Source organism: Polypterus senegalus, chromosome 2 (assembly GCF_016835505.1).
Source record: "Polypterus senegalus isolate Bchr_013 chromosome 2, ASM1683550v1, whole genome shotgun sequence".
Classification (NCBI taxonomy): domain Eukaryota; kingdom Metazoa; phylum Chordata; class Cladistia; order Polypteriformes; family Polypteridae; genus Polypterus; species Polypterus senegalus.
In genome coordinates this window covers 190,339,591-190,483,769 of record NC_053155.1, presented here as the reverse complement: position 1 = coordinate 190,483,769, position 144,179 = coordinate 190,339,591, and the positions used below count along the sequence as shown (strand labels likewise).

Here is a 144,179-nt window from a genome sequence, read left to right as displayed (position 1 = left end):
ATCCAATCGCTCATATTGTTGTTAATTTTGTCTATGATGGAATATCCTTTGTTTAAAACAAGTCTATTTTTTTGTATTCATACTTTTATTGCAACTGCTTGAATATTTAAAAAAAGTGTAGAATGTAAAAAAAAGATTTGTTTTGATTAAAGACATCTGAAACTGCAGTGAACAGCATCTTAAAATACAAGCCATGTTACTGTAAAGGCTTTGATGATTTAAACATATATGCATTTATGAAACAATTATGTAGAAATGGTTTGCGGGAAGAAAGCATTTCATTTTTCAAGAGCAAAGTGTCATAGTTTGTATGAATTAGTAATCTCCCTTCAGTTTTAATTTTATAGATGCCGACTTAAGTGTTTTATTTATTTAAATCATGCCAAAAATGCTACTTGAACTTTATCTGGCTGTATAAGTATAGACAAGATTAATTTTGTTTACCCTGAATTGTTTGCACAATTATTATTTCATTGTATGGCAATGCAATTCGGATATTGTGTATTGTGTAAAGTGCAAATTCTGAACATTAATAGATGTTTTTTTCATCTAAGATGCATCATTTAACTTTAGATACATATGATTGTATAATGTACCTGTAGGTAAAGTAAGATCTATTATATAATATGATTTTTCAGCCGTCTTTTGCATGTGGCAACACATTTTTGTACAGAATATATTTCTGAAAAAAGAAACAGTAAAATGTGCCGTGTAGTAAAAAATTGCTCAGTGAAAGCAAAGAGCCAGAGGGAAAGGTTTATAATAGTACCTCAGTAACTTATAATTAACTTAGAGTATGTTTTTGTAATCAGCAGGGCTATGTTTTAAATAATTAAAATGCATGGTCTGCCCATGAGAGATTTATTTGAGACCTACTAAATAGTGATTATCCTCCAGAGCTGCTAAACACACAATTAGCTCTTTAAAACATACGGGCATCACAGAAGAAAATCTGCTTTTTATTACTCTATTTAAAATAGACAATTTCTTAATTGTTATTCTTGTCAACTCACAGAAGCTAATTACTTAAGGAAAATACTTAGTCTTTTAAACCAGTTTAATACAATATTCTTCTGTAGTATTCTAATGCATTTGCAAATATAAGAACATTTTTGCTTATTCAGATTAATTTGTAGTATTTTGAATTATAAAACCATAATATTAAATGATAATTCTGGTTTATGTGGAACAAAATGCAAAGTGGACTTTAGTTTTTGCTATTTTTCTAAAGCAGCATAGTGTTTTTCTCTTTGCCAGATGACTGTCATACTTACCAAAGCATTATGATATGTGGCCTAGAATTTGTGTTTTTCATTGTGACACTGCACTTCAGCCTGTGTTTGCAGAATGAAATGACATAGTTCTTCAGTTGTGTGCAGTATGACTCTGGTCAGTACAAAGCTTTATTTGTGTAAACTTTATTTTCTACTGGTTATTTCATGAAAATAACTAAGGCTTTTATAGGTTTTCAATACATTGAATATGCCTTGCTCTCCAGAAGTGCTTTTTAAAATATTTAATATTAATGAATTTCTTTACTTTACTTACATGGTATGTGCGATATGCTCACAAAGAACACTGAAACACTGATATTTCTTTTAAATAAAACATTTTTCCTGGGCAAGTTTAAATACATATAACATTTTTAACAATACTTATGATTTTTCAACATGCATTAGTTGTGTAATAAGCCAGTGGTTTAATAAAGTGTTTTGGTTTTCATTGATTTTGATTTTAAACTAAACTACAAATTGTCAAAATTTAGACTGAAACTCTTTACTCACTCTTTTGTGTTAAAGTTATGTTCAGTGCATTGACAATTTGTTTGTGAACATTACGGCTTCATAAATAAACCTTGCATAAACTTGGTGCCCTTCTGTTTTCATTTCAAAGCCATATCTTTAAATAACAGTGACCTTTTCTTACTCTTCCCATCTGCTAAGTGCTGAAATCCATAATAGATTCAATAAAAACTAAAATGAATGATTAATTCAAATTAAATAGAACTAATAAAAAATAAGTTACTGCTTGTAAAAAATAAATAAATAAATAAAATCACAGGCTATTTGCAAGATAAACACTTTTTAATGAGTCTGGACCCACTGTGCAAGCAATTTCATTTGTCACTGAAACAATTTTATTTTTGAAGTGCTGCCTTAGTGCTGACATACAGATTGCATTTAATAAGGCCACAAGAGCGGTGGACACAGACTTCAAGTTACTTTGAGTCTAACAGTAGATGTACGAAAAATGAATTAAATAATGTGATACACTTCATTTGTTAAAGTAATGTTTGTTTAATCACTTACCACAACCTAGAGTGAAGAAGAAAAAAATCTTAACATCTTCAAATACTAGTAAGGAGCTAAAATGTTGACCCTTGTCAAATGCTACCTTAGTCAGAATATAAAAAGTGAGGAAATCATCTCCAGCGTCAAAAGGGGTAAACGTATACATTATCAACTTATACATTGTTACGTAATTTTAAACAGTGGAGCAGAGAGGGAAATCAAGAAAAAATGTGTCTTTGTTTTAAAAAGTATGGAGGACACTGTACATATACAAGTTTAAGAAATTTTGTAAATGATATTTTTCACATTCTGTATTAATTAAAAGGTATCCCACAAAAAAGTATGAGTAAGTTAGCTGACCAGTGAATTTTTTTTTTGTGTAGTTACAAACTCATGAACTGTCACAAATAGCTAGTAAACAATAGTTCAGATTACACATATTATGAGTTCCTTGTCTTCCCCCAAAAAATAAAAAACTAAAGTTTAAGTTTCAAGTTTATTGAATTCTGTTTTTTTTTTTGCTAATTATTTTGCTCATTCTGCTACTATTTTGGAATTTCTTTCCAAAATACTGGTACTGTGTTGATATTTTTTTAGACAAAGAAGACAGATATTTTGAGGTAATGTTGCTTTAACTAATCATGGTTCTGAGGAGTGGTGACGTGTTGCATATTGATTAGCACATGAAGGCGACCCTGTAAACCTATAATATACATTAATAATAAAATCATCGACCAAAAGGTAGAAAAGCACTTAAAAATGTGAAACAGGTCAAGATGTTAATTTCAACCTCTGCCTTCATTTCTTGCCATACATTTCCACAATTTACAAAACCACATGAGATTCTCTCTGTTAGGGAAATGGCTGCTGTGATTCCAGTTGTGCTGTGATGTCAACCACATTATGCTCTTATGCCAGACGTGACTGTGAAGGTGACCAGAATTGGAGTCGTGAATGCGCCATTTTCACCGGAGTCTCAACCCTGTTGAGTTTATCTGGGAAATGGGTGAACAGTAAGAGACGAGAGAGAAATATGCACTGGGGGGTCAATGTTGAAGGCAATTCTGTCTTTGGTTTTATCATTGGTTTTAGTGGAATATGTATTGTTATTCAGATTTTTTTCAGCTTCCTCACAGGTACTGAGATTTTATGGAATTATTTAATTGGATGATTTATTTAACTGCACTGCAGTTAATGTCTGTTGGACATTATTCTTATTGTGTGAAAATAAAATACACTGAGTACATTTGCACCCACCTTGTTGCTTGTTTAATTGTCCTGTTTGCACTAGCCATCCCTGGTATCAATATCTGACAGAGTACCTTCCATTAATCAGATGGATTCATTTACATATATTGACTACAAAACTTTTTCAATTATGCCAATCAGCATACATATAAATGGTGCATTCTAATAGCATTCTTTATGACAATGCATTATGTAAAGCCCCAAATTAGTTACACATCTTACATGCCCTAAGTAAATATCTGGTTAAAACAAATAAGACTTCTTATATGTGTCTGTTATCAGAGAACAACATATAATGTTAATTGATATATATGATCTAATTTAAATGTGCTTGTACAAATGAAGTCAGGATGTCCTAGTTTAAATGTGTGTACACACATTTCAAGCCTCTCTTTGTATGTATACAACTTACCATGCAAACGTTGGGATTTATAAAACACAACTTGAGAGGGGAACATGTGTATATTTACTGTATAACAACTCTGACCCATGCCTGTGCAATGTCTTGGAGAACCTGGGAAATGATGACACTCCTTGATCAAGCAGGGAACTGCAGCCAAAGCAGCAAAATGAAGACTCTAATGCATAATTATTCGAATCACTGAGCCGTTATTATAATGTGCATTTACTGACAAAACATATTACACCTCGGAAATTATAGTTATGTTCTACAGATTGTGTTTAAGTTCCCTTTTAAGGCAGCCAATGCTACATATTTGTAGTGAAGAACCTTTGTGGATTTTCATCGCTTTATACTGGCTACCTGTTGTCACTTCTCAGGGAACTGGCCAACAGGTCAGAAATATCTCAGCCATAGTTCCTGCTGTTCTGGAAGCCTTTAACCAACCACCAAGGAGCAACTACCTCCAGAACATGTCTTTGCCAACATAAAAAGGCAATCTGCAGCAGTGTCCTGTTCTCCTAACGTATTTGGAGCACTTTACTGGACTCAAATTTCAATAAGGGCACCTAGCAAGAAGGAAGCTGGTTTTGCTAACCATAAGCAGTTACATTTCATTAATGCACAAGTCATCCAAGATGTGACTGGCAAACATTGTGTCTCTGTGACTTGGGTCAACTTTTGATTCATTTATTTTGAGGCAATTTAGCTTTGACAAGCATGATGGTGCTGTACGTGGTGAATGGCTTGTTGGTAAGGTAACTGGCTGAGCTCTTAATGTTTCTTATGGCCTGCACTTTCATTGAAACAGCTATGATGTCATTACATGTGCCAGGTGACAAGTGTCTGCCCAGACAATGGTGCCTTACACTTTTCCAAGACCCTTAGAGAGAGGTGCTATAATGCCACTGTTGATCTTGTGTTCTCAATTGTGGAGCACAGCCAGATACTCTTGAATTCAGATGGCGTGATCTTGACACCAGTGAAGTTCTGCAGCATCATGAATGCAAATGCATGAGGTTCAATGGCATGTTCCATATATGGATGTTTCAGGACAGCATTCAAGGATTGTTCATAGGGTTGCCGGACTTCCCTTATATAATGGACATGTCCCATATTTTGATAATTTTGTCATCTATCCTGTACTGACCTTTCAGGGACACCAAAATGTCCCGTATTTAGTTAATTTTCAAATTTTGTAATAAAAATATATTTTTACTACCTTCTTAAGGTACTTAGTTGTAACTTTATAAGTAATTATACTTTCTTTTCTCAGATTCTCTTCATGAAAATAACCCAAATGTAATGAGGAAACTAGTGTTTGCTGCATGTTTGCAACTTGTTCATTTATGGTTGGCTGAGGACAGCAGCATTGTTACTGTTTTGCTCTCCAGCCGTGCTACTGTGCAGTGCTGTATCAGCATTGCAACATACAGTGACTGTCAACAAAGTGTGTTCTTACTACTTGCCATGGCCCACTTTTTTAATAACTGCCTGTATTAAATAATAATAATATTTCTCTGTTGTCTGTATTAAATAAATATTTTCAAATGATTTCACTTTTACAGAATTGTTTTTAGCTTGTATTAAATCATTTCCAAATGGTTTTACTTTTGTTTTCCTCATAACCCATTAAAATCCTTGCTTCATGTTTTGAACTTATGCCTCTACTTTTATAAAATATTGGTCTGGGTGTGTAGGGGGCATGTATAAATGTATATATATACAGGTCCTTCTCAAAAAATTTGCATATTGTGATAAAGTTCATTATTTTCTGTAATGTACTGATAAACATTAGACTTTCATATATTTTAGATTCATTACACACAACTGAAGTAGTTCAAGCCTTTTATTGTTTTAATATTGATGATTTTGGCATACAGCTCATGAAAACCCAAAATTCCTATCTCAAAAAATTTGCATATCATGAAAAGGTTCTCTAAACGAGCTATTAACCTAATCATCTGAATCAACTAATTAACTCTAAACACCTGCAAAAGATTCCTGAGGCTTTTAAAAACTCCCAGCCTGGTTCATTACTCAAAACCGCAATCATGGGTAAGACTGCCGACCTGACTGCTGTCCAGAAGGCCATCATTGACACCCTCAAGCAAGAGGGTAAGACACAGAAAGAAATTTCTGAATGAATAGGCTGTTCCCGGAGTGTTGTATCAAGGCACCTCAGTGGGAAGTCTGTGGGAAGGAAAATGGCAGAAAACGCTGCACAACGAGAAGAGGTGACCGGACCCTGAGGAAGATTGTGGAGAAGGACCGATTCCAGACTTTGGGGGACCTACGGAAGCAGTGGACTGAGTCTGGAGTAGAAACATCCAGAGCCACCGTGTACAGGCGTGTGCAGGAAATGGGCTACAGGTGCCGCATTCCCCAGGTCAAGCCACTTTTGAACCAGAAACAGCGGCAGAAGCGCCTGACCTGGGCTAAAGAGAAGCAGCACTGGACTGTTGCTCAGTGGTCCAAAGTACTTTTTTTGGATGAAAGCACATTTTGCATGCCATTCAGAAACCAAGGTGCCAGAGTCTGGAGGAAGACTGGGGAGATGGAAATGCCAAAATGGTCCACTGTGTTTTATCAAGGGCAGGGTCAATGCAGCTAGCTATCAGGAGATTTTGGAGCACTTCATGCTTCCATCTGCTGAAAAGCTTTATGGAGATGAAGATTTAATTTTTCAGCACGACCTGGCACCTGCTCACAGTGCCAAAACCACTGGTAAATGGTTTACTGACCATGGTATTACTGTGCTCAATTGGCCTGCCAACTCTCCTGACCTGAACCCCATAGAGAATCTGTGGGATATTGTGAAGAGAAAGTTGAGAGACACAGGACCCAACACTCTGGATGAGCTTAAGGCCGCTATTGAAGCATCCTGGGCTTCCATAACACCTCAGCAGTGCCACAGGCTGATTGCCTCCATGCCACGCCACATTGAAGCAGTCATTTCTGCAAAAGGATTCCCGACCAAGTATTGAGTGCATAACTGAACATAATTATTTGAAGGTTGACTTTTTGTATTAAAAACACTTTTCTTTTATTGGTCGGATGAAATATGCTAATTTTTTGAGATAGGAATTTTGGGTTTTCATGAGCTATTAAAACAATAAAAGGCTTGAACTACTTCAGTTGTGTGTAATGAATCTAAAATATATGAAAGTCTAATGTTTATCAGTACATTACAGAAAATAATGAACTTTATCACAATATGCTAATTTTTTGAGAAGGACCTGTATAGTAAGACAGAGAGAGATTTTAAGAGTGTCCCGTATTTCTAATTTTCTAATCTGGCAACCCTACTTGTTCACATAGGCATATTCACAAGGTGATTGTGATTTATAAATGATAAATGGCATAGAAACGTGCATACACCCAGTTTTATAAATTTGATTTTTTTTTGGTGTTCTTTCACATTCAAATCCATGTAAAGACCCCTGGTGATTTGTTACATTTCATTCTACCTAATCTAAGCAGTACATCTCCCATTTGCAATTTCCAAATAATTTTGTACTTTCCTGATATTCCCTATTGCTTTTGGGAAGAAATGGACATCTTCACACATGTGGACTTCATAGCAATTGAACTTTAGCGCACTCACTATTTCACTGCATTTTTTAATTTGCCAGTAGTATTTCTGAATTCACCACCGTACTTACTGTTCTGTTATTACTAAAATACTCAGAGAATCTCTTTGGGTTACCTTTCACCTTTTTGCAGTATTTGTACATTTTTAATTTAGTCTTGATGGGTACAGACAGGCCATCTACTGTAACTTTAGTAAGTAAACATATTAATTTAGTTACAGTAATTGGCCACTAACCTTATGAATTACATACAGTAGTAATTACACTAAGGTTCTCATGCTGCATGGCTAATGTACAAAGCTGATTACATACTTCTAGTCTATATATTCATAATTGTTAACCTCAGAAATAAACTGAACCATAAGAATACTCTAGATTTTGTTTTGGTGATAGGGAGGCAGTGCTTTGCTGGACTATTATTATTGAATATTTAGCAGACAACTTTATCTAAGATGATTTACAAAATCAAGATACTAAATATTATTTAAATTTTGATTTGGTTTGATATACTTTATTAATCCCTGAGGAGAAATTGTCTTTTCAGATGACCTTTGTAGGTTAGAGTGCAAGGTCAGCCATTGCACAGCACTCCTGGAGCAAGTTATATAACAACTGAAATACAGGGAGGTTAAATAATTTACTAAGGAAGAGGACTGAAAATGGTTAAAAGTTCAGAACTTTTGCTGCTTGACTGTTTTGAGTTTCCACTATTGCTGGTTAGGCACAAAATCCTCCTTTCAACATACTATATGTATTTTGAGCCACAGTTTTACCACAGATAGTTTCTTGGAAGGCAGTGGCACAGTGGTCAGTGATGTTGCTTCACAGTTCAAATTTCACTCCTGGTTGATTTAAATGTTGCAAAACAAATCCATTGGAGAATATATATACTGTATTTGGGGAGTCTCCATGACAATCCTACTTTAATGAATGGTACAATCAAAAGAATTGAAGAAAGAAAACCATGCAAGCATGGACCATTAGGATCCATAAATTAATTCAAGCAGTTCTGTTGAGGAGTAAAGTCTCTCACAGATGCGGGATCTGAATACTGACTTCCAGGTTGTGTCGTCTTTGCATATCAGTGGAAGTGGAAGAGACGAGGTTTCCAGGCTTGAACAGGAAGTGGCGTCAGTGTCCTTCCAGTGGTTCTTCATCAAGTCTAGAGGCAAAAAGGGAGAAGAAATCAACAAAGGTGCCCTCTCTCAGTTGGAAGTACACACAACATTCGGACACTATGTACTTTGCCTGTTCCCTCTATGTTTTTATATGTGTGACATGTGGATTGGTTCCACAAAAAGAACAAAAACGGTAGAAGTCTAATAAAAACAGTTGGGCACTTCATATAACACTGACCCAACAGAGCAAATGCAAAACAAAAACATATAAGAATCACAAAAGAAAAAATGGAATCTAAATCACAAGCGCAATGCTGAAGATGTTGAGCCTTCTTCAGCTTCGGCTTAACCTCCTTAACATGACATTTTTGTCTCAAAAAACATTGGCTTTAAAATCAACATTTTTATTAAATCTCACTTTCCTACTGCAAAATACTAAAAGTACAAAGTCAGAAGTGTAGAAAGTATAATAATGATACAAATAATAAAAAAAAATAATAATAATAATCATATGACCAGCACACTGCACTTGTGCGAGTGACATGACCATCACTTTTGGATTCACCAGAATCACTTTTGGTTTTGCTAATTGTTTCAGTTTCACTGCCTGAAGACACATTCACCTCGTCATCACTGCTGATAAGAAGCGTTTCTTATAAGACAACATTATGAGGCTAGGAGAAGACATGTCTACAATGAGAAACATAATGACATGACATGCCTGTACTGTTGCCCGAGTAATGCTTGGCAATAACACTGCTGGCTCTTTTATAGTCTGAGTAATCCTGAGGTCTTACGTGAGATGCGTCTATAACGTTGCCCAAGTTACATTTGGGACGAACGCTTTCAGCACTGTTTATACAGCCCAAGCGATGCTTGGGTCTAATGCTAAAGAGATTAAATACTGCTGGGGATGGTCAGTACACCAGCTGCTTAATTAGCTGGCCCCGCCTGTTTAAGCACCACATACATTAGACAGGGCATACATCAAAGAACACTAAGACATAGAACCTTAATGTAATACACAATGGGAAAATAATTAAGAAACAACACCATGTTAAATAAATGAAATATATATTGTACAGAAAAAAAAAATAAAAAGAGAGTTAATAAAATAATATGAACAATAATATTCAAACAACAAAAATATCAAATAAACATAAACCTGAGCCAAGACAGCAATCCTGACTATGTCATAATTCAGCTCTAAATTGGCCCCATTGTGTTTGAGTGTGGGTGTCTTTGTGTGCCCCCATGTTTCCAGCACTACAACTCTCTCTACAACTGTGGAATTAATAAAGCAGTTTTAGAATTTAGGTATGTACAGTATTTATGTATGTTTTCTTGGTAGACACTATAACAACTCTAAATGTTACACTTCTATGTGAATGGAAGATTTCCATTATTATGGAAAGGAAGGAAGTTCCAGAAAGGTCTGGAAGAGAGATGGATGTAATTTATTTCTGTATTGGGTGTTACATGTCCTTTGTTGTTATATGATATGTTATTTATAATTTGTTGTTTAAATAATATTTACTAATATAGATATATTTTATTGTGGAGTATGATATATCATCTGTATCTAGTGGATATATGTTGTTTTTTTCTTGTATGCAATATATACATTTTGTATGTATGTTTGAAACAGGTATTTATACAGTATGTTATAAATAATTAATCGAAAGTAGTATATTAAATGTCTGCTTACTTCATGTGTTTGGAATATTTACTGTTGGTAAGCAACTGCATTTTATTATGTTTTACTTTATTTTGGTATTTATAATTATAGAGACAGGTAAAACTACCTCAAAACTGACAGCGAGAAAAAGTCATTGAATATTTTTTTTCCTGGGAGAAAAGATTTACATTTCTACTGTTCTGTCTCTGCCTTTGTGTTTCTTTTTTCCAAATATTTGTAATAAGCTGGGTTAGTTTTTATTTGTATCTAATGATGTTAGGATAAAACATTTCCCTCATGACCATGACTGGGATTAAGCAGGTTGACAATTTTTTGCATGTTTATTAGCGTATCATATTGTAAATTGAGATAATCCAGTGTCACGCTTTGGCCAAGGGTTCATTTCTGGTTCTTTCTTTTTATATACTAGGGGGCTTTGCCCCTTGTTCACTTTGCTCGTTCAATTTTCTGTTCTTTTCATTGAGAGACACAAATGCCCCCTTTGACTACACACCAAGCTCGATTCACTCCTGAAAGAGACTTATGTTTGTTTGAAGTGTCTGAATAATGTTTTTGTCTCTAAAATCTCCTGTGTATCTGTGCAACTCTGTGACCCAAGCGTGACAGCATATGTGGATTTAAATTTCACCAAGCAACAAATCTTTTAATTCTCGTGGATATTCCTCTTTATTGGAAAGAAACACTACTTTTCCCTGATGGCAACACGAATCAGACAATCTACAAGTCTCCAACTTAAAGTTTATATCCAAACAATATATTCAATCTCTTTTCACTGTTCCGTTATTTCACCAAGTAATAATTTCCATTTCTTTGCACTAATGTGATCTTTGCTATCATTTTTTGGCGATTTTCAAATTTTCATACTTCCATTGTATCTAACCTGCTCAGCATGTGTATTGCACCAACATTTTTGAATTCTTTATGACGTTCTACTTTGTCATCTGCTCTTTGTCTCGCGAGATGTGAAAGTGTCTCTCTGAGAAAGTCAACATCTCGTCTCTCTAAAAAAAGTCTTGTCTCGTCCCAATATTTTTTATATAATAGAGAGATTTATTTTGGTGATATTTTGGCTATTGTCCTGATTAAAAAATGTGGTTTTTGTTTATAGACATGACTTTGTTCCTTTTCAGGCTACCCTTTGCTTCCTTGTTGCTTTTGTTTTGTTTGAATATTTATGCATTAATAAACTACGTACTTATAAAGGAACCCTATTTTTTAGTTTAGGAAAGTGTTTTTTTTATGGTTCCCATCTACATTTGGAATTTACAGTCTTGGTTTTGTTATGAATGCAGTTTCCACCAAAACAAAATATATGAGACTTTCAAAACAAGCTAGGGAGCAGGCCAGAATCATACCTGGTTTACCCAGCAGAGGTTCACCAAACATCAGCCAGTCACTAAAGTCACCTGCTGACTTCAGCTAGAGCAGGCTTCAAAAATGGGGACCTGGCTAAAAACTATTAAAACCTCAAAATATACACCAAAATCCCCACAAGAGGAAGGATGACCATTAGCCTTTGTCTTGTAAATACAGAGCCAACAAAGTATCTTTAAAGATAAATTATTTATTTAACAAAAATAGGAAAATAGGCAGAAGCTCCACTGAGCAAAAACAGGTGTAAAAGAAAATCCAAAGCAAAAGAAAAAAATCCCAATACACACTTCTGTAAAAAGAATCATTGAAAACAGGCAAGAAATTCTCAAAAAGACAATAAATCCAAGGCAGAAAAAGTAATACTCACAAACTCCAATAAATGACGAATGGTTCCTACTACTGAGCTTACTCAACTAGTTTAAATGGCCTGTTGGTGGGCTCAGAAGTGAGGCTGTCAATGTGGTCCTGCCTCTTGGGACTCCACCCACAAGGACCACAAACATAAGTAAGTTTAACCTCTTTGTCGTTAACCTTGAGTTTCTCTTGGGTTCGGAATTCTATGTAAACACAGTTAACTCTGAATATCTCTCAGGTTAAGCTGTACAGTAGTAATCTTGAATAATGCTGGTGACAATATTCTAACTGCCATCTAGTGGATTAAATAACATCATGAATGAAAAAAAAAAAGTCATGCATATTTGTACGTGTTTTGCCACTCTATGGTAACTGCTTAATATTAATGAGTGAGGTGGTGCCTTCAACCAAAACACATAATATTCTGTAAACGAAAATCTGTAAAGCCAGTTTTAGAACAAACCGAAACTGAACCAAAAATTGAACCAAGCAATGGTTATGAAAATGTGAATTGGTCATCAGACGTTGACACAACGAGGAAAACTGATGCTTATAGCACTGATATGCCTGGTGTGGAAGAAAATTTAATACATACAGACACCCCCCCACTGGAATGCCCCGATTTAAGCAATAAACACAGGTAGGAGAAAGTGTCAATTGTTATTCTTTATCTAAATCTTCGAAGAGGTAACAAGTGTATTACATGTTAGCCACATGTTAGTCACATTGCTACAAAAGAAGAACTTTCCTCAGGCTATATTTATACAATTCATTGATTAGGTCACTTTTTTTTTAAAATGAATTTATTACAAATTCAGAAAACTTTTAACATGATTGGTTACACCCAGTTGCTGACAGGACATGGCAGATGTTGATATTTTGAAGACCACAATTTGATTAATAGTCCTGTTTGTTTAGGATGTGCGTGACTTTTTAAAAATGTATATTTTACATTTTTATTCGTAGAAGCTATGCAAACCTCAAGAAGGAGTAAAAAGAACAATGGCCTATCATAATATATACTGCTCAAAAGAATTAAAGGGACACTTTTTAATCAGAGTATAGCATAAAGTCAATGAAACTTATGGGATATTAATCTGGTCAGTTAAGTAGCAGAGGGGGTTGTTAATCAGTTTCAGCTGCTGTGGTCTTAATGAAATTAACAACAGATGCACTAGAGGGGCAACAATGAGATGACCCCCAAAACAGGAATGGTTTAACAGGTGGAGGCCACTGACATTTTTCCCTCCTCATCTTTTCTGTTTCTTCACTAGTTTTGCATTTGGCTACAGTCAGTGTCACTACTGCTAGCATGAGGTGATACCTGGACCCTACAGAGGTTGCACAGGTAGTCCAATTTCTCCAGGATGGCACATCAATACGTATCATTGCCTGAAGGTTTGCTGTGTCTCCCTGCACAGTCTCAAGGGCATGGAGGAGATTCTAGGAGACAAGCAGTTACTCTAGGAGAGCTGGAGAGGGCCATAGAAGGTCCATAACCCATCAGCAGGACCAGTATCTGCTCCTTTGGGCAAGGAGGAACAGGATGAGCACTGCCAGAGCCCTACAAAATGACCTCCAGCAGGCCACTGGTGTGAATGTCTCTGACCAAACAACCAGAAAGACTTCATGAGGGTGACCCAAGGGCCCCATGTCCTCTAATGGTCCCTGAGCTCACTGCCCAGCAGCATGCAGCTCGATTGGCATTCGCCATAGAATACCAGAATTGGCAGATGCGCCACTGGTGCTCTGTGCTTTTTACAGATGAGAGCAGGTTCACCCTGAGCACGTGACAGAAGTGAAAGGGTCTGGAGAAGCCATGGAGAACATTATGCTGCCTGTAACATCATTCAGCATGAGCAGTTTGGTGGTGGGTTAATGATTGTCTGGGGAGGCATATCCATGGAGGGTCACACAGACCGCTACAGGCTTGACAAAGGCACCTTGGCTGCCATTAGGTATCAGGATGAAATCCTTGGACCCATTGTCAGACCCTATGCTGGTACAGTGGCTCCTGGTGCACGACAATTCCTGGCCTCATGTGGTGAGAGTATGCAGGCAGTTCCTGGAGGATGAAGGAATTGATACCATTGACTGGCCACCACACTTTCCTGACCTAAATCCAATAGAACACCTCTGAGACATTATGTTTTGGTCCATCCAATGCCACCAGGTTCCACCTTAGACTGTCCAGGAGCTCAGTGATGCCCTGGTCCAGATCTGGGAGGAGATCCCCCACAACACCATCTGTCATCTCATTAGAAGCATGCACCGATGTTGTCAGGCATGTATACAAGAACACAGGGGCCATACAAAGTGCTGCGTACAATTTTGAGTTGCTGCAATAAAATTTTGGCAAAATGGACTAGCCTGCCACATAATTTTTTCACTCTGATTTTTGGGGTGTCTTTGAATTCAGGGCTCTGTAGGTTGATCATTTTCATTTCCATCAAACGATGTGGCATCCTTTCGTTCCTAACACATTACCCAGTCTATATCAGTATAGATATCCAGGAGGATTTCTTTTTCCCATTGAGATCTGATGTGTTTTCAAAGTGTTCCTTTAATTTTTTTCAGCAGTTTATATACAGTATATAATGTATATATTATGATACAGCTTGGTTCAAAACAGGAAACACATTTTATCATAGTGAATAAAGAAAAATAACAGCAACAGCTTTGTTCACATAAGCTCAGAAGGATACGAGACTCAGACTCATGCCAGGTGCACACATAGAGCAGGGTTCAAATTTAACTTTTACACTGGTGGCTTCAGTTGTGTAAAGCTGAAACACTGTGCAGTTTCTACAAAGCAAAAGGGCAAAATGATTGTGATCAAGTGCAAGGACAAGAAAGACTCCCCCTAAGCACTGTTCACAATGCAGTGACTGTCAATGTGTTGATGTGGAATTCACTAAGCTTTGGACTACAATAACAGAATAGGAGTATCAGTCATTCTATATTCTCATGTGCAAGAAATAGAAAAAAATATTATAAGAAAAACATGTAAAGAAACGCATTTCTACTGTCCCGATTGTGATGTTGAACTTAACGCGTTGGTGAACACACATAACCAAAGGACGTATACTAAATCTGCATCAGTTTGGACATAAACACTTAGTATACTGTTCCTACTGTATTAATGTTGATATTTTGGTATTTAAATGTTTTTGTTACATGTAATAACATTTTTTCTTGTTGAAAAAAAATTCAATATTTTGGCTTGTGTTTCCAAAGGTGAACATAATGCTAAGGAGGTGAAATACACGGTACATAATTAACCAATAATAAACGATCGACAGAAATAACATAAAAATATGTTACATAAGGATACACAGGCAACAAAAACAACAATAAAATGTCTAAATAAATGTTAATACATAATCAGTTTATATTGGCTTGTGCAGGACACAAATCCTGCTTCTTGAACTTTGCCCAAGCTGATTTTGTTTTTATGCCTACTTTAAACCTTGCGATCTAGTTTTCAAGTTGAAGCCTTTTTGAATTTTGTGACCTCTGCAACTCCTAACAAACAGTCATCAATATTCTTAAATTTGATAACCTCTTCCGGGTCAAGGAAAGCAAAAGCTATAATGTAAACATGACATAATTGTACACTCACATGCCTATGAGGGGTCAATCCAGAATTTCAATGAATGTGCTTGAAAAGTAAGACTACATTGTACTGAGAAAACCAAACCAAACAAAGCCCACAAAATGGGCAAATATGGTCTGCAGTAAGTATTTTCCTTTTTTGAATTAGTAAATGTCATTGAATTAGATTAGCTGAAGGCTGCACTTTGATTTTACACATTCAACTCAATTTTTAGAGACATCCGAATCTTCAGCAGTTACCTAAATCAAATGCTGTATTGCCTGTTTGGACTTGTATGTCTCTTTTTTGTAATCTGTCCCAAGCCTTTCTTCATAATTCTAATTTAAGATCAATTTAAAAAAATATTTCTACTGTATGAATTTTATCTCATTTATGCTGATATGCTTAGTCCCTGTATATATGTACTCATATGTAAAATTAAATAAGCACCTATGCTTATGTAAATATTTGTTATCTGCTACTATACTGCGCACAGTAGCATATATAGTGTGTGTCAGTGCCTGTACTCTATAAATTGTCTTGATATCAAAAGGTTTGAGATTAGTTGTCAGTCAGTCATTCTCAGACCCACTAAATCCAAAGACAGGGTCAGGGGTGCCAGAGCCTCTCCCAGTAGCACTTTGTGGAAGGTGGGAAACAGCTCATGACTAGGCATCGGGTCCATTGCAGGGTCACTCACACTCAGGGCCAACACCACTCTTAAGGCGAATTAGACATTCGCCTAAGGCTCAGATTATAAGAGGGGCGAAAAAACCCAGCTGCACAGGTTAGCTTGGCAAAATAACCTAACACTGGCACTGCTCATATCCTACCCTGCATGTGTTTGGAGTTGTGAGAAGAAAATTAATGCGGAAGCTTTATAAATTATGCTTCAGTCTATAAAACATAACACAAATTTGCTAATTAGCAAAAACACCCATTAAGTTTGTGCTTCTTAACTAAAAAACAGAACTCAGAAGAGCAAGAAGAAAGATTCAGCTTTATGTCTCTTATTAGCCAGGAGAGGGCAGAAAAGCTCTCTTCAACCAGTTTGTCAACACCAATCCTGAAGTTCCATTATTATTTCCCCCTTAAACATGTTTTTTTTTTTTTTATGGTTTTTGCATAAAGTACATCTTCACACTTCTCCGTCTAATTGTTAAAATGTTTTACAGATTATATTTTTCAGCAGCTCAAAATGCTGCAGTATGTGAATAAATCCCTAATCACTGCAACATGTGCATAGATAAAGCAGCAGCTATAAAAAGTACTCAGCCCCCTTTCAGCTTCCTCAAATTTCCTTATTTTACAATATGAAAGTGTAACACCCTGACTACTTGGGTTTTCTGTGTATTCCAGTTTTTCTCCTGCATCTCAGAGGCATGATTGTTATGGTAACTGGGAAGCTGTATTCTGTCAGCTGTATCTTACTTTAGGAGTCATACTGCACTAGCGTAGAAGCGTCAGCCCTCGTGTGAGGTCCTACCTGTGTAAAGACTGTGTGAGCCCACTGAACAAGCACACATAAGGCAGCAGACACACTTCTTCAACCAGGTACACTTCTATCTTTCATTTGTTTCTTATTATGTGTTGTCTGTTCATTCCCGTTACTCACTAGTTTCCTTCTCTTCCCTTTAACAGGAGAAGACAAAATGCTGACAACTTTCAGTAGCTTCGCCAAGCCGCAACTGCTGACATTTCCTTCTCCATAGGCCTGTGCAACTATTAGTTCACGGTCAACTTCATCCCTGCATTTGCTACCCAGACATTCTCTCTACCTTTAGAATTTAACAGTATTCACCATACTTTCCACCAACATTAAGTTTTCCCAAGGAGGAGAAAGGGTACAGATTGCTATACTGAATTTAAACAGATTGAATTTCAGACCTCTGGAGACTTTAGGTAACAACACCATAGTTGAGTACCATGTAATTACTATCTCCTACCCTGTTAACTTTAACATTTTCGGTCTCTATTGTTCTTGATGAGCTAGATTTACTGCTAAATGCAATGTTATGTACTGTGTTTTTCATTTTTAATTGTATCAGGGCCTTTAGCTCCCGTAGAAGCAAAAAGTGTGTAATGGGGGTTTTGAGCACTTTGACCTAAGTCTATAACTTCAAGGAGCAGGTAGAGGAGCCCCCCCTTGGGTTTCAAGCATGTTGACCTACAGTGTGTCTATAACTTTGAAGTGTGGGTGGTAGTGTGTGTGTGTGTTCACCCTTGAAGTTGAAATAAATATATTACTTCAAAGAGTGGTGGTGGGTGGCTTTAAAAGATCAGGGGATTTGCACAGTAGATCAGGGGCTTAATCCTCTAAAGCCCCCCTCCCAATTTCACTGCATACTGCTCTCAACCAAGTCAGATGATGGCAATTCACTTCTAATCATTAGGCACCTGATCTTATATATGGACAGTATGTACGCTACTGCCTTTTTACTCTCCTATACTCCTTAATCCTTAATTAGCAGATATGATGGAGAGAAGGAAGGTTGATATATTGTGCGTGCAAGAGACTAAATGCAAGGGGAGTAAGGCCAGGTGGATTGGAGGTGGATTCAAATTGTTCTATCATGGTGTGGATAAGAGGAGAAATGGGGTTTGGGTTATTCTGAAGGAACAGTATGTCAAGAGTGTTTTGGAGGTGAAAACAGTGTCAGACAGGGTAATGACTATGAAGCTGGAAATTGGATGTGTGATGATGAATGTTGTTAGTGCATATGCCCCGCAGGTTGGGTGTGCGATGGAGGAGAATGAAGATTTTTGGAATGAGTTGGATGAAGTGATTAACAGCGTACCCAAGGGACAGAAAGTGGTGATTGGAGTGGATTTCAATGGACATGTTGGTGAAGGGAACACAGGAGACGAGGAGGTGATGGGTAAGTATGGTGTCAAGGAGAAGAATGAAGAAGGTCAGATAATAGTGGCTTTTCCCAAAAGGATGGACATGGCTGTGGTAAATATGTATTTTAAGAAGAGGGAGGAACATAGGGTTACGTACAAGAGTGAAGGAAGATGCAAACAGGTAGATTACATCCTATGCAGAAGAGTTGATCTGAAGAAGATTGAAGACTGCAAAGTGGTGGCAGGGGAAATTGTAGTAGGGCAGCATAGGATGGTGGTCTGTAGGATGACGTTGGAGATCAAGAAGAGGAAGAGAGTGAGGGCAGAGCCGAGGATCAAATGGTGGAATTTGAAAAAGGAAGACTGCAAGGCTGAGTTTAGGGAGAAGGTGAGACGGGCACTGGGTCGTAGTGAAGAGTTACCAGACAGTTGAGAAACTACAGCAGAAGTAGTAAGGGTGACAGCAAGAAGGGTGCTTGGCGTGACATCTGGATAAAGGAAGGAAGAATAGGAAACCTGGTGGTGGAATGGGAAAGTACAGGATGGTATACAGAGGAAGAGGATGTCAAAGAAGAAATGGGATAGTCAGAGAGATGCAGAAAGTCAACAAGAGTACAAGGAGATAAGGCGTAAGGTGAAGAGAGAGAGGTGGCGAAGACTAAAGAAAAGGCATATGATGAGTTGTATGAGGTTGGACACTAAGGAGGGAGAAAAGGACCTGTACCGACTGGCTAGACAGAGGGACTGAGCTGGGAAAGATATGCAGCAGGTTAAGTAAATAAAGAATAATGATGGAAATGTACTCACAAGCGAGGAGAGTGTGTTGAGCAGATGGAAAGAATACTTTGTGAGGCTGATGAATGAAAAGAACGAGCGAGAGAATAGGTTGGATAATGTGGAGATAGTGAATCAGGAACAGATTAGCAAGGAGGAAGTAAGGACAGCAATGAAGAGGATGAAAAATGGAAAGGCCGTTGGTCCAGATGACATACCTGTAGAAGCATGGAGGAGATTAGGATAGATGACAGTGGAGTGTTTAACCAGATTGTTTAATGGAATCTTGGAAAGTGAGAGGATGCCTGAGGAGTGGAGAAGTAGTGTACTGATGCCAATATTTAAGAATAAAGGGGATGTGCGGGACTGTAATAACTACAGGGGGATAAAATTGATGAGTCACAGCATGAAGTTATGGGAAAGCGTAGTAGAAGCTAGGTTAAGAAGTGAGGTGATGATTAGTGAGCAGCAGTATGGTTTCATGCCAAGAAAGAGCACTACAGATGAGATGTTTGCTCTGCAGGTATTGATGGAGAAGTATAGAGAAGGCCAGAAGAAGTTGCATTGTGTCTTTGTGGACCTGGAGAAAGCATTTGACAGGGTGTCTCGAGAGGAGCTGTGGTATTGTATGAGGAAGTCGGGAGTGATAGAGAAGTACATAAGAGTTGTAAGGCCAACCTCCAAACTGCTTTGCTATTGTTTGCCATTTTGGACAGTTTATTCACACGTTTAGATTTAATTATTTTGTAGTTAGTAGAATCGTGGTGTGCCACCACAGAAAATGGTTGGAAAACACTGCTTTACCTACACCTTTGCTCCTGGCATGCTAAAAAAGGTCTCCGTAGCAGCAATCTCACTTAAAAACTGACACCGTGCATTACTTGTATAGTTATGTTGTGTTCTTTGCATAAATTAGCGAAGATATTACAAACTGGAATGATGGGTAGGGATAATCATTACACTTCTATTTTGTAGAATTTTGACATTATATTAGGGCAGTCAGCACTGTAAGCTATTTGGCAGACTGGTGAGTTAAATGCAAAGGTACCAAAGACTTATTTTGGTTTTAGTGCCACTCAAAAAAAACATATTTTCTACATATGTGATATATCATTGATTCCATCTTTTTACAGAAACATGACATGTAATAAAAAAGAGAAGAGTGCTACATTTGTAATTTTTCTTTAGTATTGCTCCAGGGCAACCATAAACACCCTTTCCTACAGTTCCCCTACACTTATTTCAGCATGTAAAAATCAAGGAAATAAATACCAGTACCACATACTTACATGTGGCAAGGCATTATGAAATGTGCAATTTGAAACTTTTACATAAAATTTTATTTGTCAAAATTTTTAAAGGTAGCGTATACATGGCACTGGATGTGTACATAATTCTTTAAGTTCACACATAACTTTTTTGTATTATTGCTTGGTAATGGGAAAAAAAAAGTTACATGAAAATGCCACCCTGACCAAAGCACTAGCTGACACGATCACCTCGTTGCCAGCCCTGGATTCGATGACTCTGTTTTTTAACACGTTAAACAGGTGACATTAATCACAAAATTAACCTGTTAACTTTCACAGGCCTAATATACAGGTGCTGGTCATAAAATTAGAATATCATGACAAAGTTAATTTATTTCAGTAATTCCATTCAAAAAGTGAAACTTGTATATTAGATTCATTCATTACACACAGACTGATGTATTTTAAATGTTTATTTCTTTTAATTTTGATGATTATAACTAATGAAAGTCCCAAATTCAGTATCTCGGAAAATTAGAATATTGTGAAAAGGTTCAATATTGAAGACACCTGGTGCCACACTCTAATCAGCTAATTAACTCAAAACACCTGCAAAAGCCTTTAAATGGTCTCTCAGTCTAGTTCTGTAGGCTACACAATCATGGGGAAGACTGCTGACTTGACAGTTGTCCAAAAGACGACCATTGGCACCTTGCACAATGAGGACAAGACACAAAAGGTCATTGCTAAAGAGGCTGGCTGTTCACAGAGCTTCACAGAGTATCCAAGCACATTAATAGAGAGACAAAGGGAAGGACAAGATGTGGTAGAAAAAAGTGTATATGCAATAGGGATAACCGCACCCTGGAGAGGATTGTGAAACAAAACCCATTTCAAAACTGTGGGGGAGATTCACAAAGAGTGGACTGCAGCTGGAGTCAGTGCTTCAAGAACCACCACACACAGATGTATGCAAGACATGGGTTTCAGCTGTCGCATTCCTTGTGTCAAGCCACTCTTGAACAAGAGACAGCATCAGAAGCGTCTCGCCTGGGCTAAAGACAAAACTGCTGCTGAGTGGTCCAAAGTTATGTTCTCTGATGAAAGTAAATTTTGCATTTTCTTTGGAAATCAAGGTCCCAGAGACTGGAGGAAGAGAGGAGAGGCACAGAATCCATGTTGCTTGAGGTCATGCGTAAAGTTTCCACAGTCAGTGATGGTTTGGGGTGCCATGTTATCTGCTGGTGTTGGTCCATTGTGTTTTCTGAGGTCCAAGGTCAATGCAGCCGTCTACCAGGAAGTTTTAGAGCACTTCATGCTTCCTGCTGCTGATGAACTTTATGGAGATGCAGATTTCATTTTCCAACAGGACCTGGCACCTGCACACATTGCCAAAGCTACCAGTACCTGGTTTAAGGACCATGGTATCCCTGTTCTTGATTGGCCAGTAAACTCGCCTGACCTTAACCCCATAGAAAATCTATGGGGTATTGTGAAGAGGAAGATGCAATACGCCAGACCCAACAATTCAGGAGAGCTGAAGGCCACTATCAGAGCAACATGGGCTCTCATAACACCTGAGCAGTGCCACAGACTGATCGACTCCATGCCACACCGCATTGCTGCAGTAATCCAGGCCAAAGGAGCCCCAACTAAATATTGAGTACTGTACATGCTCATACTTTTCATGTTATGTCATATTCATTTGGCCAACATTTCTAAAAATCCTTGTTTTGCATTGGTCTTAATTGATATTCTAATTTTCCAAGATACTAAATTTGGGACTTTCATTAGTTGTCAGTTATAATCATCAAAAGTAAAAGAAATAAACATTTGAAATACATCAGTCTGTGTGTAATGAATGAATCTAATATACAAGTTTGAATGGAATTACTGAAATAAATCAACTTTGTCATGATATTCTAATTTTATGACCAGCACCTGTATATACTGTGGAAGACAGGAGGTGGTAGTGAACCCCAAACCTCAGACACAACTGACATGTACAGAGTCACAGGTTCAATTATAATGGATTTTATTCCTTCAAGTACCCTAACATGGAATAGAGAACGTAAATGGACAGTGAACCCTTCTTTCTCTCTTCTCTTCTCCCTACACTTCTTCCTCTCACAAATGTTTACCTCTGTCTACCGATTCCAACTACTTGAGCCAAGGCATAGTGGCTTCCCTTAAACCGGATCCTGGGAGTACTTCTGGTGACTGCCCAAAGTCCAACAGAAGCACTTCCAGATCAGGTGGAAGCAAGAGTGGCTTTTGGGGGTGGCAAGTGGGGCGACTGCCCCAGGCCTTGTGCTTAAGGGGACCCCACTTTAAAGGTCTGCGTGCCCTGTTTGAGCGGATTTGTCAAGTTACTATATATTCTCCAGTTATATTTTGATAAAGTTCATGTGTTATCTTGCAAAGATTTAGCTGACTACTGTAATGAGAAAATCCTGTGTATGTTTATACAGTCCACACATACCATTATCAGAGTTTGACGTAACCGGCTCTGCGTGGAGTTGGTCAGCCCTTGGCCCCACACAACCCTAGGGCCGCCTCTGGGTGGAAGTTTCTATAATGCAGGGATGGTTCCTCCTGGCAGCTCCTTGTGGCAGCACCCATGGCACACAATAGGGCTGCACCATGCAACTATACTTCCCAGCTTGCCTGCGGGTTGATTAAAGGGGTCTGCGACACAAGAATGCTGCTCTTTAGTTTTTCAAGGAAGTATAGGCTCTGGGAAAATTAACTTCCTCAATCCATTCATCCTTCTGGCCTTGCTCCCTGGGAAGAGATCATCCATCCATCCATTATCCAACTCGCTATATCCTAACTACAGGGTCACGGGGGTCTGCTGGAGCCAATCCCAGAGATCCTTTATATAGGATAATATACACATTGTACATATCTCCTAAAATTATACTGTGTTTATGGTTTATAATACTAATATTAAGAAAACAGATGTGCTTTATGAAACAAGAGTGGCAGATTAGTGCAATGAACCTGCTGTTGCCTAAAAGATGAAAGCATTTGGAGGTAATTCCGGGACCCTTCTATTGTCTGTACATAGCTTGTTTATTCTTCCTGTATTTGTGTTACTGTTTGTTTGGGTTTCTGGTTTCCTCTCGCATTCTTAAGATATGTGTGTTTGGTTTATTGTCATGATAAGAGTGAGTATGGGTGCATGTATGAGTTTGCTTTGTTGTTGAAAGATATTCCATCTAAGCTTGTTTTCAGCTTTGCAATCCAATAATAACGGGTTTTAAATTCCTTCATTAGTGTTAAAAGAAAAAAAGTGAGACCTGGAATTACATAGAATTTATTTTGGTTTAAAATAGGAAGTGCCGACAACAGGTAATATAGACTTGTACAGTCTGCTGCCTGATGAGGTTAATCATCTAGAGAAAATGACAAAATCAATGGGGTGATCAATAAATGCCTGAGGAATAATGAGCCCATCTTGTCAAGAAATGTGAAATTCTTTTTTGTCAAGGTAATTTAGGCTGAATGACCTGTCCTTGCCAACATCTTACGATTAAAAAGTATAAGTTATAAATAAATACACTTAGAATTGTGACTACTTTGATTTATTTATGGTACATACCCCAAAAAATCTTTATTGTAGCTGCGTCTTTCCAAGGTTCCCAAAATCAAGCATTTACTGAGTTGGCAAGGGTAGGATCTAGGATGAGTCAAATGTGCAAGAAAATAAATTTCTCAGTCCAATGAAGTTTATTAAAAAAAATCAAAGGCAAAAAATTCATACAAAAATAGAGAAAAAAGTTATTGCACATGAAGGATAAACGGCAAAAAAGGAAAAGTATTTCTTCTACAAACTTAGCTTTTTTTGTTAAACTTAAAGGATGTGTTACTTCTCTATGGCAAACTTACATATGCTTTACTTAATGAATTCAGTATGTTCTGTATGTATGACACATTCAATATGGTCAATACACTCAATATGATACGGCTTGAAAACTGGTTGCCTTCCAAGTCTTACTAACTGCAAGGCAGATCACAAAACTGGGATGAGTCTGTAGTCAGAGGGACAAGAAATAGTTTAAATATTCCATTTCAGTTTAGCTTGTAGGGGTTATGTTAGAATCTCCCATAGACTATGTATTAATATATAGGCAAACATTTTAACATAACTAAGGAAATACTTTTATCAATTTAACATAACCTTAATAACTAACAAATGGCTCTTACACTTATTATTGAGGACTGTATTTGTTACCTTAAAATCAATCAATTTCCTTAAATAAGTGATTTATTGTTAGCAATAATCCATAATTTTAAACAAATATGACCTGTATTCTGAGATGTATACAGAAAACATAAATTCCTAGCAATACTGCACAATGTGCTGTGGGGGCTGACCTCCTCTTCAGACATGACATGTTAGGAGAGCCAAAGTTTGAAAATTCCACCGTAAAATTACTTTTTCAGTCGGGGTTTATTGTATGCACTAAAGGCAGGGGTCCTCAATCACGGTCCTGGAGAGCCGCAGTGGCTGCAGGTTTTTGCTCCAACCCAGTTGCTTAATAAAAAGCACTTATTGCTAAAGTAACACTTCTGCTTCACTTTAGTGATTTTGAGCCCTTATTGCTTAATTTTGTCTTAAACAGCTATTTTAATTGCTCCTTATTATCAATAACATGCAAATGACAAGAGAGAGCAGCATTTCTCCATTTAGCTTATTTACATTTACACCTGTGTGTATTTATCTGCACTATTGGGTTTAATTAAATACTTGGAAGAAAAATGAAGAGAAAAAAGTGAAGGACTGAGAATTACTCGTCCATTTTAGCCTTCAAATCATTTGCATGATAGAAAGGGAAAGAAAATCTAGGATATGAGAATGACCTGACATAGCAGAGTTAATTTAATTTCATAGCTTGTTAGTGCTTTATTGGCAAGAATTGCTTTCTAATTAAGCAACCAGGTCAGAACAAAAACCTGCAGCCACTGCGGCTCTCCAGGACTGGGATTGAGGACCCCTGACCTAAAGGTGTTCGAGTGGTTATTCAGAGTCAATGTCAGTCCTCGAGAGCCAAAGGGGCTACAGGTTTTCATTCCAACCAATTGCTTAATTAGAAACCAATCCTTGTGAATCACAGACCTTAGTTAATTTTATGGCTTGTTAGTCTACAGTGTAAGGTTCTTATATCGTAGAATTTTTCCTTTCCAAGGATATCATCCAAATGATTTGAAGCCTTAAACAGATAATTTTCAGTCTTTCACATTTTTCTATTAAGTGTTTATTAAATCAAACCGTGCTCGATGTACACACACAGATGTAAATGGAAACAAGCTAGATGGAGAACTGCTGACTGCTTTGTCATTTACCTCTTATTGTTAATAAGGAGCCATTAAAACAGTGAATTCAGCTGTTTAAGATTGAAATAAGCAATTAAGGGTGGGGAACCTTAACAAGCGAGACCACTAAAATGAAGCATCAAAATGTCACTTGAGCAATAAGTGCTACATTGGCAGTAATCGACTTCTCATTATAAGAAACTGGGTTGGAACAAAAACTTGCAGCCACTGCGGCCCTTCAGGACCGACTTTGCCCACCCCTGCCATAGAGGAACCATTTTTATTTCCAAAAAGCCCATCCACCTGAAGGCTCCAGAATGGACCCTTTATTTATTTTTGATCCACAACAAGCTCCATACAGTAAATAACCATGAATAGATGGTAACAAATTGGTAAAAAACCATAACCATAGTCATGATTTTAAAAGGATTCTTGCTGCATACAATAACACAAGTCAAGTCCAGGTTCCCTTAATGTGTTGGTGTCCTGCAGCCTACCATGCATTAAAGATTTCAGTTTTTTTATAGATTAGGAAGTTTTTCAAAGCACAAAGAACCAACTACATATACAAAGAACTCTTCCCAGAATGAAAGGGTGCTTTTTTAAACAATAGTTCAACGAGGAACCACACAACCCAGTAAAAAAAGTATGAAGTGTCATTAAAGAATCATTCATTTTAGGAGTGTAGGACAGATGTATTTTCAATCCAAGTGTCGATTGTTAAATTACAGCAACTAAAATCACATTCTTGTCACTACATAATCAGGTCCATCGCTTAGCTACACTGTGATTAATTATTAGCAGGCCTTAAAAGGGAAGTAAGATTGAGGATTACTTGTGCTCTGTTCTGTGTATTTTATTGTATTTACCCCTTTTTTGACCACCCAGCGATTTTGGGCTATACACACCCACACACACACACCCACAGACCAAGCACACACTAGGGGCAATTTAGGATTGCCAATCCACCTAACCTGCATGTCTTTGGACTGTGGGAGTAAACCGGAAGCACATGGGGATAACATGCAAACTCCATGCAGGGAGTCAACAGAGATATGAGGTCTGCAATTCCAAAATACTACGATAACATGTTAAATCTTTTTAATAGTTCCAACTTCTGTCCCCAGTGTAAACCATCTAGATAAGGTTCACCATGTTACAAGAAATTGTAACTTTGCTGACTATTGGGTACAGTATCACCAAATAGGTGGATATCAGTGACATCTTCACTATGTCTGCTGCAATGACAGTGTCTTGGATCAAGGTGTTATTTCAGTCCATGTTGTTGAGTTTAAATAACAAGCAACCTAATAAGTGCTTCATTGTGTTATCAGATCAACTAAGAGATGCACCTAACATGAAAGATGCCAACTCAGGTTCTTTTCTTGAGCCTACTTTAGCCCTTAGTTGGAACACACTTAGACATGGATTGACCAATCTCAACATCTTAGTAGCAACTTAGATGGAGACATTGAGTTAAATCTTTTAGTTAAATAAATAAATAAATAAAAATTATTGTGTATCTTATTACTACTGTGGTCCCTAAAAGGTTTTTTATCCCGATTTTGTCTTTCCTCAATCTCTTTATTTTTTAAAATTTAACTCACAGGCTATAAAACAAGGACGAGGTGTTCAGTTTACATTGTCAGAGCAAATCACAGCATCCGCTTTTTAGAATGGTTAGATGCAATCCATGGCATCCTACAAAGGAGAAGCCTGAAGGCAAATTTATGACAAGAACCAACCAAGGAGTGGACTTTTCACAGTATGTATGTGTTCTCTTTTAAAAGCTTCAATCATCACGATAGCCAGGACGTGATATGGGCTATTGGAGGAGATACAGGCTAAAGATTGCACGAATTGTTTCTGGTGTCGAGTCTAGAAGAGATATCATTTATAATGCAGTTTATTAAAATTAAGTTATTTACTTCAATGTGTTCTTGGTAATCATGGATTGAGATAGTGGCAGTGTATTGAATGCTGGTCAGACATGCAAGTAAGAAATGTACTTTGTATATGTGACAATCCCACTACTATTCCTCCTCCTCATATACTGTACATGCAATTTTATAGATTTCACATTTTCATTGAAAGTCCCATACCACAAGACCACTGTCTCCCTTTCTAAAAATTTTACAACCATTCTTAAATATACAATTCTTTCAATGATACTGTGCAGTTGTATTTACTAGCAGACTGAATCAATTTTCTTATTCCACTTAGGGTCATGTGAAATTGAAGGCTATTGCAGCAGCATCAGACACCAAACGGGAGTCAATAATGGTCGGGGTTTCTGCACAACTCACACAAACACACGCACACAGATAAGTCACAGATGTATGTCTTTGGGATGTAAGGAGGAGATACAGGGAGAACATGCAAAGTCTACACAGACAGTGACAAGCCTAGGATTTGAACCCAGGATTCTGAAACTGTTGTTAAACTCAATGCTTGAACTTGAAAATAGTTAATAAACTGTTGCCTCATATTTTGCCTCACATACATCACAGCAATGTCTGAAACTATTTAATCATTAAGTGATATAATATTTAGATGTTATCAATATCCTGCCTCTTGATGGTGTTTGTACTCTCCTGAATTTCCCTCTCTGTTCCCATAGATCAGAAGTGTGTGCAATGCTAATGACTTCAAACATGCAAGACAGTTTTTCTCTTAAAGAATCTTTAGAAAAATATGTTAAGCCCATGCCTGCAACATGGGGTCTGGTGGTTGGGGGGCAGGAATTCTCTATAGTCATTTAAATACAGCTATAAATTCAACATGGCTTTGTTTCCAAATAATGTTAGTAGTAAATATAACAAAGCAGACACTTTAAATACCTACCACAAAGCAGGTTTGAAAAGGTATATCTACATGACCCTTTAAATCTAGATTTGTCATTCTATATTGGATGCAACAGCCTTCCTGAATTGCTTTCTCTGTGTCCATAGAAGAGAAAAGCACATGTGGGAGGAATGCTAGCAATAACATATTTGCAACGTGAGTGGTGAAAATAAGAAGTCAACCCAGCAAGAATCAAAACTTATTTCAATGTATTTTCACAGAAAGAAAATTGCCATCTTGTGGATATTTTTTAAATTGCAAGGATAGGGAAAAAAAAACTTGCAGCAAAGAGAAGTTGAACTGACATTGAATGTGACATTTACATGAGAGTGACTGTACTGAAAACTCAATGAAAACTCTTTTTTTTAATGACAAATACTTTGTACATTTCATTTAATAATCTACTCCATGTGTAATTCAGCAATTGCAACCAGTTTGGGAATACAGAAGTCAATCTACTCAAAAATTGGCATCCTTTATTGACACATGCATAAAAAAGTATAAAAATTTGCATATTGTTTTGTTAATAATTTATGTGTTGCTATGATTACTAAACATAATTTGGAGTGTTTATGTAAGGTGTACTTAGCCTTTAATGAAACTAAAGTAAGTTGACTGGATACACTTTATACCAGCTATTATAATCAGCTCACAGTTTGAACACATTAAGTTAGTAAGAGACTGCTTTGGTGAAGACTTCTTCTAGATGTGCTGTGGCCACAGACAGCATTAATGCTTCTGGTTCTCTAGGTCAGGCATATGACACCCTGTCTCTGATCCTCATATTATTGCAACAAGAGGTTCACCCTCATTATTTTGGAGGAGATACGGTCACTGCTTGTGTAGACTTTGCATGTTCTCCCCATATCTCCTCCAACATAATGATATTGAATTTCATTGGCTTTAACAATTGGTAGTTTTCTGTTCCAGCAGGTGGCCATTTTGTTGTTCAACTGCTCATGGGTTCACTTGCCATTTCACCTTCCTACTTTGGATTTTTAGCTTACCTGGCTAGTGCCACCATGTCCTCTGACTTATTCGGCCTGCTACTTATAATATTTATGCTTTTTACTTGGATCTCTTGCCTCGTCCTCCTTCCACCCGACTCTAGCCTCGAATAAATGGAGACGGCCCCTTTTATATGGTACCCGGATGAGCACCAGGTGTTCCCGGCATTCCTCCTCTGGCCACGCCCCAGCGTGGCGGCAGTGCCGGCTGTCCTCCCGGCTGCTCTTCGGGCGCCGTCATAATGCCTTGGGGACCTGTTACCCCAGCACTTCCACCACACCAAGAAGTGCTGGGGGGAAGATTTATGACGGCCAGCCCACCGCACGTAAAATATATATATTTTCCAAAAAATAAATATATTTTTTAAATGTATTTATAGCATCTGCAGTAACACACAGATCAAAAGTGAAACCAACATGAAGCATATCTTGCACCTGCCTGAAGCTCAAAAATGTGTGATCTTCCACCATGACCATGGAAAACCCCTCTTGTGGTTGGTTTTTGTTTCGTTTAGTTTCTTAATCAGAAACTAAATTAACCTGACAAAACCAAAAAACTTGTCTGTTCATTATATTTGTTGTTGAAGATTTAATTTATAATATATACAAGGTATTTGTATAAAGAGATATACTCAACACTCAAGAATTTATAATGCTGCCACAAGCAAAAGGGGAATTTATACAGAAGTAACTGAACATCTGTTGCATTTTTTGCTTTCCTTATTCTATAAATACCTTGTATTGAAAGTACAGTACACCATCATGTATTTCCTGTATATCAATCACACCTTGGGCACACCCTAAAGAAGAGGGAAAAAAACCAACTGCATTACACTGAAATTGCACAGCTTATTGATTGTTACTTAACACTCAAGGTGAAGAAAAACATAAAGCAGATGGCAAAATTCCCATACTGAGATGAAGGTTTGGAGATACTCAATGAGATCTCTTTGAGGTCCACTGACTTTTTAGCAGTAATTCCTGGTGGGAGAGGTGCATAAACAATCATTGATATTGATTCTGATGTCCTCAGTTCGTTGCTCCCTTTTTTACACCTGAAAGGATTTTTTTTTCATGTACGCCATAGAATAAATTTTCCAAACGTTCTTGACATCAGTGTGAATCCTCGTGTTTGTGGCTTTGAAATACTTCCCTCATTCTCATTTCCTCTTCATGTCTTGCCTGTAATGGTTCCAGAGGGCCTGCTTTGTGAGTTTTCTGGCACCTTAAAAAATATGGCAACTGCAGTAAAAGTGGTTTACAACTTTAATACATACTGTACATATATATGTATGCATAAAAATTATACATACACAATATATATTAGTGCTGGGAACTGATTAAAAAAAATAACTAATCACATAATTGTAGACAATTACAAAAAATTAACTAATTGTGATTAATCACATCTAACATTGAAACATGCAATCATAAAAGAAATGCAGAAATCATGAAGTAAATATACACTGGATCACAAAATTAAAGTAGAATCAACATAAGGGAATTTTTAAAAATCTAATGGCATAGTTTAAACTTAAACAATGGCCTGAAACTTGACCTTTAAACAAAATATTAGTTGAACAAGTTCAACATGAATTTGAATGCCAGGCCTTTAATGATCTCTTGGGCACAGGTATCAGCAGTGTGTCTGTATGCTAAGAGAGTGTCGACCAAGTCAAGAGGTTTACTTACCTTGACAGTGACATTCATGTCTCTGGTGCCTCTTTCTATGAAGTCAGTAGATGGACAGGAAAAGATGGTGGTCATGAGGTCGCTGGAAAGAGGTGTGGGGCGCTCCCGATAACTTTGTTAAAGGATGAAGGTCCAAGTCTTTAGATTCCTGGGGCTTCTGGTTTGCTATATGATTGCACTATCCAGTGACCTGTGACAAAGACTGGACTCCTTCTGTGTCTGTGTCTCTTCAGGGTACCGCTGGATTGACTTTGTGTTGAACAAGTGCCAAATGAGGCACATTATTTGCATTTTGAGGGCACATCATTTAGTGCTACTGCCATGGGGCATGATTCCCCAAGAGTGATCTGGCTCGTGACATCCTCATTGTTGAGGATCCGTGTGGCTGGACCAGGCCAAGAGGACACCCACATAACACCTGGCTGTGGCAGATAGATTGTCATTTTTGGTGGGTGGGACTGGACTGTGTGTCTGCCTGGAGGGTTTCCAACTAGGATCCTAAGCTGTTTTATCATTTGGTGGGTGCAGCAACATGCTGTACCCATAAATGCTCCCCAGCCTGACCTAAAATCAAAATGAAAAGAAGGCAATAAGAAAATGAGACCAATGTACTAATTTCAAATTGGTATGGCATATGAGATACAGACGTGTCAAAGTAAAATTAAATGATTCAAACGAATGTTGACTTTGAATGCACTGCTACTACAAAGATTGAATTAATTGAAAAAAGCATCTCTTAAATGGGCATACATTAAAACTTGTGTTAAAATGTCACTCTCAATTGTTCTTTACTATCAACAACTATATAATTATACTCTAAACTAAAGTTTTTTTCAACTGTGAGAGCTACTCAGGTATGTCATATAAGACTGTCTGTGTGAACATTCAAAGGGATAAAACAACTGGGAAATGCGCCCAAAGTGAAAGCCAACCTCCATGTTGCTTTGCTATTTTTTGCAGGGATCTTTGATTATCCTGCCATTTTGGACAGTTTATTCACACGTATAGATTTAATGCTTTCGTAGTTAGTAGAATCGTGGTGTCCCACCACAGAAAACAGCTGGAAAACACTGCTTTACCTACACCTTTGCTCCTGGCATGCTAAAAATGGTCTCCGTAGCAGCAATCTCACTTAAAAACTGACACCGTGCATTACTTGTATAGTTATGTTGTGTTCTTTGCATAAATTAGCGAAGATATTACAAACTGGAATGATGGGTAGGGATAATCATTACACTTCTATTTTGTAGAATTTTGACATTATATTAGGGCAGTCAGCACTGTAAGCTATTTGGCAGACTGGTGAGTTAAATGCAAAGGTACCAAAGACTTATTTTGGTTTTAGTGCCACTCAAAGAAAACACATTTTTCACATATGTGATATATCATTGATTCCATCTTCTTACAGAAACATGACATGCAATAAAAAAAGAGAAGAGTGCTACATTTGCAATTTTTCTTTAATATTGCTCCAGGACAACCATAAACCCCCTCTCCTCCAGTTCCTCTAAACTTATTTCAGCATGTATAAATCAAGGAAATGAATACCAGTACCACATACTTACTGTACATGTGGCAAGGCGTTATGAAATGTGTAACTGGCTCTGGATGTGTACATAATTCTTTAAGTTCACACTTAACTTTTTTGTATTATTGCTTGGTAATGCAAACAAAAAAAAGTTACATAAAAATGCCACCCTGACCAAAGCACTGCCTGACACGATCACCTCGTTGCCAGCCCTGGATTCGATGACTCTATTTTTTAAAACATTAAACAGGTCACATTATTCACAAAATTAACCTGTTAACTTTCACAGGCCTAATATATATACTGTGGAAGACAGGAGGTGGTAGTGAGCCCCAAACCTCAGAAACAACTGACACATACAGAGTCACAGGTTCAATTATAATGGATTTTATTCCTCCTAGTACCCTAGTATGGAATAGAGAATGTAAATGGACAGTGAACCCTTTTCTCTCTCTTCTCTTCTCCCTGCACCTCTTCCTCTCACGAGTGTTCACCTCTGTCTCCCGATTCCAACTACTTGAGGCAAGGCATAGTGGCTTCCCTTAAACTGGATCCTGGGAGTACTTCTGGTGACAACCCAAAGTCCAACAGAAGCACTTCCAGATCAGGTGGAAGCAAGAGTGGCTTTTGGGGGGGTGGCAAGTGGGGCAACTGCCCCAGGCCTCGCACCTAAGGGGGCCCCACTTTAAAGGTCCGTGTGTCCTGTTTGAGCAGATTTGTCAAGTTTCTGTATAAAACTATTCTTCCCAGCTTGCCTGCGGGTTGATTAAAGGGGTCTGCGACAAAAGAATACTGCCCTTTAGTTAATATAGGCTCTGGGAAAATTAACTTCCCTAATCCAATCATCTTTCTGGCCTTGCTTCCTGGGAAGAGATCATCCACCCATCCATTATCCAACCCGCTATATCCTAACTACAGGGTCACGGGGGTCTGCTAGAGCCAATCCCAGAGATCATATATATGATAATATACACATTGTACATATCTCCTAAAATTATACTGTATTTATGGTTTATAATACTAATATTAAGAAAACGGATGTGCTTTATGAAACAAGAGTGGCAGATTGGTGCAATGAACCCGCTGTTGCCTAAAAGATGAAAGCATTTGGAGGTAATTCCTGGACTCTTCTATTGTCTGTACATAGCTTGTTTATTCTTCCTGTATTTGTGTGACTGTTTTTTTGGTTATTGTGGTTTCCTCTCTGTGACTATGCTGGTTAAGCTCCATGCTCCCATCCACTGTTCGGGAGCCGTTGAACCCAACACTGGCGGTAATGTCACCAATAAGCTAGACAGTGAGGCAATAACATTTGAGCAAGGAATGGTATAAAAAGTGCAAAGTGGTCACTCCCGCTACATGATTGCTCAATGGGAGCGACTTCGACTTCAACTCCTGGGTGTCGGCCTAACACCCAGGCTTCCATGCAGCTGCCTGCGAGCGCTTGTTCGTTCGCTCGCTCACCCACACGCACCATCTCTCTCTCCTTCTTTCTCCAGTCACCTCCGTCTTTATCTCCTTTCCTTGTTCCTTTTTTTCTCCATTTTTCGTTCATTCTCTTTTTTCCTCTGTTCGTTCTTTCCTCTTTTTTGTTCGTTCCCTTTTTTTTCCTAACCAACTTGCGCTTCATTATATATTTATAGCAGCCGCAGCACATTAGCCACAGGAACAATCATGGATGTGGGCAGTCCGTCACCTGTGCACTAGGTGAGAAACACCCACACCGCAGATCGCCCTGTGGCTTGCTACAGCCACCACAGCCCCTCACTAAGCCGCCGTGAGTGCGGTGTTTATTTATTTAAATAAAAACGTCTTTTGCTGAGCGAGCTGTGGACTCATAACACTGCACTCTTGCATTCTTAAGATATGTGTGTTTGGTTTATTGTCATGATAAGAGTAAGTATGGGTGTATGTATGAGTTTGCTTTGTTGTTGAAAGATATTCCATCTAAACTTGTTTTCAGCTTTGCAATCCAACAATAACGGGTTTTAAATTCCTTCATTGGTGTTAAAAGAAAAAAAGTGAGACCTGGAATTACATAGAATTTATTTTGGTTTAAAATAGGAAGCACAGACAACAGGTAATATAGACTTGTACAGTCTGCTGCCTGATGAGGTTAATCATCTAGAGAAAATGACAAAATCAATGGGGTGATCAATAAATGCCTGAGGAATAATGAGCCCATCTTGTCAAGAAATGTGAAATTCTTTTTTGTCAAGGTAATTTAGGCTGAATGACCTCTCCTTGCCAACATCTTACAATTAAAAAGTATAAGTTATAAATAAATACACTTAGAATTGTGACTACTTTGATTTATGTATGGTACATACCCCCAAAAATCTTTATTGTAGCTGCGTCTTTCCAAGGTTCCCAAAATCAAGCATTTACTGAGTTGGCAAGGGTAGGATCTAGGATGAGTCAAATGTGCAAGAAAATAAATTTCTCAGTCCAATAAAGTTTATAAAAAAAAATTTAAGGTAAAAAATTCATACAAAAGTAGAGAAAAACGTTATTGCACATGAAGGATAAACGGCAAAAAAGGAAAAGTATTTCTTCTACAAACTTAGCTTTTTCTTATTAAACTTAAAGGATGTATTATTTCTCTGTGGTAAACTTACATATGCTTTACTTAATGAATTCAGTATGTTCTGTATGTATGACACATTCAATATGGTCAATATGTTCAATATGATACGGTTTGAAAACTGGTTGCCTTCCAAGTCTTACTAACTGCAAGGCAGATCACAAAACTGGGATGAGTCTGTAGTCAGAGGGACAAGAAATAGTTTAAATATTCCATTTCAGTTTAGCTTGTAGGGGTTATGTTAGAATCTCCCATAGACTATGTATTAATATATAGGCAAACGTTTTAACATAACTAAGGAAATACTTTTATCAATTTAACATAACCTTAATAACTAACAAATGGCTCTTACACTTATTATTGAGGACTGTATTTGTTACCTTAAAATCAATCAATTTCCTCAAATAAGTGATCTATTGTTAGCAATAATTCATAATTTTAAACAAATATGACCTGTATTCTGAGATGTATACAGAAAACATAAATTCCTAGCAATACTGCACAATGTGCTGTGGGGGCTGACCTCCTCTTCAGACATGACATGTTAGGAGAGCCACAGTTTGAAAATTCCACCATAAAATTACTTTTTCAGTCGGGGTTTATTGCAGTGGTTCTTAAACTGTGGGGCGGACCACCCTGGGTGGGTGCAAAATAACAAAAAGGGGGGGTGCAAAGATGTGAAAAAAGAAAACAAGAATGAAAAATATGAAAAATACATCTATTGAAACCAAAACAAATTAACTTAAACTACATTCTGGCACTAGAAAAATAAATATAGAGTTAGATAAATGTCGATAAAAGTTAAGTAGGTATAATAAAATATGCATCTATGACATATCATTAATTAAAAAAGAACAAATTGGCATCAGTGGGCTCCTTTAAAAAAAAATTAGGGGGGTTGCGATTAAAACTGTTATGAAAATTCGGGTCGCAAATACTTAAAGGTTGAGAAACGCTGGTGTATTGTATGTACTAAATTCTTAAATATAAAGGTGTTCGAGTGGTTCTTCAGAGTCAATGTCAGTCCTTGGAGAGCCAAAGGGGCTACAGGTTTTCATTCCAACCAATTGCTTAATTAGAAACCAATATTTGTGAATCACAGACCTTATTTAATTTTATGGCGTGTTAGTCTACAGTGTAAGGTTCTTATATCGTAGAAGTTTGCCTTTCCAAGGATATCATCCAAATGATTTGAAGCCTTAAACAGATAATTTTCAGTCTTTCACATTTTTCTATTAAGTGTTTATTAAATCAAACCGTGCTCGATGTACACACACAGATGTAAATGGAAACAAGCTAGATGGAGAACTGCTGACTGCTTTGTCGTTTACCTCTTATTGTTAATAAGGAGCCATTAAAACAGTGAATTCAGCTGTTTAAGATTGAAATAAGCAATTAAGGGTGGGGAACCTTAACAAGCGAGACCACTAAAATGAAGCTTTAAAATGTCACTTGAGCAATAAGTGCTACATTGGCAGTAATCGACTTCTCATTATAAGAAACTGGGTTGGAACAAAAACCTGCAGCCACTGCGGCCCTTCAGAATCGACTTTGCCCACCCCTGCCATAGAGGAACCATTTTTGTTTCCAAAAAGCCCATCCACCTGCAGGCTCCAGAATGGACCCTTTATTTATTTTTGATCCACAACAAGCTCCATACAGTAAATAACCATGAATAGATGGTAACAAATTGGTAAAAAACCATAACCATAGTCATGATTTTAAAAGGATTCTTGCTGCATACAATAACACAAGTCAAGTCCAGGTTCCCTTAATGTGTTGGTGTCATGCAGCCTACCATGCGTTAAAGATTTCAGTTTTTTTATAGATTAGGAAGTTTTTCAAAGCACAAAGAACCAACTACATATACAAAGAACTCTTCCTAGAATGAAAGGGTGCTTTTTTAAACAATAGTTCAACGAGGAACCACACAACCCAGTAAAAAAAGTATGAAGTGTCATTAAAGAATCATTCATTTTAGGAGTGTAGGACAGATGTATTTTCAATTCCAAGTGTCGATTGTTAAATTACAGCAACTAAAATCACATTCTTGTCACTACATAATCAGGTCCATCGCTTAGCTACACTGTGATTAATTATTAGCAGGCCTTAAAAGGGAAGTAAGATTTCATAATATGTATGATTTTTTTTCCATGTGCCGGATTGCATCAAGGGAAGCATATGGTGTGGGATTTTTTTGAGCTACTGTAGCTTGAGATGACTTCTTGTTTTCTTCTCCTTACAGTCAGTGTGCAGATTCAGTTCAATCTGGCAGTGTCTGTTTAGCTTCTGAAAAAAGTTCTAAAGTATAAATTGCTTTCAAAATTTTATTGGCGTAAACTGTCCCTTTCATGTGCTAACAGCTCCTTTTCCATTTCAGTACAGTAGCACTCAAAGATAATGAAGAGACAGACATAAATGCTATAGATGATAATGTTTGTTTTGGACATGCTTGCACACACCCACCTCTGACATTAAATTTAGCATATGCGGGGTTATAATTCACATTTCTACATTCAACAGCTTGAGACCACGCAGTGTGATAAAATCTGACATCAACTCCTGACTGTGGATTTAATTCCAGAGGTTAAATATTCACACGGCATCACCTTGACCTGTATCATTGAGTAACTTATTTGAAGCTGTTAAATAACTTAACTTATTTGAATTAGTGGAACTCTCATAGCACACTTACATCACTGTGGACTTAAAATAAACATGTATATCATTTAATTACAAAAACTGCTATGGAAATTGCAGGATAGAATCCATCCATCCATCCATTATCCAACCCGCTGAATCCGAACACAGGGTCACGGGGGTCTGCTGGACCCAATCCCAGCCAACACAGGGCATAAGGCAGGAACCAATCCCGGGCAGGGTGCCAACCCACCGCAGGACACACACAAACACACCCATACACCAAGCACACACTAGGGCCAATTTAGAATCGCCAATCCACCTATCTGGCATGTCTTTGGACTGTGGGAGGAAACCGGAGCGCCCGGAGGAAACCCACGCAGACACGGGGAGAACATGCAAACTCCACGCAGAGAGGACCAGGATAGAATCTTTTCTTAATATTGCTTTGGCTTAGTTATGTTTAATATGAAATTCAATATACAGTACTACTCATGACAAGCTTTAAACTTGTACTATAAAAACAAAATTCTTTTGTGACTAAAAGCTTACTTAATACCACCTTAAAAAACAAATGTTAATTACTTAAGAAAATGGTCAGTTTTACTGTTGTGTTTTTAAAGGATGGTTTTTATTTTACAAGCAGGTCTGTTTCTCTTCTCCATACTCAAATGTGGCAATTGGTGCCACTGCTCTACTGCCAAGTTGTTTTGCCTGCTTAAGTTAAAGTCATCTCTGATGGAGAAGCACTGGAATCACCAGAAAGACCTATCACTGACTCAGCTATGGAATGGTCAGTAGGGGAGAGGCAGCTTGATGGCCGAGGTCTCCAGAACTCTGAATCGTATTATGTGATATCATGTACTCTTGCATTTTGCGCTGTACTATTGTACCATCGTATTGTATTGAGGATTACTTGTCTTCTGTTCTGTGTATTTTATTGCATTTACCCCTTTTTTTGACACCCATTGCACTGCGATTTTAGGCTATACAAAAATAAATTATGTTGTGTTATATTGTATTTTGAACAGATAGTTCAACCATCATCTAATCAAGATTCATTGTTTTGCTCATGGTCTAAAAGAAAGATATTTTTAACATTTCTCTTTGTAAGAGTGAGAAAACCAATTTGTTTTCACATAGGACATGATTTTTTATGGTGTTGCAACTTTGTATTTTTTTGTATAATCTCACAGAATTCAGTTTTACTTTCAGTTCCTGCTTTTATTTTGATTTGGGATTGGCTGTTTTATTTTATTATGTGTTTTGGGAATACAGCTGCACATCTCTTTTTTTAGCAGATGCCACCATTCTGGGTCACTGTTGCTGAGACACATCACAGCCTATTGACAAGGGGTGCACACCAGAATGTCACATTGCAGGACCTCATTGGCACAACAATATTTATCTGGTGCTGTGGGTACATTTGTGGGTACAGTCTAAAAGTTAATTATTCACTAGCATATCTATGACTGATTTTCATATACATATTTAATGTTATGATATGATCATGTGATTCCAGTTTTTGACCACTGCTACTCCTTAAATTAGAGATTTCATCAAATAAATCCTGTTGGATAAGAATGGGCATCCTGGCTAGGAAGGAGCATGGGTTATTACCTGGATGTGAGGCCCAAAAAGAATGACGGAGGGATTGGCTGACTAGACCAAAAGATAACTTTGTGCCTAGCCAGTATAAAATAATGAATGCAAGAGCCAGCACTATTACATTGCCCTCACAATGACAGGTCAGATGTCCAGCAACTACTTCTAATTTCTTGCAACAGCATACAAACTCTTTGGAACAGCAGGATGGTCATCTCTTCCTCTTAGGTTGTGACAAGGACACAGCAGCAGTGATACTAAGCAATGTGCTTATAGGTGGCACAGCAAGCATGTTGAGCTTTATGCTGTTAGATAGGGCAGCATGGGTGTTGAGTGCTGTACTATATATAGGTAGATGATCCACTTTGTGTTTAGCAGAAGAAGTAGTAGTGCCTTGTCTGTCTTCTTTCCTGAACTGGTGCTGTCCCTAATGTTCCATGTTCCGCATCTCAGCTTTAAGACTTTCCATCAGCAGCCTAGAAAGTAAATTTTTTGGGTTTGTGTTGAACTTGGTGCTTTTCTAAGTTGCACTGCAGATATTCTACTTGTACCCCTCTTCACAAAATTGCTCTGTTGGGTTCCTTTACCTCCTTAGAAGGGTGGCTCACTTTAGCCACAGTAGTCAGTGGTAGTGCGACTGTGAAGTTCACTGTTTGTGTTGGATGCTCTGCCACTGGCACTGAAGCTGCTCATGTGAATCATTGAATGCCATCTCATACTGCTATTCTGAGCTGACACAACAGTCAGCGCCGTTAAAATATTTTACCTATAAACTCTCAGCCTTTACTCAGGGCAGAGCACTATACAAAAATAAATTGATTTGGATTATTAAAAACTTTCAGATAGTCTCCTTTACATCTGGCATTAACATGCATTTTCTGTGATCCAGGCAAAATCGGATATCACCTGACCACATTAAAAACAGAGATATTCAAAAACAGATCTCAGCTTGCAACTGCGTTTAAAACAAGTATAAATAGAAATTAATTTTCTATCTACATTGACACCATTGTAGGCAGCTGCTGATTTCAATTTTGTAATTGGAAGGTGCCACATAAGATCTCTGTCCAGAAGCAATATGGACAACAGAGATGAGTTTAAATACTAGGTGTAAATGTAATCTTCACACCTTATATTTAGAACAAACTAGTTGCAAAGTCCATGTTGCTGCCAGGTGTCAAAGGAGCTATATTTTTCTCAGTTTCACAAATTATGAGATAGCCTCCAAAATTTAACAATGTAGCATTTCAATTGAAACATAAAACAAAAAGGAAGAATGCATTAACCAGTCTATTTTGGATTTGGAGTGATAAACTTATCATACCCTTAGACTGTTTGCTGTGAGTGACTCATTTAGTTTATATGCACTGTGATGGATGACCTGCAGGTTAACCCAGCTGGGACACCCAGAGAAGGAAAAGATGGAGGAAGGCATCAACATTTGGACACTGCCTCCCCCAATATGCTAGATGGCAGCTCCCCTGGAGTATAGTGGTGCCCCGGATTCCCACGGGGCATCCTGGGACTTGGAGTACGTTATCACAGACTTTTTGGGTGCCGTGGATGCCGCTAGGGGGAGCTGTCAAAGGACCGGAGAAGTCATAATTTCCCTATAGACCGGAAGTACTAATGGATCATGTGGACGGGAGCCCCAAAGTACTTCCGGGCTGACTAAAGAATCTGAGTTCTCCATCTGACCCGGAAGCACTTGTGGAGCACTATATAAAGGACTGCTGAAGATCCAGCAGGCAAGCCTGAGTCAGGAGGAGGTGGACAACTCTTGCTAGGAGGTGTGGAGAGAAGAATATTGTGCTTTATTGATGAACTTATTGTGGCTGTGGTGTTTTGGAGGCAATGTGTGGGAAGAAGAAATAATAAAATACTTCTTGGTGCTTTTAACCTGTGTCCAGAATGTCTGTCTGCTGGGTTTAAAAGGGGCAATAGCGCCACCTAGCATTCATCCATTTACAGTACACATCTTACTTAACATAATGTATGAGCTGACAAACCAATTAAAGCAGCTTATAGAGTAAAAATCATTTGTTTTAACTGCATTGTACACTCCTGTTTATTTCCTGTATGCAGCACCAGTTTTTGGTTATTTTGCAGTCCCAGCCAACCGACTGTTCAGTAGCTAACCCGTGCGGCTGGGTTTTTTCACCCCCTTATGATGTGTACCCTGCCTATATGCTATGTGTGTGTTAGGTTAACTGGAGACTCCAAATTGGTCCTGTGTGACTGTGAGTGTGCATTAAGGCTGACATCCTGCCCTGGGCTGTTTGCTGACTTCAGCGCACTGTAACTGGGATACCATCTGGCTACTCATGACTCTAAATCGGATTAAGTAGGTTTGAGAATGTTATGTTATTTTATAATCTTTTAGCATATTTAGTATGTTGCTAAACTTTACTCTTTTGTTAAAATTTTCTAATAAGAAATGGACAGTTAAATTGCCATATCTGCCCAACTGTTTGCCTGTGCACAGCATGCAATATCCCAAGAACCACTTTACCAGCTTCAGAAAGTTAGGATATTGTTTTCCATGCAGCTACTGTTTTTTTAGGAATATATCACTCAGTTGGTCGCTGGTATGACTAAATACACAGCAGGCATAATTAAACATCAGAACAAATTACCATAAAAATCACAATCAAAAGATGATTTGATTGTGTTGATTTGACATCTCTCACAGACCTAATTATAACAAATGATTAAAAGTCATTAATACTGATATTACTCACTAATATGGTATGGCCATTTTTTATACATATGGAAGAATATATCATACTATCCACTATACAGTATAATAAAACACGTGTATATATCTGATTGGTCAGTTTGGCTTTGGGTTGATTGGTCCATTTCGCTGTGGATACTCAGTCAAACACAAGGAAGTTCTTTTTAAGGAAAGACATAGGAGGATTGCTGAGCGTTGCCTTCAAAAACTGGAAGAGTCTGCAAGAACAGAAATGATGCTTTCACAGCAGGTAAGAGGTTCCCATCTACAATTGGTGGTAGTCACAAAACAGACAGGAGGTGAGCAACACACCTGTAAATGACACAGTCTGAGAAACATGCTTTATGGGAGCGGAATCGCGAGAGGAACTACTGGCAAACACAGGCTGAGGCACACAATGATATCACAGAAAGGCGTAGGACAAATGCTGAGGGTACGCGTAAGGCAAGAGATATCAGTTTTTTTAAATTTATATTATTACCTGTTTTCCAGGGTGGCATAGCCTCACAGTAAATAAACCAGGGTTTACATTTTGAATCCTAACTGCGCGGAGTTTGCATGTTCTTGCTGTGTCTGCGTGGATTTCCTTAGGGTGCTCTGTTTTTTTCCCATAGTCCAAACACATACAGGTTAGGTAAACTAGTGACACTAAATTAGCCCTACTGTGTGTTTAGGTTGTGTAGTCACTCTGCAATGGATTGGCATCCTGTCCAGGGTTTGTTCCTACGTTGTACCCTATGCTAGCTGGGATAGGCTTCAGCCCCCAGCAACCCTGGTCTGGATTGAGTGGGTTAAAATATTACATGAGATGACCTGTTTTTCACAGTAAGGTAGCTAGCAATAGATAATTCTTAAAAGGTATATAGTCTGCTTTCACATATCCAACCATATTCATGAATGTGCCTACCCTACAGTCTCCTGTTAGCTGTAGGCCATCTTTGGATTCTGCTGTATCCCTTCCTTTTAAATTAGGATAATATGCAAAAGAGGCATAGCTTTATTAAACATTCCTTGATTCATATAATTCAAGGTTTCTTTTACTTCTGTTTCATTTTCCAATATTTTGGAATCACAGGGTTTTCCCTGTGATGAACGAAGTCTCATCCAGAGTTTGTTCCTGCCTCCTGGTAATGTCAGGTCCTGATAGCGGGACAGAGACTAAAGGAAAAATTTTTGAAATGACCAGGAGATAGAAAGCACATGTGGGAACTGGCATAAACTGAAGTCAGGGAACAGGCTGGGGTTAGAAAGACAAAGGAGCTAACGCAACTGAATATCAGAGCCAAAACCCAAAATCAAAGTCAAAGCCAAAACAAATTCTTAACTATGAGGTCTTCTTGGAAAAGGCTTGTAGGTTCTACTACACCAAAAAGACAAGTTATGTAGGTGAGATAAGAAAAAGACATAATACATTGTGCAATTCCTGCAACCATAAACATCATGGAGAGCCATATCAGTCTTCACTTTTGTTTGTTGTAACCGGTTTACTTTGTTGATTTTTGTAAATTGATTTGTTGTTTCTTTCTCATTTATTTTTCATTTATGTTCAATTGTTTTTTATTGAAGTTCTTTGCAATTATTTTAGAATGATTTGTTGTCCTTTAATTGTGGTAATTTAGGTACTCTGTTTCCTCTTTACTGTATGTTGAACCTTGAGGGAGCTGTTAGTGCTGCTGCTGTGCAGGTAACAGGGCTGCCATTATAATGCTTGGTTAAAGTCTCCACTAGTTCCGGACTACTGCTCAAGGCGTGTGTGGCATCAGGGCTGTCTTAATGTATGGGCACAATGGGCACTGACTGGGGGCCAAAGGAGCACTGAGACCCACGATGTTTCTGATGCCTATGTATGTTTCACTTTTATTATGAAAACATGGGCCCTTGCACATCAGTGTGCCTGGGAGCCTATGATGCTGTAAAGACAGTGTAGCTGGCTCCTTTTGCTCATCAGGTCAGTTTTGCTTCTGTGAATTTTACTTTTGAGCATTTGCCTGTGAAGTTTTAATCTCCTTTCTTTGTTATTTATGGGCCTTGTTACTTTGATGTTTGTTAATTTTGTGTAGTGGAAGGTTGATATATTGTGTGGATTAGAGGTGGATTCAAATTGTTCTATAATGGTGTGGATGGGAGGAGAAATGGGGTAGGAGTTATTCTGAAAGAACAGCATGCAAGAATGTTTTGGAGGTGAAAAGAGTGTCAGGCAGAGTAATGATTATGAAGCTGGAAATTGGAGGTGTGATGATGAATGTTGTTAGTGCATATACACCGCAAGTTGGGTGTGCAATGAGTGAGAAAGAAGATTTTTGAAGTGAGTTGGATGAAGTGATGAACAGTGTACCCAAGGGACAGAAAGTGGTGTTTTGGAGCAGATTTCAATGGGCATCTTGGTGAATGGAACATTGGAGAAGAGGAGGTGATGCATATGTATGGTGTTAAAGTACTGGAATGAAGAAGGTCAGACGACAGTGGATTTTACCAATAGGATGGACATGGCTATGGTGAATACCTGTTTTAAGAAGAAGGAGGAACATAGGGTTACGTACAAGAGGTACAGGTACAGGTAGATTGTATCCTATGCAGAAGAATTGATCTGAGGGAGATTGAAGACTGTAAAGTGGTGGCAGGGGAAAGTGTAGTTAAGCAGCATAGGATGGTGGTCTGTAGGATGACGTTGGAGATCAAGAAGAGGAAGAGAGTGAGGGCAGAGCCAAAGATCAAATAATGGAAGTTGAAAAAGGAAGACTGCAAGGTTGAGTTTAGGGAGGAGGTGAGACAGGCACTGGGTGGCAATGAAGAGTTACCAGACAGCTGGGAAACTACAGCAGCTGTAGTAAGGGTGGCAACAAGAAGGGTACTTGGCATGGCATCTGGAAAGAGGAAGGAGGAAAGGAAACCTGGTGGTGGAATGAGGGAATACAGGAGAGTATACAGAGGAAGAGGATGGCAAAGAAGAAGTGGGATAGTCAGAGAGATGCAGAAAGTAGACAAGAGTACAAGGAGATAAGGCGCAAGGTGAAGAGAGAGGTGGCGAAGGCTAAAGAAAAGGCGTATGATAAGTTGTATGAGAGGTTGGACACTAAGGAGGGAGAAAAGGACCTGTACCGATTGGCTGGAAAGAGGGACCGAGCGGGGAAAGATGTGCAGCAGGTTAGGGTGATAAAGGATGAAGATGGAAATGTACTCACAAGCGAGGAGAGTGTGTTGAGCAGATGGAAAGAGTACTTTGAGAGGCTGATGAATGAAGAGAACGAGAGAGAGAAGAGGTTAGATGATGTGGAGATAGTGAATCAGGAAGTGCAATGGATTAGCAAGAAGGAAGTAAGGACAGCTATGAAGAGGATGAAAAATGGAAAGGCTCTTGGTCCAGATGACATACCTGTGGAAGCATGGAGGTGTCTAGGAGAGATGGCAGTTTTTCGCCAGATTGTTTAATAGAAACTTGGAAAGTGAGAGGATGCCTGAGGAGTGGAGAAGAAGTGTACTGGTGCCAATATTTAAGAATAAGGGGGATGTGCAGGACTGCAGTAACTACAGGGGAATAAAATTGATGAGCCACAGCATGAAGTTATGGGAAAGAGTAGTGGAAGCTTGGTTAAGAAGTGAGGTGATGATTAGTGAGCAGCAGTATGGTTTCATGTCAAGAAAGAGCACCACAGATGCAATGTTTGCTCTGAGGATGTTGATGGAGAAGTTTAGAGAAGGCCAGAAGGAGTTGCATTGTGTCTTTGTGGACCTGGAGAAAGCATATGACAGGGTGCCTCGAGGTGAGCCGTGGTATTATTTGAGGAAGGTGGGAGTGGCAGAGAAGTACGTAAGAGATGTACAGGATACATACAAGGGAAGTATGACAGTGTTGAGGTCTGCGGTAGGAGTGATGGATGCATTCAAGTTGGAGGTGGGATTACATCAGGGATCGGCTCTGAGCCCTTTTTTCATTTACAATGGTGGTGGACAGGTTGACAGATGAGATTAGACAGGAGTCCCTATGGACTATGATGTTTGCTGATGACACTGTGATCTGTAGCGATAGTAGGGAGCAGGTTGAGGAGACCCTGGAGAGGGGGAGATATGCTCTAGAGAGGAGAGGAATGGAGGTCAGCAGGAACAAGACAGAATACATGTGTGTAGATGAGAGGGAGGTCAGTGGAATGGTGAGGATGCAGGGAGTAGAGATGGCGAAGGTGGATGAGACATAAATACTTGGGGTCAACAGTACAGAGTAATGGGGATTGAGAAAGAGAGGTGAAAAAGAGAGTGCAGGCAGGGTGGAATGAGTGGAGAAGAGTGTCAGGAGTAATTTGTTACAGACTGGTATCAGCAAGAGTGAAAGGGAACGTCTACAGGACGGTAGTGAGACCAGCTATGTCATATGGGTTGGAGATGATGGCACTGACCAGAAAGCAGGAGACAGAGCTGGAAGTGGCAGAGTTAAAGATGCTAAGGATGCTAGGTTTAGAAATGAGTACGTTAGAGGGTCAGCTCAAGTTGGCCTGTTGGGAGACACAGTCAGAGAGGCAAGATTGCGTTGGTTTGGACATGTGCAGAGGAGAGATGCTGTGTACTATATACTGGGAGAAAGGTGCTAAGGATAGAGCTGCCAGGGAAGAGGAAAAGAGGAAGGCCTAAGCGAAGGTTTATGGATGTGGTGAGAGAGGATATGCAGGTGATGGGTGTAACAGAACAAGATGCAGAGGACAGAAAGATATGGAAGAAGTTAATAGCTGTGGCAACTCCTAACGGTTGCCAGCAGTTTAGCGTGAAGAGAATGGAATCTAGAGATGACACAGAAATATCAGAATTCAGTAAGGGGTTGTAAGTGGGAATATTTAAATAAATGGTAACACTTTAGTTTAAGTACTGCAAAAATGCATCTATTTCTCATTTACTATTATGTAACAAGACATTAACCAACACTTCTTTTGGTGTTAATAACACAAAACAACAGTAACATATTTTTTCATATCTGTAATGTCACCTACTAACAAAACTTCACTTAGGAGTGGTGGCTTAACCGGTGGACATTTCTCTTGATATTACAAATTTAGTAGACAACAAGTAATTTTACCATCATGTCAATATGTCACACTGCACAGAGATGAATGACTAATCTCCTGATGTTTAAAAAGAGATAGGAAGACCAAAAGAAACCTTTCTTAAGGTCTTGTAACATAAGAGGAAATGATTAATAGATGCATTTTTGCTGTGCCTAAAATAAAACGTTATCAAATAAATAAGAATCAGAACATGTCAGCAGAACTGTGGATGAAGAATGGATCAATAAGTCATGATCCAAACAAAGAACACATAACCAGAACCAAAAAAGACCAGATGTAATTTGTAGTCAGAGGGAAGAAAGGTTCTTGCAACCAGTAACTCAGAAATAAACAATAAGAAAGGTTTTTGATTTTGTGAGTCCAAATCTTGAACAACAAGGAAGTGTAAGAAGCTAATCTTTATGCCGCCTCGGTAATGACATCACACATCACAAACTTGTGGTTATCAAGTCTCACGGCATAGCAACCAACAACAAAGTATGCCATAAGAATAACAAATTAGTGCCATAGGAGAAAATGAGTCATATTTAACACTAGTAAAAAGTACAAGGGAACACACATAAATATTTTCCAATAGATCCCTTTACCTTCAAAACCCCTGGAACTATATGTAAATAATTTTTAAAGTTTAAGGAACAGTTAGGAAAAAAAAAAATAGGAATTACAAGCAAAAGTCTGATCATGACATTTTGGGATTTAAGCTTTTTTGTTGATTTTAAAGCCCTTTTGATAGGTTGTTTCTTTTGTTAATGATTAGTGTTTTCCTTTTGGTTACTTTAGGTGCTTTTTTGTTAATTTAGGTCTTTAGTTTAGTTTTGGGCTTTTTGGTTTTGGTTTTTGTCAATTAAGCATGGGGGATTTTTAGCTCTTATTTGTAATAAACCAATTTCCCCCGAATTGAATTAAATTTGGTTAAAACTTAAGTGAAAACTGGGGAAAATATACATTTCATCTGAACAAACTCTCCAAGCCTCTTTTTTGTTAGACTGTTTATATTAATTTTCTATACATGTTATGGTCTTACACGTCTTTGACTGGCTACATCTTTCTCTTTCTATGGTATGTGTTTTGGAAGATAAGAGGTTACAGTTAAAGGCTTTTGGGGAGGGACAGGGAAGATGGGAGTTGAGGAGTTTGGTGGGTGTTTGGACTTGATAAGATTTATCCTTTATATTTACAAGGGGGTGGTGGGTGAGTGACGTTCTGGGTTTTGTTTCTCGGTATCTAATAATCTGATTACAATGTATTTTTTATTATAAATTGTATTTAATAAATAAAAAATTGATAAAAAAACAAATATGGTTGTGTCTAGGCAGAAATGGATGTGAAATTCCTACAATCATATCAAGACAAGAAACAAAATAGCAGCACATAATAGTGATAAAAAGTACAGCCAACAGGAAAAAGAAATCTAAAAGTACAAAAATATAATGATTACAGTCTAATTTTAAAAGACAGATTCACTATATCTGAAACAGATTTTGGACCTTTTATTAGATTGAGGCATTTCAGAATATGGACAGTTATACATTTAATTAGCCTTCATAACCTTGCATGGGTTTAGAGTGCTAAAGGACTTGCCTTTGAAGCTGCTAAGATTGGCAATAGCATTGGACCAGCCTCCCCTTCTAAAACTGAAATGATCAAGGCAGAAAATAGTTCACAAAATACAATTTGATTGCGCTTAGTTTGAAACTTGTTAAAGACTGATTTTGTACAAACATTATTAACTTTTTTCTTCTCTCAAAGAAACATAGATACATGTAATAAATTACCAAGTAGTGTGGTGGAGAACAAGGCTTCATAGGGACCTTCAAATACCAAGCTGATGTTATTTTAGAGAAATTAGGTGACTAGGATGGACACTCTTGTAGAGCTGGATGGCTTGTTTGTGCCACAATTTTTGAATATTCTAATGTTGTCTTGCCCATGGATACCTCTTATGAGTTTTATATTTTGATTTTTGATGTGCCTTTTTTAAGACTCATGTTGTTACTCTTGGGTAGGGTACAAGGTTTTGAACTCTCAATGTGTGTCATTATATAAACTGAAAATAATTTGCATTCAAAGCAGTGCAGTTGATCTTAACATTTTGTCTCAGTAATACATCATTTTGATGGACCTAGAAGACAGCTGATGAACACACTCACATAATGTAGATTTTTATGGCATACTCTAAGGTGCTCTCGTCTCCCTTTATGAGTCCAAATCCCAGATGAACAGGCAGTTTCCCGGGGTAAAGGTGATTGAGAAGATGACTACCTGAACTTTTCATACAATGAATTTAAGGAACCTGGCAACCTTATTTCTGATCCACCTACCTTTACTTAAAGGGTGTTTCATAAACATTACATGGTATAAAGCTGCGGTGGGTTGGCACCCTACCCTGGATTGGTTCCTGCCTTGTGCCCTGTATTGGCTGGGATTGGCTCCAGCAGACCCCCGTGACCCTGTGTTCGGATTCAGCGGGTTAGAAAATGGATGGATGGATGGTATAAAGCAGGGCTGTCAAACTCCAGTCCTGTAGGGCTGCAGTTGCTGCTGGCTTTCATTCTAACTTCTTCTTCTTCTTTCGGCTACTCCCGTTCGGGGTCGCCACAGTGGATCATTCTCTTCCATATCTTCTGTCCTCTGCATCTTGTTCTGTTACACCCATCACCTGCATGTCCTCACTCACCACATCCATAAACCTCCTCTTAAGACTTCCTTTTTTCCTCTTCCATGGCAGCTCTATCCTTAGCACTCTTCTCCCAATATACCCAGCATCTCTCCTCTACACATGTCCAAACCAACGCAATCTTGCCTCTCTGACTGTCTCCCAGCCGTCCAACTTGAGCTGACCCTCTTATGTACTCATTTCTAATCCTGTTCATCCTCGCCACACCCAGTGCAAATCTTAGCATCTTTAACTCTGCTACAATTAGTGAACAGTTTTTGTTGCTAATTAACTTGTTTTGCCTTAGTTTAAATTAAATTTACTCAGGCCTCTTAGTTGTTTCTTTTTCCTTAATTAGCAGCCAAACAATAATGAGACACAAAACAAGCTGCCATATGACAAGCTAACCACAGTATCTGAAAGTAAGTAAAGGTGAAGGTCTCAGTAAAGTTGATCTCTCCGGTCACCAAAACATTGTGAGGGAGTTCTTTCGAAAAAAACAGAAAATCAATAGTTTTGGAATTGTCTGCTGTGGCAGAATGAGAGCAGGCACAAGCCATGGAATTAAATAATGGGTTTAATTAACAGAAAGAATCAGCTTCTCATTAAGAGACTGGTTGGAGTATGAAGCCCCGATTTAGCTGGTTCATCTGTTGGCTCATTTCACGTCTCATTTCTGTTTGGCTGTCATTTAATGAAGAAAAGGATCAATTCAGAGGACTAAATCCTTAAAAACATGAAGGGAAAAGAATTTAATTAGCCATGAAAACTGGTCACTGATTAGGAAAAGGGTTAGAATGAAAACCTGCAACCAGGGCCGGATTAAGACCCTTAGATACTCTAAGCACAAAGCAATTTTGGTGCCCCCTTCAAAGTATTAAAACAATAAAAAAACTAGAAAATAAAATTTTATTTTATTATCGAAAATTCGAAATTAAACAAAACATACTTATAGTAAGAAGGAAAATAATATTTATTTTTGTATGCTTCATTTTATTTTGATCTTAATAATTTTCTCCTACTTTTTTCCTTGCAAACTCTTTGATTAGACCTTCATAATCAATCTTGCGTAACACATCTGCTTCTATACCTAATAGAGATAATGCATCCAGCCTGCCTTGATGCATAGTTGTTCTGAAGGGATTTTTAATATATTTCAACTGAGAAAATGAGCGATCAGCTGAGCAGTTTGTGACCATTAATGTTAAAAATATACGAAAGCCAATGTCTACATTTGGAAAAGCACACTCAAAATTGTCTTCTAAAATTATTTTATAAAGTTCTGCATGACTGAATGTTGTTTTTACATTTTCTGTTGCACTGAACGTATGGCACACATATAAATGAAACTGCTGATGAAGTTCAGTTGAGTAATAACTGTTGAAGTCCTCTGGGTAAGCATCAATCAGCTTTTCACAGTACTTAGAATACCTTTCAATGTTAGTAAATGATGAAGTGGCAGATCACTTAGAAAAGAAAATCTCCCAGCTATTTCTGTGTATATCTCTCCTCTCCTTTTCATCTCAGTTTCAAGTTTGTCCACAATTATGCAAAAGGTGCTGATATAAAATTTATCTCTGGACTACAAATTATCCAAGCTCCTGCCAAAACCTGTAGAAATTGACTTTAACCCCAAAATCTATTTAAAAATTTATTTTGTGCAGCCCTGCTTTTCGATAAAGATCTGATCGTGTTTTTATCATTACTTGAAGAGAAAATGGCATCTGAAATTTTACAAATTTTTACGTTTGGGGTCGATTTTAAAGGTTTTTTTGAAATGTACGGTTTTCATTTTGACATGAAAACTGTAGATTTACCATTTTGATTATTTAATTTATTTATGGCTTTTGTGTCAATTTAGCAAATCTATTTACAAATATTCTTAGTACAAGATTTGAAGAATATTTAGTGAAAATTTTGTTACTAAATCTTTATTAGTAAAAAAGTTATAAACAATTTTATCCATAGTAATCAGCTGTGTGATTTTCACTTTTACATAATGCAAATGAATTAAAAAATTTCCAAGAATAGAATTAAATAGACTTACCAGAATATTTTTTCCTCAAACTGGGACAATTTTTTGTTTTTGCTTAAAACAGAAAATAACGCTTTCTACGCAACAGAAATTTATTTTAAGTTAAATAACAGATAATTCATGAAACACAACAATTACGTGATAATAATTTCTAATCAACTATTAACTATTATTTAAAAATATAAAAACATATTGTTTTGAATCGAATTATTTTCACAATATTTTGACATAACATAGCATTTAAGGGAATCACCATGAAACAGGAATTCCCCATCGTAGATGGCACCAGTATGCAGAACGCACTGTGTAAGGCACCATCTATGAACAGTGACGGCATAGGGAGGTACAGGAAGGCATTATTCATTTTTCATTAAATTTTGAAAATGGCTCTAAATTGAATTCATTTAATAATTTATATGAAAAATGTTCCCATGAATTTTTTTTTGTGGTGCCCCCTTTACCCTTGATACACTAAGCATGCGCTTACTATGCTTATATGGTTAAGCCAGCACTGCTTGCAACCACAGGTGCCCCTCCAGGCCAGGAGTTCGACACCCCAGGTATAAAGGTTTCTTTAGGGTTCAGTCATCCTTGAATTTGGTTACTCTTATTCAATTAAAAATGTTCTAGAAATCTGTTCAAATTGAAATACTTTAATATACATGTTTTTAACATTGTATGTATACAATTTCAAAAGTTTTGAATAACACCTTACAAAGTTTTCCATAGCTGAGTGGCTCAGAATAAGCCAGTACAGTACACCAAAAATCACCAAAAAATTCTAAAAAAATTGCATTTAATAAGCAACAAACACAGCAATATTATAACCAGTATCTCGCATTCAGCAGCCCAAAATGAATAAAAGAATATTAAGTTTAAACAATGCACACTACTGGCACCCACTCCAGGGTCAGTGTCTGATGCTGGGATAAACATTAACCAGTGACTTCAAATAGAAGTAAACTTGGTTTGAAAACAGTTGGAAGGGTGAAAGCAAGGAAAAAAATATACATTTCATTTGAAGAAACTCTCCAAGCCATTGTCATTTACAGAGATAATAACATCTTGTTTTGTTAGACTTCAGTAAACAGTTGCATTTCAAGATCATTTCAAAGGAGCTAAATGCAGAAAGAAACACTTCTTTTCTTCCCATATTCATGCAGCATGTATGTTTGTCCTTAATTTGTTGTTGGGTGCTCCTCCTGTGGATAAGTCTTAGAAGTTTTCCTTATTGAAGATGAACTGCACTCCCAGTGGATTGGCATCAGAGCTACTGTTGCACTGTTTGCTTAGAGTCTTTGCCAAAGCTTCTGGACCACAAAGAAACACTCCGACTTTGGTACTACAGTTAAAATGATGAAACAAAAGAGACTGTTAAGATACAGGTATATATGCACTATATATTTTTAATGTATTGAAAAAAGAGGGCAAAAAGGGTATAAAATGATTTCTAAAGCTTTGAGTGTTCCCAGGACTCCAGACGAGGTGTAGAAACATCTCAAAGATAAGCAATAGAGTGAAATGCGTTTGAGCCAAATATCGAGTTGGCTGGCGCCCTGCCCGGGGTTTGTTTCCTGCCTTGCGCCCTGTGTTGGTTGGGACTGGCTCCAGCAGACCCCCGTGACCCTATTATTAGGATATAGCAGGTTGGATAATGGATGTATGGATGGATATATATGTGCATGTGGGTGTGTATATGTATGTATTAAGCTTTCGAAAAAAGAAAATTAAACCAGGAATGTTAAACTTCTTTATAGGAACAAAAGAAACATATTGTACATAAAGTATTTTCATCACTAATATACCATTGCCATTAACTACCACTGTAGTTGCAATTTAACGGGTGTAATTACCATGTATTTACTGTGTAACCCTAATTCTAGTAATTGCCTAGGTCAGTACACAGGCATTCTTTTTCAATATTTTAACTAAACTTAAACTAACCAGTACTATGTTTGTATTTCTTACTCACTTTGGATGGTTGCTTCCAATGGTTTTGAATTCATTCTCCCAGTTTGGTCTTCCATATAATGTTTTCTTCTCAAGTCCTGTAATTGGATCTTTCTTTTCATCGTGTGTTAATGCAAAATGGGCAGCCTTTAAAGAAAAAAAAAGTTACTTTTATAACTGTTTTGCAAGTGGTGCATGGAACAACAGTGCAAGTCAAACAGGCAGTGCAAAATATCATTTAGGCAGAATGGGAAAAATTAACATATATTAAAAAGGCACAGAATTGTGACACCGTATATTTACCGACACAAAGAAACACTGTATAAATGTAATAAAAACTGCATTCATTTTATTATTTATGATTTTATAGGATATGTGGCAAGGAAATGGTTTGTCAAGGCTTTTTTATGATTATAAATAATTTTCTGCTACATCTACCATTGGTTTGGGAGTTCTGCCATTAACTTCTGTATTAAGCAATATCTGAAGAATGATATGTGAAACCCTGGAGTTAAGCAATATCTTTCTTGCCCAACTTCAAGTTTTTAGACTGGACTCGCCAGATCAAATGTTGGCTAAAAGAGTAATAAATTCTTTCCTACAGAAAGCTATTCACTTTATCTTATGCGACAACCATTATCAAATGTTGTTCTCATCCCAGATGTTATGTTCTAGAACAGGGGTGGGCAATGTCGGTCCTGCAGAGCCGTAGTGGCTGCAGGTTTTTGTTCCAACCCAGTTTCTTAATGAGAAAACAATTATTGCTGATGAAACACTTATTGCTTAAGTGACATTTTGATGCTTCATTTTAGTGGTCTCACTTGCTAAGTTTCCCCACCCTCGATTGCTCATTTCAATCTTAAACAGCTGTATTCATTGTTTTAATGGCTCCTTATTAGCAATAAACTGTAAATGACAAAGCAGCCAGCAGTTCTCCCTCCAGTTTGCTTTCATTTACATCTGTGTGTGTTCATCATGCACTGTTTGATTTAATAAAACACGTAATAGAAAATGTGACAGACTGTTTTAGGCTTCAAATCATTTGGATGATATCCTTGGAGAGTAAAAAATCTATGATATAAGAACCTTACATTACAAACTAACATGCCATAAAATTAAATAAGGTCTGAGATTGATAAGGATTGGTTTCTAATTAAGCAGTTGGGTTGGAATGAAAACCTGTAGCCACTGTGGCTCTCCAGGACCGACACTGCCCACCCCTGTTCTAGAATGATGGATACTTTAGTTACTTGGAGAAAATGCATTGTCCAGGCCAGTGGGACCTGCTTCTAAATTGGCCCTTCATGAATGAGTGCCCTGCACTAGTGTGGCACCTCACCCAAGACTGGCTTCTGTCTTTGGACAGACTCAGGCTACTGTGACCCTGAACAAGATTAAGAACGTTCAACAAGGGATGAATGGATATATTGCTTTAGGATGAGGTAGCAATGTTGCATTTAAAGTAAATGAATTATAAAAGATGTGAAAGGTTGTATTTCTAGAGCTAAACCAGATTAAGATGTAGCTACATGATATAAAGTTAGTTATGTTACACTCTCTTATAGAAGTTACTGCTCAGCTGTGGCTAAACACATAACAGCATTTAAATTGTAACGAAGAGACATTTAATACCGAATTTGCTTTAGGGATGGAGTTCTTACAAATGTTAACTTTTTTTTCTTCTTCTTTTTCTCCTCTTCACCTTTTCCCACTTCAAGTTGGGGTTAATGTGCTTGATCAATCTTCTTCACACAGCTCAGTCCTGCACCTCCTTGCCGATCAAGCCCTTTTCTTTCATACCTTCCTTTCCTTCTTCCATCTACTTTGTACTTCTGCTTTGGCCTCTTTCTCTTTCTATTTCCATGTACTTCCATTCTCTCTCTTGCCCACATATTCATTGTCTTTCCTCATCACATGTCCATACCTCTTCAGTGTCAGGTTTTACAAATGGCCATTAACAGCACTAGCCTTCCAATGAAGTTCTGTCTTTCAATAATTCAAAGGATGGCACTGTTATATCACTGCTCCAGTGCTTTAGTGGTTTCAAAACCCAGCCCAGGTGCTGCCCCCATAGAGTTTGCATGTTTTCCTTACATTTGCTTATGTTTTTCTTCAATTTTATAGTAATTACCCAAAAGACATGCATATTAGGTTAATTAGGAACTCTAAAATGGATCTGTTGACTACATGTCATGCTTTGAGTTGTATTTTAATTTTATGCAGCTGTTTCTTGGCTTTTAAAAACAACCAAAGCATCATTGTGAGGGCATGAAAGGAAAACAATGGCTCATTTTTTATTGTTTAGATATGTTTTAAATGAAGCTTATAAATAAATACATTTTGTGGCAGTGCCATTTTGTTTGTGATATGGACCTCACCAACGTTGTGGGTTTGGTTGACAAGTAGTTTCTAGACAAGGTCAACCAGAAGTTTATGGTGCATGACATCACCAAGTTAAAGGGTGTGATCAACTTCTTGGTTTATTCAAGCTTGTGGATACAGCAAAGAGAAGATGTTCTCATTAATGTTTCAATCTGTTTTTTGGCCAAGATGTGATTCTGAATCTGCCGCTGCAAAGGCTACATCCATGGGGTGTCTTCCTCAAAACTTGCCCCAGATTTCTCCCGTCCATGCATTTTACACCACTGGAGAGCAAAAAGAAACTGTCAAAACAAAAGATTTTCAGCACCGCTTTTGTGAAGCATTGAATTGCTATAGAAATGTGACACTCAGCGAGCTGTCTAATTGCTCCCACCCAGATTTAAGCAAGATTCATTTGTAGTTGTCTCTAGACATGTATGGTATGTCTGTCTTAGCAAGATTCATTTTTTTGGCAATTAATTCTTTTGTTAATTGACTATGACATTTAGTATTTTCTTCCTGGGAAACGACCTTTGCCTTTCTATAAAATCCTAGTCCTTCTCCGGATTCCATTATTATTTCAGTATTACCTGGTAATGCAGGTGAGACACACAATAGACAGGTGCCCTGTCAGGTGGCTCTGATATCAACGATTTTCTGTTGTTTCTAGCACAACATGGGAATTGTTGTTCTAGGGCTGTCATTCACCTTCAGTCAGCCTTGGATTTTGGGCTCAAAGGTAAATGAGTTCACATGTTTTAGCTGTCAATGTGTGATTTTAATTCAAAAGGGAATTTTCCATTCTTTTTCAAGCATCTCCTAGTTTATGATGCCGAAAGGATGAGTTTAAAGCTCATTAAAGCTCAAACTCTGCTTTGTGACAGATGCTGCCATGATAGGCTTCAGCATGATATAACCAGGAACTTATTATGATGGTTTATTAGTGGCTATATTGATGGATCCAGGAGGAAGACTCACTGCTTTCACTGAAATATTTGGTAAAAAAAAACCCAAAACAAACAAGTGACTGTATATATGTACTTTCCAAATGAAAAGCTTAAAGTTGATTATTAAAAACAAAAATACAGTGTAATTTTACAGAGGATTTGTTATTAGAGTACACAGCAACTCAATTAAAAAAAAATCTGCAGCTTCCACATTCACTTTTTCAGTATCACCATATCCTCTTCTTGTTGATATTTCTAACACAATGGTTTTAAGAAGAGTGATTAATAAATAAATAAATAAATAAATCCTTAAGAGTAGAGCACAACAGTTATTTTGTGACCAACAAAGGCTATGCTGTTTAAAGATTAAAAGTAAACACAAAACCTTATATCATTTTACATTGTTGGAAGTATGTGAGTGAAATGCATGTGATGGTGAGAAACTGTATAAAATAATGAAAAGATTGCACTAGATATCCCCTTGATGATAATAAAACAACCACAAATAGTAGAAAACAATACCATTTCCCTCATTAAAGTGATCCATTTTAGCATAATTAAATTTTACTTAACAGAGAAGAAAATCCTGTAAAACAAAGTGGCAAAAAGGCACTTGCAGCAAAATCAGAATACAAATTGTTTGTTGACAAACTGGCAGCACTGAAAGATTGATATAGAAGGAGCAACATCAGAATCAAAGCTCTCCCTGAAAAATGTCAAAGTCTAAACCAGTGAAATTCGTAGCTGAACTATTCCCTAAAATTACTAGAGAGGACATCAAATTGGACACCAAGATCTCAGAAGCCTACTGTATACGTGGATTGAATCCCTCTAAATCAAAATATCCGATTGTCTGTTTCGCCAAACTATAGGCCAAAGAAAACTCAATGTCTCTTCCCAGATTGAAAGAGGAGACTATATTTAAAAATAACCACATTCGTATTTTCCCAGATTTTTCCCCTGCAACAGCTTCTAAACATGCCATATTCTACAGCATTAAACAGAGCCTACATAAAGCTGAAATCAGATACAGCCTCTTGTACCCTGCCAAACTGAAAGTGGTTATTGAAGATGAGATAAAGAGCTACAAAGACTGATCTTGACATTCTTTTGAAATACACGATCATGAGTCACATTGTGTTCTGGCAAGGCAAAGAAGATTCTACTAGAAGCTTGCAACTGGGACCATTTGTAATGCAACATTTGCCGTAACTATATATTATATTTGATTTTCTTTTCAGCTGTCCTTTTCCTCTTCTCTTTTTTTAAGCTTCAATAATTATATTGATATCCCTTTCATTAATAATATGTACATTTTGGCTACCTATGGCTTATGGCTACATTTTGGCTAATTATATGTACATATGTATATATATTTTTTGTATGTAAACTTCAGTTATTACATCTACATTTTGGCTACCAAAAAGTAACCAGCTATTTACAGTTCTTTTTTAACATCATACCCTTGGTTTATTATATTGGGACTGTTTAAGATCAGTTTGTTTCACTCTAGACATGCTCTGTCTCTTGGTATATCAGAGAACTGGGACTTCACGAAGTGTGGTTTGCCTCACTTGCAGAGGCAAAATGGCGAGGGGGGTGGAGGGGTATAATAATAAACCCCAATAAGTGTCCAAATAACAAAAGGCTCCACCGCCATAACACCTGACACTAATATGAAATACAGATCAAAGCTATCATATGTTAAAATGTACCACCTTAACTTAAGACTACAGAATGTCAAAAAAAGTTCAGAAGTGTTTTTATGACCAAGCAGTGAACTTTATGACCTGGAATGTCAAAGGTCTCAATAATGAATTAAGAGAAAGAAAGTACTCTCTCACTTAACAGGTCTAAATCCCAAGACAGTATTTTTATAGGAGACTCACTTATTAAGCTATAACAGTTTTGGTTGCAAAGAGAGTGGTCTGGCCATATTTTTCACTCCAGCTATACAAAGAAAACCAGGGGTGTGGGAATCAGAACTATTCCATTTGTAGTATTAGATACAATAGCTGATTCTGAAGGATAATATGTCATAATTACGGGCAATTTATCTAATAAAAACATGATTTTGATTCATCTAACGTGAACAATAAAGATTTCTTCCAAAATGTTTTACATCCATCCCTAATGTGAACACTCACAAAATTATAATGGCTGAAGACTTTATTTGTGTTTTAAATCTAGACCTGGATAGATCCTCAGCTACAGTGCTGATAACATCTTATACTACAAAGATAATTACACAGTTTATAATGGATCATAACTCATTAGACCCATGAAGATTTTTAAAACCTAACCTAACAGCATATTCCTTCTTCTAACCCGTACATCATTTTTACTCAAGAATTGATTAGTTTCTCAAGGACAATAATTTTTCGCCCACTATCAAATCTTGTAGATACAATGTTATTGTTATCTCTGACCATGCTCCTCTGATCATGGAGGTTATATTACTGCATCCTACATACTCCTCTCCTAGCTGGCATTTTAACCACCTGTCATTAGCTGATGAGAACTGTACATAATTCATATTCAAGCAAATTGATTATTTTCTTGAGAAAAATGCATCCTCAGAGCTCTCAGCAGGTATACTCTGGGAAACTCTGGAGACAATTTCAAGAGGACAAATTATTTAATATCTTTCTCACAAAAAAAAAGGAAAACAAGAAGGCATCTGAGTTAATCAGCGAATAGCTCTCCAAATGAGGCACTTTATAGCAAAAGACAGGTGTTGCAATCAGAATTTATCCTCTTGACTTTTAAAGAAATTGAACAGCTGATCATTAAATCACAACATCATTATTATGACCACGGGAAGAAGGGAAATAAGATCTTAGCCCAACAAATCCACAAGTAGGATGTCTGCAATGTCATAACAACAATTGCCAACACAGATGGAGATACAATTATTGACCATAAAAATATAATTTACACATTTAGAGAGTACTATATGTCCTTCTATTCTACTTGTTTTAAAGAAGATAAGACACAATCTAATGAGTTTTTTGATTCATTACAGATATCACAGCTAGATACTCTTAGTGCTATGGAACTGGATAAACTTCTGGCACTTTCAGAATTACTAGATGCTACAAACTCATTTCAAAGTGGGAGACCAGCTGGCCCTGATGGCTATATAAAAAAATTTCAAATGATTTAGCCCCACTATTATTAGCAATGGTTATAGAAACTAAAGACAACTCAAATCTACCTCTTACTTTTGGCCAAGCATTAATTACCATCTTTCCTACGAAAGGACTTACTACAATGTGCATCATACAGACCAATCTCACTTCTGAATAATGATGTTAAGATGCTTTCCAAAGTTCTAGCTAGAAGGATTGAGAAAGTGCTTCCTTCTGTAACATCACAAGACCAAACTGGATTTATTAAAGACAGACACTTAACGTAACCTTCGACGCTTGTTTAATATAACACCCCAGAGATCTTATTATGTTTAAATGCAGAAAAAGGTTTTGGTATATTTGAATGGGACTACCTATTCACCACATTGCACAAATTTGGGTTTGTACCAAACATATATGCATGGATCAGACTACTTTATACTAGACCAGAAGTCTCGGGTTGTGTTAACAACATTATTTCAGACTACAGTGATTCCTCGCTATATTGCGCTTTGGCTTTCACGGCTTCACTCCATTGCGGATTTTAAATGTAAGCATATCTAAATATATATCATTGATTTTTCTCTGGTTCGCGGATTTCTGCAGACAATGGGTCTTTTAATTTATGGTACTTGCTTCCTCAGTTTGTTTGCCAGTTGATTTCATACAAGTAACGCTATTGTCAGATGGCCGAGAAGCTACTCAATCAGAGCACGTATTACGTATTAAATAAAACTCCTCAATGATATACGATATGCTTCCTGCACGGTGCTTCACACATTTCAAAGCTCTAACAGCCCGTATTGATTTTTGATTGTTTGCTTTTCTCTGTCCCACTCTCTGCTCCTGATGGAGGGGGTGTGAGCAGAGGGGCTGTTTGCACAGAGGCTGTTTGCTTAGAAGATATGGACACTCCTGTAAAAAATGCTGAAAGACTGCTTTCACATGGATCCCTTCATTGCAGCCGCATTGATTTTTGATTGTTTACATTTCTCTCTTTCTCTGACATTCTCTGCTCCTGACGCACACTCCTTTGAAGAGGAAGATATGTTTGCATTCTTTTAATTGTGAGAAAGAAATGTCATCTCTGTCTTGTCATGGAGCACAGTTTAAACTTTTGACTAAAGGGTGTTATTTCATGTCTAGAGAGCTCTAATAATGTTAAAAAACGTATTTAGAAGGTTGTAAACAGGTTTTCTATGCTCTAACTGCGAAAATATTAGATTTATAAATAAAGAATACTATTTCGTGGAAATTCATTTATCTGTCTGAAGTGGATTAACTGCTATAAACGAGGGTTTACTGTATAAATATGCGTAGAATATTAATAAACAGTGTGGGAGAGTTTCTAAGGGCTTAAAATATATAAAAATAACCATACAAACATATGGTTTCTACTTCGCGGATTTTCACCTATCGCGGGGGGTTCTGGAACGCAACCCCCGCGATCGAGGAGGGATTACAGTACTTCAAACTATAACGTGGTACTCGACAATGATGCCTCTTGTCAACTTTGCTCTTTGCAGTTCCCATTGAACCAGTGGCTGTATACTTTTGAATTGCTTTAGAGATAAAGGGGATTTTCAGAGAAGGATTTGAACAGAAAATATCACTATATGCAGATGATATAGTGCTGTATACTGTATATCCATCCATCCATCCATTTTCTAACCCGCTGAATCCGAATACAGGGTCACGGGGGTCTGCTGGAGCCAATCCCAGCCAACACAGGGCACAAGGCAGGAACCAATCCTGGGCAGGGTGCCAACCCACCACAGGACACACACAAACACACCCACACACCAAGCACACACTAGGGCCAATTCAGAATCGCCAATCCACCTAACCTGCATGTCTTTGGATTGTGGGAGGAAACCGGAGTGCCCGGAGGAAACCCACGCAGACACGGGAGAACATGCAAACTCCACGCAGGGAGGACCCGGGAAGCGAACCCGGGTCTCCTAACTGCGAGGCAGCAGAGCTACCACTGCGCCACTGCGCCACCGTGCCGCCATACTGTATATCTGACCCACAAAATTCCATGCCAGCAGTCCTAAAAGCACAAGTAGATTATCAGATTTAAGATTTTTGAATTTAAAAGATTCAAAATCAATTTGAATAAAAGTGTGATTTTTCTAGCACACAATTTTGGACTGGAGATCTTGCCATTTACCTTATCAGATCAATTTAAATATCTAGGCTTAAATATCACAAGTAAATATAAAACTGGTTTTCAACAAAATGTTGCTGTCTCCACGAAAAAATTATGTGAATAGATGCTCTATCCTCCATCTTACATTAACAGGGAGAATCAACATTGTTAAGATGACCATCCTTCCCAAACTATTTCAAAGCATCCCCATAAACATTAACAAAACATTTTTTAAGGAATTAGATTCAATCATAACCTTCTTTATTTTGAATTGCGAAACACGCATCCAAAGGGTGACTCTACAATGACCTAAAGCAGAATGGGGCACAGCAATACGTAACTTTCAATTTTATTACTAGGTGGCAAACATACAAGCTATAAAGACCTGGACATCAACACAAATCAATGAATATACACAAGCCTGGTCTGCAATGGAAATAAAATTTTGCAGTACGTCTTTATATTCCCTGCTCTGTGCCCCAGTAAATACAAATTATTGTCAATACACTAATAATCCAATTGCCCGTAATTCTCTCAGAATATGGAATCAATGTAGGAAGCACTTCAAGACAGAAAAGCTTTCATCTGTTGCACCTCTACATGACAATCACCTTTTTCCACCCTCTCAGACATATACAGTATTCAATGTTTGGAAAATGTACAGGATTAAAACTTCCTATGAATAATTACCCTTCAAATTTTACTTCTCATTAACACAATTCTTTCACTACTTTTAAGCTAGAAACTTTGCTTAACAGATCTTGCCCAATTTTCCCCACTTTCCACTTATTTCTATTCCAGAGGAAACATTTATCAGTTTTGAAGACTTCGAGAGCATCTCTGCAATTTATAAAAATACTTTAAAGTCCCATCCTTTCAAAGATCCCAGGGTACTTTGGGGAAAGTATCTGTCACTTAATATTTCAGAAAAGGAGTGGAAGGCAGCAATGCACAGAATACACTCTAGCTGCATATGCAGAAAGTATTCAATCATTCAACTTAAAAATCTTTTCTTAAGTGCGTGTATCTCATTTAAAATTGCCCAAAACGTTTCCAGGGCAAGATTCAACCTGTGAACATTGCAATCAAGTTCCAGCCCCACGGGGCCATGTGTTCTGGGCATGCACCAAAATAAAAATTTAGACAACATCTCTGAATGCCTACCAGACAGCCTTGGTGTCACAATCACTCCTAATCCACTAACAGCTGTGTTTAGTGAACTTCCAGATAGGCTTAAGGTGGAGAAAGACAAACAACCTGTAATTTCCTTTACTTCACTAATAGCTTGTAGACGTATCTTGCTCAATTATAAGAATCCCACACCACCACTTTCAATTTAATGGGTAACTGATGTTCTATACTATTTGAAATAGGAAAAAATAAAATTCTCACTTAATGGATCTGTTCAAAGCTTTTTTTTTAAATATGGCAGGATCTAATCAATAACATTCTAGAATAAGCTTCCATTTCAGGGATAAGGATACTTTGGTTTGGTTGGTTGTTGGCTCTCCTCTCTCTTGGGTGGTGGTTGAATTTTGCTTTGTTAAATTTCACTTGATTGCATTTATTGTTAGCTGCTTTTAATTAAAATCAATAAAAGTGTGTTTACTATTGATTGTGTGACATTCATATGAAGATGCTGGTTAGCTGCTGTTAAGATTACTGTTAAAAAAGGGTCATTACTGAACAAATAGTTGACAACCACTGCCAGAAACAATTCATTCATCAATACAACACAAAAACTCTAAGGACAGAATGTTAAGTTCATTTTTGTCATAGCTTTAAGGAGAATACCATTATGAAATCTGGTCATTCTTGTCTTGTTAAGCATAGTTGTTTACCAGATGCAAGAGAAGTAGATAGAGCGTGAGCAGTGTGCAACCGCTTTGAAGGATCACTCTGGAAGAGTAAATTGGATCCACATGTAGTAGAGCTCAAGTGGAGCAAGCCTGTCGCAGAGAACAGATGCTATTACAGTCAGAAATCTAATCAATCACTAACATCTATGGAGTTCTCCTATGGCTCGACTGACTAAGATGACTGCTTTCTGTGCAGTTTGCATCCTGTGCTCCTATTGGAAATGGCTTGTTATGAGAGTGCTATGTGTATGAAGAGAACCCAGTGATATGCAGGACAAGAAAACATCTTATAATTTAAGAAGTGGTGAAGACCAGTCTTTCAAACTGTTTTCTGTTGTTGGTAGACATATTACCATACCACATAGTAATGGAACATATCAAAACACATACAATTACGGACACACTTTATTAATAAGAAAACACATAGTGTAATGTCATGTGATTAATACCATATCTATCTTTATACTGCTTAGGCAAGAAGCACACATTTTTTTAAATGGACATGAGTGGTGGTCAAAATCTTTGAGTTTTAACCTTAGCACTGGTGTACTAAAATACAAGAACAGAAGTTTTTAGCATTTATAGTTTTTAGTGAGTATTTCATTTCAGAATCATGATGAATTGTATGCCAAAAAGTGTCATTCAATTTCTGATGCTAGAGAACAATATTTCTGAAGAGGTTTGTTCTTGCCTAGTCAGTGTGAACCAGAAACAGTCCTGATCATCTGCCTTAGAAAGACAACAGAGCCACATTGTAGTATAACATCTACCAAAGATCAGCCATGTTCTGACTAGACTTCACCACCGACAACACAAAAAGATATTAACACTGTGAGGTGAACTATAATGGAGAAGTGTAATGGTGCAGGAAGTAGAAGACACAATAGGGATTTGTTATGTGTTGAATCCATTCTTCATGTACAATTAAACGAACATCTGTGGATGTTGTGACTCCAGAAATGAAGCTTTACCACACTCAGGGTTTAAAGGAGATCAACTTATTTGGACTAGTAGAAATTTAAGAAATGTTTCACAAGTGGGTATGAAACTTGATTACAAGCATAAACCATGATGAAAGCACTGGTAATTCTTCAACACCAAATAAATTCAATGTCATGACCAATGTTGGCAAAATCATGTGAACATTTTTTTTATAATTTTAAAGATTTATTTCCATTTTGGATACTTGCATCAAAAGGCTTACAAGTTCAGTGCATATTACACTGATTTGCTTAAGTGTTTGTGGCAATCATTTAGAAAAAAACTGGCAAGAAAAGCTATTGAGCTTCAAATTCATGACAATGTCCCCTCTAATACTGCACTGCCTGCAAAGGCTGCTCTGCAAAACTTTGGAACTGAAGAGTTTCCACATCCACCTTCTGCTCCAGACCATTTGACCCTAACCTATTGGGTAAGCTACTCCAGTGATAAAGATATTTAAATAGAAGGAAGATTTCGGAAAGTTATAATAAGTTTATAACTGGTCTGGGGGAAATTTATTGAAAAATAAAACTTGTTTTTTGTCTCTGGTATTTCTATTAATGAGACAGGCTTAAAAACATTTTAATCACTTTTCAAATATCTAGTTGCTTTGCCAATAGATGACCAGCAAAGATAGAAATAACAAATGTAGTAAAATTGCTACAGTAGGTAGTACTTCCAGTCTTTAAATGAAATGCGGGGTAAGTAGATAGATAGATAGATAGATAGATAGATAGATAGATAGATAGATAGATAGATAGATAGATTGCGTTTCTTGACACAATTCTGCTGACTGATTTGTTGTCTGAAAGTACTCAGTGTTAGTGTGCCAGTGTAGAGCAGAAATATAAAATAGTGTATTAAGTCAAAGTATGGCATATTTATGGTAAATTACATCAATACACATGGCAGAATGAATGAGGGACAGGCCTCAGTCATGGGCTGTTGTAGGTTAATGGGTATCGGTAAAGGCAACACAAGAAATGTTGTTTAGTGTTTTGAGCTAAAGAATAGCCTGAAGCAAGACTGTATTCACCCTAATAAGTATGTATCTGTTTGTCTCTACAGTTGTTATGGCTCTGTCATTCCAACAGATGGAGCAACACAAACATTTGTAGTAATAAAATAAATTGCATTTGTCATTCCAACATATGGAGAATCCCAAGCATTAGCACTGCTTTTACGAATCCCATACCAAATGGCATATAACAGAAATATGCATTGCATTTGTCATTCCAATAGCTGGCCCATCATAAACGTTTATAGTAATGCATTTTACTATTACAAATGTTTGTGATGCACCATCTGTTGGAATGACAAATGCAATGCATTTATTTTATTACATGCTTTACAAAATATATTACAATGACTGGTGCACTGCAAACGTTACTGCTGAAGTCAACATCGATTGCTGATATTTCCACCCTTTTTAGACGGGTAGCACAGCTGGTACCAAAATAAGTGGTTAGATGTTTGTGTGATGTCTTTTTTCTTCATTTTGTGTGATTGGGTTCAAATGAAGTGAACCTGTTACATCTACAGTCAAAATCCTCAAAGTCCTGTTAAGTAAAGTGATGTTTATTTATCTCAAGTGAATGGCAGGTTTACTTTCCGTGCTTTCTGTGTGGAGAGCAAGAACCATGTTTGTGGCCCTGAAGTGGAGTGACTTGAGACAGAAACCATTGGCTGTGAGAATTGAACCCTGATACATACAGTATGTACATCAATATAAAGGAAGATCAAATTCATGTCCAGTGTTCTCCTGATATAATATATATTCAAAACTTTAATAACATTCTTAAATAGGAAATACCTTGAGGCATCCATTAATCATTTACTGTAACAAGGCTTTAACCTTTTTTTCGGTTGGTTTTAATAAGGCTTAAAAACATTACAACAGAGGCTACCTCGATTGCATCTATTAGTCATTTACTGCTTTGTACCAAGACCTTAACAAATATGTTCCTTTAGTTATATAATATATATATCTATATATATAATTCACTAAGACAAGACAACCATGAACAGCACACCGGAAGGGGCTTGGATTCACTAAACTGCCGACAAGTGAGACACCTGTGGCGCACACAGGAAGGAGCCACGCCCACCAACTCCAAGACCATTGGATACAACGACAACTCGCACGGCCACGCCCACCAACTCGGCCTAGCGACACAGAAAAAATGGCGTCATTTATGTTCGTCTGTCGTAGAGGCCACATGCAGTGCAGGTCAGGTTAATGTCATGTACCTCCGAGCTACGTTGACTGTTCATAGGCATGTTTCTCGCGGAGGTGAATCGCCATATGCAGCATGTGAAACGGTTTGCGAGGGGTATCCCATGGGATCCTTAAAACAATCCTTTATAACTGAGGTTAAAGCACAATGAAGGAATCAGTCTTTAAAAACCAATAAGCCCTGTGCCTCTGTTTCATTACCGTCTCTCCTGCTTCACCAATGCAGGCCCTGCAACAGTCGAGACGCTCTGTCAGCAGCTGACCTTCTCTGTGCCTCACCGGTTCACACAGAGGCAGCGCAAGAGAAAGCCGCGCCAGAGACAGACAGAGGCACACACACAGGCAGCTGGTGGGCGGCTCTCCGTGAGTTTCTCTTGCGACCGGGCACATGAGCAGGCAGTGTGTATGCTTCAAGAACGAGGCTTGACGCGGCTTGCGACCGGGCACATGAGCACTCGGTGTGTATGCTTCGAGTGCGAGGGTGGACGCGACAGGACCATCTAGGAAAAATCATGTCGCGGATGTGATTCGCTGTATGCAGTGTGTAAAACAGTTTGTCGCAGATGTGAATCGCTGTATGCGGCGTGTAGAACAGTTTGCGAGGGGTGTCCCTGTGTCTTTCCAGAAGTGTTCAACCATCAATAAATAATTATGCGGCATTTGTTATGTCGCGGGTTCACTATTGTGTTGTATTTTGCTCTCTCCAGAGTTCCATCTTTTCATTCACTTACTGTTGTATTCTCACACTAACCTGTTTTAGACAACCATGTCTTTCCAGAAGTGTTTACCATTCAATAAATAATTATGCATGAGATTGAGAGTGTGTCTAGGCGTGGGTAAGCCGTTGAACCCCATTCGGGCTGCAAACCGTGGAATTACCACTAAGTGCGACTCATACGCTCCCACTGTTTTCGTCCCTACCCTTTGTACACATCCCCCTCCCACACGTTGACTGTTCATAGAGGCATGTTTCTTGCGGAGGTGAATCGCCATATGCAGCGTGTAAAACTGTTTGCGAGGGGTATCCCATGGAATCATTAAAACATTCCTTTACAACTGAGGTTAAAACACAATGAAGTGAGCAGTCTTTAAAACGAGTTTTCGGATTCGACGCACGACCGCGTGCAGCATAGCAAAGTATTGTACACGCTACATACAGCAATTCGCATCCGCGACAAACATGCGTCTTCTTAGATGCTCCTGCACTTTGTACACACCCCCCTCCCACCTCGCTATGCCGCACGGACGATTGTGTGTTGGTTCGTTCCGTGCATTGTTACAATGTTGCTTTTCTTGCTGATTTATTACATTACCGATTTTGCAAATGTTAAATTTTCTCCCTGTGCTTAAAAATGATTAAAAAACCGGCCTGGTTATGCGGTGTATGGTATGCCGCGGGTTGGCTAGTTAAATTTAGTCCCTAAAGTCCCTATTTTAACATTTGACCAAAATTCCTTAAGTCATTGGTGAACATATTCTGGTGTAACGCTGTATATAGTTATGAAAATATGTATAAATTAGGCAACATAAATTACAGACATTCCACAGCTCTTGACGAACATATGAGGTAACTTTTATTAGTTATGAAACATTGCATTCATTTAATCATTAAGGTGAGCAATATGTGTGTATTTGCATATAAAGTAATTCATAATATATATTGTGGTTTGTAAATCATTATGTGGCACTGTATGCAAAGCATGGTTCATGGAACAACTGCTTAGTTAAAATGGGTATTGGGTTTGGCTGACCTGACCTGTTTCAGAAAATCTGTTTTCACTATTGAAGATGACAATAATGACCTGGTTCAGACATTTAGCTAGGATGGGTTACCTCATTATCATCCCATTTTGTTAAGTAAATGTTGTAGCTCAGGAAGTCAGCATTCCCTTTCTCCGCCATTTGAGCCTCTAGAGACCTCAGAAGATCTGCAAACCACTCAAATGCATTGGTTTCTCTGCACACCCAGTAGAAATAAATCTGTAATTCAAATGAGAAACAAAGCGCCTTTTTACCATAGTATATATAGCAATAATTTTAAATAACATTTTGAACTGCAAGCTTTGTCGTAAAATACATTGACAGTTGTGGTTTAGATTTATTCACATTTTTATTTTGCAGGCTATATGCTGATTTTTCATGATTCTCCTTGAGAATATTCAATATTCTTGATGATATTTTGTGAATTTTAGGTGAACAGGGATTGGCATTCCATATTGGCCTAAGTGGCCTGCTTTCATCACAACTTTTCCTATAGTCTTAGTTTGACAAATAGGTGAATGGATTTAACTCATATACAATCAAAGTCAACAAAAAAATGGAAACATGCAATATGACAAAATTTGTTTTAAATATTCAACAGGCAAACAGGGTTCAGAAAAAAAACTGATATGACTTCTACATTTTGAAAACAAAAGATAAGAGGTTGTAGTTATTTTAATCACATTTAGCCTTGCCTTTTATTTTTTGCAGAAAACACTGCTAATATCTTATAGGATACAGGATAAAGAAAAAGAGAACAAAAGGAGGAAATTCAGGAAACCTAGAGGACATCTTTCTGACACTTACTCTTTTTAACTTAGGCTCAGTGACATTGTTGGAATATCGATACCAGACTGACTTGAGGATAGAGGCGAATGGAGTAACACCAATCCCAGCTCCCACTAACATGACTGCATCATATCGAAATACATCTTCACTCGCTGTTCCAAAGGGTCCATCTACAGCCATCCTATAAAAAAAGAATGGTATCATCAATAATTAATGAAGAGTAAGGGCCTAGGCCTCATCACCCTTTCCTTGCTAGCACTGACTACAACGATTTGGTATTGACTGTGAACGCATTCTCTGGTGAGATTCACACAATTCATTCAGTGTGGCATTTAGGTGAGTCCCATCTTTCTTTTGTTTAATACTTGCATACTAAGTCCCCATTACAGTCTTTTTTATGTGTTTGTCTTCCTCATACATCTTACCTAAATTCACCAATTCTCATTTCCCGAGCTGATACTGTCCTCACTTAAGATGCATTTTACAAGAAGCATGTTAGTTGAAGCCTTTGCCTCATTTTGACCATAAGAGTTGTTTGTGCCTGCTATATGTGGCTTAGATAGATAGATAGATAGATAGATAGATAGATAGATAGATAGATAGATAGATAGATAGATAGATAGATAGATAGATAGATAGATAGATAGATAGATAGAAAAATGAATGTGCAGAAATATTAGGAACGTAATATGACAGACACATTTTTTCTAGGCTTTCACTAACTCTCCAAATTTATAATATAGATTTTCCATATTTCCATGGTGTCCTTGAACACTATTTGACTACTTTCACAATTGTATGTGTGTGTGAGTGTTAGTCCATAGGGTCAGGATGTAAGTCTGTGGGAAAGATGACTGAAAACAAGCCCCTCATCCAAAAGAATCTTGCTTTAGTTATTAGTAGTGTAAAATTCTAAGAATCTATTGACATTTTACTTAGAAAATTGGAATAATCGCTATGAGAACAGATCATTCAGCTCATCAAGCTTGTCTTGTCTATTAACCTAGATTGTCCAATATAACATCAAGTCAAGATCTGAAGGTCTCTAAAGTCCTACTCTCTATCACACATCTTTAATATTTATTCCATGTGTCTATGGTGTTTTGCCTGAAAAATGTTCTAATGTTTGTGCAATCATGTCCATGTGTTCTTGTTCAAGATTTTATTTTAAAGTAACACCTAGGATTTCTACAGAGATAATTATGTGGAGCTTTTTGTGGGTATTAATCTGCAGTATTTGCTGCTGAATTGAAAACTTTATATAAAGAAAGCTATGCACCAGACACATTAGATTTTTGAAACTCCTTTACAGTAAATGGATGATGCAAGTTTGGATCGTCTTCCAGCATGATTTGTATTCTTCATTGACTATTAACCAAACAAAATGCCTAACCTTTGCTGAATATTATGAAAATGAATTATAGTACTTGACATACAAATAAATGTTCTGTCAGACCTATCAAAAAAGAAGAATAAGAAAGAATTAAAGAAGCACAATGTTAGGCTTGCAAAAGTGAGGAAGCAACGAAAGCCACTAACACATCGTCCAGCGGCTGCCAGCCAACACCAGGACTGTGCAGGAATGAACAAAATGCGAAGGAGCCTCTGAGACCAGACACCATTCAGGGAGAGGAAGTCAAAGTGGTGCAGAGCTACAACTACCTGGGAGTTCACATGAACATCAACAAGAACCTGCTGTGGTCTACTGGGGAAGCACCTTGCACTCAAAAGAAGTACAAAGCCTGAACAAATTTATCAGGACAGCCTGCTTCATCAGAGTGAACCCTGAACACACTAGAAGCTGTTATGGAAAAATGGATGATGGCAAAATTAGATGCCATCATAAAGAAAACCCTCCATTCCCCCCAGGAGGTTCTCTCTTGGAGCACTTTTAACCACAGGCTCATTGCACTATGGTGTGCTAAGACACATCTCTGGAGGTCTTTTCCGCCCACTGCTATCAGGCAATTCAATGCTTCCTCTTAACAGTAAACACTTTTCAACTTCATTTAGAAATTTATGCTCCATATACATTTATTTATAGATTAACTGATTGATCAATTGATTACATTATTTGTCCTGTGAGCCTGTATTTGTGTGTTTTTCTGTTTCTGCTGTTGCATGCATCTAAATTTACCCATAGAATTAATAAAGCTTATCTGATCTAAACAAATACTAATAACTTGTACAATTAATTTAAGTTATAATATGTTCAATTAGTATTTTGGTTTGCTATGAGAGAGTGGTTATCAAATGAATTTGCCTCAACTGCATTACATCTTTCACTCTGTGCTTTTTTCTTCTTCTAATTCTCTGCATGTCATCTGCAACTGTCCTCGGCACACTAATGTTGGGAGGAAGGGATTTGTGTTAACTTTATCATGGGGACAATCTCTCTAGCTCAGGTACTAGCTGTAATTCACATATGTCTTGTATCCTCCTTGTACTTATCCACAACATAAGACATTTTATTTAGAAAATATGTAATTATTTGGGTCGGGTAGTTAGTGCTGCTTGCTCATGGTTCAAACACCTTGGGCACCAATGCCATGCACAGTAGAGGTCAGTGTGTTTTTCTCTTTATACACTGGTTTTCTACCTATACCTTAAAGATGTTTGTGTTTCATAAATTGGTGACTCTAATAGAGTCATATTAGTTTGTCCATACTGTCCATACTGTGTCATGCAATGGACTGCTTTGAAGCCAATGCTGCTGCTTGGATACACAGTAGGACTATGGATTGGATTAAATATGTTGAAAGCCTCATGTGATTTAAAATTAAATTATTATCTTTCTATTATAAAAGAAAATCTTGAGATGAGACGAGACTATTGCCAAGGGATTTTTTCAAATCCTGCGAGACAAGACTATTGAAAAGAGATTTTTTCAAATCCCACCCTTCTCTCAACCATTTATGATTAACGGCCCATGCCCCTGGTCCTCTCACCTCCTTGAATGCTTTTGTCAGACACAGTTCCTGCGCTCTCAGCTCTTCCTAACTTTAAGTTCCCAATAAAAGAAGACTTTTTATGTCCAAATCTTATTGAAGAATTTCATCCCGAAGGGTTATCAGCAGAAGATATGAGAACATGGGTAATCCTAGCACCGAGAAACGATGAAGTCAAACGAATTAACGTGAAAATTGTCGATGGCAAATTGGTTAAATGTGTATCAATAGACTATGCTGAAACAGTGTTGTGATGGTGCGGAAGATGAAAACATCAAATTACAATATCCCGTAGAATATCTACAACCGTTAGCACCATCAGGTCTTCCACCTGATTTCCAATTACTTGAAAATTGAAAGAAGGATGTATTGTAATGTAATTGCATAATTTAAGTATGAGTGATGGGCTATGCAATAGGACAAGATTAGTTGTGTTCAAAATTGGTCTAACAATTCTGACATGTAAAATTTTAATAGGAAACAAGAAAGGTAATGTAGTACATCTTCCGCTTTAGTTTTCCATTATAATAGCTTTTGCTATGACAATTAACAAATCACGGGGACAAATATTCAAAAAAGTCGGTTTATTTATTAGAGAGGAAGAAATGATATTCACTCATGGGCAGTTATACGTTGTGTTGTCACAATGTAAGTTCAAACACATAATCAAAATTCAATGCAATCTTCATGAAAAGTTAATTCCAAATATTGTTTTTACTGAAGTTTTACAGTAAAAGTGTAAGTTTAAAAAGTATTTGCGCGTTAATTTTAAAGACAAACAGAACAAAAACGTATAATGCAATGAATACCTCTAACGCAACCTGAAACATAATTTTTAATTTATTAAGTTTTACTATTTTTTATTATGGTTAATTACTCGCTGTAATGTAAAATAGCTAGTTCTATTATGCATATGTAACAATTCTCATGAAAACAACAATCTGTTTAAATTGTACATACACAAGCAGCAGAGCCGCGAAGTGGCTAGCATGTAGCGCCAGCCCGGGGTTGGCAAGCAAAGCAAGCGGGGGCAGAGTCCCCTAATTCTTAAAAACACCTTCTAATTATAATTTATATGAAGCAAAACAAATGGCAGTGAAAACATTTGATGATTACTTTGGCATTTTCCATGCTTCCTGGAAATCTGTTTTATCGCCACCATAAGCAGTGAATAGTTTTTGGGTCCAGTCTCCCACAATCCGGATGTGAACACTGAAGTAATCTTCCTCTGGAGCAGATGTCAGAGTGAATGGGTGCCACTCAAATTGAGAAATGGAAGGACACTGAAGGAACACATATTGGCCAACCTCCATCTTCCACCCTTTCTTCTTCATTTGCAGCTCAATGGTCTTAGAAGGATGTGTAACCACCTAAAATGAATAACATTTGTTCTGAGCATTTTGTTTTGCTTTTTCTCCTATGTCAGTTATCTGATCATGTTTCTGTACTCTACTCTATAATTTGGAAAAGGTAGTAAACAAAAGGTAAAGTGAAATTTACAATACAGCTATAATAAAAATGCAGTTTTTAATAATTCTAATGATTCATAAAGGTAGATTTTATCTTCCCAGTCACTCAGTCAATTGTACATTGGAACACTATCTATCTATCTTTCACTTCTTGTCAGAGAGGAGAGAACATTTGTTCAGTAGAAAAATTATTTGCCATAGATTTAACAAAGATGAAGGTTGAAACACAAATGAGGGGAGCAGTTCACAAAATTTAGGATACATCCATCCATCTATCCATTATCCAACCTGCTTTATCTTCACTATAGGGTCACGGGTGTCTGCAAAAAAAACTATATAAGAAAGGGCAGAGCAGGCTCTTTTTTCTTAGGAGACTGTGTTCCTTTAATGAGGGAAGTGACATCTTTCACATATTCTATAACTCTGTGACAGCCAGTGTGATTTTCTAAGCTGTTGTATGCTGGCCTGATCACATCATTTCAAGAGAGACCCATTGATTAAAAGTGTTTAAAGGGCAGTTATGAGACACACTATGGACCCCCTGGAGGTCATAGGAAAGGAGAGAATTAAAACAAAACCGAGTGCCATTATAAACAATTCTGCACACCCCCACTGACACACTAACACTGAGTGCTTTTAGCCAATGAGTTATTCAGCAGAAGTGTGTCAAGAAACGCCACTGGGACTCCTTTATACCATCAGCAATATGTCTGTATAATGCCTCACTGAGACTGTGACAGCCAAGTCAGAATTTTCTTTCCTTTTAATTTTCTTGCTTTATAGTCAGTTGGTGTGTGTTTAGGTCAAAGTATATGTGTATATTTATTTATTTGCTTACTTTTCCAGTTATGTATTTATTTACTGTATTTAAAGAGCTTCTGTAAAAAGCCGAATTTCCCCTTGGGGACAAATAAAGTTCTGCCATCATTAACATCATCGTCATCATCATTAGTGGTGCTGAGGCCAGTAGAGCCTAAAGGGTTACGGTTATTAATCTTAAGAAAAACCTAAATACAGAGCAGACCACTGGAAGATTGGTAAAAACAGATCAAATAAACATATGGTAGCTACAAGAGATTGAACAATAGATAGATAGTAAATGACAAACCTTTGTTATGACAACTTTCTGCATCGAACGCCAAAATCGCACCAACCTTTCACAAAGGTATAGGAACATTGGACCAACTACCCATTTCCATGTCTGAAATAAAAATATACACAGTTTTTTAATATAAAGCCACTTACAAAAACAAAAAATGCTTCAACATTGTTCTTTCAAATTTCAAAGGTGCTAAAGCTCTAAAGGATAACATATACAAAGTGGACTTTGCTTGATCATTTAAAGGGAAGGCTGTGTAGAGTACAATCTCTTCAATATCTGCCATTTTATACACAGTCTTGAATGTATAGTATGAACTTAACTTGAAAATCAAATAGGTTTCAAATATAAATATTATATAGGTATAAAACTGAAAATATAATACCATAGGTGGATTTCCAGCAAACTCTGGTACAGGACATGAAATATTTTGTCCCCAAGTTTTAAACTCTTTTGCACACAGCTCTGGGTCACTTGCATTTAGATTTGTTTGACCGCGTACTATGCGTCTGGAGGACAACAAAAAAAAGAAGAACAAAAGAAGATGTTATTTTTAGAGCTTAATACGGTGATCCTTAAATTATCTATATTAGGTTGATATGCACTGCATTTGAATGATCTAACTATCTACTCACCAGTTTTTGAACCCTCTTTGTCCAGTACACTATCTTTTGATATAATTTCTGAACCCACTCATTCTGTGGCAGGATAATGTGAATCCATTGTGAATAAGACTGGAATCATCATGGCATAAGATTATAGTTTATTGCAAAGCACACCCACACACACGTACTCATATATGCTGTTACCAAGTAACCTAACATGGTGAACTGGGATTTCAGAATATGTCAAAATGTCTGGAGAAAGTCTGACTGAGCACAGAGTGAAAGTGTAAATATCAAACAGACTGTCACCAAGCCTAGAATTGAAACCTAAGCTCTAATGAATGAGAGGAAGCAACATAATATTAAAGAAATATAATGATTAAATATTAATGGAGTGTAACAACTAAAAAAACAAGCAAGCAAATGAACAAATCCAACCTATCACTTTTCAGATTTAAGAATTTTCCAATAATAAGTTTAGTTAAAAAGACTCAGAAGCCAATCCAGTTCTGTTTACATATTACACACATGTGTGCGTAGGGGACTCCTTTAAGGCTGTGAGAAGGTAAGAACTACCACCTGGGATGAAATGTAATGCTGTTACTCACAACCTTGTCTGACCATCCACATCTATGAAGGATTACAGCCAGACGACGTCTAACCACAGCCCCACAAATCTTCCAAGCCACACCCTTTCTGGGTCCAGACATACTGTAAATAGAGCCCATCCCGACTGAAGTTGGAGACTTTAGTTTGACATTCATGAGAACACGAGAAGGAGAGAAGGCAGGTTCCTCTCTAGTACAAGGATTTATGTTATTCTTAATGACAGAGGACACATATTTTGTTGTACTTTTTCTGTGATTTGATGCCATTTAAACAGGATTAACAAGGTGGTTCCCCAACTCTTGAACCCATGTCTGACCAGTCTGTCTACACACATCATAAATGAACTAGGCTGCACGTTAGTCTGAGTCTGAGTTTCTTTTCTTGGTTCACTTCCACATTTTCCTGAATTTGTGTTCTCACTAAAGAGTCCTCCACATTTGAGCAGAAGATATAAACACCATTCAGTTTCCATGTGGAATTTTCACTACCACCACATTTCAGTTTGATGGAGACACTTTCAACAAGTCCTTTCTTCCCAAATTCTTTGAAGATAGTGTGAAGGATTCCGACATATTCAGTCTGAATTCATTTTAACCAAAGTCAGTTGAGACCTTCTCAGATGTACCTTCAGCTCATGTAATATGGAAGTGTCCACTTTTTGGACAATGCGGTAAATCTGATTCATTTGGTTTTCTGTTCCTGGATTTACATCAAAGGTGGCATTCCAAGATAGCTGTTTACCTTCAACTAATGAGCCTTAAAGTTAGACTCTGACATCATATACAGTGACTTCGTTCTTTAAAATGCTTTAAAATGGCTTTCAACTGTGCTGTGTGGTTCCTTATAGTATCATTACTTGACAAAGAACCATTTCATTCTTGCAAGGGTTCTTTGTACAATAAATTAGTTCTTTGGATTTTAGAAAAAGTTCCTAATATGTGGACAAAACAGAAATATTTAATGTAGAGTAGACAACCTCTCAGGAAACTAACAAATCAAGAAATCAAGAAAACCCAAACTTAGTACATGTTAATGTTAATGCAAGAGTCCTTTAAAAATCAGGAACCTGTTGGTAATTCACAAAGCTGTTATTATCTGTTCATGATTATTTATAAAATAAATATCAATAAATAAAGATCTAAATCTAATTAAAAAAAGTTCTTTCTGGAAGCAAAAATGTAACATAACTCTGAAGAACCATTTTAGCACCTTCATTTTTAAAAGTGCTGGTCTTTATGCACAAAAGTACAGTAATGTACTTCCTTTAATAATGGCCCTACAAATCAGCTTACCTTAGAAAGTTCAATGAAAATATATTTTTATGCAGACCCTAAGTATTTTGCAGATGTTTTCATGATGAAGAAAGAATTATTCTGTTGCAACCATCTTGGGATTTTGCCTGCATTTTTTTGTAAAGCCATTTTATGATAAATGTCTGTGCTTGAATGACAACTTTGATGTAGCTCCAGGAACTATTGAAATCCACAAAAATCAGACCCACCATGAATCAAACTTTTGAACACTATTTGTGCTGACTACTGTGGAAATTATTTTAAAAAAACATTTACAAATCAATTAAATGAACTGCAATAAGTGGTGGAAAATGGCCTACATTTTAAACATTTGGCAGAACATTTTCCTTGCTTAATACAAAAATTCTAACTTTAAATGTGCATGACACCAGATCTTTTTAAATAAATTACTAGCCGTGGCTTGCGGCTCCGTCCGTGTATTAATGAAAAAGGACAGTGAGGAGGGCCCTGCCCGGCTCCCCACTCCTGATGTCATGCTTCCCCCTCACCTCAGCCTGCAGCCTCTGTCTTGGATTAGTGCAAATATATCACTCCTGCAAGCAAACTATGATTCTTAGTGCAATGAGAGAAGTCGCAAAATCAACCAGAATGTTCAAGTAAATTATAAAAAAAAAAACAGATCTAAATCTGTTAAGTAGTTCTCTTGAGAAGAGCAGGCAGACATACAGACATACAGATAGATGTTGGATTTTATATATATAGAGATGAGCTAGTCCCAAGTGTATTAACAGTGGAGTCTGTATTTATGTTAACATTTCTTAAGTCAAGTATGAAATAAGAAGAAATAAATAAAACTGTGACAGAGATGCAGTACCCAGTTGGTTAGATTGCTGTATTTAGATAGATAGATAGATAGATAGATAGATAGATAGATAGATAGATAGATAGATAGATAGATAGATAGATAGATAGATAGATAGATACTTATTTGTAATACTATATAGTTATTTGGCTGGGGTGAACCCTGTATTCCCGGTTGTTTGTATACACTTGACTGCACAACAAGTTCTCTTGCCCCCTACTCTGTCATGTCTGTGTGTTATTGGTGGGGAGAAGGTGCAATTTGATGTGCAAGATAGAAGAGAGATTGGTGGAGTAGTCATGAGCTGTTGGAAAGCAGTGCTGTGCTTTAGATTTGTGTAAAAATAAATGCCAGATCCCAGTTATTTCCATTGTCTTAACTGTCACTTTACCCATTTGGCTACAATATTAATTAAACATACATAGAGGTGTTTTCTCTCTGAATGTTTAGATTATTAAATGTTGAATAGCAGCACAGCTTATACAACTTTTTGGTTATGTGAAGTTTCTTCATAGTGGTAGGAGCTGAAAAAGTAAAATACATATTGAAGTGCACTGAATTATACTGCATTTATTTATTTCAATTAAGAAAATAAAACATTTCTGTATAATGCAGACAATGCAGCCTAGTGGTTACCACTGTTACTGTACTGGGAGGGAATTTGTCATGTCTTGACTTATCTTTTCCTCATTAATATTTTCAATTTTTGTCCATTGCAGATGTTCGTAAGGTTGTTTCTGCTTTATCGTAATTTTGTCATATATAATTATAGTGAGACTACTTCCTGATTTTCATTTTAGTGTGGGCAAGTCTTTTGTAATACTTTAGGGATGAGGAGGTGTCTGTCTGTCAATTTCTGATACCACATGGGCTTTTGTTTTCCCAAAATGCTCTCTCTCCTGTCAAATTTAATTGTCCAGTTCTGGAAATGGGAAGGGTCAGATAATGAGCTTTCCACTTCTTTCATTTCATTGTCATTGCCATTTTTACTCCACTTGCAAATGAAGGTATATTTTATGAACAGAACTTTAACATTAGGTAGGTATTTTTAAAGCAAGACCTCGCTGATAAACATTCCCACAACCATGCACTGCAGCCTCAGGTAACAAAACAGTCAATGTCTAAATGGTTGGTAGCTTATTTCCATAATAAAATCACTTGTGGTGATTATCTATAAAGCAAAACTGTTGAAGAGAGCAATTGAATCTATGGTCATAATGTCCAACAGCTGGACTGTTGAGCATGAACACTAATGTTCTGCAAAGTGGAAAGATTTATTGGCATGTTAATAAATCCCTTCTTGAGTGTAAATAGTTTGAATAGATTTTTAACAATTACATGTCAACAATTACTCTAGTTATTTGTTGGTTATATTTCCTATTTCTTACTTAATTATAACTAATCTGTTAATAAATGTCTCTGAATAGTATTTGCCTTGGATGACATTATTTCTTCCTCTAAGACCAAAACTGAAACCATAAGCCAAATGATTTTACTGCTCATTTAGAATACATACCCAGCTCCATGAAAAACGAGTCCAATAAAAAAGATCACAAAAAGGTGGTGTATATACCAGAACACTTCAAAGTAGGACCTTCTGATGACCTCCATGGATGATGTGATAATTAAAATCAAAGCTAAAGTTATGACCACTCCAGTCAGCCCTGCAATTGTTGTAAATGCAATCAGGGTTGGATTCTGCAAGCATTAAAAAAGAAGCAAAGTTATTTATATATTATAATAAGAATTGAGAATTATCATTAATAACACAGTTAACGAAAAAAAAAACAGTCAAAACTCAATGGCCCTGCACAACACTCGTAGCACACATATTTATTACTTCTATACAATGAACAATATCTGGAGCAATCATCTATTTCTCAGTCTCACATTACCCCATTCACAAGATCAGGTTTGGTGAGAAGTCACATTGAATATGACAATAGTACATATGCATCCACCTAATGGGCATTTAATATAACCAATCAACATAACATTTTTTTGAAATCATGGAATGAAACTATAGCTACACAAATGAAAGAACAACATGGATAATCTCTTTAATAAAACCCCTGTGTGCGTCCAGGTGTCCGTGTGTGTGTGTCTTCTGGTGAAGTGCGCATGCGCGGGGCCACACGGCACGTGTTCAGTCTCTTCCTGTGCATTCCCTGTGTGTGCAGAGAGAGAGACACACACAGGTGCGTGCGCACGAGAGACAGACAGACAGACAGACAGACAGACGAACGCAGGCCCGCCCGAGAGACAGACACACACACACGCACGCACACACACACACACACACACGCACACGCAGGCAGGCAGGCCCGCGCGAGAGACAGTCACACACACACGCACGCAGGCCCGAGACAGAGACAGACACGCACGCACACACACACACATACATATGCAGGCCCGCCACAGAGACAGACACGCCCGCCCGCACACACGCAGGCCCAGGACAGAATCAGACACACACACACACACACACACACACAGGCGCACGTGTGCATTGTTGTAATGTTACTTTTCTTGGTTGTTTATTAGATTACGGATTTTTCAAATGTTCATTTTTTTCCCTGTGCTTAAAACTCATTAAAAAAGTGTCTTTAGCGAGCGGGTCATAAGGCTATAGCGCAAACTCTTGCAATGTTAGTTTTCTCTGTTGTTCAAGGTTTTCTTAGTGTTAGTCAATGTTTTTACATTTAGTTTACTATTACTATGTGCATTCAATGGTATAATTAACTATATTTGTGCTTAAAATCTTAAAAAATATATATATTTACATACAGTTCATATGATCTGGAACAGATTAATTGTATTTAAATACAATCCTATGGGGGAAATTACTTCGGTTCCACTGTATTACTGTATGACAAAATTACAGGCATTTTACGAAAATACAAACCAGTATTACTGAGAGAGAAAATTAAAGGCACACAATACAGTGACACATATTACAGCCACATACAAGGTCCCTTGCCATTTAATATAGACTGTTCCTACTAATGTTTATACACTACTGTTCTAGCGCCCGTTATTGTAACAGGCTTAATGTCTAGTTCTTAATAAAAACCCATCCAGCAGGGTCAATACCAAGGCTGCCATTGCACTAGGTGATCTTCTTAAGGAGGGACCCTTTAACCTCAGACTTTTTGGTTCTAGTGCGGCCCATTCAATATTATCATCTTCTGTGTAGATGTGCATTTCATGACTAACAAGGCCCCATCTGTTTCATGTCTAAGCAGCAAACCATGTAGACAAGCCCCAAGCAACTGGTTGTATTGTCCATGACACTCCAGCACTTACTTATACCACAGTGACAAGCTCTGTGAAGAATAAACTTTATTTGTAAGAACAGTATGCTGCCCACCAGCCGAACATTTACTTCAATCATTACACATGCAATGTATTTACAGTACAGTAAAATATTTACAATTTTTATTTTAATTGTCAACAGGGTTGACAGACAACATGATTTGAGTGGGACTGTCCCGAGTTCAACAGACTGATACTGAGTTTTGCATTGCCCCTGAAAGTCCTAGAAATTGAATGTTGAAAAAAAATCTTAATTCAATTTTTATATTGAATGTCTTGTTAAAGAGAGCTAAATCTTTGTAGACAGACTGACAAACCACTTTTATGAATAAAATTTGTAACTGTCAGCTGAATCTGAGTGTTTTAATTGTGTGTGTTCGTGTACGTTATGTGCTTATGTCATTGTACATTTCTCGTGCACATCACAGCTGCTCGTGCTCGTGTGTAATTTGTTTTGAAAGTGAAGTGATACCGATAAAGACTTTACAAATAACAAGGTATGTTGTATCTGCATAACTGCATTCTATTTACATATATAGTGTTGTATATTATATGAAACATAAAATATGTTACAATTTATATCAAACATACTCATACGTATTTTTTGAATCTAAAAGAAATGATACGTGAGGTTATACAGTATACAAACAATGTAAAATGTTTAACGTATATTCATATTTATGTTAGTTTAGTATGAATTGAAATATTGCATTACTTGTAGGTGTACTATGGTGATTATTCTGTGACTATTTTATATATGTTTTCTCCTTTATATATTATATATATAGATTATAATATATTATACATATTCTTCATATATTATAATATTATAATATATATATTGTGGTACACGGCCGGCAGTTTATTCCGGCCAATACCCCCAAGCTGCCAGATGGAGCCCTCCCTACAACATGGAGGTGCCCCAAATTCTACCAGGGCATCATGGACCTTGGAGTTTTAATTCACAGCCCTGCTGGATACAGTGGGGGCCGCCAGGGGACTCTGCAGGGAGGCTCAAGGACTTCTATTTTCTGTATAGCCCGGAAGTACTTCCCAGTCATGGGGACAGAAGAAATTACATTCTTCCGGGCTGAAGAAAAGACCTGGAAGTGCTGGGAATTCACATGGACTGAGGGATACAAGCACTTCCAGGTCATGAACTATAAAAGGACTATGGGAGATCCCAGCAGGTGAGCCGAGTTGGGAGGAAGGGTGACTGAGCTGCTGAGTGGATTGGAAAATTGCTTATTATTGATTTACTATATTGATTATTAATTGTTTATTATGTATATTCTACACAATATTTCTATTACAGAAATATGACATTAATTTCTTGGACTTTTATCTGATGTCTGACATGTTGTCTGAGGCTTCAAGGGGACAATAGCACCACTATCTGTCACAATATATTATTTGCATATACTTATATATTTAGATTATACATTTTTAAATTCCTATAATTATAATTTAATTAATCTATTTTTTTTTCTCTTCCTTAGTTCCTTAACATCTTTTTTTTGGTCTCTTGAAATGGTGGCTGTCCCAATCTATGATTTTTGGAAACCTGGCAACACTGCTTGTGAATTAGTCTATTATATCTTGAACTGGAAAAGGTTTAGTTAGTAAATGAATGGGTAGGGTGAGAGAAGAGAGAAATAAAAAAATAATCATTATTCAAGAAAATAAACTTAAATAGCAATTGGATGAAAAAGGTAGGTTATTCAATGTACAGTATGTCCATAATTTTGAAATGGTCCTGAAATGAAGTAAAAAAACAGCAAGAACATGTTTGTTCAGTTGTGCCATATGCATACAGACTATAATTTTTAAAACAGTGTTTGTCGCGGTGGGTTTTATTTATGATATTATATACATAAATACTGTACAAAATTCGGTATGGTTCAGTTTCTTTATTTAACACAACATAATTCTGAAGCAGACATTTCCAGACATTATAACAGAGGCCAACAAGAGCCAGATGGAGAATAAAAAGTGAATGACTGGGAAGTGAAGATTAATTTTAATTGGGAAGAGAAATATAGGTGCAGGATCTGTAAAAAAAATCTATATCATTAAAAAACAGCCAAATGTCTAATCCACCTTCTGTGCCCTTTCCATATCCAACTAAGACGTTTTACTAGAATTTTTCTTTTGTGAAGTCTTCTATCTAAAGTGTCCATTGAGGTCATGCCATAATCTTCCATAATGATGATGCAATGACATCACATGCAGTGCTGCTACTTGCCACATGGTAGCAATGCAAAGCCATTGTCTACAACAATATGGTGGTGACCATAAAAAAACTTATACAGTGGCAGCAGCCCCTGGAAAATGGTACCCAAAATTGCCAAGACCATAACAAAATAACAACGTAAATTAATAACAAAATCTAAAGCAAAGAAGATGCAGAATACCCCACGTGGGGGACAAGAGCACCTCAAAACAACATATTCTCAAGAAGTCTGGGGACTCTTCCAAAAACATGCAAATAGTTTCAATACCCCATCTAATGCAAGAAAAGGAAATTTACGGGCTAAATTAATCAACCCTTTCAGTTATTCTATTCCACCTACAGCATAACACATTTGCAGCAAGGGACATTATTTAGAAAGAACTATTACTGATTTGTCATCCTACTCAAATTGAAATTTTTAAGTCTCTTTCTCAATACTTAATGGTTTTGACATATCTGGCTGTCTTTATGGGGTCAACTGTTGTGTAAAAATGGAGAAATTGAACAAGAATATTGGAGGAAGTATTGTGAAAAATTATCTCTAGTGTTTTTGCTAAATATGTCGCACTTGGGAAAATACAGTAACAGGCTTGTAGAAAGCCACAGATGTGTGCCTAGAGTTACCATACATGCAGATTTCCTCAGAAGTGCCCTTTTTTAGGTGCTTTTTACAAAACTGTCAGTTTGTTTGCCCCATTGTTCCCAACTAGTTGACTTTTTTTCACTTCACCTCCTTTTTTAAAGTATTACCCACATTATTATTCTTAAAAAACATCAGCTGAAACTGTAATGGCAATGTTGGTAAGAGACTCTAATAGTGCACCACACACATTATGGAAATAATTACAAATGTTTACTTCTTCCCTGCTTTTATTCTTATAGGGAGAAGAACTGCCCCCCAGCACTTACATGGAAAGAAACTCCAAGGGAGTGATAGCACTCCCCCTCACTGTGACATATAGGAAACTCCATGTCTTTTTTTATTTTTGTGTCCTATTTTTTGACTTTGAAAATATGTTAACCCTTATAAAGAATGGCAAGTATGGGCTGGTGACCAGGTTGGAATGGTTCTAGAACCATTGCCCAGGTGTGAAGCAAACCAATATTGGGACAGGAACAAAGGAGATGCTGCTGATAAAAGATCCTTACTTGGCAGGGAACCTAGCATAATGGAGAAAAAGGGGTTTCAGTAGCCATTCAGACACCCACAGGCCATGCTGGAATTCATATTCCTGTGGGACAGCACTGTTGGGTGCTGAGGGATTTGCTACCCCTACTTTTTGGGACTTGGAAGTACTTTCAACAGAACATGTCCTAGCACTGGAAATACTTCAAAGTTCTGGATGAAAGTTGTCACTCTGCTTCACCTCATAGAATCGGAGTTGGAAGGCAGAGGACAATACATGCTTGGAGGATGAGGTGTATGACGGAGAAGAAGGAAGATCTTTATTGTTGTGGTGTGCTGGCGGGAGGATTCTACTGTTGAAGGACACGTAAAGGTAAAGGATAGAATAAATAAATAAATAAATAAATAAATAAATAAATAAATGTGAAACAATGACTGTGTTTGATTCGGTTGTGTCCAGGGTTTTGGAGGTTACAAGCTATATGTGCATATATATTTCAATTTGTCGAAATGTAAGTCTGCCTGTGGTAGGCCCAGTTACAGAGCTGAACATTATTCATAGTCAAGCCTCATTTGCCAAATAGTATCTATAGAGTTTAAATTTAATCTTGGGCTTTTCACATAAATATATAACAATTGCTTTCTGAGCTGAATATTTTGTTACATGGAGCAATGTTGACAGCTCTTCGTAAAGATACAAGAGAGGGCATATACTGTAAGAGGAATGGTAGAGAGATCATTTTAATTCGACCCAGCTTTACATTCTAGGATTTTGTGAGATAGAAGCATCTAGTTAACTTTTTTTTCACTTCAATAAAATTCCTGCCACAAGGAAGGAACCAACCTTGGATGGGGTACTACTGCAAGACCATTAGCCACAGTTACATAAATCTTGAGATACACTCACTACCTAAACCAAAAATATGAAGCTGGCCTCATAGACATCATATTGGCCAGATTATGAATGTAACTAAAAAACCCAAGTAATGGTGGGGATTTATACATTTTTGAATGAAATAGAAGGTCATCAAGATTAGGCCCATTTTTTAAACATATTTCTCAAATGTTTACACCATATATATACATATGGATATATATATATATGGATATATGGATTCAATGAGGTTATCAGAAATAAACTTGATGCATTAGGATTAAAAGTCAAGACGGAAGTAAAAAATTTAGGGGTAATTGTTGACTGTAATCTGAATTTTAAATCGCATATTAATCAGACCACTAGGACAGCATTTTTTCACTTAAGAAACATAAGTAAAGTTAGACCTCTTTTATCACTGAAAGATGCTGAGAAATTAATTCACGCGTTTGTTTTCAGTCGACTAGATTACTGTAATGCACTCCTCTCAGGACTACCCAAAAAAGACATAAATCGTTTGCAACAAGTGCAGAATGCAGCTGCTAGAATCCTAACTAGAAAAAGAAAATCCGAACACATTTCTCCTGTTTTGATGTCACTACACTGGTTACCTGTGTCTTTCAGAATTGACTTTAAAATTCTGCTTATAGTTTACAAAGCCTTAAATAATCTCGCTCCATCTTATATATTGGAATGTCTGACACCCTATATCCCAAATCGTAATCTTAGATCATCAAATGAGTGTCTCCTTAGAATTCCAAGAACAAAACTTAAAAGAAGTGGTGAGGCGGCCTTCTGCTGCTATGCACCTAAAATCTGGAATAGCCTGCCAATATGAATTCGCCAGGCAAATACAGTAGAGCACTTTAAAACACTGCTGAAAACACATTACTTTAACATGGCCTTTTTATAACTTCACTTCCTGAAACTCTGAATGTTCAATTCATTATAATAACTATTCATGGTGGCTCTAAAATCCGTACTAACCTCTACTCTCTCTTCTGTTCCTTTTTCCGGTTTCTTTGTGGTGGCGGCCTGCGTCACCACCACCTACTCAAAGCATCATGATGCCCCAGCATTGATGGACTAAAAGCCAGAAGTCTACGTGACCATCATCACCAAGTCCTTCCGTGAGAACCCTAAATCCAAAGAGGACTGTTTCATTTATGTTAGGTAGATTGCCCAGAGGGGACAGGGCGGTCTCATGGCCTGGAACCCCTGCAGATTTTATTTTTTTCTCCAGCCGTCTGGAGTTTTTTTTTTGTTTTTTCTGTCCTCCTTGGCCATTGGACCTTACTCTTATTCTATGTTAATTAATGTTGACTTATTTTCTTTTCTTACTGTCTTTTATTTTTCTATTCTTCATTATGTAAAGCACTTTGAGCTACATTTTTGTATGAAAATGTGCTATATAAATAAATGTTGTTGTTGTTGTTATGTAAATCAGGTAGGCTGCCATCTAATGCCTCTTCAAACAGTGAAGTGAATGAATGTAATAACAGTAGCGATAGGAGGATGACCCAAATAAATAAAATGTTTATGTGCAAAACGAGCAGTTATTGTTACTGTCTATATTCAATACATGACACCATCAGATTTTTATGTCTCATACAGATAGCATATTGGAGAATATCTAAAAGTCCATGAAAAACAGAAAATTTCACCTTATTGATATTAAATCTTTTTAAACTGGATGACTAGGAGAAAGTAGTCTTCTAGCTTTATTAAAAATACAGGACGAGCAATGTTTTTAAAATTGACAATCTCTTTTTGAGAATGAGAATTATATTTTGAGATCTTGCTGAAAATATGGAATCTTATATGATAAGCTGACGAGTGACTGGAACTAGGCTAACTTCTGATACTGTAATGAACAATTACCAAGGAGAGAATCTATAGAGACAATTATGGTGGTGTAAAAAAGAAAAGCAAACACAGTACAATATATAGTTAAAGGGCTAGAGATCATCAAACAGTGAAAATCCTGTAAACTTTGAACTGGGCGAAGCAGGAAAAAGGTCTACATGCAGAAATGGTGTTTTAGGTGTGGTATATTCTACACTCATAAAACTGACAGTACCCAGCCAGTGTTCTTCGTCATCACGTGTGCAGTTAAAAAGGACATTGAATAAAAGTGTGTTCACAGGCTGTAAAACTCACAGTAAATAGCTCTTCAATAACAAATACTCTTCTCGCCATTTGAAAAGTTTAAACATAGCTGGTTAGCACATAGGTACCTAAAGTGACAAATATCATCAAAAGGTTTTGAAATGGGTTAGGTTTAGTGCAGTAACCATATAAAAGTTAATTTAAACCTTCTAGAAAGCTGAATAGAAAAAAATAACCATACAGTATGCTTAAAATATACAGTAGGTAAACTGCAACATACTGTATATTAATCTGCAAAAGACATGGCTGTGCAAAATTTAATAAACTGCTATGTTTTTTCTATTCTGTTATAGTCTTCACTCTGCCTGTCTTCTCCTACTTACTGTCATCGTCTCTCCGCCCATGAAGTACTTTCATATGTAACAAACATCCCACATTTTTTCTCTTGTGTTCTCTCATACATACTGACCAGATGGCAAGGCACACACAGAAACATCTCAAGCCCAGAATTCCAGCAGGAAAAGCCAAACCACAGGGCTGCAGTGCAGACAACCTCCCTATGAAAATATGGTTGATAGCATAAAGCCAGTTTAGACTACAGCATAGGTTGAGCCAACATCAAAACACGTATTTTGACAAAGTAATCAAGTAAAACTGTTTTATTTAGTAAATTGAAATTTGAAGAAAATGGTCAAAAATCAGACAGTAGCCCATACACGAGTAGAAAAGTGTATAACCAGAGGAAAATTCAAAATAGCCGATATACAGACAGAATTCTAAAACTTGTGAAGGGTCACATTAGATTTCTTTTCCAGTGATTGTCAGTTGCAGCCTTCATTTACATAATTTTAGCTAGTCGGAGGCAGTCGAAAGCAGTAAGCACTGCAGAAACAAACAAGGACCAAATTAATTAATCAAAGCTGAAGGTCAAAAACCAAATTAACTACTTGTACCAAAATCTAAAAATAAATCAAGGCATAAAGAGATCTCTAGATGATGCTGTCACAAGGGCACCAAACATCCCAAACTGAGCTCCCCTTTTGAATTTCTGCTGCCCTCCCATCATGTGACTGCTTTATAATAAGCATTGCTTACACAGTTTGGAGTTGCTTAGGCAAATTACAAACAAGAGAAGGTTTAGAGGATGAGCCGCAGTCACTTTGTGACACATCCATTCTAGTGATCCCATTAAAACACACTCTACCTCGGAATCACCTTACACCACATACTTTTTAAATACCTCAGCCAATCTAATGCTCTCATTTTCTACCTTTCAAACACATCCTCGCTAACACAGTCTTCTTGAGAATTAAGAGCATCTGTTTTATATACTACTACCCCTTGCAGAAGCAACCCTGTGCTTTCCCTGCAAAAAAATCCCTGAAACATTGTGTGATTCTTTAATAAACAATAGCCTTACCCTTGTAATGTTATTTCCTGCTCTCCCTCACTTCTAACGGTGGCAAAAACAGATTGATTCCAAAAAAGAGACAGAAATCTATAAAGATGGTCATCATTTGTACTTGGAGCAGAACCATTCCAGAAACATAATGGACTCTGGCCTTTTCTGGTTGTATTTTCAAGTTTTTTTGCAGCAGTGTGAGGACTAAGCACCAAATACAATTGCACTTTGAGTTCATAGTTTCCAAATGAAAGTAAAAAGGCATAAAAAACCATCACGTAGGGCACGAGTGTTCTGCTATAGGTGAATGCTGGCAGCAGTTGAAAATGTAAACTGAAAACTAGCAGTGGTCAAAATCAGAAAGTCCAAATGAAAATATGACAAGAAAGGAAGAATTTCAGTCGAAGAACCAAAGCACTAAGCTGGTAACCTGATAACTATGTATAGCTTTCCATAAACTTGAATATAGTTGCCTAGGGAGATTTGGCTTATAAAGCATCACATTAACATCACAATAAGTAATACTTGAAGCCATGCACCTTGCAAAGGCTTGCAGAGAAAACACGATGATGCCATGATAATTTAAAAAAAATATAACAATAAATAGGTAATAAAGATGAAAATAGTAACAGAATTGTGTTCTTTGACCTTAAAAACCATCAGTAAACTACACAAATAGAGCCAAAAAACATATTTAATCTAGAAAAATGTAATAAATCAATACACCATGAAAGGAGAAGACAACAGCTGATACCTTACAGATGTTCCAGTGGAAGACAGCTGAAGCCCATGTCACATTAGATTTCTTTTCCAGTTGCAGCCTTCATTTACATAATCAGAGGCAGTTGAAAGCAGTGAGCAAAGCACTACCGTGAAACCAATCATCTAATGTGACATACCTAACGAGTGAGATCAACTAGTCTGCATCTGGGTAGAATAAAATCAAAAAGCTCTCATTTTCTTGTTAGCCGGATGGGCGGGCTGTATACCCATGAAGAGTGAGAGCCAAAGGAACCAATGAATGCTCAGCTGGAAGTATAATGCATAGGATGTAGGGACGAAGTAAGGAACTCACATGTTTTGAACCTCACAAACAGAAGAGAAGCTCGTCTGCTTGATTTCTTTTATTTTACATACCATAACAGAATGGAAAAAGAATTAAAAAGCAGAGATTGCTGCTGAACATCCAACAGCTGTTAACCCTTCAAACAGTACCATGTCTATGAGGCAGCAGACTATTGGCTGTCTGAAAAAGGGGCGAACACGACTCTGCTGGAAGAATGGCAGTTGGGTTGGTAAAAATGACTTGGGCTGAGATGTTCAGTTGTGCAGTTTGACATGTTACATCAATGAGGTTAGTAAATTTGGTCAGCAAATCTGACATGCCTCACGATAAAAGGTCACAAAATGTGACATCAACTTATGAGCCAGGGTAGAGAACAAACAGCCTTCATAGACTCTTTCTAGGAAAAACGTACTGGCTACAAAGGCTTAGGCAACTGCTAAAAGTGAACCATATCTGCTCAAATGAGATGGAGTTATGCTCAGAAAGATGGCACACTGAAGGATTCCGAAGTATCCGAAAGTTGAGGGAATTTTATTAATCAGGGAATTTAAGGCTTTACCAAATTAGTACCCTATGACACATTGTGTGGCAAAGTTTATATGAAGGGAACCAGAAACAGTTAAGGTCTAAGGATATGCAAGAGTGACGGTATGTGGGCCAAGGATCAGTAGCCTGCTAAAGGAGCTAAGTGAGACCCAATGTAAAACAGCTACTGATGACAACTGTTACAGTAATCATATCGATGTATTCCAACTTTACAGCAAGCAAATCATCTACAAGACATGTTTCAAGGCCTAAATGAAAAGCACAATGGAGAGCTAGTTTGTCCGTGACATTGCCAGGTCAGGCAGACCAGATGGCTGAACACTGAGATGCAATCTTGGTTTAGGATAGAGGGATATAGATGGTGTTCGGATGGTTTAGTTAAGTTTTACTTTCCTAGACTTCAGAATTTTCAAAAGAAAAAGGCATAAGCATGCTTATTTTGAAATTGTTTATGCATTCCAAGGTCAACAAAGTAAATAAGTAAGTAAGTAAGTAAAATTTATTTATTTATAAGGCACCTTTCAGCAAAGGTGCCATCCAAATATAACAAAATCAAGAAAAATAAAAAAAAGAACATAACTAAGAAAATAAACTAAAAGTCCAAGCAAAGATTACTTGGCTGCATTCAAAAGCCTATTTAAACAAATATGACTTAAGTTGTTTACTGATAGAATCAACTGACTTGGCAATGCTAACAGAAGACCATTCCAAAGTCTTGGCACAGTTGACTGAAAAGCACAATCCCCACGTAGCTTAAGCTGGGTACGAGAGATGGCTAAGAGGCCCAGTTCCGAGTGCCTGACAGGCTGTACGGCGGTGCAGGAAGACAGCAATTTACTCAGGGACTGGTCTACAGAGAGCTCTATAGGTAAGTACCAAAATTTTAAAATGAATTCTATGATAGACCGGAAGCCAGTGCAATGTGTACAAAATGGGAGTAATATGCGCCCTCCAATTAGATCGAGTTAAAAGCCTAGCAGCTGCATTTTGGACTAACTGCAGCCAAGAAAAGGAGGATTTATTCAGACAAGTGTACAGGGCATTACAGTAGTCAAGATGCAAGGAGATAAAAACATATACAAGCATCTCCCATTCTGGTCTTGAGAATACAGACCTCAATTTAGAAAGATTTCTTAAGTGAAAGAAACAGGAGAAGCTAACAGACTTTACATGTGAATCTAGGCTTATTAAGTTCGACTTGGCAATAGAAGATACAGAATCCATCGTGAGACTAATCTCTGAATGAAGGCGAGGGAGAGCAACTATTAGAACCTCACTTCCCAACCCGAGTTCACTTCAAATAGTTATTACGAAGCTAATTATTAATATGGAAAAGAAGTATTTAATATGATAGTAAATATATCTGTCTCCATTTTAAAAAGAGGCTTGCATATACATGGAGTGTGAAAAGTAACTGGTGCAATTTTCTTGGTACAATATAACATATAATTTAATGTTATTCAAGGACTTCACACCAATATAGAAAAGACAATTCTCATTTTCACCATAAAAAAGAAACATACAACACTAACTGAGCTATTGGTACCATCTTATTTTATTTTATTTTTGTTTTGAGAATCTGACTTTTACAATCACCATTGATCTCATTTCCTTCCATCAGCTTAGTTTTCATCTTCCCCACCCATCTATAAACTGTTTATTTTCTTCAAATGTTGCCTTCATAGATATTAACCTCTCATTCTACTACATTAAAGAATGGACTTTCATATTCATAAAAATGTACTGTGCTAGTTAAAAACAACAGACTCATTCTGAAGCAGTGGTGAACTATATCATTTAGCATCATACACAACCATTTATGTCACTTTACACTCTATACCCATTCATAAATGCTTATTTGTTCTATATATATATATATGCATATACATAAATATACACTATAAACATGTACACTATACTTACAGTATCGTTGGACCTGATAGGGTTTAGATAAGCCTGGCCTTCTATATTACCAATCTGTGACAATGTGTACTGAATTGTGTCGTGATTGTCCAGTTGGCCGTCCATAAATCGCTCTAAGTTGAATAAATGTGCAATCGTGTGAATAGCTGCAGGAGACAAAACAGACAGATAGCATACTTGAACAGCTTCTTTGGAGCAGAATAATTTCAGGAAATAAAATTTATGTTAACTAAAAATTCAGCACTTTGTTGATGGTAATCTCCCCCACCCATCCATTTCCTGGACCCTTATATTCTAATACTGGGCGAAAGGGATCTGAAATCCAGTTTAATACATAATAGGCAAAAGGCACCCTGGGCATGCTTGTAAACAAAGACACATTTCCTCATACTGGAGTAGTTCGCACCTAACCTGTACGTCTTGGTGATGTACCTGTAGTGGGAACTTGCAAAACACCACATGAACACATTCAAATATCCATAAGTTTTATGTATATTTTCTATATCGTTTTGTTTAGCTGGCCTGTATGGTGAAGAGTGGGAAAAAACTCTTGGTGCCATCCCAGGTTGGGGATTAAGACACCATTAACCTACTTAAAATCTGATCAATGGAGCACAAGAAGAAACACTGATACAGAGAGAACACATAACCTCAAGACCCTATCCATGCAGGCAGTTTGTGGCTTGCGCATGCACTTTGTTTAACATTATCTAAAAATGTCTTATCTTTTATCACTTGTTTGATATAATTAGGCAAAGTACAAACATAGTACAAATAATTGCAATAAAATGCATCCCTAATCTAACAGAAAAATGTACCATCATCACCACTGCCTCTTGGTATGTGTGAAATATGGGGCAATATTTTTAATATTATGAAGCTTGCTATAATTAATATCTACATTATTGACATTTTGACTAGTGAAAACAATATTTTGTTTCAAATGATTTCCAGGTAGCTTTCAGTTATGTTTTGATTAGATAAAATTCATATTTCAGATATCTGCAATGTGTTTGAATTAAAGTTTAATTACTGCAATTAGTCCAGATGGCATTAAAGAAAGAGTCAAATGGATTATAGAGTATAGAGTGCCTACCTACAATATCTCTAACTGGCATTCTGACTTTCTTATTATAGATATGTTTTCATCCATCCATTATCCTGCTTTATCCTAACTACAGGGTCTTTGCCTTTTCTTGCAACAAAATACAGGATTGTGCAGTCAATACATTGAACTTTGATCATGACAGTCAACCCACTGGATGTCATGCTCAGATAAAAGCAGGACATCTTCAGAGTTTAAACTGCACTTTTTGTAGTAATGTTTTAAATGTGACAGCTTTGATGTCAATGGTACACACTTAATATTGGCACAGCGTTCAAATTCCAATATGAAAGGGGTTATTTACATTTTATTTTGTCCTTGTCCACATTTTTAACATTGGTAAAGCATAATGTTGCATAGGTAGCAGGATCTTAGAACATAAAAGCAATATATGAACGTATTTGGAAAAGTGTCTAGACACTTTAATGAAATGCACACTGAAGGTCAGGTGAAGTGCTCTATTATTGAAATTGATAAACCACACCCCAGAGGTGGATATTACAACAATGTCCTGTTAAGCAGCAAAACATACTGGATCTACAAATTGGGAACAGTCTAGGTGAACCAGATGAGCTCTTTGAAGTAAGCAATTATCTTCGACTATTTGGCAAGAGTAAAAACAGCCCTCATGAATCGCCATTTTTGGAGCCAGCAAGCATTCTTGGTTTTCCTGTTAAGTGTTGTTGTTTCCTGTCTTAGTCAGACCTTGTATGCATAGGTAAGTTATTTATTATTATGTACCTTTCACTTATTTACTGTTGCCCTGGACTCTGACTTTAATCCATCCATCCTTCCATTATCCAACCCATCCATCCATCCATTTCCTAACCCGCTACATCCTAACTACAGGGTTACAAGGGTCTGCTGGAGCCAATCCCAGCCAACACAGTGCACAAAGATGGAAACAAACCCGGGGCAGGGTGCTAGCCACCACAGGGCACACACACGCACCCACACACCAAGCACACACTAGGGACAATTTAGAATCGCCAATGCACCTAACCTGCATGTTTTTGGACTGTGGGAGAAAACCGGAGTACCTGGAGGAAACCCATGCAGACACGGGGAGAACATGCAAACTCTACGCAGGGAGGACCCCTCTGACTTTAATATACATTAATAATTTTTTTTAGCTGAGATCTGTATTCAACACGATGTTTGGCCCTCCCTTGGCTGGTCACCTGTACATACTTGAGATATTGTCATTTTTATGAGTATTAAATTTATTGGACCAATGTTTAAAATTACCTACTGTAACATAGTAAGATAATATACAGCTATGTCCCAAACAGGATTCAGAAGCCTCTTAAAGTCCTGATGAAGTACTGACGTTGTCCAAAACGTGTTGGTGAGGTAAAGCTCCAATGTGAATTTTGGTGCCTAATGTAAGTTTCTGTATTTGATCAGTACTATACACAAGGGATGTGCTGCACCATCAGGACTATTGATGTGGACTGAGGTTTTTGGATTGATGCTCCTCATTTTGAGAATAAATGTTTGCAAATGTTAATATGATATTAGATTAAACTAGATTAGATTAGATAAACATTATTAATCCCATGGGAAAATTCTGATGCATTTAGCAGCAGAAACATAAAAAACAAGGATTCAGTCTCACAGGATAGATAATATAGCTAATCAATCTGTCAATAAATAAATCCATCCATCCATTATCAATCCCACTATATCCTAACTACAGGGTCACGGGGTCTGCTGGAGCCAATCCCAGACAACACAGGGCACAAGGAAGGAAACAACCCCAATAAATAAAAAAAAGTAAACTTAACAAGTATATTGGGTGGAAGCACTGAATTTTTTGATATCAGTGGGCAGAAAAGAGCCCCAGCACACTATGGTGGCTAAAAGTGCTCCAAGGGACCACCACCTGGAGGGGATGGAGGGGATTTTTATGATGACATCTAATTTTGCCATTATCCTCTTTTCCACAACAGCTTCCAGCTTCCAATGTGTCTAGGGTTCACTCGGTGATTAAACAGACTTTCCTGATATGTTTGTTCAGGTATTTATGCTACTTTTGAACTCAGTTTGCTTTACCAGGAGACTGCAGTGTGGAACAACACACCGGATACTATGGTAGAACATTTCCAGCAGCTTGCTGCACATAACAAACAACCTCAATCTCCTTAGCAAGTACAGTCTGCTCTGATCCTTCTTGTACAGCACCTCTATGTTGTCAGACCAGTACTGTCTGATGTTTATGTGAACTCCCAGGTACTTTTAACTCTGCACCACTTTTACATCCTTCCTCGAATGGTGACTGGTCTCAGAGACTTCTTGGCATGCCAGATGTCCAGCCACCAGCGTTTTTGTCTTGTTGGTGCTGAATTACATGTTGTTGTCCCTGCACCACAAAGCAAGACAATGACCTCCACAACTTTCCTGCATTCTGGTTCATGTCCATTATTAATATATATATTGTGAACCACCAGGGGGTGCACTAGCTACCCCAACCAACACAAACAGACATGGGACACAAGTTCAACACACACTTATTTTTCTTTTTCTTTCTTTTCCCGTGGGAAATGCATTACACCTTTTCCCACCTGTACAGCACAGACACAAGCACAGTCAAACACTAAACCAAACACTTTCTTTTCTTTCCTTCTCAGTCCACCACCACTCCTCCTGGCAAGCTTCATCCTCTTCCAAACGATTCTGGGTCTCAGAGTAGTGGCTGCTGGCTCCTTTTATAAGATACCTGGAAGTGCTCCAGGTACTCATTGACTTATTTCTGCATGGAGAACTGCTGAGTCTTTGTATGCAGCATTTCTGCCACACCTGGAAGTGTGGCATACAAGGACTCTGTAGTTCTCCAGGCACCCCCTGGCAGTGGCCACGGGCCCCAGCAGGGTTGAGCTTCCATGCTCCAAACCCGTTACACTGCTAAACACCAGGGGGCCTGTCCTCTACTGTCTGGGGGAGGTACTGCTCTGGATAGGCTCTCTCCCCGGGACCTTCCATTATAGGGGTGTCCTCACAGGGGACCTTGCCTGCCACATATATCCATCCATCCATTTTCCAACCCGTTGAATCTGAACACAGGGTCACGGGGGTCTTGCTGGAGCCAATCCAAGCCAACACAGGGTGCAAGGCAGGAACCAATCCTGGGCAGGGGGCCAACCCACCGCAGTGCCACATACTGTATATACTGTATACATATTTGTATAATAAAATGAATTTAAAAAATGTGGATGTTTGTTTATTTTACACACCAGATTTATTATTATTCTTCACTATTATTGAACTACTGTACTTGGGTCAATGAACTTATGATTTTGTTCATCAGAATGTAATTATGACTAGTCAAAGTAAGCCTTTAAGTGTTAAAATGACTTTTCATAATAGAACTGCATGAAAAGCCAACAATACACATATAGATGTTGTAAATATGAAAGAGTTGTTTCTAAAAATTCTGTTTTTCCCTCTCTGTATAGAAAGATGTATTGTTTTTCCTATTAAACTGTACATGACTCTATGCAGAAGCAGAAACAACAAATAACTGAACAAATAACTACTGACTGGATATACAGTAACTGACCATACAGGATGTTAACCCTTTCAGGTAGGTGGGACTGCTCATGAAATTTGCCTACTACATCCACTAGGCCCCACAACCCTTCCCTTTTTCACTTCTCTTTTCGTCATGTCCCCCTTTTGCTGTACTTCTGCTATACTCATTTAGATACCACTTGGCACACTTGAGAATATGGACAGCTGTCAGTTGTTCTGATATCTGTTGGTTTAAACTCCTGAGGTTTATTAGTTGATTCAATGGTTAAAGCAATGAACTCATACCACAAAAAGTGCTGTCTATGTCCCTAATCTGTAAAACATTTAAAGGCCAAGACACTTATGGGCAATGAAGCTTCTTTGAATATGTTCTGCTGTACCTGATAAACCCACAAAGAAAGAGGCTTTAAGGCTTGTTTCACAATAGGTGAAATAACTGCATCTGAATTAAGTAATTTGGAATTCCAAATTGAATATGTTTGGGCAATACAATTCCAAGCTTCCCAGGATGTGGCCTGCCAAAACCAACAGCTGCAGGCAAGAGCTGCTATATGAATTATTCCAGAATGCTGTTACTATACTTTAGCCCTGCTAGTTCAATAGTACTTGAAGGAAGAGTTACATTATATGCAGCTGGATACAGCGGATCAAGACTGTTACTTTAAAATGAGTTCAACAAGAACACGGCACACAGTTGAAGGGTAAATTTTGCACAAAAATTAAGAAGTTTTTCTTCACACAGAGAACCACAAACATATGTTGATAAGTAGTGTGGTAGACAGTAGAAATTTGGGACCATTAAAGTTAGACTTGATGTTATTTTGGAAGAATTAAGCTGATAGAACTAGCAAGTTTTGTTTGGCCTGTTCTCATCCAGATTTTTATAATGTTCTAGCAAATAAACAGAAGTAGAGGTACTTGGAGTACACTGTAAAAGCACATTTTATTATTTGAGAATACAGTTTTAAATAGAAATAATTGCCTCAGGTCATAAGCAACATACTGTAGGTAACAGAATCTGGAGTGCGATTAGAAGCAGCTATTGATTGATGTAGTCACACGTCTGCTTTATAAACTATATAGTGACTGCTTAGTAAAGTTTCCACTCTTAGAGAGTTTGAAGAGAAGCACACAACCTTCTGTCACCCTCTGCAGGCCAAATATTCAGAAATGAAGCACAATTTGTGCTGAGATTTTGGCTGCATCTGTGTTGAATCAAATGGAGCATGAAGTCCCAGCTCTCATATTAAGTCAAATTGTGAAACGTTATCTCCACTTCTGAAGCCGAAAAGATCAACCTTGTCCATGGTTTTGGTGTTACATGTTATTGCAGATGACAATTTGAGACAGTTCTAACAACAATTACACTGAATTTTACTAAATTAGGTTAAATGCTGGTGGCGTGTCCTTATTCTTGAGAAATTCTAAAGCTATTTTAAGCTACTCGGTTACAGTGGTGTCTCTGCATTAAGGACAAGTGTGGCACTGCCCTACATCTCTTAAAAGAGCACACTGCTTTGTGAAAAAATTAGTAAATTTTATTAATTTTACATATTTTAAATTTTTTTTATAGTAAACCCAAATTAGTCATCATTATCTTTTTTTCATTTTTCCATGATGGATGGATGATATGCTCATAAACGAGACGATTTGCACAAAACTAATTTTGAAGTGAAACTTAAGAGTTTTGTAACCAGTGAAATCTCTTTTGCAGATTTTTTTCCTGTTTGTGCACAGGTATGGGGAAATTCATTCTGGTGCAGAAAATAAAAAGAGGGATACAGACAAGTGCAATTGCTTACAAAAACGTTTCTGCTACTAAAATCAATTGGCCTGGATGTGTGGCTGCAGATGTGTAACTGGAAGGATCCTGGATTGGATCAGTTTATGGAGATGTGGAAGGTAAGCACAAATGCCGTCACCACTCGCCTGAAGTAAATGGTGCAAAGCGTAAGGCAGGAAGTTGTGCACAAGGCATATAGGAGTACATAGAGCAGCATTAAAGGAGTAGTGGGAAACTGGTAGGCGAGAACAGAATTTGAGGGGGACCAAAGAAAGAAAAACAAATTTTGAATGCAGAATTAACTTTACGGAGCAATATTCCTCGCTTCATTCCTCTAACAACTATAAATACCCCAAAAACTTACTTCATTTTAGTTTGCAATCTTGAAACTGCACAAACTTGATGAATTAATTTCAAAAAACTGTATGTGAAATGAAACTATACTTTTTTGCTCATCAGCATGCTCAATGCAACTTTGTATGTAGAAAATTTTCCTTTTTGGAGTGTGTGAAATTTACAGCCTGAACTTTTAGTTCTACTTTAGGACTTGAAGGATATAGCCATCTTAAGCAACCGATTGATTTTTATGTGATGCAATTTAATGGGTACATGAACTCCACTGTTCATTATTTTGGAGTAGTTGTCATCATTAATATGAACCAAGTTGATTACTTATGTAAAACTTATGTAAAATTATTATGTGCAATTTAGCACACTTTCTTCTTCTTCCTCTTTTGGCTGCTCCCGTTAGGGGTTGCCACAGCAGATCATCTTCTTCCATATATTCTTGTCCTCTGCATCTTGCTCTGTTACACCCATCATATTGCATGTCCTCTCTCACCACACCCATAAACCTTCTCTTAGGCCTTCCTCTTTTCCTCTTCCCTGGCAGCTCTATCCTTAACATCCTTCTCCCAATATACCCAGCATCTCTCCTTTGCACTTATCCAAACCAACACAATCTCACCTCTCTGACTTTTTCTCCAAACCATCCAACTTGAGCTGATCCTCTAATGTACTAATTTGTAATCCTGTCCATCCTCATCATACCCAATGCAAATCTTAACATCTTTAACTCTGCCACCTCCAGCTCTGTCTCCTGCTTTCTGGTCAATGCCACCGTCTCCAACACATATAACATAGCTGGTCTCACTACCATCCTGTAGACCTTCCCTTTCACTCTTGCTGATACCAGTCTGTCACAAATTACTCCTGACGCTCTTCTCCACCCATTCCACCCTGCCTGCACTCTCTTTTTCACTTCTCTTCCACAATCCCCATTACTCTGTACTGTTTATCCCAAGTATTTAAACTCATCCACCTTCGCCAACTTTACTCCCTGCGTCCTCAACAGAGCAGTTGAATGCATCTGTCACTCCTACTGCAGACCTCACCACTATCACTATCACACCTCGTACATCCATCCATCCATCCATTTTCCAACCCGCTAAATCCGAACACAGGGTCACGGGGGTCTGCTGGAGCCAATCCCAGCCAACACAGGGCACAAGGCAGGAACCAATCCTGGTGCCAACCCACCGCAGGACACACACACACCCCAAGCACACACTAGGGCCAATTTAGAATCGCCAATCCACCTAACTTGCATGTTTTTGGACTGTGGGAGGAAACCGGAGCGCCTGGAGGAAACCCACGCAGACACGAGGAGAACATGCAAACTCCACGCAGGGAGAACCTGGGAAGCGAACCCGGGTCTCCTAACTGCGAGGCAGCAGCGATACCACTGCGCCACCGTGCTGCCCCACCTTGTACATATCCTGTACAACTCTTATGTACTTCTCTTTATTCATTTAAAAAATAACTGGAAAGTGAAGAATACTAATTTCATTTCTCCTTTTGGTGTTATTTGATGTTGAAATATTTTTTTTAATACTGTCGTTTGTTGGTTGTAATGTGATACTATGTTGATAGTGATTGTTCTTTTAATGGCATTATTTGGCTGATTTTATCATCACTGGTATTGCTGAACACATTGTGAAACTCATTCTTTCTCTTACACCCTCATGCAAGATTTACTGGAGGCCATCTCCTTCTTGGCCACCTTCCAGTGCTGTATCACCACTCTAATCTTCCAATGCTGTTTCCATGCAGTTGGAATGATCTTTTCTCTGCCTGCACATTCACACCACCAGCTGTACCACAAAACATTTACTTGTGGTGAAGGACAACCCCATCTGCACACATCTTTATTAATCGATGTGAACAGGGATCCTTTTTGAGATTTGCCAATGGACAACTTGCCAGGCCACATGAAAGTGTAGCAATTCAGTTAAAAGAAGCAAAAGTTTAAGATGTAGTGTGTACACTCTTAAAAATAATACTTCTTCAGTGGCATTTTATTGTTCATTGGCATTTTATTTACTGGGTTGTGTGGTTCCTCATAAAACTATTGCTTGACAAAACATGATTTCATTCTTGGAATGGTTCTTTGCATATGAAGTTGTTTATTATGCTATGAAGAACGCCCTATGTGTGGAATAAACCTGAAATCTTTAATATATGGTGAATTACCTAGCAGGGCACTAATAGATTAAGAAAACCTAGACTTGACCTGGTTTATTGTATTCAACAAGAGTCTTTTTAAAATCTGGACCCAGTGGGATTTCACAAATCTATTACCATTTCTTCATAGTTATTTACTGTATGGAGCTTGTTACAGATCTATTCTGACTGAAACCTTCATGTGGCTGGGTCTTTTAGAAAAAAAATGGTTCCCCTATAGCATCGATCTGAAGATGCAGTCTGGCATATTTATTTTTAAGAGTGTAGATGAATGCAAAAGTTGTGGAAACTCAAAAAGCAAAGAGATTATGGAAAGTGTAATCCAAAATAGGTGATGTGTGTTAGGAATCAGTTTTTTTTAACAGTTATGTTAAAATTATGACTTTCAAGCAGGTTAAGTTTGCAAATAACACTTAAGTAAGTATAATGCTGGATATCTTACAGTCAGCAGAATCATTACAATTGCATCTAGAAAAAATATACACTTGGGCAGATATGTGGCAAATTAAATTTAATGTAAATAAACAGGTCATAGATAGGAAGAAAATTTTTAAATATGGTTAAAAAATAGTGGATCTAAAACTTGAAAGTACACATTATGAGTCATAATGGAGTCATTACAATCCACATTTATACAGTGAATAGAAGTGCTGAAGTGGGCTGAGGATCTTGGGTTACACAACACACAGTGTCAAGTTGAAACCAGTGGAAGCTTTCCTTAAATTATACAATCCACCACTGAAGTTTTAGGTGGAGTTTTTCATCATCATATTACAGTGCTTCAGAAAGGACATAGATGAGGTGAGAAAAGTGATCATTGTATTGTATTGTAATAATTTCATATAAATCGATAAATTTTTACAAAAAATAGGATTGAAAACAAATCAACCCCCACCCCTAAGTTATAACTTTTCTGTTTAAACGAGTGAGGGTTAAAAGGAGAGGAGATCTTTGTTAATAATCATGTTTTTTAGAAACAGAGGGCCAGAGGGTTGTTCTTGTCCACACAGATTTCTGAATTTGGACTTAACGGAGTCAAGTTTGGAAAAACTTAATTTAGCATTTGCCGATGAATCTTGAAGGATACTAACAGGTCTGAATACCAAAGTTGAAATTGATCCCTCTCTCGTTTTTTCTCAGGGTAAGCATACACACATACAGGCACTGGGACACATTCTCACAAACACGTGATTGTACATTTCCTTGCCTGGCTGCAAAGTGCTTGAGTTGATATGCTGTGTCCTGTGAAGTGCAGTTATTTTATAAATCTCTAATACGTTTTGAAAGTGGGGACTATCTGATTACCATAACAACTAGAAAAGTTGGCATTATAAAATGAATATATGCAGCTTGTGTAAAGACTTTACAGCTACCTTTCAAATTATACAATAACACAAGCCAATATAACCAGCAGAAAAATATTTACTGCAAAATTTTTTTAGAATTTTTAAAAAGTACCATGCCAACAAATTTGTAACAATGTATGTTGATTTTAACTGGCTTTTCTCTGTTTTTTACAAGAAAAAGGTGGCACAGACCCAATCAATTATGTTCTAACAGGAAATAAAAGAGCAACTTGTGCCAATCTCTCCAATGAAGAAAAATAGGGCCTTGAACCACTGTAGCCACCATATTGTTAAAATCTCTTGCAATTAGTTACCCTAAAATTAATTCTTCAGCTTAAACAAGGAAGCACAGATGGAAGCTGGTTAAGAGTACATTTCTCACAACAGTCCAATTTTTTTCTACACATGCAGAGAAGCATAGATTAATATAATAAGTTACCACATAGTGTGGTAGATCACAGTATTTTGAGGACATTCAGATTTCAACTTAATAATATTCTGAAAGAGAGTAAGGGTTATGGTTAGGGTTAGGGTTCATGTCAGATGTTCTTTCTTACTTTTTGCAATTCTTTTGTGTTTGTGTGTGGTGGTGATTGTTTTTTTTTTGTTAGATTACAATATTTTTTAAGCTTCCATAAAATCTTAATTTCTCCTTAAATAAATAAAATGGGAGAAGCATCTGACATTTATAGATAGATAGATAGATAGATAGATAGATAGATAGATAGATAGATAATTCTTAAAGTATAACTAAATTTTCAAAAAGATCAATAAACCAATAAATAAGAATGCTTACCAGTATGAAGTGCTATCATATATGCAACCAATTTATGGAAAGTGAGGTTTCTGTCCAGTTGCCTGGTCACGTTCCTGCTGAAGCACTTTGATTATAAAAAAAAAACAAACAAAAACACACAATATAAGAAACCATTATTACATGATGACTCTTACACTCATTCATTCATTCATTCATCAGCCAGAGCCCATTCAGCAGAATTGAACACAAAATAAGAACAAACCCTGGACTGGACACCAGTACCTCAAAGCAAGTATACAAAGCCATCTTAAAGACTATATTAAACCTACTGCATGCATCATTCAACGTAAAAATATAATACACTAAAATGTATTAAAATAATATACAGTAGCTATTAATGCTTAAAGTGGACTATTAGACGCCATAATTCCTTATGGTGGCAAAATGCAACTCTGCATTGGACTGGTTGAGTTAGGACAATTAATGGATGGTAGATGGATTAATATTTTTACAGTTCAATAACATTGCCATTTCTGTGACAAATTTTGAAATAACCTGCTCCAGTGCAAAATTATATATTGCCAGATTCTGAATGAGTAACATTTATTGTAATTCATTTTAAATACTTTCCAAAACTTTGTGTTTTTTGACCATTTTGAAAAATGCAGCATATTTACACACACTTTGATTTATAGATTCTGATACCATTACAATATATTTATAGATAACATTGCAGTTTATATTTTTCTAGAATTGTGGTTAAGAATTTGTAAAAACATTAACGTATAGCATTGCTTCAGAGACCTCAGGTTGAATCCCCCTCATTCATTGTCCATTAAAAATGTGAACATTTCCTTCTTGTCCGGGTTTAGCTTTTCTTTGGGTGCTCTAGTTTTTCTGCTACATCTCTAACACATGCATGTTGGTTGGCATCACTGAATTGGTCCACTTTTAGGGTGTGTGAATGCAATTTTGCCCTGTTTTGAACTGATGTCTCATACAATATTGGTTTCTGCCTTGCATTCTTTGCTTCTGGATATAGGAAAGAGTTAAAACAAAACTGAGTGTCATTATAAACAATGCTGCACATCCTCTTTCTGACACATTAACACTGAGGACATTCAGCCAATGAATTATTCAACATAAGTGCGTCAAGAAATGCAACCAGGGCTCCTTTATACCAACAGAAATATGTCTGCATAATGTCTCACTGTGACTGGGACTGCCAAGTCCAAAGTTTTCTTTCTTTTGAGTTTTCTTGATTTTTAGTCATTCTGGTGTGTGTTCAGACCATTGTATGTGTGTATTTATTTACTTCCTTACTTATCTACTTATCTACCGATTTAAGTAAAAAAATCTGTACATATTTAATATAAAATAGATAAAGGAATACAAATAATTTTCAGAAAAACAATAGGATTCCAAGAGTTTCAGTAACACTTGTCATATATAATACATTTTGATTTTAGGTTTTCTTTACGGCTAATTATTTTCTTCATTTCATATTTCAATGGCCACCCAATTCCAAATATTGCACACATTAGTTCAAATAAATCTATAATGAACTTTTCACCTTTCAAAAATAGGTTTTTCATATCCCAAAAGAATGGGTTTCTGCTAAACACTAACTACGGTATAGCCTCACACTTCCATTTTTTGTTTACTGTTTGTATTTTTTTTAACGAACTAAGATTATGAAAAGAAATTAAAAGAGGAACCATGTTTCCCTTTATCCCACTTTAATAATTTACGACATGAGGGATGACTGCCATTTAGGTGACACTTATATATTTAATGCACACAAATGCCATACTATATTTAAACAAATACCCACTTAGTGTTTAATTGTCTTACATGAATTTTGTTAACCCCTTCATCACTAGAACAAATAAGTGAATTATGGGCTGTATTAACCACTAGGATATTCAGTATTGTAAGTTGCTTTAATGTCATTGATTTGATAAGATTTAATTTCATGAGCCGTGTTTATTATCTGTTAAATAACACAATATAGTACACATCATGTTTTATTATGCAGATGTTCCGGGCATTTTAAAAGTTACATTTACAAATTATTCAGATCAAAGTATTTTCATCCTTGAGTTTATTCAAAATGTAGTTTCAAGGATTATTACAGGAACTAAGTATGACCATAATAATCCTGTTTTAAGTCTCCACACTGGCTTTCACCTTTAAAATGTATTACAAAACTCTTCTTCTAACAAATAAAGTCATTAATGGCCTTGGCTCCCTTTATGCAACAGAACTTAGTAAAGTGAATATCAGATTTGTTATGATTTCAGAAATAAAACAGACCACTGTAGGAGACGCAAACTTTAGCTTCAGACCCACCAGATTTTTCATATACCAGCTAACGTAAAGCATGTTCCAATAGTCTCAGCATTTAAATCCAGGATGAAGACTCATTTGCGTGGCATAGAGCTTCCAGTTTGACTAGTACTATTACAAATGCCTCAGTTATTTGTCACAGTACAACTGTGCTTGTGTAGGCAGTGGGATGTAATGGTTAAAACTTTGGCATGCAGACACTAAAGTTGTGTGTTCAAATCCTGCTACTGACATTGTGTGACCATGAGCAAGTCACTTCACCTTCCTGTGCTCCAAGTGGAAAAACAAAAGAAGTGTAACCCATCATAAATGCTGTAAGTCTCTTTGGATAAACGTTTTAGCCAAATAATAATAATAATGAAATCATTACCCAGTATTGCTAGAAAGCAGCTGGCATTCAGGGGTGAGCCACACTTCCTTGTTCAGTAGGTCCTTGTGACCCTTAAATGTTGTATTTCTCCCAGAATTCTGTAATGATGTTTTATTTCCTTCGATGCCAAATGTCAAGCTGTTCTGTTAGCTAAAGCTTGATTTTGCTTAATATTAATTATTATTTGCTTCATTTACCAGATGATTTTTCTTTATTTTTTAATGGTGGGGTGGTATTTTCCTTTACTTAATGTAGATTTGTTTTAAAATATTTTTAATTTCCAGTGCTCTTCAATGTTATTTTGTACAGTGCATAGCCCAGAAAGATTATAATATAACAGATTAGCTAATTAGCCCTAAAAATATCTTTTAATTGATAAGCTCACAAATTTATTTTGAATGAACTATATAAAAAGCTTGCTTGTTTTAATTAAATACTGGGAAGGGGTAGTCTTGATTCTCAATACACATCTAGGGACAACCTGGTAAAAAAATATAGAATGGTTAGCAGCTAAACCTTGTCTTTAAAAGCTACACCCGCAGGGCCTCTTCCTAAAACACCTGAACCTGATTCCTCCAGTCCATGCACCATTAAATATGGTGTGTCGACTCTTAAGAATACTCGCTTGGTTTGTTTAAAGAGTTGGGGAAAGTGAGTTATATGATGTTGACTCTGAGCACAAGTGAGGTGGGAGGTGTAGTGTTAAATGTCTATGCAGTGAAGAAGGCAGACGAGTGTGTGGAAAGACCTGAAAAAAATCAGGTTGCCTGCAGGGGTGTTGCAGGGTGGCCAAACAAGGAGTTGGAAGACTGCATGAAGCCCACAACACCCAGCCTGGTCATTAAAATACATGTCTGAATCATTTTATGCTAAATCTGCTTCCAAGAATGGGATGAAATCCTTGGACCCATTGTCAGACTCTATGCTGGTGCAGTGGGTCCTGGGTTCCTCCTGGTGCACTCTAGCTGACCTGAACAACCTGGTTGTCCAATCTCTCCATGGGAAATCAGTCTATTTACAGTATATACCGTGACACCCTGCCTATCGCGGAAGTTACGTTCCAGACCCATCAGGTGAAAATCTGTGATAAAGAAAGACCATATAAATAAACATTTCCTCATAGTTTAAGCCTTAAAATACCCCTCCCACATGCTTTAACACATGTAAACTTGTAATGGCGAGTGACGTTCGCGTAACGCTTTCCTTCCCAAAGCATATCCAGGAGTTTTACCTTCTCCTGAATGGTCAAGGTCTTCCACTGACACTTAGGTTCACTACACCCAGAAGGCTTAGAAGATACAGGATGCTTGGGAGCCATCATAGGGCTTAAAACATAACGAAAAGTTCATCAAAATTTGCTCACAAGAATCGGACCACAAGCAAGGTACGTGATATGCAGAGAACTGAGATGCATCGGGGACCCACGCTCGCTATTCTTGCGAGATTACATCACATTAGCAGCAGCTAATCAGAGCCCAAGAGAATGAAAATCCCGCTCTGATTGGTGGAATCTTCTATTTCAGCCAATAATGGGCCTTGTAAGAAATCATCTGGGTACCGTAACGTGAAACTCTTTGTCTACCGTAGTGTACAATGAACATATATTTAATGATTTACTGTACTATATTGCTTAAATGTTCATTATTTTATATACAGTACATATTGATTTTTTACTGCATCTTAGTCAATATTTACAGTTATGTTACAGTTATAAATTATAATACAGTACATACAGTATTGTGCAAACGAATTCTTGTCTAGCACGCGTAGTTCAAATGAAAAGTGTATGTACATTTCGTTATGAATTGCGACTCTGTCTGTGTATTCCTGTATGTAGCAGTATGTTTATTGATTTACTAGTGTGTTGCTTAAATGTTATGTATACGTTAGTTATTATAAATTATAATATTGTTCAAACGAACTTTTGTCTAGCACATGTAGTGACTGCTGAAAACCGTATGTTTAATTATGAATTGGCTGCAAAGTACACTACAGGTAGGATGTACTTATTGAATTTTTCCGTGATATACCGGGGGCGTGATAGCTGAACCGGTATATAGTGAGGGATCACTGTATTTTCAGAACCTCTTTTTATTGGTACCAGGGGCCTTTTGTATAAAAATTAGCAGGAAATCAAGCACGAACATATGCCCAATCCAAAAAAACAGTAAAATGTGTACGGCAAAAAAAAAAATATCACATTTATAAAACTTTGCAAATGTGCATTTCTATGCAATTTATCCTTTATTTAATCCATATATGTAGCATGCTAATCAACCTCATACATATGCAATCACGATGCTGTAGAACTTCATTGTCTTTGAAATGAGCCTCCCACCTAATGCATTGAGACACCACCGGCTACATTCAAAAGTATCTGGCTGTGCTTTGCAAGTGAACACACAGCGTGATAGCACCTCTCCACTGTGTTCTAGGGTCAGGGAAAAGCATAAGGAGCCAGAGTCTGAGCAGGTAACTGCTATACCTGACATGATTGCTGTTACAATGAATCATAAAGGCCATATAAAACACAAAGAGTTCATCCAGCTATCTTACCAACAAGCCAGCCACTAGTCATCACATCTGCCAAAACTACTTTAGCTCAGAATAAATGAATCCCGGGTTGATCCAGACCACTGAGCCACAACATTTGTCTGTCTCATTTTGAAATCACAGGTGACTTGTGTGTTAATGGAATGTAACTGCTCATGGTTATCAAAAGCAGCTTCATTCTTGTTAGGTGTCCTTATTGCAATATGAGTACAGCAAAGTGCTCTAAATAAATTAGGAAAACCGGACACTGCTACAAATTGTCTTTTCATGTTGGCAAAAACATATTTTATGTATGTACAACCACACCGTACGAAAAATGAATGTATCACCTTGCCAGTGGGTTAATGGCTTCCAGGACAATCGGGCATTATGTGGTAAAGCTTGGCTGTGAAATTTCTGGCCTGTCAGCCAGTTCCCTGATAAATAACAACAGACAGCTAATATAAAATGATGAACTGATAATTAAACAAAATAATTCTTCAGAGAAAATATGCAGCATTGGTCATCTAAAAAGCGAAGTAAAATACAGTTTGTGCATAAAATGTATCACTTTTCAGATGTAATATGTTTATCATGTCAACAAACCTCATAATAACATCTTGGTGATATGCATCATTTAGTTGGTTTGGTTGCATTTTCCTACTTGATCAAGGGACAGAGTTCCTGTAGATATACACGTGTTCTCCTGTCAAGCTTTCTTTTATAAATACCGACATTTCCATGGGAAATTGCATAGCACACATTTCAAGCCTCTTTTTGGTAAATGAGACCCCTTGCCACTGAAAGTTGACAAGAGCATGACCCAAGTCAGAAACACACCAATCAAATGGCACTATCTTCCTTAATACCATATTTGTAAAATCTTTGAGCCTAATAGATTGTGTTTGAAATGAGAAGAAAACCAAGGGGTCTTTGAAGAAAATGAACATGTAGAGACAGTTGCCACATACTTGGCAACCCAGGAAAGAGTCCAAGACCTTTCTTTTAGAAAAAAAAATGCAAAGGAAATGAATGGTGTGTGCTTTTTTACAGTTTAATTAAATTTCATCAAAAGTAAGTTGCTCAGTTTTTACATTTGTATTAACATTCTGCATTAGTTCCTTTTCCCTGTGGAATAATGTGAATGCCTGATGATAAAAGGAGAAGTGAAATTATTTAAAGTTCCTTTATAGTAATCACTTTCAATTTAGACTTAAGTTACCCTTTATATACTATATGTATGTGAGAACTGAAAAAGGAAGGATCCTTTGAAGAACTGTGAAATCTAGAAATATTAAATTTTAAAAGCAACTCAGTGACACACTGGTTAGCATTGCTTCTCACAGCTCTAGGAGTCTGTGTTCAATCGCTTGGCCAGTCATTGTCTGTGTGGAGTTTGTGTGTTATTCCTTGGTCTCATATGGTTTTTAAATTTGTAATGTGGGTTTCTGCCATTTCACAAAGATACCACTTTGGGTTAATTCGAGATTTAAAATTTACTCAGGATGTCTTTGCTGGGAAGTCATTACATCCACAATGGGACCTTAAGCTCTGACCCCACAAAGGTCATGCAAAAAAGACAATTTCCCCTAAGGCATTAATACAGTATATCAAATCAAATCCAATGAGAAGTCAAGCACCCTACTACTACAAATCAAAACCAAAAACATTCATAATTGGTTATTGCTTTGTACCCATGTGCCCAAAGCATAGGCTGTGGTGGCTATGTAATGGAGAAGACAAATGTGTGTTATTGGTTGAAGCATTGGTTTTAACTTTGCAGATACAAATGAACATAAGTTATAGCATCATTTCTTACTTATAGTGCTTTACTCCCTGGTTTAATTCTCTTTCACATCTGTTCTCACAATATTAGAAAAATCTAAACTTTAGAGTACCTGAGCAAATATGACCTATAGGATTAGTTCTTATCACTGAATTTGTCGATTGTGAGAGTATTTAGTCTGTGCTTGTACAGATCTGAGCTCCATTCAGGTCAGTCCCATTCCCATTAAGGATATGTCCCGGTAAAGCTTTAAGTCTTTAGTACAAGGATTAAAGCATGGAGTTTTATTGTGGGAAGACTTTAGGAAAAACTTATCCTTTAAACATAAACCCCTTTATAAATGTCTGATTCTTTTCAATGTGGACCCACGGTTATTTGTTACACCTCTACTGATACTCTCATTTACATATTCTTATACCAAGTCCACCTCATATACTATGAACCACAGGGCCCTCAACATACATCAGATATGGCAAGAGCTTCAAACCCCCAAGAAGCAGTACAAGACATCTGCTGATGAGGAAAAGCAGGCATTGGCAGAACTGCAGAACATCCTGCGGAAGAAGCTGGTTGGATATCATGCAGAGAGATTTCTTTTGTGTCTGGTTCCTGGTGCAGGCGGTCTATGATGCCCTGCCAAGCCCAGCAAACTTCCACGTCTGGGGAAAGAGCGAGACACCATCCTGCCCACTTTGTTCAGGAACAGGCTCTCTAGAACATCTACTTAGCAGCTGCCCTAAGGCACTGGCAAACAGCTGCTACTGGTGGCGCCATGACAAGGTGCTCAAGGCAGTTGCTGAAAGCTTTGCTGCAGCCATCAAGACAAGCAAACTCCTCCATGGCCCATAGAAGGCAGTTAACTTTGTTAAAGCGGGAGAGCAATTCCAGGCAAAGGCAGTAATAACAGGCTTCTTCCATACAGCCTCTGACTGGCAGCTGCAGGCTGACTTGGGAAACCAGCTAAAGTTTCTTGGGCTGACTTGGGAAACCAGCAAATTATAACAACAACACTCTGGCCAGACATGATCATTACATCTGAGGCCTCCAAACAGCTGATCATGCTGGAACTGACAGTGCCCTGGGAAGAGTGTATTGAGGAAGCTAGCGAGAGGAAACGCGCCAAGTACCAGGAGCTGTTGGAGGAGTGCAGGGACAGAGGCTGGAAGGTACTCTATGAGCCCATAGAAATTGGTTGCAGAAGATTTGCAGGACGCTAACTCTGCAGAGTCCTCACATGGTTGGGCATAACAGGAGCTGCCAAGAAAAGGACAATTAAATCTGCAAGTGAAGCCGCAGAGAAAGCCTCAAGGTGGCTTTGGATGAAGAGGGCTGATCCGTGGATCGCTACTGGGATACAAGTTGGGGATTGATCAACCCCGGCTGGGTTGCCTTAGTGAGGGTGTTGTGAGACCCGAAACTCCCGGTGACCTCAGGATACATCAGTAATGATGTGTTCTAGTGTATCCAGGTGATGTTTCTTATATATACTCACCAACCTTTGGGAATAAGCAGTCAACAGTTGCAGTGCATTTGCACCCTGGACTACAGTCCACTACTCTTTTTGTCAGTACTGTCTTCAGACTTGTTCATATGATCTCTGATATTCAAAATTTTTGTGCAAATTCTTTATAAAGTTTCTTTCTAATTATATATTGTTTTATACAGTTTTGAAACACAGTGATTCCAGAGCTTTTTAGGTTGTTTTTGTGTTTTTTGCATTTTAACAATGTTTAAAATGTATTTACATTTTACAGCACTGCCATTTTGTCTTTTCTTTCTGGTGCTGACATTTTGTAGATCATCGGTTTCTGGGGATGTGTTTACAGAAGTTGTGACCCTAACCTTATTGAGGTTTAGAAGCCATATAAACGTTTTATAGATAAGCCTTGAATCACTGTTTAAAAAGGTTTTTGATTTTCCCAGTTAACAAATCTTTACTATTACATTTTTGAATTTGAATTTTTTATTGAGTTTTGGTTTTGACAAAAGAAACTTTGTTTTCTTCCCATTTTCTGATTTCTTCTAATGCCAGTTCTGACTTTTGTTGTTTTGCTTTCATTCTTAGGTTTTTTAAAACATAAAACAGACTTTCGTTTCTGATCTTGGTTTCTCCTGGTACTGTCTGCCTGGGGGGCAGTAGGACTGCCACTGTAACCTTCCTAATGTGAGTATGCTCTCTCACTCACCCTTGATTGACCTGACTGACAAAGGAACCCTCAGCAGTAAAATAGCACAAATGTACAGGCAGGAAAAGCAGCTTTAAGAAATTTGAATCTGTAGGGATTATTCAAATAAATAGTTCCATAAACAAAAGTAAAATAAAGTGTTGCAATAAACACCAATACAACCTTGTGTTCCTAGATAATTAATCTTTCCGGGCTGCTTATTTCTTGCATTACTTTAAGTGTCAGGAGTAACACAGGGGATTCGTGGTTTGACTTTCCTGTCTTTATTTCTTCACTCTAACAAGCTCTTTGACAAATATTACAAAGCTAATCTACTGTAGATGTGATGTGGTCAACCTGTTCCCTAGACAACTTTGCCTTTTTTCAAATTAAGTTTATTGAGCTCATATGCTTCTGAAATTAGAGTTAGAAGACTATAGTAAGGCATCGATGTGTAGCTCAGAAATAAGGGTTATAAAAAGCACTCTTGTGCATCTTTGTAGTAGATGCATTTCCATATCTCTTATAGTCAAACACCACCCCACAGCAGAATTGCTAAAATTCTAGTCTTATGATACCATAGAGCTTTTTACACCTTCAGCTTAAACTGATTATGAAAAATTTCAGGTAATTCTTAAGCAAACACCAAAGCATTAACATATAAGGTACATTTTGCAGCAGTCAAGTAACATAACAAGTGTCACACATATGAGTGCAAATAGGGGACAGCCAAAGGGGTCGATAGCGCGTGAAAAACCTAAAGTTAGAGGATTGGATCAATGCACTAATGCACAAAATACCTGGTACATTGTGCACAAATCCTCTATCATGTTCATGCTTGAAGACTCTCTTCCGGTCCCCACATGATGACCTCAGTTCCGTCCCCCAAATTCCAACATCATCCCTGGCTTCTACAATCAACGTCATTTCCTACCCACTAATTGTACTTCCTGCAAAACCTCCATAAATACTCAATGAATTCATGCTGTGATAGTCAAATGTTTATTATGACTTATTTTGACCATAATCCTTACTGGAATACAACCGATATACAAGGAGGATACTCAACTCTTTATCTTGTCTCTGTGTGTTCTTATTTTATCACACAAGTTATTTTAGCACAGAAAACAAAAATGAAACTTTATAAACATTACAAACAAAATTCAGCTCCTTCCAGAAATTTTCTGCTTCTTCCTCTCACACATGGTTTTATGAATAAAAGCGCGGCTTCGATATAGCTATGAACTGATCCTTATTGTTCTTTGTCTCACACTCAGCAGAAATAACATCTGAACAGTGGAAACAGTTTTAGGCAAAAGCAGATTTTCTTACTTGGCATGATCCACGGAGAAAGGAGAGCAAGTTCCTGCAAACAGGTAGCAAGATGAGCAAACAGTTGAAATTGAGGCAGGCAGCTGAAGCTCTGGCCCAAGACAAAGCATCCTGAAATGGAAAGGAGAAAGTCACCTTTTGTTTGTACATCCTCATTGTTCATCTCTAATATCCCACCAGAATCTTACAGATTAGCCTTACAAACAACTCAAGAAAAAAAATCTGATATATAATCTATGAGATTTCTTAATTTGGCTCATTGTAACAGCCTATTCATTCTAATTACAATAAGAAAAAAATAAGGTAAGAACATCAAATCGTGTCCTGTGTATTTCTACAAAATTACTAAACCCTTGAGATATTCTGTCTTTGGCTTTATTTTGTAATACTAAAATGTACATTACTTAAAGTATTAACCTCTCTAGTGACACAGAAATACTAACTTTATTAGGTATACCTGCATGTTAATACACACAACCTGATCCTTTTGAAGCTGCAAAAAAGTTTCTGGGTGTGTTTTTTTTTCCTTAAAATATATATATTTTATAATTCTTTTAAAAGCTCTGTACCTAGAATACACTATTAAAGTATTAGCGATCTGCTACTAATTCCAACTGGTGATAACAAAACAATTTTTATATTTATTTCTCTGAAAATGTCATTGCAATAGAGACACTATAGAATAATAAAGCATAATTTATTACAAATGCATCTCTCCATCAATATTTATCCCTTTCTCCTATGAACAAAGAAATCACAGGGTTGATAAAGGAGTAATCATTCCAAAGCAATGGCAAATTAATGGAAAAAGAATTAACATGTTAATTGTGTGCACTCATAAGAACCGAAACTCAAAGTATGAACATACACAAATTTTGATAAACAGACTTTGTTTTAACGCCTACTGATATTTATTTCACTTTTTCATCTACGCTTTTAACCATTTCTTGAATGCACTTACTGTATTCCAGTTCATGTTTCGGTAATTACTGGAGCTTATCCTAGCACATCTGGGCTCAAGGCAGTCAACAGTCCCGGATGAGCTGTCAGTTCATTGCAGGTTATGCTCATACATACACCCACGCTAACTCGAGTAAGGCTCATTTATTTACTTAAAGTAATGCACTGTCTTAAGGACAAAAATAGCATATTCCTGTGTACTGTTAGGGTGAGCCATGCTGTATTTTTTTTAGCTTTGATCACTTTCACTTACACAACAACAGTGAAGTAGGTTTGGCTATCAGAAATCAAAAATTTACTTAAAATATTTAACTTTTGGGGAGAGAATGAGTGAAAGAACAAGAGAGATTGCACCCCTGCTGGAGATATAAAATTAAATCGAAAGTATGAGTAATGAGAACATGTTTTAAGAAGACATATTAAGAGTCCTACTTAGGTTTCAAAAAGCCAGAGCCTATCTTAGCAGCAGTAAATTAAAAGTAGCAAGTTGTCAGAAAACACACCCATACTCACTTCTAGTTATAAATCAACCTGTGGTTCAAACATTTTTACATTACATGAGTCACTTTTATGACCCAACATTTTCTATTAAATCTTCAGCCTTTCTTTACAAAATCAGATGCACGGAAGGAGCTAACTATGGATGAATGGCAACCCATTGCAGGTAACACTTTCATGTACACCTAACAGTACACCATGTCCACTCACCCCAGACCAATTTAGAGTTACATATTAATGTAACAAGCATGTACTAGACATATAAGAGGTGTCAGGAGTCAAAAAACCAACATGTACACAGGAACAAGAGTCTACGCTAACAGGGCCAATGTATGGAACACTGCAATTTCCATTTGGGATGCTAAATGTATGCATTTATGAACGTATGTATGCATGTATGTATTATGTATGTATGCTTGTATGTATTATGTATGTATGCTTGCACTGAATGAATGTATGTATGTTTGTATGCATTTATATATGTATTTATGTATGTATGTTTGCACTGTGTGTATGTAAATGTGTTTGCCACATTTGAAGCCATTCCTTGAATGAGGCCTACAGAAGGAACAATAGAAATTAGAGCTGACTGAAATTTGGTGGTGTGCCAGGTGGTATGAATATAATAATGATTTGAATATAGTTAAATAATTAAAAATAGTCAGGAAAAACAGGCAGTGAAATGATCCTATAAAGTATTAGCTGACATGAGGACATCTGTAAGTATGTATATAATTGTGCTTTACAGTCAAATTTGAAAAATAACAATTAGAAGAATAGAATAGCCATTAGAAGCACCAGGAATATCTTGGCTATATTTTTAGATCAATTTAATAGTATCTTGATTTTAAAAAAAGGTATAATTTTCCATCAAAAACTCAAACATTTCCGTGTACAGACCTTTGACTGATAGTGCATGTATATATATATGCAGTATATGTGAGTGTGCATGTGAATGTGAGTGTATAATATGTTTGGATGCAGAATTATTCATCTTAAACTGACATTATAAAGTAAAACAAAACAAAATATTGCATATTCTACATCTGTTTTTCTTCAAAATCTGCCAGCAATTTACTATATACTGTAAATTATACATATATCGTTAAACCTTTAATATAAAAATATTTCTAAAAGTAACTATATAGCCCAAAAGCAAGAAAAGAAATATAATTTTCTTACAGTTTAGATTTTCTTGTACTACATATTTTCATTTTATTTATTCTGTTATTTTTTAGATTTTTTTTCTTTTATTTTCTTTTAGTGAAAGTACTAAAACTTTTGAATCTACTTCCTTTATTATAATGCATTTAAGTGTGATACATAAATATTTATAAAGTATGTAAAATTTCTTATTCAAATATGGGCATCACTGTTTATTTTTAATGATTATTATATAAATATCATTTTTTAGGATATCTTTTATATCCATTCATTCAAAGGTTTAAACTGTGTTCAGAATTTGAGACAATCAATAACTCAAGCAAATTACCATAAGATTATTAGTTGTTTCTTATTTTTGAAAATGCATATTAGGGACAATGTACAGTAGGCTAACATCATTAATATTTAGTCTCATTGACTGGATTGCTTTAAGACTGAATTTCCAATATGACACAGATACTGGTACAGAACATACTATTACCCACTAAGAAGCCTTGTTATATAGAAAAGATTTCTTCTACTTAACTATTGTACTGAAGTAATGGTTAATAAAAGAGAGAAAAAATAAATACCACTTACCCCAGTAAGCTGCCTTGTGTAGTAAAACTTTTTATCCAGGTACACAAAATAGAAATGTTCAAATAGAAATGCATTGATACCAAGCCACACCAACTGGAAGAAACCAAATAATATTTCTAAATACATTCAAAGTACATTATTATCAAGCAAGGTGAAGCTTTTATCTTAATCCACTACTTACAATGACGAAAATGGAAAGCCCCTCATTCACAAACCAGTTGGCCATGATTGAGATTCAAACTGACTTCTGTACTCGACAGATGGAGCTGGAAATATAGCTGTGCAAAAAAAGGAACTGAAAAAGTACCTCTATTGCAATCTCTTCACAAAGGGCAGCTGACTAGCTTTCAGGCTTATTCCTGCAAATTAGTAAACTGATCCCTTTCTGTTGTATTTACTATTTTCTGTTAAAAATGATGTGATCAAATGCAAGAAATAAAAACTAATTAAAAAAAAACTAGTTTGTTTTCTTACAGATTTAAAGCAGCACACTCCTTTATCACTCCTAAATCAGCACTAACAATATTGTGTTTACTATGTTCACAGACAGCATTCTATAACCTAAACCAAAAATGTGCCGATACGATACAAATATTCAGCCTTTGATGTATACACCAGTCAGCCACAACATTAAAACCACTGACAGATGAAGTGAATATCACTGATTATCTTGTTATAATGGCATCTGTCAAGAGGTGGGATATATTATGCAGCAAGTGAACAGCCAGTTCTTGAAGGTGATATGTTAGAAGAGGAACAAAATGGGCAAGTGTAGGAATCTAATTGAGTTTGACCATTGCCAAATTGAGATGGCATGATGACTGGGTCAGAGTAGCTCAAAAACAGCAGGTCTTCTGGGGTGTTCCTGGTATGCAATGGTTAGTACCTACCAAAAGTAATCCAAGAAGAACAACCGGTGAACCAGTCACAGGGTCATGGATGTCCAAGACTCTTTGAGTGAAGACTAGCCCACCTAGTCTGATACCACAGAAGAGCTACTGCAGCACAAATTACTGAGGTACGTAATGCTGTCCATCAGAGAAAGGTGTCACAACACACAATGCATTGCAGCTTGCTGCATATGGAGCTGTGTAGCCACAGACTGGTCTAGTGCCCATACTGACACCTGTCCACTGCCTAAAGCTCCTGTAATGGGATTGTGAGTCTCAGAACTGAACTATGGAGCAACAGAAGAAAGTGGCCTGGCCTGATGAATCATGTTTTCTTTTAGATCATGAGGACAGAAGGGTGTGAATATGAGTCGTTTACATGGGGAAGTAATAGTAGCAGGATCCATTAGGGGAAGGAGGCAATCCAGTGGAGGCAGTGTGATGCATTGGAAACTGTTCTCCTGGGAAACCTTCAGTACTGGCATTCATGTGAATGTTACTTTGACATGTACAACCTACCTAAAGATTGTTGCAGACCATGCATACCCCTTAGTGGCATTGGTATTTCCTGTGACTTCTTTCAGCAAGATAATGTACCCTGCCACAGTGCAAAAATTGTTCAGGATTGATTTGAGGAACATTACAACAAGTTCAAGGTGTTCACTGGGCCTCAAGATTCAATGATCCATGATCTCAATCTAATTGAGCATCTGAGGCATGTGCTAGAAAATCAAGTCTGATACATGGAGGCCCCATCATGCAACTTACTGGACTTAAAGAATCTGCTGCTAATGTCCACAGGACACCTTCAGAGGTGTATTGATTGGTCAGAGCTGTTTTTGCGGCACGTAGGGGACCTACACAATATTAGGCAGGGGGTTTAATGTTGTAGTTTACTGTATGAAAGGGGTTGACCACTGAAATGGGTGGCAGCATTTTCTTCTTAATGTACAGTAGGGTTTTCATCTGACTGTAGGCTGGCTGGGTGATTTTTTTTTGGATGTGACTGGAAATAATTAATTTCTTGTGTTCTTGTAATTTTTAAACACAGCTTTGTGTTCTTTTATTAATATATACTGTAAATACAGTAGTATATATTTTAGTGTTTGCATTACAAATATACTACCACATTTTATTCAAATCAGATCAGATGCCTCCTCCCATATCCACTTAGAGAGCAGAGAAAGAAAAGGGCCAGGCTGGAGGAAACTTCATTTGTCTATTGACCGAACATGCTTAATCCAGCTGTAGACTATGAGGCACCACAGCTCATCCCATCAGTGTCTGATTCAAAGTAGGAAGCACCACTGGAAGGGGAAGCATTTTTATGAGGATAAACTGAGAATAAAAATGAGGCTGAAGAATCTTGCTTTGCAAAACTGTATTAATGTGAAAGTGTAAAGAATGAAGATAAATATTTTAAATTCAAAATACTGGAATTTTCAAAGCTATGGTATGTAGGACCTGTAAAGATATGATACCCGTTACAAATCATGTTCTTAGGCATTAATCCAATTGTTTTACTTGCTTACCTGTATTCTTTTTAACTTTATATATTATACTTTATATATTTTTGTCAGCAGCCATGCCAACTGCACTTCAGAACAGGTCATTCACCTGAATCTAAGCATGTTTAGGTCTGGCCAGTACTTGGAAGGGAGACCATCTAGGAAAAATGCTGCTGAAAGAGGTGTTGGTGAGGCCAGCAGGGGGAGCTAACCCTGAGGGTTGAATGTGGATCCCAATGCCGCAGTGCAGAGACAAGTACAGTACTTTGTGTTGTAAATATGGTACCATCCTTGTAAAAACAAGGCCCTGACTCTCTGTGGTTATCAGAGATCCCTGGGCATCTTGTGAAAAGAGTGGGGTTCATTCTGATGCCCTGGCCAAATTGCTTGTCCTTTTCAGCCTCTTAATCCTCTCCTGTCTCCAATTGGCTAACTCTCCTGACACATCACCACCTAATAGCTAAGGTGTGGTGAGCAAACTGATGAAATAATGTCTGATGCCACATCATCCAGCTGAATGCTTGACGTGGCTCCCCTCTTTCTATGTAGGCACTTTGAGTAGGGAGAAAAGAGCTACATAAATGCAATTAATTATTATTATTATATTGTGAGCTACACTGTAATAATAGCAAGTTATTAATGAGAGTCAGTAACGCCCCATTACATTCAAAGAAATCATGCTGCTCTGTGATCTGACCAGGTGTTTTAGTGCTATTGAAGCCCAACTTATAAACCCATCACACATGTGTAGAGAGCTGAAACAATCATGTCTGTGCTCTCATGTCCTGCCCAGCATGTTAATGCACTGTGCATTCATAGCAGTTGTTTCAGTTGAATGCTAGCATCTATCCAAATACAGTACGTCTATGGTTTAAGCAGATATGGGTTGCTCTGTGGGAAAAATAAAATGCTTATATGACTATTGAATAATATTACTAAAAAATGAACTGGTTCAAACTGTATTACTAAAAGACACACTTTCTGTTTGAACAAACCTATCAAAATAAACTAGCATAGGCAATCATCCCAGAAAAATGGAGAAAATTAAAGTAATTAAAGTCATGCTAACTATCACCATTTGTTATCAATCCATGCTAATGATCTTATTTAATTTCATGGCTTGTTAGTATTTTAACTCAGCAATGTTAGGTTATTATTAAAGCTACTGTTGAATATGAAATGGAAAAACAAGCAATATTAAGCAAATGTTTGAATTATACTGACTTGTGAATCAATCGATTCCCATCAACATCCTAATTTAACAAGACATACATATGTCAAAGAGAAAAAAAAAACAAATTTCAAATACTGGGAAAAATTTTGTGCAACTGCAACAGTTTGTTTGGTGTTTTCATTCATGGATTTAATTTGCAGTGTGGGAAGTCCCAAGTCCCAAAAACAAACACGTTTATGTATTTCCTTCTTAGCACAATGCACACAGTGCACAAAACCCACAATGCTCTGTCTTTTTCTTTTCCTTTCCTTTCTCCTTCTCTTTCTCTTCTGCTGCCTCCACTCCTTTCCCACATGCTGTGTCTTCTACCTCCTGACTCTGGCTCCCCAAGTGGAGTGAGGCGGCCTGTTTTATACTGCACCAGGTGCTTTCTGATCAACTTCAAGCAGCACTTCTGGGTGTGGCGGAAGTGTTGCAGACCATGGCCCCAGACCCCAACTGGGTTGAGCTTCTAAACTCCAAGCCAGTGGACCCAATACAACCAAGGGGAGCTGCCCTCTCATGTTCCGAGGAAGGTACTGCTGTTGATATGTCCTCTCCCCTGGTCCTCTCCTCAGAAGGGCGTTCTAACCGGGCAAGGACCCTGGTCATCTATCACACTATCTGGTGACCATGGATTTCATTACTGTAAGCATGTGTTAGAGCAGTGGTTCTCAGTCTCGGTCAGGGGACCCACTCTGGCTGCAGGGTTTTGTTCCAACGTTTGTTTTTAATTGGACTGCTAGCCTAATGAAGTGATCAGTTATTACCGTCAATGAAGTCAATGTAAAAATTACTAAATTAAGTTTGGTCATTTTTTTATTAAAATGTACTAAGTAGTTATATGGAAAATGTAATTTATACTTTTTAACAATAATTTTCTCCTGATTTTCATTCATCTTTTCCAGGTTTTCTGGTTATTCAATCCATTACTTACTAATTAGTAGGTCTAACACTAAAGTAGTTGCAGCTTTTAATCATGCAGTGTTATTTTCTCAGGTGTCTGCTCTGCTTCTTTTTAATGGTTGTTATTAGGATACAATGAAAGAAGCAAAGCAAACTACACAGAAGAAGGTCCAAGTAAAAGTACACAAATGAGTTAAGCATTTAAAGATTAAAAAATTTATACTTCTAAATCTATACTAATAAAAGGCAAAGCCCTCACTGACTCACTCACTCACTCACTCACTCACTCACTCACTCACTCACTCACTCACTCATCACTAATTCTCCAACTTCCCGTGTAGGTAGAAGGCTGAAATTTGGCAGGCTCATTCCTTACAGCTTACTTACAAAAGTTGGGCAGGTTTCATTTCAAAATTCTACACGTAATGGTCATAACTGGAACCTATTTTTCTCCATATACTGTAATGGACGTTAGCCCGATGGCCATGGGGGGCGGAGCTACGTGTGACATCATCACGCCTCCCATGCAATCACGTGAACTGACTGTGACCGCAGTACGTAGAAAAGAAGGAAGAGCTCCCAACAATAAAACAGCGGAGAACCCGTGGATTAAATAAAAAGGCTGCTTAGTTGGCGAAGCAAGGAAAAACGACGGCCTTATATGGCGTTTGTTTATAAAACAGTGGAGAAGCTGTGTAAACGCTGCTTCACAAAAAAACAGCGGAGTGCCTTATATGGGCAGGCAGTCAGCCAAGGAAGGGAATCAATAAATAACTATAATCGTAATAAAGGAACAAAAAAATAGCGGAGAGCCCGCGGATTAAATAAAGGAAATGGGTAACTGAACAGTGAACTAAGTCTAAAATAGCTACACAATAACTATAACAATCGTAATAAACAAACAATAAAATAGTAGAGAACCACAAAGCAAGGAGAAAGGACGGATTTCAACCAATCATATTTTGAGTTGGTGTCAGTAGGGCCCTTTAGCAGGCGTACGGCAACGTCACCGTATTCAGACCCATTGATTGGATAGAAGCTCATATGAGGAAGTCTATGATGCCATTGAACGCACCATAAATGTTCCGAGCGAAAGATCATCGTGAGCACTACGGACCACTCCATGGCAGGATTCTGGACAATATTATTTGCCAGACACAGAATAGATTTCAAGACCATAAAAACCTGATGTTTGTCACGTTCCTCGAGCCCCAAAACTTTCGGGAATACAAGAAAAATTTCACGCATGCAGCTTTCTACACTTTAACACAACAGCCACGGAGCTCTTTTTGATCTGTCTCGGCTAAAATCGGAACTGACTGTAATGTATGCTGTGAATGATTTTGCAGGAAAATCTCCCACTGATCTCCTTGACTTCCTTCATCAGAAAAATCTGAATGAAAGCATGGGGTGGCTGTTCACATTGGTATTTTTGGCGGTGAGCATTCCCGTGTACACTGCTTCTGTTGAGCGGACATTTTCAGCCCTAAAGCGAATTCAAACTTATGCCAGGAATACCATAGGGCGGGTTCGCCTTTCACCATTAGCTTCGATGCGGATAGAAAGTGAGGTTTTGATGGAACTGAAGCACTTTGATAATCCGTACGACAGAGTAATTGAACTGTTTTTGAGGAAAGAGAGGACGATGGATTTTGTTTACAAATAATAATAATAATTTTTGGTGAGTAAAATGTTTTAACTTTCCTAAATGATAGTGCACGTTTATGAGTTAGTATTGATGTTTTTTATGTGTGTCGCGGCTGTGGCTGCAGTAGAAAGGAACTTGTTCATCCCCGGTTTGTCTATAAAATAAAGGCATTTATTGTGGCTACAGGAGTGTATATATATATATATATACACCCCGATCTACATACTGTCAAATAAACGAACCACACGCTGTGGCGCAACACAAGAGGCTTCTCCTCTAGCGCTGACGTCTGAGGTTCAATTCCCGAGACGGGGTGCAGTGAGTGTGCATGCCTGATGAGCCCAGAATTAGGGCGAAACACGTGCCGAGTATTGTTTGCATTATTTGACAGTAAAACTATTTTAGTATTTATATATATAAATCAGCGCTTCCCGATTCATTTTACCCTCGCACCCCCTTGGTTTGAGAAGAAGTGTGAAAAAATATGAGGTTAACGCAGAAAAAAAGATCACCAATTGATGCTTTATGAATAATGGATACTTTATTCGCCATCAATAATTACTTTGGTAAAGCCATACTCAGTGTGATCCTCCTTCCATGTTCTAATTTTTTCGCGACTAGCCATGATTACATGAATGGTAAAAAAGTAAGAGCGAAGCGAGGGTGACATATCCAGTCAGGCAGGCGACACCTCAATAGCTCGAATTTGGATATAAGTAGATTCTATTTAGTCGACAGAAATATCTTTGGTAGGAATGTAAGTTGAATTTTCTCTTTAAATTTCTATGGTGAAGAAAAATTTATGCAATGCTGACTAAATTTACCTTTCATTCCTACCAAACATATTTCTGTCGACTAAATAAAAATGACTTATATTTAAAATTTAAATAGAACTTGAACAGATCCGATACTTCATAATACCCACGCAGCACTACAGTAAGTGCACGTAAGAGCAAGAGTCATCCGTTTTTTTTTCATTTTTCTTCCTCAATGGATTCTGGCACCCCAGCAACAGCTGCTCGCACTCCAAAGGATATATATATATATATATATATATATATATATATATATATATATATATATATATATATATATATATATATATATATACTGTATATAGATATATATATATAGATATAGATATATATAGATATATATATATATATATAGATATGACAACAACACTCATATCAATGACAAAACAATTACATTAACAATCATGTTGCGTTATTTTTAAAATTTTTCCTTTTCTTTTTCATAACTTCTTTAACACACTACTTCTCCGCTGCGAAGTGCGGGTATTCTGCTAGTATTTCATATATGTGAAAATCATACTGTTGCACTTTTGTGAATGTAGAATAAGAGAAGAGAAAAAAGACCAGCTAATTAAATGAGATCAGTTATCATCACTGATTTTGAATCTGCTTGGAACAAATGCCTGCAGCAACAGGGTGTCCCAGGACTGAGTTTGAGAACCCCTGTTTCTTTTAAAACAGGATTGGAAGGCAACAGTGACAGAAGGTTTGTATGCCAACCCAGTTGTTTAGTTAGAAAATCATCTTATTTAACTTCATGGCTTGTTAGTGTTACAACTCAGGTTAATCTGACGTCATTGTTACATCATAGATTTGTTTTCCTTTATAAAGAGATCATTCAAATGATTTGTAGCCTAAAGTTAATGAGTAATTCTCAGTCTTTCACCTTTTTCTTTTCAATTTCATTCCAAGTATTTAATTAAACCAAATGGTTCACTCAAGTGAGAATGGAAACAAGCTAGATGGAGAACTGCTTGTTTCTTAGTCATCTTCAACTTATTGCTAATAAGAAGCCATTAAAAACAGTGAATGCAGCCTTGTAAGATTGAAATAAGCCATTAAGGATTCAAAATCCTAACAAATGAGAAAACCTTGATGAAACAAAAAATGTCACTTGAGCAGTAAGTGCTTCATCATCAAAAGTTAACTTCTCATTAAGCAATTAGGTTTGAATAAAAATCTATTGCTCCTTCAGCCCTCCAGGACCGACGTTGCTCACCACTGTTTTAAAATGTGTTGACTCCTTTCAATGAGCTTAATACTACAGAGTACAATAGGGCCTGGTGAAACCTATTAAAACATTTGTAGAATGGAAGAGAATTAGAACTAAAATGCATTTTTGCAAAAGTCAAAAGGCCTTAGGCAAAGTAACTTTTGAATCATTATTATTGTTTGGCACACTGACCAGAGCTGCGTTGTTATGAACTACTGGGGTGGACTCTGGCTCCTACAACTCTGAACTACATAAATTAGGTTCAGTAATGAAAAGATTGATATTATTGTTCTTGTTATTATCACTACTATTATTGTTCTCATTGTAGTCTTGTGCTGCTCCGGCAAGGATCCAGAATCCTATGTTTGATTGGGGAATGGCCATGCCATTACCTATGTGGAGTTTACACATTATCACTGCATGGATTTTTCTCTAAAAGCTCTGGTTTTCCTCCCACATCCCCAAAGACACACAGGTTATTTGTAGCTAAAAATTTCAAATTGGTCCTGTGTGTATGTGAGTCTGGACGCTTGTACTGTATAAGTGTGGGTGAGCCTTGTAATCGACTGGTACCCTGTGCAGGGCCAATTTCTGCCTTGTGTCCAGTGCTACTGGAATTGGCTCCTGTACCCACAACCCTGAATTAGATTTTGGAGAATGTTATATTAAGATTGTGAGTGAGTTGAGATTGACGTAATACAGTATTTACTTATGAATTTGGTTCTTTTCAGATTGCTATAATTTTGTCTATGATATACTGTATCTGTTTTTGCCATTGCAGTTTTTTTATATTACAAATGTGTTACCGTGTTGCCTTATATTGTCTGTAGTATCTGTATTGCCAATTCTTATTCATTCTGCAAGCGTACATTAAGTTTTAAATCTATTAATGTAATTTGAGTATTAGGTATATTTTCTGATATGTACATGTTCACCAAGTACATCAATGTCAAAAAATATGTTTTCCATTTTAAATATCATCTTGTCTTGCTTTCTTGTCTGATATTGAGAAGGCCAGTGTAAATCAGCATAAACCAAAAAAACATTTTCAAGATCTACAGTATAAAATCAGAGTTACGCTTTTCTAGTTTGCTTCCATTCTTGCAGAAATTAAACTATCTATTGCAGTTATGGCAGACGAATGTATGGATTTGAAATGCTAAGATAATCAAATACAATCTACACAATCAAATAGCTTTGAAATCTAAAGGGTGTTTGTAATATTCCCTGTCAATTACTGATAACAATTTATTTGGCAAGACCTGCAGGGTGTTACACAGTGGGAAGTACGAAGCAGGATGTGGGTAATGTAAGGAAGAAAGGAGAAGGGGAGGAGATTGTCTTCTGACATCCTCATTATGCCAGACTTTCTTTTGAGACACTAATGGAATCTTCACCTGATTCAGATCAATTTTCTACTCTTTCTTTGGCCCAGCTTGAGTTCTTCCTTCGTTCTATGCTACGTTGGTGCAAATTGTTGGTGTGAACTAGGCAGCCTCTCACAGTGTATTTAGAATGTACTCAGAACCTGTCAACAACAACCATATATTTCTTGTATAGCCCAAATTACACAATAAACTCCTCTACAGGCTTTAACGTGCTTGTTTTTGAGCCCCCATTCCACCCTACCCCCCCATCCACCCTACCTTGACTCTCAAAGAAAACAAGAAGAAACATTAAAAAAAATCATATTTTTCATTTTATGTTGCAGTCTTATGCTAAAATTGTTTACATTTAATTTTCCGTCCAGAAAAACTCAATAACCCAGAATTTCCAACTAAAAACAAGAATTTGAAAAGTTTTTAAAATTTGTTAAAACCTGAAATAGCAAATTGATACAAGTATTCAGACCCGTTACTCAGTACTTGAAACGCCTTTGGCAGCGATTACAGCCAGTCGTCCTGGGGTATGCACACCTGGATTAGGCCATTTTTCTGCAATTTTTCTCTGCAGATCCTTTAAAACTGTTTTAGGCTGAATGATGACTGTCACTGGACAGATATTTACAGGTCCCTCTGGAGGTGTTTGATTCGGTTCAAGTCAGGGCTCTGGCTGGGCTACAAAAACTTTTTTGCTACCTTTGCTTTGCACTTAGGATAGTTGTCCTGTTGGAAACAGCAGCAGGTTTTCATTAAGGATATCGCTATGCTTTTTTTAGTTCTACTTTCCCTCAATCCTGACTAGTCTCCAAGTCCCTGCAGCTGAAAAAAGTCCACAGCGTGATGCTGTCATTACCATCTATCTCTTTAAAAATGGTATTACACAGCAATGGTGAGCAGTGCCTTGTTTCCTTCAGACATGATGCTTAGAATGGTGGCCAAAAAGTTCAATCTTGATTTCATCAGTCCAGAGAATCTTGTTTGTCACAGTCTGAGAGTCCTTTAGGTGGCTTTCGCCAATTCCAAGTGGGTTTTTATGAGCTTTTTACTAAGGAGGTGCTTCTAACTTGCCACTTTGCCATAAAGCTCAGATGAGTGGAGTGCTGTGGTGATGATTGATATTCTGGAAGTTTCACCTGTCTCCAAAAATTGTGTATATAAGACTTTAATAACAGTTTAATGTGTGGATCTCAGAGTTTGTGATTTTGGTCACCTCTGTTACCAAGCCTCTTCTACCAAGTGGTTAGAATTTAATGTCATTGTGTATGTTGTTCAAACACTAAAGATATAATTGTTTATTCTTAAGTGTCTAAAATAGGCATTTCATTTCAGCTGACTGATCCAGTTGACATTGTAGCTTCCCATATTCTTTGCTGTTTCATAAATTAACGCCATTTCTCTGTGTTTCTCTTATCTGCCTAGCACAGAAATTAATTTGAGCTGTTTAAACATGAGGAGGAACTCGTCTGATGCCTGGGGATTTACGTGGAGATGATAATTACATAATAATTCTATAAATGATAAACAGACAAAAAAATGCACCGGTTGTTTGCATGGGATAAATTAAGATTTAAATTGTAAATCACCCTTTCCATAGATGTGTTTTTTGTGATTAAATTGTAATTGTAAGTAAACAAAGCCAGCATAAGCAGACACAATTTGTTTTGAATAGGAGACAAAATAAGAAACTCCTCTAATGACACCCACTATCTGCCCTCTCACAATGACAATGCCCACCCTGGCAACCCATTGAACAAAGTGAGGGTTAAGAATTTCATGATGAGGAGCACAGGGGACAGAGCTTGTGATGTCACATTCAGTAATAGTGATATCAGGGCAAAAAATAGAGGGGTTTTATTTGGAAAGAACAAAACAATCAGTTGTTGAAGAAATTGCATTCTCTCTGTCTCTTATTTGGGCACTTACAGCTGTGTGCCAACTTGAATGCAAATTGTCATTTCTTACTGTTAACACTGGAAGACCTCTTGATTATCCTGACTAAAAAAGTCAGAGGAAAAGTTAAGTTGTAAAATGATAATGCCAGTGCTTGGAACCATGGGAGTTGGCCACAATTCAGATAGAAAGCTTGAGAGAGAGAGAGAGAGAGAGAGAGAGAGAGAGAGAGAGAGAGAGAGAGAGAGAGAGAGAGAGAGAGAGAGAGAGAGAGAGAGAGAGAGAGAGAGAGAGAGAGAGAGAGAGACAGTCATTCAGACCACCTCCCCAGAACTGTTGCGAGATGAACCAGAGTGTACCAAGTGCCAGTGTTCTTATCAATTAAATGGTGAAACTTGATGATGTCTTCACTCACAAGAATGAATACATAATGGTTAGTAAACAAGGAAGAGCATTTTAACTGATTTCCAAATTAACGATTCTTCTAGGAACTGAAAAAAAAACTATCAACACTGCGATTGGTTTTAAGAATAATTTGTTTGCTAAAACAATAATGTATAATAGAGAGAACAGGAAACAGCATTGCTCAAAATGGTCCTCAGTTTTGTCTTCTTTCTCTCTTCCACTACCACCTGATTGGTAGTACAAAAAGGATCATTTCCAAGACCCCTAGTAAAACTCTTGCAGGTAGTAAGGCCTGTTTACATTTGGGCAAAGGCAGCTGCAGACACATTTGAGCACAATAAATGTGTGCCCTGGTCTGTTTATAATTTAGGCATTCAGTGTGTGACACTGTGCAATAGCAGGATACCTTAGCTTTTAACGGAAAGTTTTTTCTCACAAATATTTACCTTCTGCCTTGGGCTGGCGCCCTGCCCAGGGTTTGTTTCCTGCCTTGCGCCCTGTGTTGGCTGGGATTGGCTCCAGCAGACCCCCGTGACCCTGTAGTTAGGATATAGCAGGTTGGATAATGGATGGGTGAAAATATTTACCTTTCTGCCTTCTCAAACTTTGTATGGGTGATTTCTCGCCATGCATTTGTGCCCATTTGGCTATCATGGTGTGGTTTTAATGTTGGATTGTGTATTTGTGAGTAGCGATAATTCATACAGCTGGTTCTCCAATGAGCGCATGTTTTCTTGTCTAATGCATGCCTAGTTAAGCCTGGTTAATACTTACCACATGAAGTCTGCGCACACATTACACTGCAATGAGCGCATGTAGTGATTAACCAGACAAATTTATAGTTGCTGCGGCCCATTCGATCAGTGCATTGATTAGTCTTCTAGTCAGTAAGTGACAGTGTTTGGCAAACAATGTCACAGCAGAGAAAGAGAGACTCTGATGATAGAAGAAGAGTTGTGCCTGTTATTACTAAGATTAAGAGGACGAAAAGGAGAAGGTGGAGTGTCAGGCCTTTTGACCAAAAGCATTGAAAGAGGGGCAAGTGTAATATTCTGGTGATTGGGGGTTTTATGAAGATTTCTGTGCCCCATGGAATTCAATGTCCCTTTGGATATGGCACAGGCACACGAAGGTGTGATTGGCAGGAATCTCCTCGTGTTTGCACATCTTTGTGTATCATTTCTCTTTTGGTTTAACACATTCTCTGAGCAAAATGCTGTCATGTCTGTCAGTAAACATGCATGCACAGCTGCCTGCGCGCTGTTTCCTCATGCACAAAGATATTATGATGTCTATGTTCTAAGGTTGCAAGTGTATTATACGTTATTGTTGTTTTACTGGGGTGCTCTGTGATTGACGGTGGACAGTAAACCTTGTTAAAATGGTATTGAAAAATGCCATTTGTTAGTTATCTTTTCAGTTGTTTTGCCGTGTATGCTCTATCTTCTGTTACCAATAAACATCCACAAAGAAAAATGTAAAAAGTTTAGGAAAATATCAGTAATAATATTAATTCATTACTCAACACCCAAAAGCTATGTGCAAAGACATTTAAAAGACAAATTGTTAAAATAAATGTAGTAATCCACTTTCATGCTATAAGTGATCACTTGTTCTTAAACATTAATGCAAGTAGCTGTTTCTGGGTTTAAAAAGAAAAAAAAAATTCCATGGCAAATGCTTTGTTGTTGAACGTCTGCCATATGAGTGACTAAAACCGTTTGAATGAAATACTTTAAGTATTCCCTTTATCTGTCATGACCACACCTTTACACCTTTAAATTGGGCAGGGATCTCATTTTCATAGCAGGTGGACAGTTTCTTTAGTAAGCCTATCAGGAAGTTTTCCATAGCACTTTCATATCTACTGTGCCCCTTCATCCCTTCCACCAGAGGGGACACTAATTTCCAGAGCGCAGCCTTTGCTGTAGAAACATGTGCCCCCTGTCCGCTGCTTGCAAAATAAACACTGGAGACCTAAAATTGTCCACATTTATTTTAAAGAGTCTGTAGAAAGCCTTCTATATCAATTTCATGTTTAACACTAGAATCCCTAAAGCCTATGATAAAACTTGTAATCCTGGGCCACCATAAATTTCTTTGCACCTCTCCATTAGCATCATTGCTATTTCAGTACACAAATGACTTTTGCTGAAAGTGGAAACTCGTGTTCACTTTACACAACTTTTATTATGGTTTCAGAAGCTTTATGACCTTAGTCTTGCAAAGTCTTTCTCCCGTGGGATGACTGGGATCTTTTCCTGAATAAGGAGTGGCATTGCACATGTAGTTTGTCAGCATGCCCGTGTCCATCACAGGAAGCTCCACAGTCTTGTGACTTTATGCTGCAGGAAGATAAGTAAATAAATCAAGGTAAATAGGTAAATAACATTTGATGTTGCTTTTATTTAAGTAACATATTAATGTTTTTCATATAGAGACCATCATAAAACAGAACTTTGCATGATACCTTGGTGAGCTTGGCATGCCCTGCTGTTTCGTTGAAGGACATGTGTGACAGATTGATCAATAATATCCACTGGCAGGATGACACCTGCTTGCTGCTTGTGCTGATCGACACATTTACAAAACAAAAGATGCTTCTGGAGAGATGCAAAGGAATTTAAGGTGGCCCAGGATTATGATTTTTTTCGTTGGCTTCAGGGATTCTAGTGTAAATGTGCCCCACCATCCCATCCACGGCAGGGGACACTCATTTCCATGGCTGGAGCAAAACTGTAGAATTGCATGTCCCCTGTTTGCTGCTTTCAAAATAAATGCTGACATAAAATTGATGAAAATTAATTTTAAAATATTGCTGAAAGTCTTCTGTATCACTTTCATGTCTCCTGTGCCCCTCTGTCCCATCTACTGGAGGGGACACTCATTTCCATGGCTGTTGCAGAGCCGTGAAGTTGCATTCCCCGTATCTGCCACTTACAAAATGAACACAGGAGAGGCAAAATATTCAAAACTGATTTGCAAAGATTGTAGGTAGTCTTCTATATCATTTCCTTCTTCACTGTACCACTGCGTTCTGTCCACTTGAGGGGACATTCATTTCCACTGCTGCTATGTGTCCCCTATCTGCTGCTTACAAAAAGAGCACAGAACACAAAATTATATAAAACTGATTTAATAAGATTGTAGATAGTCTTCTATATCACTTTCATGTCTATTGTGCCCCTCTGTCCCATCCAATGGAGGGGACACTCATTTCCACAGATGAAGTAGAGCCGTAGAATTGCATGCCCCAATCTGCTGATTACAAAACAAAACACAGGAGAGGTAAAAATGTGGAAAAATGATTAAAAAATATTGTATGTAATCTTCATTATAGGGGAACTACATGATGAGAAGATGCATTTCAAATATTTTTGATGTCTTCTTCATGTTTTGATGACCTGTTGTGTCATATTCAACCCTTTGTTCATCATTCTGGCACCCACATAACCAGCTTTTCCTTGGAACTCACCATTTTGTGTACATGGTCACTGCACCTGCCACAAAACATAGTTAAAAATATTTCCACACACTCTAGTTGCACATGAGAGCATGTCAGCAAATCTGATGTCATTTTCGCAGCATTGTACTCACAGCCATTAAGGAACTGGGTATGTTGATGGTTGGTGTGTGATATTTTAAAAAATGTAAAGATTAAAATTTAGATTTAATTTAGATAAGACTGCGGTGGGCTGGCGCCCTGCCCGTGGTTTGTTTCCTGCCTTGCGCCCTGTGTTGGTTGGGATTGGCTCCAGAAGACCCCCGTGACTCTGTAGTTAGGATATAGCAGGTTGGATAATGGATGGATGGATGGATTTAGATAAGATGTTGTGTGCAATGTACCATATAAAGTGGCTGCTGGTTTAAAAAAGGGTGAAAAAGAATGTGTAAATACAATGAGAGGATGAAGATGGAGAGAGGACAGAAAGATGCCTTTAGAACTAAGCTGGAAATAAAAGAAAAAGTAGGATGGAATAGAGAATCTGGATTTCAGGGATTTTGATCCTATGGAGCCCTGTGATTTACACTTTCAAGGTTTAATTTGCCATCACGATTTTCATTCCAGTGTTGTGGCTATTAAATCCATTATTTCCCTTTGAGAAAAATAGTGGTTCTAATGCTAAGGTAGTTAAAGCCTTTCAGCATTCAGTGTCATTTTTGTCCAAGTGTCTGCTCTGCACATTGTTAAGTGTCATTGTTAGGATACAGTTAAGGCAGCAATTCACACAAAAAAGGGCAAAAGAGAGTCAAGCATTTAAAACAAGAGCAATAATATGAATATTTCTAAATGCTTTATGAATGTAAAAAATCATAGTGATTTGCTTTTCTGAATGACTCGCTGATTGTAAAAAAAAAAATAAAAAGTGACCAGGAAGCTGTTCTTTTTAGCGTATTACCAATTATTACCTGTTCAGCTAATCTATTATGAAATTTCATTTTGAAAAACTATTGAAATCCTAAATTCTAATGTCATGGATAGAGCAGCTGATGAATTGTAGCGGAATAAAGTAACTCTGCTTTAAATTAAAACACAATGCCTGCAACTGTATGCTATCTCTGTTTTACTATTGGATTGTAATAAAACCCTATAAATGTCTAAATTAGTTTAGTAATCAAAATAGCAAATTAGGAAGTGATCCAGGAGTAGTGTTATTTAGTCAACAAAGAAATGCACTATTCTGAAAGGCTCCAAGCCCATCACAATAGGTTAGACGCATTAGTTATGTCATACACATGCGCATTGGGAGGCAGCTAAAGGCCTTGAGTAAGGACAGTTCCGAGACATACTGGGATGTGACAGAGTGGACTGACTCTTTTTCTTCCTTGCCTGCAGACCATTCCCAGGAGATTCCACCTGGTCCTCTTGAAGTCACTTCTGGGACCGAGCCAATGTAAGGAGACCTTGCCGGCTCCGGCCCCTGTAATGTCACATCCGGGCTCACACCAATGACAGAAGACCTACATGAGCCCGACCCTTTTGACTTCACTTCCTATCTTCCCCTTTAAAAGCCTCCACCTTTTCCCTATTCCTTCAGTTCTGTTTTGGACTCGGTTTTGTGCACATCAGTGCTGTAAGTAATACCTATTGATTCTGCATTTAGTGATGGAAAGAACATTGAATTAGTGCTAGCAACAGAGTTTAAAAAGGCAAGTAAACTATTGCTAAACCTGGTAGTAGTGAATTACTCTACTGTAGCTGTCCTATTTAGTAAAATTAACCCATATTGCAAGCATTGCAGCTCCACAGAGAGTTCAGAAAATATATTGGTTCCATTTCAAATATTATTTATGGTGATTTTTTAGAACGGAGACCACAGGTGCCTCTTCTCACTTTAGAATAATGACTAAAACCCTGGCTATAGTATAACATGAAGCATTCATATAAATTTTGCAGGGAGAAATACACACAAGGAGAACAAGCCCAGTACAGAAATTGTAAAATGAAGTCCCAGTTGTCCTACTGGCTCTGTCTATCACACATTGTGAAACATCTATCTACAAGCTGAACTGGCTCAGTCTACTGCCACCTCTTCAGTAGTTTTCACAACTTTTAGTGGCTCTTGTCTCCCCATAATAACATGGACATTTTGAAATGTCATTGCTATTGTGCTATTGTTTTCCACAAGAGGTTTGATATCTGTCTATTCCCAGCTATCCACATAACATTCATGTCATTGGCAGACCTCTTTCCAACCAGTCATTCCTTTACAATATTTTATACACATTGATGAAGCAATGAAACCTAATGAGAATAAGTTGTATTAGAAAAGTAATTTATATAATCAAATGTTAGATGATAAATGTGAACCTCCTTTTTAAAGAATAATTTATTGCAGTAAAGGCTAAGAAGATAAGGAAATCTCACATTCTCAGTTAATGTGGTGAAGTATTAAATACTTCTTACTTCACAATAGAGTCAATCAGAGTTTAAATGTCATAGCATATTGGATCAAGATATAATTTCACATTCAGTACTTCAGGGGATGAACAACAAATGTGCCTTTATAAGATAATCATCAAGTCTATCAATTTCAACACGATTATTGTTGATTTTGTGCTAAAGTTAATAGCATGACAAGTCACAATGGCGGTAGAAAAATGAGGTGCCAAGGTCAGACATGAAGACCCAGTCTAGTTAATGTTAATGTAATGAAGCAGGGCAAAAGTGTGTTTTAAAATGTAGTGTAACACAATCATTGTACTGTATATGAGCTAACTTTTATGGCCAAAACCATACCATGTAAATAAATGTATAATGCTTCATTGGAATTTGACCCCCAACATTCCCATGTTGCTCCAGTTTTTATAAAGTCAACAAACTCATCAAAACTAACAAACCCATCTAATATTAAAGACAAATGTATGAAATATGTAACACAGTGGAAAGGGTGTTGTTCTAACTGTTGTTCTGTCCGTTACTGATGTGTTCACAAAGGTCACCTAGCAATTCTTTTCCTTTGAGGTGAACACCAAATAAGGAATCAGGGTGAGGTAACAGCAGAAGGAACATCAACAAGTTCTGAGCATTAAGTAGCCAGACATGGTATACTATAGAGAAGACAGAACACAAGCCTTTGAAATAATACATACAGTGGTGTGAAAAACTATTTGCCCCCTTCCTGATTTCTTATTCTTTTGCATGTTTGTCACACAAAATGTTTCTGATCATCAAACACATTTAACCATTAGTCAAATATAACACAAGTAAACACAAAATGAAGTTTTTAAATGATGGTTTTTATTATTTATGGAGAAAAAAAATCCAAACCTACATGGCCTTGTGTGAAAAAGTAATTGCCCCCTTGTTAAAAAATAACCTAACTGTGGTGTATCACACCTGAGTTCAATTTCCGTAGCCACCCCCAGGCCTGATTACTGCCACAACTGTTTCAATCAAGAAATCACTTAAATAGGAGCTGCCTGACACAGAGAAGTAGACCAAAAGCACCTCAAAAGCTAGACATCATGCCAAGATCCAAAGAAATTCAGGAACAAATGAGAACAGAAGTAATTGAGATCTATCAGTCTGGTAAAGGTTATAAAGCCATTTCGAAAGCTTTGGGACTCCAGCGAACCACAGTGAGAGTCATTATCCACAAATGGCAAAAACATGGAACAGTGGTGAACCTTCCCAGGAGTGGGAAAATTACCCCAAGAGCGCAGAGACGACTCATCCGAGAGGTCACAAAAGACCCCAGGACAACGTCTAAAGAACTGCAGGCCTCACTTGCCTCAATTAAGGTCAGTGTTCACGACTCGACCATAAGAAAGAGACTGGGCAAAAACGGCCTGCATGGCAGATTTCCAAGACGCAAATCACTGTTAAGCAAAAAGAACATTAGGGCTCATCTCAATTTTGCTAAGAAACATCTCAATGATTTCCAAGAATTTTGGGAAAATACCTTGTGGACTGATGAGACAAAAGTTGAACTTTTTGGAAGGCAAATGTCCCATTACATCTGGCGTAAAAGGAACACAGCATTTCAGAAAAAGAACATCATACCAACAGTAAAATATGGTGATGGTAGTGTGATGGTCTGGGGTTGTTTTGCTGCTTCAGGACCTGGAAGGCTTGCTGTAATAGATGGAACCATGTAGAGGTTCCGACCCACCTCTTGAACCCTCAGGTACCACTCCAGACTACAGGTAAAAGTCCCAGACTCTTTTATTAATTAACAATAATGTGCACAAAGCACCCTCCACACTCCTCATAAACTCAATAACCAACAATACTACTCTCTCCTCCTCGCCCAGACACTTCGCCCCTCTACCTCCCAGCTCAGCTCAGTGTCTGGACTTTCCCAGAGTCTTTTTATAGCCCCTGACCCAGAGGTGTTCCTGCCCAATCAGTCCACAGTTCCTTATTCCTTCTGGGTCAGGGTAAACAGTCCTTTTCTTCAACCCGGGAGCACGTCGTTTCTTCCTGTCACGTGACCGTGATGTACTCCCGGGTTATAGGGCACATAAAAGAGCTCACAAGCCCCCCTACAGCGACTCCCGGTGGCCCCCAATGTATCCAGCAGGGCTGTGTATAAACACTACATAGTCCATGAGGCCCGCTGGAACTCGGGACACGATCCTGCTGTTGGGAGAGCTCCTCCAGGCGGCCTGGGGGTGAGGGCCAGAACACGAAGCCGGCAGTCCTCCACACTAGTAAGTATTTGTTTGGCAGAAAGCAGAAGCTAGAAAGCAAGACATTTGTATTAAGCAATAGTTTTAATGAAAGGAAGTAACTGGCCTCTGATTAAGAAACTGATTTAAATGAAAACCAGGATCAGGTTTGAGAGACACCATATTTGATTAGTGTTTCTCATGAGGTGTAATTTCTAGTTCTATTTTATAATTTTATCTAATGGTTTACTTGTTACATGTACAAACCCTGTAATTTATTTAAATTACATTTTATCTGGCAGGTATTTAATGAGGCTCAAATTCTTTCCAAATCTACCTGTAATGATTTTCCTAATTTTAAGATATTTTCCAAAAATTCTTGTTTGGTATCATCTGCAGATTTCAGCAGCTTGTTGGAAACATTCGTATCTATTAATTATTAATTTAAATTAAAAAAGAGCTGCAGCCCCAGCACTAAGCTTTGAGGGGCCTCATTTTTAACTCCTTGCACAATAGTTGTCTCTATTTATAGGCAAGCATTTGTATATTGCACTTTAATCCTCTGCTTCTTCGACTTTAAAGATATCTGATTAAAATATATTGGAATATGAAAATAAATCCATATAAAAGTGTTGGATTGTGTGTGAAACCATGATACAAAATTAATTATTGTATTAGAAAACCTACGTGGGAAAGTAAGCAGTACTTTAGCTGTATAAATATTTCAAACAAATACATTTTAGACATCCAATTAAAACATTGGAATGAATTAATTTCAGAAAAAAAGCAACAATTACAAATGTAAGGTTACTTTGTTCCTGGGTATTTGCTGTGAAGACACAGCAGGCAGTGCCATGCCATTCTAGTACAAGCATCAAAATGATCTACAGTGGTGTGAAAAACTATTTGCCCCCTTCCTGATTTCTTATTCTTTTGCATGTTTGTCACACAAAATGTTTCTGATCATCAAACACATTGAACCATTAGTCAAATATAACACAAGTAAACACAAAATGCAGTTTTTAAATGATGGTTTTTATTATTTAGGGAGAAAAAATCCAAACCTACATGGCCCTGTGTGAAAAAGTAATTGCCCCTTGTTAAAAATAACCTAACTGTGGTGTATCACACCTGAGTTCAATTTCCGTAGCCACCCCCAGGCCTGATTACTGACACACCTGTTTCAATCAAGAAATCACTTAAATAGGAGCTGCCTGACACAGAGAAGTAGACCAAAAGCACCTCAAAAGCTAGACATCATGCCAAGATCCAAAGAAATTCAGGAACAAATGAGAACAGAAGTAATTGAGATCTATCAGTCTGGTAAAGGTTATAAAGCCATTTCGAAAGCTTTGGGACTCCAGCGAACCACAGTGAGAGCCATTATCCACAAATGGCAAAAACATGGAACAGTGGTGAACCTTCCCAGGAGTGGCCGGCCGACCAAAATTACCCCAAGAGCGCAGAGACGACTCATCCGAGAGGTCACAAAAGACCCCAAGACAACGTCTAAAGAACTGCAGGCCTCACTTGCCTCAATTAAGGTCAGTGTTCACGACTCTACCATAAGAAAGAGACTGGGCAAAAACGGCCTGCATGGCAGATTTCCAAGACGCAAACCACTGTTAAGCAAAAGAACATTAGGGCTCGTCTCAATTTTGCTAAGAAACATCTCAATGATTGCCAAGACTTTTGGGTAAATACCTTGTGGACTGATGAGACAAAAGTTGAACTTTTGGAAGGCAAATGTCCGTTACATCTGGAGTAAAAGGAACACAGCATTTCAGAAAAGAACATCATACCAACAGTAAAATATGGTGGTGGTAGTGTGATGGTCTGGTTTTGTTTTGCTGCTTCAGGACCTGGAAGGCTTGCTGTGATAGATGGAACCATGAATTCTACTGTCTACCAAAAAATCCTGAAGGAGAATGTCCGGCCATCTGTTCGTCAACTCAAGCTGAAGCATTCTTGGGTGCTGCAACAGGACAATGACCCAAAACACACCAGCAAATCCACCTCTGAATGGCTGAAGAAAAACAAACTGAAGACTTTGGAGTGGCCTAGTCAAAGTCCTGACCTGAATCCAATTGAGATGCTATGGCATGACCTTAAAAAGGCGGTTCATGCTAGAAAACCCTCAAATAAAGCTGAATTACAACAATTCTGCAAAGATGAGTGGGCCAAAATTCCTCCAGAGCTGTAAAGACTCATTGCAAGTTATCGCAAACGCTTGATTGCAGTTATTGCTGCTAAGGGTGGCCCAACCAGTTATTAGGTTCAGGGGGCAATTACTTTTTCACACAGGGCCATGTAGGTTTGGATTTTTTCTCCCTAAATAATAAAACCATCATTTAAAAACTGCATTTTGTGTTTACTTGTGTTATATTTGACTAATGGTTAAATGTGTTTGATGATTAGAAACATTTTGTGTGACAAACATGCAAAAGAATAAGAAATCAGGAAGGGGGCAAATAGTTTTTCACACCACTGTATTTATAGATTATTATTCTATATTGAAAGAGAACAACATCAACAATAGAAAAGAAATTCTCTATATCTTATCTTATCAGTGGAAGTTATTTGATTGCGCAATATCTTTAGTCATAGAGGAACTAGTTCTTGATATAAAGGAAGTTCTGCCTTGCGCTGAAGTGTTGTAATCTTTCGATAAAAAAGTTTACATTTTCATGTGATTTAAATTTTAAAGGATGACCTCCTCATGATACTCTGCATTTAGTAATATTTTTATAGTCACTTTAACTTTAGAGCAGGTTACCAACACACTCCTCTTCTAAAATTTCTGTATACAGTATATTTACTGGGGAACCGGGTCAGATGTAGAGTTTAATGTGATCTGGGGCTAAGCAGAGCAAAGTAAGGTGTCACTAAGTTCTAGCAAGGCACAATAGGCAACACACCGCAAAGTTGGGGGTGTATTTGGTTTGTCAGACATAACATCCAAATATAAGTTTGGGGAGAAGCATCCTGGGAACAGAAGTGTAATTTTTTACCCCAAGAGTATTCAAAGTCCCCTTTAATTCTTTTCGGAAAGAGAAGGACACATGGGAGAAATAACAGACATGGTGATACTTTTAGTCCTGCAAAGTGACAAGCTATTTTGTTTTTCTCCTGGAATGGATGTCCCAGTTATCTTACTAGTACATATAGCAATAGAGATATTTCTAGAAAAGTCATCATGTGCTAATGAACTGGAGTGTTAATTTTAAAGTCTCATCTAAATAATTTTACAGGGGAAAGGACAGATAAAGACAGTCATAGTTCTGATTTCAAGGGACACCAGTAATGTAATCAGTTTAAATCACAGAATACAGCAATAGAAAATTAAAAGGAAAAGATAACAGACAATAAGAATAAGAAATCAGGAAGGGGGCAAATAGTTTTTCACACCACTGTATATATGGAAGAGAAGGTCTGTGATGCGGTTTGTATATTTGCAGCTGGAGATCCACAAAGGGAGAAAATGAATCACGTATCATAAAGTAGTTTTTATTCCTGAGCTTTCAACCCCTACCAGGGGTCTTCATCAGAGGATAATGCTCAGACTTACAAGAATCAAAGGCAATATATAACAATAAATTACAATAAATTAATAAATATATATATATATATATTTATATATACAGTATATACTGTACACTACCAGTCAAAGGTTTTACTCAAATTTAATCAGTTGACAGCAGTAAAGGTTTAAATTTAAAGTTTAGGTTAGCGAAAACTGAATAAAAGAAATTTCAGAATATAACAAATAGGCCTTATTCCGGGAACAACTACTGGGTTACAATCTAGTGATGTTATGTAACAATTAAAGTAAATTAAGCCTTGCAAGTTGAAGCAAACAATTTGTACAGGTGTCCCAACCTCTGCTGATAACTTAAAAACCCTCTGTTTGTCTTAAAGTGGAGATGGAGCAGACTGTGCTCCTCCAACCTCTGAAGGTATAAATACAATACAGTTTATTTTTGTATAGCCGAAAATCACACAGGAAGTGCCGCAATGGGCTTTAACAGGCTCTGCCTTTTGACAGCCCCCCAGCCTTGACTCTCTGAGAAGACAAGGAAAAACTCCCAATAAAAACCTTGTAGGGAAAAATGGAAGAAACCTCGGGAAAGGCAGTTCAAAGAGAGACCCCTTTCCAGGTAGGTTGGGCGTGCAGTGGGTGTCAAAAGTAGGGGGTCAATACAATACAATACACAGAACAGAACAATTCCTTAATACAGCATAATAATAAAAATTTTAGAAGTACGGTTTAACAGTAGATGATATGACATAATTAGGTTTGGATATTTTTAGAGTCCTGGAGACCTCATCCATCTAGCTGCCTCCCCATTTGGCCATGCCACGGCTGAAACGTTGCTCAGATGAAAGGACCCCTCTTTCCCATGATTCCTGTGATCCTCCATCAGGGATGACTTTACCATAGGCAGGCAAACAACTTGGCAGGTGGGCGTGGCACCAATGCCACATTTGGGTACCGAGAAAAGAAACAGAATAGGTGAGGGTTAGTATTCAAATATAATTATCATGTTACTTATGTTTTAGTGCTAATGACTAACAACAGAGATGCAGTATGTACAGTTAATCAGCAGCTCTAGTCAGGATATGCTAAACTGAAGTAGTGAGTCTTCAGCCGGGATTTAAAGGCTGAGACTGAAGGGGCATCTCTTATGGAAGCAGGAAGACCATTCCACAGTTTAGGGGCCCTGTAACTAAAAGCTCGACCTCCCACTGTTATTTTATTAATCCTTGGAATCCTAAGCAGACCGGCATCTTGAGATCTTAATGTGCGCTCAGGTTTGTAAGTCATGATAAGTTCAGACAAGTAAGCGGACCTTGGCCATTTAATGCTTTATATGTTAAAAGGAGGATTTTGAAATCTGCCCTAAACTTAACTGGGAGCCAGTGTAAAGATTTAAGAACTGGAGTTATGTGTTCATATTTTCTTGTTCTTGTAATAATTCTTGCAGCGCATTTTGGATTAACTGGAGGCTGTATAGAGAACAGTTTGAACAGCCAGTGAACACCGCATTGCAGTAGTCAATCCTACTAGAGATAAATGCATGAATTAATTTCTCACAATCCTGTTTATTTAGAAAGCGCCTTAATTTCCTAACATTTTTAAGATGGAAAAACATGTTTTGGACGACTTTGTAATATGTGCTTTAAATGACATGCTAGAGTCAAAGATAACTCCTAGATTGCGGGCTGATTCAGTAAAATTAATTGGGATTCCAACTGAGTTAAATGACGACAAAATATTGCTGTGATCAGCGTCATTCCCTCCAACAATTAACATCTCTGTTTTATCTGTATTTAAAGACAAGTAGTTCTCATTCATCCATTCCTTTAATTCACTAACACAACTAATTAAAGACAACATCGGAGAAACTTCATTTGATTTAAATGAAAGGTATAACTGGGTGTCATCTGCATATGAGTGAAAATTAACATTATGTTTCCTAATGAGAGATCCCAGTGGAAGCATGTAAAGTGAAAACAGTAAAGGTCCCAGTACTGAGCCCTGCGGGACACCATATTGAACTTCTGTGTAT

General features: G+C 37.5%; 2 protein-coding genes across 2 annotated transcripts in view; one reads left to right on the top strand and one right to left on the bottom strand.

Moving 5' to 3' along the window:
- dynlt3 (dynein light chain Tctex-type 3) overlaps positions 1-3,543 on the top strand; it is a 39,384-nt gene extending 35,841 nt beyond the window's left edge. The window contains exon 5 of the mRNA XM_039745071.1: positions 1-3,543. This exon is cut by the window's left edge and continues 435 nt beyond it. The gene's annotated coding sequence lies outside the window, so the exon portion shown is untranslated.
- Positions 3,544-52,875: 49,332 nt separating this feature from the next.
- On the bottom strand, positions 52,876-118,895 carry LOC120523616 (cytochrome b-245 heavy chain). Its single transcript, XM_039745070.1, has 13 exons — positions 118,806-118,895; positions 118,625-118,717; positions 115,424-115,534; positions 104,929-105,013; positions 93,845-93,990; positions 80,767-80,948; positions 76,307-76,430; positions 75,931-76,023; positions 74,470-74,723; positions 70,424-70,586; positions 69,689-69,835; positions 54,211-54,335; positions 52,876-53,580 (listed from the first exon to the last, which is right to left on the bottom strand). Exons 1-13 carry the CDS (start codon positions 118,848-118,850, stop codon positions 53,454-53,456), a joined length of 1,695 nt encoding a protein of 564 aa, XP_039601004.1. The 5' UTR covers positions 118,851-118,895; the 3' UTR covers positions 52,876-53,453.
- Positions 118,896-144,179: the final 25,284 nt, after the last annotated feature.

Coding starts and splice junctions, on each gene's coding strand:
- LOC120523616 (XM_039745070.1), bottom strand. CDS start 118,850: ATGGCCAACTGGTTTGTGAATGAGGGGCTTTCCATTTTCGTCATT. Junction 115,535..118,624: donor ACACAAGGCAGCTTACTGGG/GTAAGTGGTATT, acceptor TTTCCATTTCAG/GATGCTTTGTCTTGGGCCAG. Junction 105,014..115,423: donor TTCTCCGTGGATCATGCCAA/GTAAGAAAATCT, acceptor TTATAATCAAAG/TGCTTCAGCAGGAACGTGAC.